This window comes from Chaetodon trifascialis, chromosome 10, assembly GCF_039877785.1.
Source record: "Chaetodon trifascialis isolate fChaTrf1 chromosome 10, fChaTrf1.hap1, whole genome shotgun sequence".
Taxonomy (NCBI): Eukaryota; Metazoa; Chordata; class Actinopteri; order Chaetodontiformes; family Chaetodontidae; genus Chaetodon; species Chaetodon trifascialis.
In genome coordinates this window covers 4,151,122-4,294,554 of record NC_092065.1, presented here as the reverse complement: position 1 = coordinate 4,294,554, position 143,433 = coordinate 4,151,122, and the positions used below count along the sequence as shown (strand labels likewise).

Here is a 143,433-nt window from a genome sequence, read left to right as displayed (position 1 = left end):
TGAATGTTTGACATGTTTAACTTTAACATGTGCACATGCTGCTCAATGTCTTTGATCACAGACTGCTGAGTATGTGGGCATGTGCTAATGCACCCTTACGCACCTGTGAATATGAATTTTTCCATTTTACCACACAAGAGTCTGTGTGTGTTCTCAAACACAGGCCGTACAGTACGTGTTGGGACTGACGTGTACACACGCTGTGCGTTTTCTGTACAGGGGCATCGGACGTGTGCTCCTACACATTCCCCTGGTGATTTATGAGTGTTAGTCTGTGTTTCTGTGTATGCGCGCAGTATCAATGTCAACTCTGTTCCTCTGCTGTGGGACTCTGGAGGGTTGGAGGAGAGTGGGTGGAGGGGGGGGGGGCTCCCCTGGATGCACGCCTTGTGTTTACCTTGGCAAGGTCTCACCCCCGAGGCCCTGCCCCTGTCCGTTGCTGGAACAGACCAAGGCCTTATTGCCCTCCACCTCGGCTGGGAACGGAACATACCACAGCAGCCGAACATGGGAACAGGAGCCACCCTTCTGACTGAATGGGCACACTGTGGAGAGAAGGCCAACCTGGGCTGGCATGGCGAGCACACGAATGCTAGTCCACATTATGCAGAGGCCACAGTGTCAATGATGCATTTAAAGAGAGCTGAGGATCTGCTCAATGATCGGACAGTGAGCAATAAGGAGGCGAGGTTTTGGTTGGCTTGGTGAGAGTTTCTGCTGGCGTTCTCTATGTTAATACATTGTGAGTACAGTGTAGCTACTTCTTGCTGCCTTTATCCATTTTTAGGAGGTGCACCTTGACTGTAACATATGGCATCATAAAGTCATGCAAAAAAGGCAAAAGCCCAGCCAGAAGAATATAACGAATTACCTTTTTATTTTTACATCTACCCATTATCACTTCATTTTGACATTTTTACAAGGAGTTAATACATAACTTACTACTTTACTACAAGCCAGAAGTGTGCTGTGTTGCACCTGTAACCATGCCCAGCAGTGTCACATTGTACTGACACACCCTGGAGTACATTTTACATCACTGCAGCAAGGTGAGAAGTTAAACCACTGGGGCTCAGCATACATTGCTTTTGTTGTATTGCTTGATTGTTTTAGACATTAGTGTGATGTTATGGTGAGACAGTTGGCATCCAGCTGCAACAGAATAAATTTTTTCCATTAAAAAAATGTATGTGTTTAGGTGTATATCCCTTAAAATCACAGAGATGAGATTCCATTCTTGACTCAAAATTGTGAACTAACTTTCACCAATCATACAAGAAGAAATCTACCTTGCAGATGGAGAGAAAACTATTTCTTCACTACCAATAGACCTCAAAAGCTGCAAAAAGGTTTGTTGTATTAGCTCACTTTTATTCCTGCAGCACATGCATAAGCAGTGTGTTAAAGAAGTTCATGGGAGTTTGCTGTTGGAAAGTAATTTGGGGAAAACTGTAATGCAGTAATACTCCAGAGGAGAATAAGCCACACATTGTTTATGCTATGATTGTGAAAAAGTCAGACAAAGACAGGAAAGTCATAAAACGGCTCCAAAAGTCGAGATACAATATGTCATCACAAAAATCTTCCGGGGGTGGACTGAACATCACATCCTGATAATAAAAGAATAAGGGTGTGTGGTTATTCCAGGGCGGATTTGTCCATATGTCTACATATTCTGTGTGGTATTTTGTGTTTCCTCCCAAACTGGGCCAACATTCACTCTCAGAGAGATCTTAGACAGCAGGGCAAATATTAGTCCTACTGTACCATATGTCTTGGATCTGTGCAACTGTGAGAATGCAGCCCACGCACATACTCACAGACATACAGTAGACATGAATGTCTTTGCATAGAGCTGTCATGCATTATTAGCACTGCATTTACAGTAAATGTGTTGCGTTTTTATGATAAAGGTCACTGCAGTTTTCACCAGGCTGCCAACCTCAGATCAGTCACTGCAAATGTTTTGTGACTGTGAGTTTCGGGCTTATTGGTGGTGAATGTCTCTGTGAGGCTGTTTGGAATGAACTGGGTGCTTTCCACAGCCTGTCGGGGGGCTTGTGAACACAGCACAATGAGGGTTCAGTTGGGACTTGCAACGGTTTGGTATATCTGACAGCGCTGCACGTCACAGCAGTGGAAAGTAGAAGGAAAATAAGCAATGTGGTAATCAGGGTTTGTAAGATGTGGGTTTGTGATAGCGGAGCTAATGTTTTTAGATTGAAGTTGCTGGTTGCTAATATTTAATTATATTCTTGATCAAAATGGACTTTTGTGACCAAAATATGAATGGAAAAAAATGTTTTCTTGGCAGGAAAAACCATCAGAAGCAGCTTTTAGACCATAGGGGCCCAATAATTACCTTGTCCATGTCTTTATCGATCATTGGCCTTTAAACGAAAATTTACAGTGAACTAAAAAAATTAAGCTGGACTAAGAGTCTACAGCCATGCTGTCGGTGGTGCTTTGAGCTAAATGCTACATGAACATGCTAACATACTCAGAATGACAATGCTAACATACTGGTGTTTAGTATGTTTAACCATGTTCACCATCTTAGACTAGCATGTTAGCATGCTAGAATTTGTAATTAGCAGTACAGTACAGCACAGTATAGAGTATAGCTGAGGCTAAAGCTAATGTCAAGGACTGGGCAAATTATTTTGGCAAACAGATGTACTCTTACTGTAACCATGAAGATTTATACTGAAAACAATATGATAACAGCTTGTATTTCCACACATGCACAGGCACTAAGAATATACTGTATGCAGACACACAAAGAGACAAGGACATACACTGAAAGGACTGCTTATAAAGTGGAAAAATTGCCTCATTTAATCATTAGTTTTCAACAAATGGAAAAGCATTTGAAAAGAATGAATCATACCTCTCAGCCTGAACTTATTTTAGTACTAAAGACATTTCCTGTGCTCAGAGACAGAGGCACTTTCATTACTCACCGGGAATGTTTGGTATTTCCAAATGATACTAGAGACTCTTGACATCCTATTTCCATATTTTAGCTAATGAGGTAATGAACAAATGCATGGAATATCCTGGATAACATGAGTATGAATGCAAGTGTACAGGAGTTAGGAAAAAACGCAGTGGCATTCAGGGGTAGAGGAAATGATAATAAACCCGTTTATTCATTCTAACACTTACTTCACTGTTCATTCAATGTGTATTCCTGCTAGAGGAGGTAGAGAGTTTGTTGCATTTTACATTTCCTCCATAAACTCAATTTTACTTTTTTCTTTGATTATACTAATGCTCAGTGATCAGTAAGTGATGAAGAGCTTAAAAAGGCCAAATGTCACTAAAAACATTAAAATGGCTTTCAGTAGCTTCGAGCTCTGCCTGTCATTTCTGTCATTAATTATCTTGTCCACGCAAATTTGATTCCATTGTTGTCAATTTGGGTATTTTTCAGGCAACTATGAGCCCCCTGCTTCTGCTGTGTGTGTCCTTGCCCCTCATCTCAGCAACAATACTGTTTGAAGACCATGAAGGTAAGTGTGCGCTGACTGTTCAAATCTACAGTAGCAATTAATCTCACTCACTAATTGAATCTCATTAATGACCTGTCTTTTTCCAAGACTTAGATGGGACATTGCGTGTCAGCATTCCTTTGGAGATGCCTCTTCGTCCTCTGCTGGGCAGCAAGGTAGTGGTACCGTGCTACTTCCAGGACAACACAGTCAACGACCCTGGAGCCCCGACCATCGCCCCGCTCTCCCACCGCATCAAATGGACCTACGTCACCAAGGAGAAAGTCACCACGATCCTGGTGGCGTCAGAGGGAAAAGTTCACGTGGAGACAGAGTATTTGGACAGAGTGACAATGATCAACTACCCACTGGTGCCCACTGACGCCACCATGGAGATAACAGAGCTGAGGTCCAAAGATTCTGGCACCTACCGCTGTGAGGTGATGCACAGCATTGAGGACAACTATGACACTGTGGACATCCAGGTTCAGGGTAAGAAACATAGAAACAATAATAGTTTCATTCCATTTAGATCACTATAAAGGTCACTGTCTACTCACTGTATGGTAGTTAAACTTCCATCAGTGTTTTTGACACCTCAAAACAAAGGCTTCTACAAACATGTTTTGCAGCAAAATCCAAGTGTTGCCAGAACTTTATTAACTAGACTATATGTTCTGCAACAACAATGCTCTTGTGCACATGTACAGCCCAGTATGTAATCAGGGAGGTCTGGAAGAAAATTTATATCGAAACCAAAATTCTCTGCACATTGTTCTGTTGGTTGCAGGTTCAGACACCTTGACTCGTTTGATGTTTGGTTGGGTACAAACACAGATCCTTAATATAAATTAACTATCATAATAATTTCAAAGATATTTCATCACAGTTCTCCTGTTTTCTGCTCACTTTCTGTATCTCAAAGGTATTGTGTTCCACTACCGAGCCATCTCCACCCGCTACACCCTGACATTTGAAAAGGCCAAGGCAGCCTGTATCCAGAACAGCGCCACCATCGCCACTCCAGCACAGCTCCAGGCTGCTTACGATGATGGATACCACCAATGTGATGCTGGATGGCTCTCTGATCAGACTGTTAGGTAACATCCATCCATCCATCCATCCATCCATCCATCCATCCATCCATCCATCCATCCATCCATCCATCCAAGCCCCAATACAGAGCATACAAATTCCAGGCAGAGAGCACAGGCTGGCCAGCAGATTAAAACCGAAGCTCTTTTTGTTGCTGATGACAAGATAAAACCACTGAGTCACTGTGCTGCATTATTGAAGGCTGGAGAACTCGTTAATGAAGTAGTTTGTATGACATGTTTTTTTTAAATAGCTGTTCTGAATGGGCACAGTTGAAAGCTGGGTGAAAAATCTACTGTGAGAGAAAAGGATAAGATGTGAAAAATGTACAAATATGGATAATGGTGCACACCTTCAGACTGTCTCTCCTCAGAGGAAGAGAGAAGCTCAATTTCTACTACCTACTTTTACAGCATCAATATAAAACAAACAAATGTAAACACAGCAACAGTTTTGCAATAAATAACACAGTGAAATAATTTATGCTATTACAGACTTTTCATCTAAGTCCATCTGCTGACTGACCCCTCTTGACCTCTCAAGGTACCCCATCCAGGAGCCACGAGAGCGTTGCTATGGAGACAAGGAGAACTTCCCTGGTGTGAGAACCTATGGCATGAGAGATGTCAATGAGACCTACGATGTGTACTGTTTTGCTGAGAAGATGTCAGGTACGCTCAACAAGGGTAGCAACAAAAGCTCCCTGACCCACATGAAAGCTGTAATATTACATACACAACTGTGGACTGTCATGTCAGTGAGTCTGTCCTCCCTCCTCTCTCCTCCCAGGCAGAGTCTTCTACTCCATGTCTGTGGAGAAGTTTACCTTCTACGAGGCAGGAGATCAGTGCGCCAAGCTCGGTGCTCGGCTCGCTACAACCGGAGAGCTTTACCTGGCCTGGAAGGCTGGCATGGATGTGTGTAACGCTGGCTGGCTGGCAGACAGGAGTGTACGTTACCCCATCAACATCGCCAGGCCTCAGTGTGGAGGGGGTCTCCTGGGAGTGAGAACCGTCTACCTGTTCCCCAACCAGACAGGATACCCCTACCCAGACTCCCACTATGATGCTATCTGCTTCCAAGGTAAAGACTTCATGAAGACTTAAGAAGATCTACTCTTTGGGTGTGCGCCCCATGTATTGAGGCTGTTCATCCTCTGCAGTGGCCGCAGGTTCAACTCCCACCTGCGGCTCATTTGCTGCGTGCCGTCCCCTCTCTCTCTACCCCCTTTCCTGTCATACCTTCAGCTGTCTCTATAACAAAGGCTAGAAAAGCCTGGATTGTTTCTTTAAGATTTTAGGAAATTCTGGCATTGTTGCTGATTGGAACCATCAACATTAACCTCGTGTTAGTCAATAACATCAGCAATGTTGTCTCCTCAGCTGCTGAGGATGAAGGTGCAGTGCCCATGAGGACCACTCCTTTCCCAGACATCATCCGCATAACACCCGCACCTGGTGTGTACCCAGGCCTCACCCCCCGACCTGGGGGTGAGGAGATTGTAGGTGGAGAGGTCCATACCCTTGTTCCACTGCCCGTCCCACCCAGCGTGACAGACACATATGTGAAAGTGACCCCTGTGGTGCCTGAGCCTGGACTTGATCTGACAGGCATCAGTGCTGAAATGGCTCCCACAGGTAAGCTAGAGATGTACTTGATGTGCTGTAGCCTTTGGTGAGGACTGAAAGCTAGAGGACTGAACCTTCACCGCTTCCCCAAATGAGACAAAGTGTTTACCTTTGCATCTTTGCAAGGATACTGAAGGTTAATAGTAATAGGATAATAATAGTTTGCCCACATTTTAAAGAGCCCTGGACATCCACATTGACCCATTCCAATGATATCATCTTTGCTGTCACTGGCTAATCTGACGTTATAGAATCACAGGGCAGCAAATAAATGATCACAGTGAGAAAATGCATAATGATGATATCAAGATCTCTGAACAAAGTAGGCTGAGCATTAAGAAAAATAATATAAAACAAAACTTTTTACCTTCCCTCTGTCCTATTGTGCTTCCTTTCTTCCCTCCGTCTCATTTCCCAGGCGTGGTGTTCCACTACCGACCCATCACTGGTCGGTACACTCTGACCTTTCTGGAGGCTCAGCTAGCCTGCCAAAATATTGGGGCTGTCATTGCCAGCCCGCAGCAGCTTCAGGCAGCCTTCGAGAAAGGCCTGCACCAATGTGACGCTGGCTGGCTCCGCGACCAGACTGTTAGGTGAGCGAGAGACATTGAGAAGAATATATCAAAATACTCAATATGCTTCCCATAATATGCAAAGTTGATTTTCCACTTATATAATTTAACTTGATGACAGATTTTGAATAATTCAGCGTAATCGAATTATGTCACAGTATTATTATACTGTACAAACATCCTCTCTCATGCTCAGGTATCCCATCGTGTCACCCAGAGATAATTGTGCTGGTAACCTGCCAAACCTTCCAGGAGTCAGATCCTACGGTTTGAGGCCAGCCAGCGAACATTATGACGTATTTTGTTATGTGGAAAGTCTGAAAGGTGAGGATTCCAGTCACACACTAAGAATTACTAGAATTTACATTTTAAGTCATGCACCTATCTATATCCATCTACCCACTTGTTTGAACTTTTCTGAATGTTTGTAAATGCCTCTGTCACTCTCTCAGGTGAGGTCTTCTTCACCAGTGACTACGACAGCTTCTCCTATGAGGAGGCTGTGCAGCACTGTCAGAAACTCAACACCACCCTGGCCACCACTGGGCAGCTGTATGCTGCCTGGAGGCAAGGGCTTGACAAGTGCCGTCCAGGCTGGTTGATGGACCGCAGCGTCCGCTTTCCCATCACAACCCCCAGGTCCCACTGTGGAGGCGGTCAGGTTGGCGTCCACATCATCTATGCCTACCCCAACCAGACAGGATTTCCTGATGAGCACTCACGCTATGACGCCTACTGTTTTAAAGGTAGGATTTGTGAGACATGGGAAAATACCATAGATAATCTATAATGAGAGACATTGAGACTTCAGTGTACAAGTACAAACTGTCTCTCAAACAGTACTCCTTCGAGCCAAATTCATATTCACATTAAATGTTATGCCTCTCTTATCATTTTGAAATATTCTTTGGAATAAAGTGATCACAGACCAAAGATATACATTACTATGCAAATGAGTTGATGTTACATGATTTCTAGCTATTGATGGCTGTGTATATCTTGGTCTCCCAAGGCTGTTTCTGTCAAAGTCACTTAATTTCTAACTAATCTGTTTTCTGATTTCATCCATTTCAGCTGAAGTTCCTGTTGTTCACGTTGAAACCAGTGTGAATGTGACGATAGTGACGGTTGATGTTATCAACAAGACAACAGTCACAACTGATCACTTTGCTCCCACAGGTGAGACACATGCATGAAATCTGTTCTCTTAAGTGCATGTTATGCATGGCTTGGTCTTCTAGTTTTAATACATGATCCTAAATTTGCCAAAGTAGTTTGTCAATTAATATCATCACTGATTCAGTGTTTCTGTGCTTTTTCATCATCTCAGTTTTGTTGTTGGCTTGATTGTTTTTAGTTGAAACTACTGTACTCTACAATGAAACTGAAACTGCTGTAAATATTACTGAAATAGAGGAAATTATCAGCAAGACAACCATCACAACTCACCAAGTTGCACCTCCTGGTAAGAGGGCTGGAAATAACTGTGTGCATGAGAAGTGTCTTTTCTGCAAACATGGCCACAGTTATGTTTTTTCAATAAAGCTAATTTTAACTTTGCTAAACATGACATAAAGTATCTGATGTACTCTTGACTGGATTCTTAATATTTCCCCCAGTGGGACCCATTTTACCTCCAGTCTCTGCTGATGTGTCTGGCTCTGGTTCAGCTGATCATTCAGCCAGCGGGGAGATCTCAGGGGAGTCCAGCGGCTCCGGCACCAGTGGTGCCGCCTCTGGTTCAGGACAGGACGTCATCTTCAGCGGACACACTGACGTCTTCTCTGGAGATCATTCTGCCTCTGGAGGTCCTCAGGAGGCAGAAGGGGGAAGTGCTGTCATCCTCACATCTGGAGAACTGGGCAGTACATCTGGATCTGGGGAGGGCCTTGATAGACAATACTCTGGCTTCGGTGTATCAGGATCAGGTTTTACTAGTGTAAGTGGGGACATAAGTGGTAGCGGTGGAGACACAGTGATCATCATGGTGGATAGGAAGATGGTGGAGGTGTTGAAACACCAAAAAGCCACTGAGCAGGAGGCAGGCCAGGGCACCATTGATATCAGTGGAGCTTTCTTGGAGTCAAGTTCGTCTGGATCAGGAGGTATGTCCGGGTCAGGCTCTGGTGGATTTTCTGGCATCTCATTTGTTGACCACAGTGCCATTGATCTAACCATCCAACAGTCTGGCGAGCAGGAGGTGTCTGGATATCACCCCTTTGGATCAGGGTTCCACAGTGGCTTACCAAGTGGTTTTCCATCTGGTGTCTCAGGCAGTGGCTCTGCTTCTGGGGACTCTTTCCAGCATCATGGTGATGTCATCTACCTAACAGACAACGACATGATCGAAGTGACCGTACCGCCACTGATACACCACCCTGAACAGGGCCGGGGGGTTGTGGAAGTAAGCGGGGAAGGAAGTGGGTCAGGGATCCACCATGAATTCAGTGGCACTCCAGACCAAAGCTTGCATCTCTCAGGAAGTGGAGCCCCCCATGAAAAGCAAACCGTAGAGAGGCTTTCTGTTGCCCTACCACCTGGTTCTCAGATTACTTACACTGAGTACATTGACAGCCTTGGCCAATCAGGACATGGAGAGGAGAGTCAGGAAAGACGTGCAGGACCTACAGTCTATGTAGTGACTCCAGATGCAGCCTACAACAACCCAACCACAGCACCATCAGTGTCATTAGAGACCCCTGCTGTTGTAGAGCAGCCTGAAGTACTGGAAGGTATGTAGTGTAGGTGTTTAAGTTGCTGTGATTCTGCTGATATCATGAAACATGTCCAACATGTCAATAACTGTCAAGTAAAGTCTCTTTCTCTCTGCTATCAGCCTCTGCAGACCCCTGTGATCCAAACCCCTGCAGATCAGGGACCTGCTCTGTGCAGGGGGAGCTCGCTGTGTGTCAATGTCCTCATGGTTTCACTGGTGAAGACTGCGCAACACGTGAGTCACCGAACTGCCATAACAGAGATGCCACTCACTGGTTCCAATGTATAAACTCCATCTTTTCTGTGTTTTCAAATGTGTTGTGTTTGATCGTACGTGTAGCTGTGCAGGGCTGTGCCGAGGGCTGGTTGGAGTTCATGGGCAGCTGTTACCTCCACTTTGGGGAGAGAGACACCTGGTCTGAGGCTGAGCAACGTTGTCAGGAGCTCAACGCCCACCTGGTCAGCATCACCTCCCAGGAGGAGCAGCAGTTTGTCAACTGTGAGTAGATGCTAAGTGTCAGAGTGTGTGTGTGTGTGTGTGTGTGTGTGTGTGTGTGTGTGTGTGTGTGTGTGTGTGTGTGTGTGTGTGTGTGTGTGTGTGTGTGTGTGTGTGTGTCCAGCTGGTCTGGCATTTGATGACATTTGAGTCTGGTCAAACTCAAAAGCATGCAAGTGTGATGTTTTCTAAGTGTGTGCATGTGTGTATTTGTATCTTGCATGTAAAAACACATAGCAGTAGTCATCAGGTTGAATATGTCTAAAAATATCTAAGAAAATATGTTAGAAACAGGTGGGGCAGAATAATTAAAAGGTAGAATTTCAAACTTTTAAAGGTTATAAATCAGGATTCATGCCCTGGCCACTGCACCAGTGACTTCTCCTGCTTGCCTTGGGGGCGTGCATACAGCGTTCTGGAATCTGGGGTGGTATGACTTTAACCTCCATGTAACGAGGGCTGTAGTAGAGGGAAACTGGCCTTTCAAATTTGGTGAGGAAAGGGTTAAAAGAGTAAACAAAAAAAAAAGAAACTAGAAGACTATAAGGATATTTGTTTTGTTGAGAGTTACTATTCATCAGTTCATCCATCACTTCCTACACATGCTAATCCTATCCATATCTATCTCCACCCTTTGCACAGCCAATGGTCAGGACTACCAGTGGATTGGACTTAATGACAAAGATGTGCAGAATGAGTTCCGCTGGACAGACGGAAGTCCTCTGGTGAGTTTGGCTGCTCAGCAACTATCTTCATCGTCTGTCTGTTTGATGTGTTTATTGATGTTCTTTGTGTCTTCCTTAGACCTTTGAGAACTGGAGGCCCAACCAGCCAGACAACTACTTTAACTCCGGGGAGGATTGTGTGGTGATGATCTGGCACGAGGGTGGACAGTGGAATGACGTACCCTGTAACTACCACCTTCCCTTCACCTGCAAGACTGGACCTGGTAGGTTTACTGTGTTGGAATATGATCTCTCAGGCCAAAAATGATTGTGGGAATCCTTTCTAGTAGGAAATTTTGCTTTGGATGTGTGACAAACAGCTGGATTGTCTACTAATTCATGATCTGGGTTTTTTTTTTATTTGTTTGTCGGTCTTGCTTTTCAGTCATGTGCGGAGCTCCCCCTGAGGTGGAGCATGGCCGAGCAATGGGCAGCGGCAGAGAGCGCTACCCTGTCAACTCTATAGTTCGCTACCAGTGTGACGCAGGCTACATTCAGCGCCACCTGCCTGTGATACGCTGCATGCCAGATGGACAGTGGGAGAAGCCACAAGTGGAATGTACAGAAGGTGAGCTTTCAGAGAAATGCTGAGATATGGATTCACTGTCTGTATTATAAAAATGTTTGAGTCTTAAAACAATAACCTGCAAGTGTGGCTGAATTTAACATCCTCAGCCAAAAACAACCTGTAAAATAATAAGACAAAAGATGAAACCATGAACAAACATTTGGTGCAAATGTTGAGTTCAATGGAGGAAATGCAGCCACCATGGCTTTATCATAGCTAACGTGTGCCCTCTCAATAATGTAACTAATCAGTGCAGCCACAGAGATACATAGAGACCATAAAAATGAGGACACCTACAAAGGTTGTTGATCGTGAGAACAACACTGAGAAAGTTGAACAAGACTTTATAGTCTTCTCCTTTAAAGTAAACCATTTCCACTGCAAAGCCTCTGCTCATTATGATTACTGTCATACACTGTAAACCCCAGAAAAACATAACATAGCATAAACATGGTGACTGCATGAGTTACATCTCCTGTTAATTAATGATACAAGAAGTTATCTCAGTGGAACTGCAGTTATATCAGTATAGTCACTTTAAATACAAAGCATGTGATACACTTGCAACAAAAGTCCCTGCTCAAACTCAAACTTGGGACGTTGCACTTCAGTACTTCAATGCCTTAAACCACTAGGCTACCTAGGTGCCCCTAGTGCATGTTTTCAATCCACTTAATCCATGAACAAGAAATGGATCCAGACTAGGAGGTTAAAGACAGAAACAGGGCATAGAATGAAAAGTGTGTGAAACTCAGCATCAGTGTGGACTGTGTAGAAGATAAACCTCCTGCAGAGCTCACATTCAGACATCACACTGATGAACAGTTCATGGCGCATAGCTTTTGAACCCTCTCGTCACACCAGTCACTTCAGGATAATTTATAAGTCTTCTGGCAACTCATGTTCACATGATGTCATCAGCATGCGTACCTTTTCTCCCCCAGCCGGCGCCAACAGTAACAGGCTACACAAAAGATCCCTCAGGAGAAGAAGTAAAGGGGTCAGGAGCCAACAAGAACACAGGAAGCTGCTCTGAGCGGGAATGAAAGGACATACAACAGAGAGCCACAAAGGACCCCTCTTGTAAAGAAGCATGGACACCAATGCAAATGCCCGACCAAAAAAAGCTAACAAACATTCCCTATCATGTATACACACACACACACACACACACACACACACACACACACACACACACACACACACACACACACACACACACACACACACACACACACACACACACACACACTAAAGCACATTTAGACAGTGATGATTTAATTGACTGATGTTTTGGATCTTTGAGTGTCACTCTGCACCTTCTAAAGGCAGTTTTCTATGTATTTATACTGTCTTATTTATGGCTGTGACCCAGTATTTTATGAAATTTTATGCAAACAGTTGCCAGCACTGCACACAAGGGGAGGTAGATAAAATTGTCAAATAGTGAAATAAGAGGCTTTAGATTGTCACACAAAGTCCAAAACAGCCCAATAAAAGTGTTCTTTATTGCAGCTGGATTCTCTGAAGTAAAACACATTGTTAGATAAACGTTTGCTTCATTTTTAGGGGATTTTTCTAGATCTGTGTTTCTTAGTGTTTTTTATTTCTTCCATTTGGTCTTAGATTCTAAGGACTACAATTGTGTGCTTCAGACTGGTGAGACAAACAGTTTCTCACATTACAGGTGAAGAGAGTGATTTTCAAACTTTCTGGTTGTGACCCCTTAAAATACAGCAATGAGTTCATGTTAGACTTCTTACCTACAAGAGCCTAAATTATCGTCTCACAACCTCAAGTTTGAGAACCACTGATCAACTACACCACCACAGTATCAGATATACTGAGATGATTGTGCTGTTCCATCCATTTGATGGTGAATCGAGATCCGAGTTCAAGACGTGATTAAAGTCACTGCAACAGACCTGGATTTAAATAATCAGCACTCATGCACTTTTGGGAGTCTTCAGTCACTTCTGTGCTAATCATTTGAATCCAGCGGACCTTAACAGTAAAAACAAAAAGAAAAAAAAAAACAAAAACCAACAACCCAGTCCTCATCTTTAGCTGACACATGGCAAGGAAACCATACTGAGTGACAAGTGAGATCTACAGTATGACACTGAATGAGCTGGCTTTTCTGCACATCCAGCCTCATTGGCTCCTCTGTTGTAAAAGATGCACACCCAGTTTTTAAGGTTGGGGGTTGTGACTTCTCGCTATCACCGCCCTCTGTCAGCGCTGCCTGATGTGAGAATCATGTTTTTATAAGATTCAGTGTTTGCTGATGAGCTCCTCACTGTAAATATTCTCACTATAATTGTCTGAACAGCAGGATCTGTCAGTAACTTGTTAATCTGTAATTAACTGGTGAGTTGCAGTTATTGAGTTACGTATCAGGTGGGCATGACTGATTTTGACAGCCAGCTGAACATAAGAAAACACAAATGGATTTTTCTATTAAACCTCAGACATCTTTATGGAGGTTGAGTTTCATGTGGCTGGGGCTTATCAACAGAAATGTACTTGTTAAAATTTGCTGTGAAGGCAGTAGAATTTTTTTTTTAAATTAGGAGAAAGAAAATGGAAACAGTTGAGATTAAAAGAGGAGGTTATAAAATGTTGACCATGACCTTTTTAGGTCAAGATTTGCTTCAACTCAGAGAGCAGATACTTGTGTCCATATCTGACTTCACAAACACTGAAACGGCAACCACACACACACACACACACGCACACGCACACGCACACACACACACACACACACACACACACACACACACACACGCACACGCACACGCACGCACACACACACACACACACACACACACACACACACACACACACACACACACACACAAACACAAACAGTCAGGCTGGTACTCTCACAGATACACACTTCAGAGGATCAGAGGATGAGTAAGTGTGATGACGCCATAAAGTGAAAACCCTCGCTTGCACAAAGATTTGTAAGTTTTCTACAAGTAAATAAATTAATTAAGTTGATTTGGAACAGGAAATGCTCAAATTTCCACATGGAGCCAACATTTAAGTGATTATGTGTAGGGACTTAACATTTGACAAATAAACCAAAATGTGTTTAACATTGCTAACACACATTTTCTGTTGTTACTTCCCAAATCCTGATGTGAACATACAGTATGCTGTACTGTACTGTGCCAAATAAAACTTGGAATCATCTGTCTCTGAAAAATGATTGTCATCTTGTGCAAATCTATCACTTCTATCTATCTACCCAGGGGTCGTTGATATTTCATTTTAGGCCACTGTACAGGGCTCTTTGCACTGTATGCACTAACTAAATCACACACACAGATTTTTCATTTTCTGGAAACATCAATTTTCCCTGGAGCTGTTAAATCTGAGTAAACTCTCTGAGCCAGAGGAACAAACCTGGCGTTTAGCTTGTTTTCACCTTCCTGTGCAACCCAACCGTGAAAAAACACACAGTAAATAGCTCGTTCATCAGCCTCTACAGCGCCTACCTTCATCACTACAGTCACCGCAAACAGATCTGCTCTGTGTGTGTTTGTGTGAAACAGGGAGAGTAACCCTGTATGTATATCAGTATGTGTGGTTGCAAGTGTATATGCATCTCTGTGGTGTGTTTGCAGAGCCACACTGTAAGTGTGTGTGTGCATTTATCTGATGTGTATGTGGCAAAATGTGTAGGCATATAATACCGGTGTGTGTGTGCTTGAGCGTGAGTGTGTATGTCCACTCATATTTGGCCAGCAGGTGTAAATAGGACGTGTTTAGAAAACCTGTTGGCCATATAATCAGTGGGACTTCTGTTCACACCCGGATGCCGGAGGGCGTAGCAACGTGTTCGACTCCTCTCAATTTAAAGTGCATTGCACCCAGACAGAGTGACGCTGTTTACATACAGTAGCTGTTTGTATGGGTCAGTGACCCATCTCACCTCTCTACCCTGGCATTCCTGTTTGGACTGTAATTAAAACTGTATGCCACCTTCAGAGCACAGCAGCCAGTGGTGGTTTATGAAACTGCCAGAAAAATGGGAGAAAATGTTTGATAGGTAGAAATCCAGCAATTAAAGGGCATCAAAACAGATTTCTGAGCAGGTTATTCATTTGAGGCATGAATCAAATTTTAGCAATGACTACATGAATGGCCTTTAAGTATAGTATAGACACTTCTGGGGCCCAGAAGTAATCCCAAATGACTTTAGTTGGAGTCTGGTTCCAGACCTCCAGATACCACATCTCTGATTTGTCCAGAATAACAAAAGGGAGGTCTACTTCAATCAAGACAGAGTGCCACAAAAACTACACTGGATTCCTGTCAGCTTCATTCGTATTTATCAGTTAATCATTGATGCTAATGCTAGTGTGGTGCCATGTTAAATAAATTAAATTAAATTAAATTAAATTAAATTAAATTAAATTAAATTAAATTAAATTAAATTAAATTAAATTTTTGCACCTTACTGTGCTATGTGCTGACATTATTTGTAAGTATGCTAACATGCTAACCTTAAAATGCCTGCTCTAAGCTCTTAGCATGATGCTAGGGTAACCTTAACCCTGACCCAAACCTAACCCTAGCACGGCTATAGATGTGTATTTTTGTTACAACTTCTAAAATCAAAAGAAATAATTGTGGCTGCTGTTAAAAGGCCCACTGAGTGGTCATGCAGCAAACATACTGTAGGCTACTTTGGAAATTTTAAAACATGGCTTACCTGCCACCTAACAACTAACCTGACAGGCTGGCCATGCATATTGCAAATTTGGTGTAGTTGTCTGGCTAGTATGCTATATTTGGCAGGCCTGCTGTGTTCTTGATGTAGCAGCTCAGGTTTCATTTCATGGATGAAGGCCTGGATTTCAAACTTTCCAAAGTGTAACATGTCTCCTTCTACTCCAGTGGTGTCACAAATGTACCTCATATGAACATTTCTTTAAGCGTTTTTATTTATTTGTAGAAAATTATACAAATGCATAGACATATGGAATAAAAAACAAAAAAGGTACATGTACGTAATGAAACATAGTTTCTTCTTCCACAATGGATGTAAACAAGGTAGTTTAAATATTACAACAATACAGATACTCAGATACAGATACTCTTCTTCTGCTTTCTCCATCAGAGAACACTACCCTTAACCACCCAGAAAAATCAGGAAGAGATGCATTATACTTTATAAAATGGGATACACAGAAGATGAACAGAGATTACAGTATATTTCACAGTGTTAGAAAGACAGAGACAGTCTGTGGAGAAAGTAACTGGAAAGATTTGATAAGGACTCAACCAACAAGGTGCCCTTTAGCAAGACACTTCCACAAGTCTGTGGTTGTATGGAGCAAATGTTTAAATGTTTGGTGTTTGATTGTAATGTTCCGGAGATCGCTGCTGACAAAGACAATGTAAACATTTTGTTAAATAAATACAGGGTATATGAAGGATTGAGGTAAGGTTCGGGAGCAGTGAATTCATTTGAACATGAAGGTTTTTCAGAGTCTGAACACCTTCCCTGAGTTTGAAATTAAAGTCACTGCTGGTGGTCTATCAAAATCAAAGCTGCTCAGCCGAATTTCAAAACAGTTGCAAAGAATTTGAAGCAAAATTTGATCTGTGAGGAAAACTTGCTGCAAAAATAACTTGATCCAAGAAAACGGGAAGATGTTCTCTATTTAAATAATACAATATATGGCCAACTGTATGTGGACACCCCTGCTAATATACTTTTATGTGTTTTTTGTTGCCCCTTAGGTCTAACCTTAATGCCACATAAGACAGTGTTGTGCTTCTAACTTTATGGCAACAGTTTGGGGAAGGACCTTTCCTATTTCAACATGACAGTGCCCCCATGTACAAACTGAGGTCCATAACGAAATGGTTCTCACAGTCTGATGTGGAAGAACGTCATTGACCCTGACCTCAACCCCATCCAACACCTTTAGCATAATCTGGAATACCAAAGACGAACCGGACCTAATCGCCCAACATCTGTAGCCGTCTTCACTACTGCTGTTGTGACTTAATATGAGCAGATTTCTGTAGACAAGTTCTAAAACTTTGTAGAAAGCCTCGGCAGACAACTGGGAGGCTGTTATAGCAGCACATTAATGCCCATAGGGCATCAATTTGGAATGGGTTGTTGGGTGCAGGGTCCACATACATCTGGCCATATAGTGTAGACATTTTGTCAAAATACAAGTGGCATCATCACGTGAGGGATGTATGTAGTTTAGTTGTTGAGAGGAAGTAAAGTATGCTGAGACATCAGTTGCAGTCTTATGGAGATGGAGAGCCAGTAGCCCAGACGGCATCAAAATAGCTCAGAAAGGAACAAACTGGCCAACTACTAATTTGCTTCCAGGCTACAGCTAACGCTAACCTCTCATGCAGAGCTTTGAACCTGTTCGTTGTTAGAATGTTGTTTTTGACTTGTGTTGAGCCGAAGCATCTATCGATAGCAGTAGACGCCAAATTTCAGGTAAAGAGGAGGGAACCCAAAACTACGGACCCCTGGTTCTGGTGGGCCACAGTTTGCCCGAGCCTTTGTGATAGGATAACGGACACTGCCATCAGCCAACCATCCGGCATCACAGCGGTCCAATCCCATCAGCCTCCAGGCGGCATACAGTTGGCCCACTTTGGCAATCTGACCTCCATTACTGGCACAAGCCTGGACAGCTTCTGTGAAGTTGAGCTTGGTCGGGTGCTTTAAGAAGTACACAACCCCTAAAGCAGGAGAGGATCATGAGTGAAGAGTCATCCAGAGATATATTCAGGCTTGAAACATTCACACACACACTCATACTGACCCTTGACAGCAGCAGAGAAGCAGAAAGCGTCATAGTGGTGGAGGAGGCGATGCCGTTGTCCGTAGCTGCGCAAACCAGGTGCTAAGTCTATGCCCCCACAGCCATCACGTGAAACAGTAATTGGATACTGCACTGTTCCATCAGCTAACCAGCCAGCATTACACCAGTCTAGCCCCTCCTCCCAAGCTGTGAAGAGCTGCTCAAACGTAGCTAGAGTGGCGTCCTGATCCTGGCATGCTTGTTGGGCCCCAAAGAAGTTAAAATGGTAGCGTCCTTCCTGAGCGTAATAGGGGAACACAACACCTATAAAGGGCAGATGAGTGTATTATAACAGTTTGTTCTATGTTTTTATGGTAGAACACAGCAAAACACAAGCAGGCGGCCTCATGGTTAGAGAGACTGCCCGTTTACAAAGGGTCTCAACTAATCTGAGATTCATTTAACGATGCATCTTGCATCTGAAAATAATAAAAAAGCAACTTCAAACTGGTTTGAGTGATATCAAATCTTCAAGCCTTTTGAAGTTCCTCCATGATGTAAAAATTCATATGTTGCAGTTTGAGGTGTCCTGTCAACAATTTCACAGATGTCTGAAATTTATAGGACTCATAGGAAATCTTATGGTTATAGAGCATCTTTTGTAATCCATCCATGTGGATTAATCCAGCCATCCGCTTACTACTTCACACGCTTTATACTGTATGTACTCCAGGAGGCAGCTGTTTCTACAGGTCCATCATGACCAGCCAACCCTTGCATGTCAACATGAAAGTACAAGATTCAAATCAAAAAAACATTTTGCAGCATCATCACAACACTTTTCACTGGTTTCTCCTGCACTCTGAATTACGTTATTGGGACTTTTGTCACCATGAGGAAGGTGAGTGCCCACAATGTGACAGTGTAAGCAGATCTATGTCCCCACAAGATGATTAATAAGTATCCACACTCATGCACACACTCATCCCTCACCTCGCAGCTCCAGGTCCACCGTCACACTCTCGTCCTCCAGGCCATCAATCACCTCACAGCGGTATCTACCTGTGTCATTGAGCTGCAGCTCATTGATTACCAGAGACATGTCCCCTGGTGCAGAGCGTCGCAGGCGAACACGACCCCGGAAGTTGCCATAGCTGCGGTGACGGTTGCCCATGGCGACCATAACCTCAGTTTCCCTGATGGAGGCTACAGGGGAAACAGGTGCAGTGATGGTGTTGGCAGGCAACCAGGACCATTTGACCCGGGTCCTGCGTGGAGCCGTCAGTTCAGGCTCGTAGTGGTAGTGACAGGGAAGGGTGACACTGCTCCCCCTGGTGGCTGACACTGCAGGCTGCGGGGATTCCACGTGGAGACGAATCCCATTGAAATAGACTAGAAAAGAACACAAGCACCAGACATGACATGCATCACCTTGTTCTCCATGTTTGGTATTGATGGGATTACTTGTGATGATGGTATGTGCCTTTAATCCTGCTTTGTCTGCAAAGGTAGTACTGAACCGCTCAGGTAATGGAGTACTTGTACTTTCTACGCCAGGGGTGGGCAAACTGTTCCACAAAGGGTCGCTGTGGCTGCAGGTCTTCTTTCCAACCAAGCAGCAGCACACCAGACTTGACTCATTCAATCAACTGATCTCACTCTTCAGACAGCTGATTGGTCAAACTGTGAGTTCTTGATTGGTTGGAAAGAAAACCTGCAGCCACAGCGGCCCTTTGTGTGTTTGCCCACCCCTGTTCTACGGTATGTTAAAAAGCAATCCCTCTTTCTTGATGACCTGACATATTCCTGCAATTGCTTGTCTAACGTCCTTGGAGCTGGGCCCCTATTGTTACAATTCATATAAAAATCTCCATCTTTGATTATACTCCTTTGCACTGAATTGTGGGCCAATCCTGTACTATCAACAGCCCGCTCAAAAACTGTGATTCAAAAGTAAATAAAGTCTGCATGCTGGTGTCTGAAAATTAATTTTATAATTTACAAACCAAACAATGAATTGATAAATGGAGGAAATAATCAGAAGATGAATCTATAATGAAAATAATCATTGGTTGCAGTCTTATACAAAAAAGTTGTATAGTTAACAGTAAAAAGCTGCTTTTTAATGAATGCATGAATATCAATCTAATTATTTTATATATATAATCTGGTATAGTCATCATTTGGGCATCTCTCTGCTTTAATCTGCCTGATTATGCTCACATTCACAACTCACACTTTTACTTGAGCAACATTTTCAATGCAGGACAGCATATTTTTAGAGTGTGGTATGAGTACTTTTTCTTACTGGTACTGGTTCTGAACACTTCCTTCACCACACTTCCACGCAACTGGTAAACTACAAAGTATACAAAACACCTGAACCTGCTTGGAGGACCTTACACTTTATGTTGAGGGCAACATAAACACGGATATACCGAGTTCTTGAAAAAGTGTTCGGTAAATACACACACGCACAGAGGATGAAGTCTACTGCAACACAAGCCACATCAATCACTGGCAGAGTTTGTTTTCATAACCCGGTTGACTGCTGGGGCTTCATAAATTATAGCTTCTCCTCACATGCAGGTGTTGTGATGTACATAAATGAATCTTGTGTTTGATCTGCCTCACACATGCAGCAAACACACACACACACACACACACACACACACACACACACACACACACACACACACACACACACACACACACACACACACACACACATATTCCATTTTGACCAGTAGACTTACATTAATTTCCTGAAGACTAACCCTAACTTTAACCTTGACCCCAGTCTTCACCTTAAATTGTAATGACTGACATTATGGGGACTTGCATTTTGTCCAACAACGTCAGTAATGCAAGACCACACACACACACACACACACACACACACACACACACACACACACACACACACACACACACACACACACACACACACACACACGTGCACTTACTCTCCCCGTTTCCGTTTCCGTTGCTGATGTCCTGGTAGTGAAAGCCATTGCTGTACGCGGGGATCTTGCCCTGGCCGCCGGGCAGCAGCAGATACAAGCAGGTGGCCAGTAGGGGGCGCAGTAGACTGAGCATGTTGCTGTCCTCTGCTGAACCAAGGTTTACAATGAATACTGCGCTCTTTATCTATTCAGCTGCCATAAATACCAGGAGGAGGACGCTGTGAAATCACAGACTGGAGACGCATGATGTGGATAAAACCCACAATCAAATTAAAGTTCAAAATTTTAATTTGTCACAGCCACTGAAAATAGAACAAAATGAATAATCTTCCTAAAATAACTACAATAAATCAAATGTGTTTCAAGGGGGACGCGACTTGGTTATATTGTAATTTCACAATTTAAAAAAAAAAACAAAAACAAAAAACTTACAAATATACTGACAAATAATCTTGGTTTCTCCTAAAAACGTGAATAGCAAGGGGGGAAACACATTTTTAACGCATTTATTTATTTATTTAGTCTGTTCACAGTCCACATTCCTCCGTGGTAAATAAAAACAATCCTTTCACAGCCCAATCTATAAACATTATAGGTTGCAGTTGATCGATTAAGTGCTTCTGTAGACAGAGAACAAACTTTTCTCACAACTCATTTAACAATGATGCACGTTTAATATCTTTTACTCACTTATTTTCTTCGTAGTTCTTTCCTCCACTTCTCTTCACCTTAAAGTATTTCACCCTTACATTTTCCACTAAAGCTATGACTATAATAATGATGGTGTTTATTCAGTGTCTCTCTAAAGCGCTTGTGCCGCCTTATAAAGTTAAAGTATTAACCATAGCTCTCAGTTCACCGGCTGAAACACCATCGCAGCCGGCCTGCAACATAAAATAAGCGACCAATCTCCGGTTTTACGGAGGAAAAAGCGTCTAAAGTCGTAAAAAGTCACTTACAGATACGCAGTTGTCCGCCCAGCGTGTCTTCAGCTCATCCCCTCCTCATCCTCTGCTGTCTCTCCGCTCACCGGACCGTCCTGACACTCACGCGCGGTGACGTCATGCGACGAGGCATCCTCTTTGAAGGCTGGAGCGGTGACCTCACGGCACACGAGCCTGCCAAGCACGAGCCCGCACAACAGATGAATCAGTATTAAGTACAACATCAGTACTAATACTATTCATACTGACAGAGAGGAAGTATACAGACACTTAAATAAAAGTATTAACAGTACAAATACTCTGTTACAAGGAGAAGTCCTGCACTGTTATTCAAGTTAAAGCACCTAAATTTAGCCAGCAAAATGTACTTAAAGTATTAAAAGTAAAAGTACTCAATGTCAAAAAATAGAAGTAGGCTCAAGTAGGCTACTGTGTTTAGGTACCTTACAGTTTAAGTATTTTATACTCAGCTATAATTATTTGACTTTATTTGTAGTTGCTGGTTACTTTTCAGATACAGTTTTTTATAGAAAGAAACATATAATAAAGCATAAAATACTTGTAGTTTCTAATATTTTTGGCTTCTACTCTCTTACAAAAATGGCTTCTATCTGGGCCCCCGTCACATTTCAGATGTTTATGAGAATGATTTCCTCTCTAAGCTTCTCAGATGGTTTCATTTAATAAGAGCCAAAAGAGGTCACATTATCCAAAGAAAAAAAAAAGAACATTTGTGCAGCAGAACTTTAGCATTTCTTCTTTCCTTGCCCATTAATCATCTCATGACCTCTCAGATTCATCTTCTGATCCTTTGGAGGGGCCCTGACCCCCAGGTTGGGAACCACAGGACTATTATATGAATTAGCTGAAACTAGCTCCACCTCAACCAGCCACAGCAGTAGATTGCTGTCTGCACATTCAAAATCTATCGGTCACAGGGGACACAGGGGATTTTACCGCAGAATGAGTACTTTTACTCCTGATACTTTAAGTGCATCTCACTGACAATACTGTGGTTTTACTTGAGTAGGTTTTTAAATGCAGGACCAACCACTGTTGTATTAGTACTTTAATTTACATAAAGGAATTGAATGCTACTTCCGCCACATATAAAACCGGCACTTCTTTAACTATACTGCAGTAATATTACTATATTCAATATATGTGGTAACATAACGCTACACTGTAAGAGTGGTCTGTATTTAACTCATATTTTATGTGAGTTTTATTTGAATATTGACATTTAATTGAAGAATATTCCCACCCATACACTATGCACACTATGGTATGATAACAGCGATGCAAAAAAATCTATACAGACACTCAGACCGCATCTCACCATCTTGCACACAGATGCAACCCGATTTCTCCATCATTGCTTAAAATTAATGGGGGTCAGGTCAGCCCAGTTGACCCCTTTCTTGACCTCGTCTCATCCCTTTAAAGATGAAGTCAAACAAAGCTGATAAGCTTTTTCTCAACCTTTTTTTTCAATCATAAAACCAAGATAACAACAGCCACATCTGTGCAGCATACTGGTGATGCAAAGTTCAAATATAAAGCTCAAACATGCTGCCTGTAGCTTCAGGTAAGCATTCTTTTACATAAACAATAACCCCCTGGTCATTTCACCAGTTAAAGTCCATTTAACAGCTGAGGAAAGTCCTCATTAACAGTTAACAATGCAGGTGTAGTTTACTGCATTTTCTCTGGATGATGCAACCCAGAATGACCTGACTCTGACCCTGCAGGTTTAAAATATACATGAGAGATATCATCAGAAAAACACTTAATCTAAAATGTCTTTCATCTTTTGTGTGTGATGGAGAAAATCTGTAACTAAGAAAAACTGCACATTTTATGGATTTCAACAAATAAATGAGATTTATGGCAGGTTTTCTGCAAAACAATCGCAAGGGTCAAATGTAATAGCTGCTTAGGCTTGTCTCTTCTTAAATAGCAGCATTGTCAAAGGCTGCCAACTTCTGTATTCGTGGTATGTTGAGGCTGACAGAGCATATTCCATGCCCCTGTTTTGCCATGGCCTCAAATAACACAGCAAATATGGCCAAATGAGTTCATATTTCAGTCATTAGCTGAAATAATAGCAGCCGTGGTGGAAAACAAGAGCAATTCTAGGTCTCCGCTGGGGCCTGAGAGAATGTGCTGCTGCGTCGCCGGCCGAATATCTGAGTGAAGTCTGGGTATCATGGTGCAGATGGAGGCTGCCCTCTTGACACTGGTACACTGAATCCTGAGGCTGCACCAGATATTTTTGCCTTGCATGACACTGGCACCCCCCACAAGAGCCAGAGCACACAGAGTCCCCCAAACCAAAAGGCTTTCTGTGTTCTGCACGCAATACTTTCCTCTGTGGTCAGACCTCTGCAGCCACTGATGTTTTTCTAGGGACTTGACTAAGACCCAGCCAACATAGCACGAGGGGGGTGCAATGGTGGATTTGGGGATGTTGAGGAAAAAGCTGCCCCAAGACCCTGGAAGACATCCAGAATATTCTTAGTTTCATTTTAAATGAGTGTTGTGGTCAGTCATCAAGGATGGTTAGCGTTCATAATGAGCATACAATTTGTTTATTCACCACATTCACATATTTCTGGCATCGTACTCTTCATTTTTGCATTACACAGATTGCTAATTACAGTGTAACGTTAAAGCCATACTAGTGGCTCTGTGAGGCTATACTTAGGCACAGCAGTGCATTGTGCTCATGCTAACAATAGCATCGTAACATGCTCCTTCTGACCATGCTAACATGCTGATGTTCACAGTGCTTATTCTATTAGTTTAGCAAGTTAGCATGCTAACACTTACAAATTAGCTTTAAGCACAAAGTCTGTTTTGCAGGTAGTTGGCCATAAATTGGTAAATACGTATTGGATAAATGAATATTTTGACCTGATGATGTCGTCAGATGGAAAGTTAGCATTGCTAAAAACTACAAAGAACTGAAGGAGCACAACCCTTCACCAGAGCTGAACAAATCTCTGACTTTCAAAGGTATTTGAACTTCATTCTGAGTTTATGTGACCTCACATACAGTCAAGTTACAATAATGTTACGGTCACGGCTAAAAGGCGATTATCATCTAATGGCAGAAATCCCAGTTCCAGGATCAACACCAACATCTCATCAGTTGTGGTTTGCCCAAAGCTGAACTCCTCATGCCAGTTAACCCTCAGTATCCTCTTGTGCTCTACCTCCTCCCTCCTTACTTTCTTTCCTTTCCAAAGAAGCTGTAACTCCTCTTGCAAAGGAATTTGATTGTGTTTGTGTGGAAATTCAGATGATTGTGTTGCATTCACAATATTGGACAGTCATAAAATGAGAAAAAATCTTTCAGATTTGTCACAAAAGAGGTCAAATTTACGTGATTAAATCATCTCTGGTTAAGGTTTGGGTGAAATTTTTGAATATTTGCATCTGCACTCATTGTCACTGGTGCTAAACACCATGAATTACAGCTTTGTTTTGGTAAACCTTTCATGCTCACTCCTTCTCCTCTCGCCATCACTCATCACTTCCTTGAACTGTCTTCATTGCCACCTAAAATATATGTTTTGGAAGTAAATATTTATGATGGTTCCAAAAAGGGCTTACTTCCTTAAATGGGATTTAAATGGTGATCTCCTGTGCAACAGTGACATTTTTCCCAGTAGCCCAGTTTATGACCAAATACCTGCAACACTAACGACAGTCAGTCTCAGATGTACATTATCATTAGCACTAATCAGCAATTGTTAGTATTTGTAATTGTTACATTGTCAGTCTGGTTACATTGGAGGAAGCAAACACACATATTATGAGCCAGTTAGCCTGCTAATATTAGCATTTAGCTCAATTTAAAGTTATGGTTCAAAGCTTTAAGTGGCATTTCCTCAATAATGTCCTCAAGTGAAAAACTATTTGAAAAATGCTCAAATAAAGGAACTTTTTATACAGATTTCACTGAAGCAGTTAAGTTGCTTTTTCCCCCAAATTTAATTAAACTTAATAGGAATTTAACAGGTAATAAGATTAGTCATCAAGAGTTCTTAAAACCCTGAGACCTCCCCTCAGTGTGTGGCTGCAGCCCTCAGCCACTGCGACAGCCGTTTCCCCTCCCTGTGTGTCTCTAAGCCATTATCTCCCAGTGTGTTTGAAGAGAGCAGACCGGTGCTCTTCCCAAAGCCCCAGATGAAAGGTTTTGGCCTGGGGCCCCAAATACCAGCAGGTCTTGTGAACTGCTGGGTGACTGTGGTGTCGGAGGGGTGTAATTTCTGCAAGGCAGCAACATTCAAGCCCAGAGAGTCGAGCAGAGTTTGGACCAGAGAAATGACATGAAAGAGGAAAAGATCATGGTGTGTGCTTATGTTTGTGAGGTTTGACTGAAGAGCCAAGCAGTCGATGGTGTCTGTGGTGATGGTGTTTATGTGCAGTCACACGCTGTCATTAGGACAGACTCTTCATAGACAGGATTGTCAGTCACAAAAGGTGTGTGTGTGTGTGTGTGTGTGTGTGTGTGTGTGTGTGTGTGTGTGTGTGTGTGTGCGTGTGTGTGTGTGTGTGTGTGTGTGTGTGTGTGTGTGTGTGCATGAGAGAGAGTGTGGTTTAGTGTGACTGAATGATTAAAGAGGAAGACTTCAATAAAAGACCAACAGGAGAGTGAACTGCAAGGTTCAGGGTGACACTTTCTAGCTTGATTAAAAGAAAGAGGGTAAAATGAGCTGTAATAACAAATAAGCACTACCATTTCCCACCTTTTCCTTACTCATGACCTAAGTGTAGCACCAACTAAACACACAAAACAAGGAATAAGGAGTAAAGTTATGATCATCACTAGTTAAAAGCCCCTCATCACCTGTAAAATCAACAGTTTTGAGCACTTATTTGTGCAGAAATAACATAGGATTTCCCCTCCTTTAGATGACGTCCCCTGAGATGCCGTCTGTGTTGGTACCTGATATCTGAAATAGCAGTTGTTTTCCAGGAGCGGATCCTTCCTGCGCTGCCTCCAGTTTCCTGCCTCCTTTGGCCCGATGCCTTTGTGCCATCCCTGGCCAGCTGTCATACCAGGAAACCAAATACAGAGAAGCCTGATGGAGGTGCAGTCAGTCAGATTAAATTCCTCATATTTTCCAAGACAACTCTGGGAGATATTATGCATATTATGTGCATAGAACATATGTCAATATTCACTTTAGCAGTGCTGTGTTTAATGGCCCTGGTAATGTCTTGGTTTTGGTAACAGGCTCTGGAAATAAAGAGACTTCTGGTAAAAGCTTTGTAAAAGAAACAGAAGTGAAAATGTTCTGTAAACTGAATGCAACAGAAAATAAATAAATAATGGGAATATTTGCAATTTTAAAGGTATAATTTCCTTTCAAAAATCTCTCAGGAAATGTTCACTGCCTTTTCCATTGTCTTGATCCCATACATACCTAAACATCTGATACAGAAACAGCATATTTGTGTCAGAATTGACATGCTGCTTTCTCAATATTTCAAACAACAGCTGATTAAATCCCAGAGTTCTTTTTGTTTGTCTCAGCAAAAAAGTACAGCAAGTGCCTTCAATAATGTGCATCCAATGATTTTATCTGAATGCTCGCTGTAAAAGTACGACTGATGTTGTCATTCACTGAAAAACACCACCAAATATGGCTGAAACCTTCTGAAGCAAGTAAGATGGACCTTGCATTAATTTCTTCATTCGTTTGGGTCAGGCTGCTGTTTCCATGGCCAAGAATAAACTTGAAAGTCCTCATTTTAAGAAGCCTTTTCTACAAGGACTGTTTTTTTACTAGCAAAATAATAATTGGCACATGGTGGGAATCCAACCTTTAAAAATGTAATTAGTGTAAAATAAAGGAGCAGCGTATAGGAACAAAGCAATCATCCCTCCACTGAATACTTGGCCCTTCTAAAGCTGCACAGAGAAAGAAGAACAACGGGAAGACAAACGAGATTTGAAGGGGACACAGAGGAGAAAGCTGTCATTAGGTCCTCAACACTTCAACTGCAGGCAACTCCAGAGGGAGAAACAGCTGGTCTGCTGGGGAGGGCCAGTGGTAACTCGATGAGATCATCTGACAACTGTTGTCTTATGGTAATTAGCTGGCATTTGCTAATAGAGCACAAAAAGTGACATAATCTGCTGGCACAACAGCTTTTTTCCTCATATTACTGCTGTTCTGAAACACTGCAAACAATAGCTGACCAACTTTACAAAGCGTTTCCTCCAGAGTTTAACCCCCAGTGTCACAGTATGGATGTATTATCTTATGACTCTGTGGTTCAGACCTTACACAGGGATTTCACCACTTAAGTGTGACCTTCAAAGTCTGTAATGAGCCTGAGAAGGAGACTTCTCGGGTGGAGATACCTTTGGAAGATTGTGGTAGCATAAAGAGAGATTAGGCCCCTGGGGTGTTTAAATGCTAAACAGGCAAAACGACCCTCAGTGCTTTTGGTCTTTTGATCTTCCACCTTTTTAAATGGAAAACAGCTCCAATTAATTCACCATAGGATTAATAATAGAACCTAAATATTCCATCCAGGGATACACATAGAGGTGCAGACTACTGCTGTGCTATTCGAGCCATTTAGAGTCCATTAAAAACATTAATTTTTTTCATTCCTTATTTATTCTCCATTTTTAGATACAAAGGCCAAACATAAAAGGAATCCTCTTAGAAACACAATACTGGAATAAAAAACAACAACAACTTCAAATCCAGTTTAAATTCTATGAGGTCAACAGTGAGTATAGCAAGAAATGAACTCATATAATACCAAAAAACACATCAATGTCATCAATTTATTCGATCAATCATAGAAAGCCTGAACAGCAGGGAAAAGAGATATCTACAATACTTTGGATGTTGATGAACACCTGGAAAAAAATGAAGCTATGTCACCAATCAATTCAAATTGGTTAAACTTAAACTGAGTAACACGAGTCAGTAAAATGCATGCAGACGTGGATAACAGGGGTGACTGCTCATGGAACTGTCTGCGACAATAATAAATATTGTACAGTGTTTGACACCAACAACCATCCTCGACCTCTCAGTGGCACTGCTATCCCCTCATGCATTTTTTAAGGATCTTGAATTAATATTCATTGTTATCAAAACTAACACAGTATAATATTGCACAAGCCCATAATTCATAATTCATGGGGTGGAAAGGTTTAGAATACTGTGATGGGGGCAGCAGAGGCAGATGATACGGCGGGTCGTGACACATGTCCAGTGGAACCGTAAAAATCAGCTTTAATTTGGTTTCTCTCTTGCGGTCTTATCAGCGGGGCCTCAGCTTTCAACTGGAGGCATAATGTTGGACCCTAAAATAGATGGTCTGCAGCAAACATTAACATCTACTAATACGGACAGATGTACTGTGTATTAATACTAGAAAAACGACTTTCAAAGCTCAGTTTAATTCAACAAAGAACCTGAACTGCGAGTTCATTTCCTTTTTTTCTTTGTACTCTACATGTAGTAATGAACATGTTTACTGTTTGCTCTTCAATCCACAATTGTTTGTTTGTTTTTCTTTTTGGTTTTTGGATATTTCAAATGTCAAAACACAGACATCAAAGTGCCATAGAAAAAAGTGAAGCAGTGTGAAGAAAACTGGAAGCACAACAGAGTGAGTGTTTCCTGTACACAATGAGCAGATCTGCTTTGACCTCAGACCATCACAGCCATCACAAATCTGTAACTTGCAGCCTCAACGCTATTGTTAATCCCTCAGTTTATAATGCTAACCAATTAGTAACGCAATTATTGGATTGTTATTGATTATTGTTATTAATACTGTCAGTGTAGTCACTCCAACATGACAGATTTTTTTTAACTAAGCCATGTCATGAAATGTAATACACATCTGCTGCAGCAGCCAATAACATCTGAACACTGGAATGACAGTGTCACACGTAAAGCGACTAAAAAACGAAAAAATGTGAAACCACTTTCTTTCTCGTGTATAGTCGTCCTTGTCTTTGGCTGAACATGTCTCACCAGCTCATGACAGCAGCAGTGTGTGAATCTCAGTCAGCAGCTCGTTCATTTTTTAACAGTTCATTGTGTGTGTCTGCATCAGGGCACCGTATGCTATATTTTTAAAAACCCACAGAAACAAATATCTAGGAGGGAGTTGGCACAAGATTAGTTGCTGACTCTACACTGATTTGGCCTCTAAATGAGACTGTGGCCTCAAACAGAAATAGATGGAATTTGAATACGCTTTCATACACATGTTCAGTAGAAATGAGGGTTTGTATACTGTAAATATTGGGATGTTTGCTCTTCTGTTATTGGCTGCTACATGTATACGTTTTACCAGAGTGAATAAAATATTTACACCTTGGATGTTCAGTTCAAAGAAATGTACTGTAGGAAACATGAAGTATGGATTTTTAAACCACTGCAGAGAAATACAAGGAGGGCACAGAGTGGGACATCTTCGAAGGTTTTTTTTCTGCTCAACAAAGACAAAAATATGGCAAATTTGCTAGTAAATTGGTTTCAAACTTGCTATTTTTTTTTTTCTCTAAAGAGCAACAAGAGGGTCTCTTTCCATATGTAAAAACAAAGGTTACTTGCCCTTATATTAATCAGATTTTCTTCACTTTCTGGTGAAGAAAAATAACCAACCACAAGTGTCCTCTGAAGACAATATATATTCTGTGTGTCTCGAGCCGAGGAGAAGTGTTGAGTTATGGGACAAGTGCAAGCTGTTAAGTGGAGCTTATGTACATCACCAGCCGTGGGTCTTGGAGGTTCATTGTTCCAGGTAGAACTGATCTAGGATCAGAGTCTGGGCAGCACCAACTGATACAGCAGCAGTCCTGTTACCCCTGACCTCTGACACAGGGACGAGGGGGAGTTACCACCTTTGATTTAGCTGGTAGGTGGAATAAAAATCTGACCCCAGCTCTGCTCAGTAACAAAGAAGATATAAAGTCGTTTCCTGAAATGATCACAGATTTGGTTCAGGTGGAAAAGAGGAGTGGTCAGTTCAGGAAATGAACAAAGAGGGGACACAGTGAGCTAAACTCAATCAGGGCCCTGATAACAGTGGTAAAGGGTAACATCTCCCACCTGCAACCAGCCAGGGTTGGGGTGGTGGTGTGCAACTCTGGTGTTTGCTGCCCCCTAGGGCTGAGAGCAAGGCAGTGCAGGTGTGGCTCAGGAGGGAGGGGTGAGGCAGGGAAGACGAGGAGGGAAAGGGGGGAAGAGGTAGAGAAAGGAGGAGGAGAGGGGAGGCGGCTCCAGGGTGGCGCTACTCGTCACAGCCAAGAAGCTCGATTCGCAGGGTGATGCGCTCGTGCCACTCCCACGGCAGGATGCGCACATATCGGCCGTAGAACGGGGGCTCAAAGATGTTCTTTTTGTGAACGTTGTTGTCGCTGTTGCCTGGGAAGACCTGGATAGAGAACAGCAGCCAATCAAAACAACACAGATCACAGCTGCTGTGAGTCTCAACAGTCCAGACAGTAAAAGACTTTTCATGCTGCTTGTTTTCTTAACCAATAAAAATACTGGTGTCTTTGGAGTTAAAGCCAGTTTTGTTTTCCTCAACTATTTTGTCACACATATTGCATGTATTTAATCATATTTAATATTTTTTTTTAACCTTTTTTTGTCATGATTAAAGCACAGTTAAAAACAACATGGCTTAAAATCAACTGCTGCTTAGAGATTGTTTTCCTACTATAACATTAACAAAGGGAAACAATGAGCATACATACTGTATATGGAGGCGCTCTCTGGCACAAGAGGATAAAAGCCAAATTTACCAAGGAAAAGCAGTGAGAAGCAGAAAACCAACAGTAAACTGGACACAGGCACCAGGAAAAATCATTTAACATGAACCTTATAAACAAATGCAAACATTATCCCATGAAAGAGACTCAGATCATAAACTGAACTTCAACTATTTATGTTTCATCAGCAAAAACTGTCAGTTCCACATCCTTGACTTAATGACTTTGGCTTTGGCTGGATTTGCTGCACATCTGTCAGGTGAACAGATTTTTGGATGCATTATGAATGAGCGCAGAAATCAAATCCAGCATCAAATCCAGCAGACATAATTGGTTCCAGGCGCGTAGACGAGTACGTCAGATGCAAGTTAGGCTGTTACTCTCTTTATTGTTTCCACACAAAGACCACACAAATAAAAAACCCTCGGCAAAAACCTGCATCCTTTAGTTTTTTCACAAAATCCAAAACCCACAGACATTTTTATTCAATATCAGATATCATTATTATTATTATTAGAAGTACATATTCTTTTATCTTAGAGTTTTTTTCCTATCAGATGTGCATTTGTTTGTTTAATTGTCTCAATAATGTCTTTCACATGGTCTCATAACACTTCCGTTTTCTCTGATTGAAATTTCATATTCTGTTTAATTCCTTTTGCTGTATTTTTGTTTTTAATTTCCACAGGGATTAAGTCAGTTTTTAAATTTTCTTACTCCATATTTAAGAGCACGCTTTCTGGCCACAGCTGGACTAACCTTGTCTGTCCTTGTGGTCTCGTCCTTCACAATGGTCCAGGACTGTCCGTCATCGCTGTGAGCCACTTTGAAGGCCGTGACAAATTGGATGGAGCCAAAATCTTTGGCCCCCTGTGTGATGATTCCTGTGACCTTTTTGGGAGACTCCAGGTCCACCTGCCAACGCAGAAACAGCTTCGCTTTAGAAAACGCAGCAATAAGCAAACAAAAAAAAAAGCAACAACATGCAGCTCTGTCATGTCCTCCTCTCCTACCTGTAGCCACTCAGACCGGTTGTTGGTGGCGGCAGTCCAGGCGTTGGTCTTGCCCTGTTTGTCCAGCCGGGCGTAGTAGGGCTGCCAGGTGAAGGCCTCAATGCCCCAGGTGCGGAAGGTGCTGGAGGCCGTGATCTGGCGGTTAGACACCAACCGGGACTTCATGCCCATTGGCTCTGAGCAACCTGAAGTGTTTGAATATACTGTGGAGGTGAGACCAGGCAGAGAGACGGAGGAAGAGACAGAAAAAAAGAGGAATGGAAAGAGAGAGAAAGAAAGTATGATAGACAGGGGACGGACAGGAAGCGGCCCAGGCCAGCCAGTGATGTGAAGCAGCAAACAGATGCGCAGAGATGACGATGGCGTCGAGGGTGTGCGCAGCAGAAGCAGTGGACAGAGATATGGCAAACAGGTGAGCATGAAACCATAAATGAGCAGCTTAGAGCTGAGCTGAGCTCACATGGTGGAATCTAACAGTGGCTTATTTGTTTCTACCATCTGTGGTTCATGTTGATCACACCCACATTATTAATTTATACAGCGATCCTCTGCGAGCAGAATGTGGGCACAAAACAAAGTTGTGGAGCCAAATGTTCAATCTATAAAGGCTGAAACAGACTTTTTAAAGAGTGTGGGTTAGGGAAGCAGCTGGGCATGCAGGACAGATGAACAGAAGGTCAAAGATGCATGAAAAATGTTCAGAATTCAGCCACGCTGTCCAGCATCCTGTAGCTGCTTATGCAACACCCTTTCTCATTTTCATAACATCATTTTACACTTCAGTTGACTCACTCAATGGAGTGGAATCATTGGAGTTCGAAAAACAGATCAATAACCTTCAGGACACAAACTCCATCCATCCATCCATTTTCTATGCCACTTATCCCTTTTGGGGTCGCAGGGGGGCCGGAGCCTATCTCGACTGTCAACGGGCAAGAGTCGGGGTACACCCTGGACCGGTCGCCAGCCGATCGCAGGGCCAGGACACAAATTCTCCTTGCAATATTTCATTATGAGGATTTTGCATTTAAGCAAATGTACTTTGAGAAGTGTGTAAAATAAACTCATACATGCTGGCTGTCAGACTGACAGGTGACTGAAAACAAAACAGTAAAGCAATTTTGGAAACATGCACAAACTGGGAAGCGTGATGGATGGCAGGAGAACAGACACTGATCTGATTAATGAGACGAAATCCAGAGAGACGAGTAGTCAACAATGGAAAGAAGTCAGCGAGTTCCAAAGAACCACGCTGGCTTTACATGAAAGGAACAGCAAGATGAACAGAAATGTGTTGCAATACAGAAGACTTAAAAGAACCAAGTATTACATTTTCCTGCTGAGGTGACAGTTTTAAATGATGAATATGACCAATTCAGTCTCTGAATCATTAGCATCTAGTGTGCAGTATGCTTGCCAGTTTTACGGTAAAATATGGTTTTCATAAATACACATCTGCGCTCAAAGTTACTAAGTATTGCAGGCCTCTGAGTAATATCTTTTGAAATATGATCAATCACGGAGTGTCGAGGGCTGAAAGCAATTAGTGAGGAAACATGGGCGCTATACGCTGGCTTAAAAAGAGACTGGCCAATTTTTCCCACCTGGAGTTTGAATGACTTCAGACGTGAAAATCTCATCACTAATAAACATCAGCCCACTGAACACACAGTGTGTGGATGTACATGCAGTGTGTGTGCGGCGTGATTTCTGTGTGAGTTTACCGTTGAGCTCACAGCCCACCAGCTCCATGCGCAGGGTGCAGGCCTTGCGACACACCACAGGTATAATGCGGATGTACTGGGCAATGATTGGGGGGTCAAACAGGTTGGTCTTGGTACCATCATTGTCCACGTTTCCAACAAATACCTGCAAAGAAACGAGGAACCAGCAAACTGTGTCAAGTGTACTGATCATTTCTTATTTGAGCTGATGAGTGATATTGTTGACTGATATCTAGTAGCAGTTAGCAGTTTCTAAGATTTATGTATTCTAAACACAGCAATTCAACTGAAACTTTTCTGAGCTGTGCTTTGTCTCCTTACATGGTCCTTCCTCTCTCCGTCTGTTCTATACAAGGTGTACGTCTTGCCGTCCAGGCTGGAGGCCACCTTGAAGGCTTTGATGAACTCGGCTGTCCCCATGCGACTGGCACCCTGCGTCACAATGCCTGTAAAGCGCATCTTTCTTTGCATGTTGATCTAAAATTATGGAAGGAGAGCCAACATTAGTACAACATTAAGTTTCTTGTTCAGATAGAACTTCTATCTGAAAGTTCACGTAAAGAATCAAGTAACATACAATCAAGACAGGCAACACTATGCACTCATACATACATACATACATACATCCTGATTTATTTTGGAAAGATGAAGCTGAAATTCTGTGCTGGTTGTTTGAAAACAACGTTTTTGCTTTGGCAAAATTTGTGGAGAAGGCCTGGTATCTACGGCAAAGTATTTTGTATCCCATATGACAACCTATTCTTTTTTGTATGTATTTCATAGGTTCTATCATGTTATGCTTTGTTCTGTATTTTGCCATGTGGCTATTATACATTACTTGTTAAAGTGTCTAATAAGCCCATGAGGGCTGGGCACCAATCATGGTGTTTGACACTTAAATAAACAATCAATCAATCAATCAATCATACAGTGTCTGCCTAGGTCAGTCTACACGTCTCACCTGTATCCATGGGTTCTTGTCATGTGCAGCAGCGCTCCAGGCGTTGACCAGGCCCTTGTTGTGAAGGCGAACAAGCTCAGGTCCCCAGCGCTGCAGGCCCAGCATGCTGTAACGGACTGATGAGGATGAGATCTGGGACTCAGCGATGCCCCCTCCCTCCAGACCGAGCAGAGAAATACAGCCTGTAGGGGAGAGGTGGGGGGCAGATTCTGACGTCAGCATAACATTTCCCACTGTGGCCCTGGTGTGAATTTGGCATTCAATAACCTTCAGAAACCTGACTAAAGCTTTGCATGACTTAGTGCTCACATTTTTCAGAAATTATCTACATTTGTTAGCTTAGCATATTTGCAATAACCTGAAATTCCGCTACTGTATTTAATTTTAGACTGAAGAGAAGAATACACATACACAGAATGAAGAGAAATGTCTGGCCTCATAGACATTCAGCCATAACTCTTGCTTGTACTCTACCTTCACTGAGCTGTGTAAACTATGAAGTCATTAAGGATGCAGAGCTTTGAATCAGCTTAACTGAATCAAGTATCGATTCCTCGTTTGGCAGGCTCTCTTTATGCTGCCTATTGATCATTCTAAAATGTAGCAGCTTGGCTGCCTTCCCAATCAAATTAAATGAATGTCTTCCTTCAATTGTACTTCTTTCAATTAATATACGTACATCTATTTAACTGGCAATAGTGCACTATTTCATGTCTATTCATTGTGCCTGTTTGTATATGTGTGCTTGCTTCACTAAATGTGAAACACACACATTTTATATCCAGTAAAATTAGTTGTACTTTCAGGCAACTAAAGTGACATTAATTGGTAACATGATGTATTTTTGAACATTGGCTGAACACACTTACGCAGTTGGCAATGTTTGCCCACATAAGGGGATGGGCAGTGGCATTTGAAATCTCCCTCCAGGTCCCTACAGGAGCCACCATTCTCGCATGGCTGGCCGGCGCAGTCATTCACATCTATGGAGAAATAAACCACACTGTCAATGACTGTCAAATATAAACAGCTCACTGGTTAAGTGCGATCAGCCAGTCTGGAAGCAGATCACAGTCAGAGGTGTGAGTGAAGATCACGTCATGCTTTATAGACAGGGTTTGACATTTCTTCAGCTGCTTCACACTGAGGTTAGTTGAAGACATGCCAACAGCATTGGAGGTGCAGCAGAGAGAAGGCTCAAGAGAGGAGCTTGTTACTTGTCATTAGACAGTAAATGTAGCTTTGGTCAAAATGCCTGGCACCAATAAACCAGCTGTACCAGGAGCTTGTGTTGTCAGGGTGTGGAGTATACAATGGGAAAGTCCCCAGAGTTAATGTGTTTAGCTGAGTGAGGGTGAAGGTGAGCTAAACTCCTTACACACTGTGAAAGAAGAGTCGAGTATCATTCAGGGCCATTTAAGTGCAATGTATGCTTAGGTGCCTTGTAATTCTTTGCACTGCCTCTTGATGGCGCCCCTACCAACACTATCAGTCCAGCTCAAAGTCTGTGTTATGTGAATCAGGGAGAGGAAAACGGATCAGCAGAAGGAAACAGGAGTCAACTCAAACTCCTTTTCATCTCTCACCCACATAACTGTCAGTGTGACTAAACCAGCTTTGAACGCGCTCTGTATTGACCACATACACAAGGAGCAAGGCACAAATTTAGCTGGTTGTATAGATGACTGCAAACCAAAAGGGGGATTTCAGTGAGTCTCTGGTGCTTTAATCCCCAGTGGCTGTTATTATGGAAGAAAATGCACACAAACAACCGAGGCACACCGATGTTTTGTTTCTATCCAACAAACACACACGGCAGCATCTCCCTACCCACATGCTCTCTCCATAAATAGCTCCGTGTCCAAATGTTCATTTTCACACAGTCACAGGAGGAATACAGTGAAATGTGCATCCACAAACTCTGGATAATGAGGTCCACAGTCGTGTCACTTCTGGCTCTGGGAGCTTATACAAAATCACATAAAACAGACTATTTCTAGCAGCAGCTGCGTCTGAAAAAATGTAATCATCAAGCTCTCCACACTTTGTAAATAAGCTCTAATCAAATTACTGTCTTACAACAATAAGGACAATTTCTTTTTGGCTACATGAGGATACTAAGAGTAAAACAAAAACACTGTTACAGAATGAGTAGTACCTATTTGGTTTGGTCAGTTTTGGATACGTACAGTTCAGCTGTATCATCAACTAGAAATGATCAAAGGTTAAAGGTTACTCTTGTATACAGTTTCATTAAAACCAGACAGCCATTTCATGCATTTCATGAAGATGGATGAAATAAATCATTTATTTGCTGCATGGGGCACAAATATAAATATGCACGCATACAGTGTCTGCCTAGGTCAGTCTACACGTCTCACCTCTATCCAACAAAATGCTGACATGCTCCATGATGTCACGTTATCAACATGTGTTCCTCACCTTGTGACAAACAGACAAACATCCCTCTGCAATGTCAGAGAAGACACACCAAACAACCCAAAGGCCTAGATCAGTAATTGATGACAGACTGACTGAAACTCTGGGCCTGACATGTGTCAGCTGGTGGGTCTCCAGTAAGAGGATTGGTCACCAGGAGGACCATACAACCTGGTCTGCTCCAGGGTCTAATCCTTTAATGTGACAAACGGGGGGGGGCAGCTGAGGGAGGAGACTGAGGAGCACATAGCATTCCTGAGACAGGTAGAGAAACAGGTGGATGCACCACAACTACAGAGGCTCGCTTGTCTGTTTATTTCCAGAGCTACCCATCTGAAATGTACACACCTGGTGCTCTGATTAACTGGAACTGTGAAATGACCAGAGAGATGCTTCAGGATGAGAATGTTGTAAACTGTCAACCAAGAAAACAATCTGATCTGTTGTTCTATACTGAGCTGCTTCCACTATCAGCACACTGTTTGTACAGACAGATTTTGGGGGGACAGAGCATGTGCAAGACATACCACCAGTCTATGGCCTGTATCCAACAAACTCTGGAGCTTATAACAGAAACAGCACACTACCACAATATTTAGAGCATCAATATCTGTCCCAGCATGAAGCGAAAACCAATACTAATCTCATGCGGCTTGTTTGAAACCCGACCCTAATCGATGCAAAGCCAAGGTCAGCTGGCAGTGCACATGGTGATCAGCAAAGCTATCTACGTCCAGGATGTGTGCTGCAGCCAGCAGGATTTGGGCCTAAAAAACTCCGTGAGCCTGCATCTGACGGCTCAAACCTGCTTTCGTGTTGCTGAGCGAGAAGAGCGGATGGTATTAGATGATAGATTCTCCAGGCCTCGCAGTGTGAGGCCTCAGCCCACAAGGTACTCAAACGGAGTCCTGAAATTAAACCATCTGTGATGTTTACACAAAAAGTTGAAGAGCAGCAACTGTGTGAGGAGTGAAACTAAGGAAACTTATCCTTTGTCCCCACAAACAGGATGTCCAACACGGTATAAAAGGACTAAATTATGGTGTAATTGTTATGAACCTTCCATCTTTTAGACACAACATTTACAATGAGACTGCTGCAGAGAAGAAACCTTAGTCTTTTCTTCCAACCAATGACAACATGAAATAAGGAAATAACATATATTAATCATACATATTTTACATATTACATATACATATACATATTTTAATCATTACTCTCACAGTTGCCATGGTAGTTGCCATAGTGACCAGATAAAACCACAATGGCATTATCAAATGAAAAAAGGCAGAGAGGTTTCCAGATGTGTAATTTGCTGTGTGGACTGGCTGCAGGGCACCAGGGAGTGCCAGCAGCACCCAGAATAGCTTTGAATCGGATCTCCTCCAGGGAGTCAGTCCCTGTTGGAGGGATGCAGAGCTCTGAGATGAAACTTCTGATGTCATGAAGCATATTTACAGAGCATAGTATTTAAAGCTGCGTTTCTAAGTGCTCACTCTGAATAGATCAAGATCCCGTGCACTGGTAAATGACAGCTGTGGTTCCTAAAACTGCCATGTCTGCAGGTTTTTAAATATCTATACTGTTGCATTTCTGCACCTTGAACTGCACATTTATTTATTACTGTAAGATCCGTTCACCTTAATTCAGAATCTACATTTGCTATGGTAACATGTATGCTAGATTTTTCTTTCTAACAAATATACAGACAGAGCTTCAAGAACATCGTTGTCACTTTGATGACACACGATTTCTCTGACTGAGTCATGACTTCATGTCCTTGTGGCTTAAATTACAAAAAGGGCATCTTGGAAGTTCTACACAATGGATTTCCCATGCTGAACATCGAGAGTTTACCACACTGTGGTAATGTAAATGCATAAATATGGTTGTTATATTTTCTGAAGGATCTCAAGCAAAGCGCTCAACCCAAAAACTGCTGAGTTACAGATGTGAATGTACAGCACTTAAATCTATGAGTGAACACCAGCATGTTGATGAAAAAGCTTATTTTGAATAAAAATTTACAGTTGGGTTTTTTTTTTTTTTTACAGAATTTGCTGGTTTAGCATCTTGAAATTCAGAATTCAAAATTAAGCAAGTCTTCAAAAAAATGTTTACTGTGAATCTTTGTTTTTTGTAGAGAGATCCTTTCAAAATTAAACCAACTTGACAGCAGGGCTCGATAACTGACTGTTTATCAACACACATAATTTCAGTTTCCACACTTGAAAAAAAACTGCAGAGTTCTGTCATGTCAGCTGTATTGACTTCATATTTGTTCTGTGGTTAATTGTTATTCAAGCCCTCACAAATCTGTTGCTGTTTGCATGCTCATGTTTACCTGTGAACATTTCTCATCAAAACACCTCATGGCTGCTTTTGTTACTTAAGATCATGTTGGGTTCCTAGGTAAGCAGCTTTGGGGACCTAACAGGACAAACTCGCATGTTTAATTCAGACAATAGTAAACCAGGATAAGCACGCCAGGCTTACACAGATCCATGATGGCACCAAGACACATACACGCAAATATATATATATATATATATATATATATATATATATATATATATATTACACATACACACACCCTGTACTGCACAGGGGGCATCGAGCCCAGTCTGCCCACACTACCACATCCTGGGAGGAGCTGCAAATTCTCCCAAAACAACTGAAAAAGCAGCAGCACACGCATACACACCCCCTTTAGTGACTTCCAAGAAGCAAATAACTACCTTAATCTGTTATGAAAATCTGGGATTTAAGGCCACAAGCAAGAGAAACACTCCTTCCCTCACTATTTCCATCCATCTGCTGTGGCCCAAAGTGAACAGCTAGACGTCTCTCTCTTTCTCTGCATCTCCTTATTTGAGCTCCCCCATAGACATAGACACATGCACACGCACGCACGCACGCACGCACGCACGCACGCACACCTTAACTGCAACCCATAAAGGCTTTTAGGCCAATTTGACAGGACAGTCAGAAGTGCTGCAGTCAGACCTGAGTAGTGACTGTGACATTGTCAGGAGGGCAGACTTAATTCACCGTTCCGCCTCCACGTTCACTTTTCCGCCTGGCAACAGTAACAGCGCTGACGTTGTGAGCGCTCAGCGTGGACCGCCACTTTCTGTTGGCTAGGCTGGCACGGGGGATGAACCGTGTGTGTATGTGTATGCTAAACAGTCTGTATATGAGATCATGAGCTGTGTGTGGTTGTTCATGTGGGATGAGCAGCACACACGTGATTAAGCTTTTTCCAGTGGAGATTTTCTTGCTCTCTTGATCTGTTTCTCAGAGGAATTTTAGTCCTTGAAGGAGAAATTTATTCAGCAACGAAGTACATCGTAACTATATTTTGATAACAAAAAACGCATTAGTCCTTTGTTTTTGACTTCCTTCCCTTAACTGACAGTAGGCCTCAAAGGAGAGGATGGTGCCTCTATTAACCACTCCACCTTCCACTTCTTCACTGTTGAGTTTTTCTATTTATAGTCTTCTAGATGCAGTGTTTGTGCGAGAACAACACACTCTTCTACATCTGGCTCCAACTTTCCATCACCTTCTTATCAGGCTCTGTGTTTGTCTGCTTCTGATCAAAACCAGTCCATCCACCAATCACATGCTCCTTCACACCCTCACAGCTGACCAGTGAAAGGACGGTGGTGGCATTTCTGAAGTTTTTTTTGTCAATCAATTTCTGCCCCAAAATGCCAGTCTCAATGTGCAGTTTCATGTATGAAGTGAGTGTGAGGATGCTGGCTAAGTGTTTAACTACGCTACAGCTGCCCGGGCTCACCACAGTCACTGGTTCTTCTACAGCCCGTCTCCTTCTCTGTTTCACACAAACCATAGGAGTCGGCTGCCATGAGCCTAACTACTTGCCCACACACACACGTACAAATTAGAGAGCACTTAAACTGTCACAACACAGTCATTAGTAGCTGTGAATGGAGGGGCACCTCCCTGACCCAGCAGTCCTCAGGGGGGTTCTCTTGAACCAGCATGGTCAAATAAATTCCCCTCATCATTATCCTTGAGGCATTATCTAATTAGTGTAACTGCCTTCTCTGCAGAGGGCTCTTACTCTGACAGCTATGTTTAAAGTGCCAGCCAAAGATCTTGTGAATGTATGGATTTTGATGAGCTGTGATTTGCGGCTCTCGGGGGTAAAAGAAAACACAAACAGCTAACACTTGACTGTATTTCTTTAAAGTCAAATGAGAATGTATGAAGCATAAACATTGATTGGGGAATTCTAATTTAAAATATATAGTAACTTGGAAATAAGCGGCTCAGAAGGCATAGTGTATGTATAGCTTCACTGAGGTTTGAGGCATGAGGGAGCTGAACAACAAATCTTTTAGTATGAAAGGACATCTTCCTGTCAGGGTGGGTGAACTGGTCAAAAGGTGGTGCATCCAACACCGAGATAAACTCTGCCGGTTTAGCTAAGAGCCTTGACTTTGAAACAAGAGACTGTGCTGAACTCAGCAATTCCCTGTCTGTGAATGTGTGTGTATGTATGTTCTTATTGTTTGTGTATGTGCGTATGTGTGCTGCTGAATTTCTCAGCCTCCGCATGCAGCCAAGAGAAGAGAGAGCACCTGGTTCTAAGTAGGAAAAGAGACCATAGTGGAAAAAAAAGAAAACACAGACATAGTTCTCTCCCATTTCCACAGTTACCTTTTGGAGAAATTAAATCTGCCCCTTGGACACCTAGGATAAAAAGGCATATATGATCAAACACAAAATACAGATAATCTTTTCCTAAAAGTCCCACTTGATCCCTACTAAATCACTCCTGGCCACTGTTATTCTACTGCCTTCTCAGGCAAACAGTAGCCATCTGTCTGAGTGCAGGGCTGCAGGCAGTTGGAGGAGCGCAGCACATGTTCCCACCGTTGCTTCCCTCTCTTAGGCTGACCCTGGTTGAACCAACCTGGTCTGAGTGACGTATGAATGAAGCTCCCATAAGGACGACAGCTGTCTGTCTCGTGGCCAGCACTCACAGCAGCTGTCTGCATGTTAGTGTGTCAGGTTGGGTAGATAAACAAGGACCTCATTACACTTACCACACTGTTGTATAGGAAATGATATCTTCAGTCGGTAAAATAAGGATGGTAGCATATCAGCAACACTGAGACTCAGTGTTGCTGATATGCATGAATTAATTGTGCTGCCGTAGATGAAAGCAGTGAGGATGCAAGACTAATGAGTGTGATTACCAATTGTGTTTTTAATACCTCAATGGACAATCTTAATTACAATTTTGGTAAAAATAAAACAGCCCAAAGAAATGTTTCAATGGTATGAGATGGCACCTAAGATTTCAGAAGCCCACTGATCAAGACATTTTGCAGTGTTGTTATGAGATTCTTTCAGTGCCAACTCATAGACAGCCTTTCCATGTATTTATGACGCTACCGTGGTGAGTATGACCTGGAAAATGACCTAAGGAAATGTAAATACACTGAAAACATTTAATCTGGCCATACCAAAAATACAAACAATAAAACAAATTGTGTCAGAGCTAGACTGTTACCCCTGATCTCTCATTTATAACATCACTCTATGTGAAACATTGACAGTGGTTGAAGAGCCATTGATGTAATCCTGATAAAGCTATTGAAGAGGGAGCACAGACTTACTGTTCTGGCAGTGGACTCCATCGAAGCCCGGCTGGCACTTGCAGATGTACTCGCTGAAGACGTCACCTCGGCGGGTTTGACCAGTCACCTCGCAGATGGCATCGTTCTTGCACGGGTTGGGGTTGCAGGGACCTTTTGGATGAGAAGGAAAACACAGGAGAGGAAGGACAGGAGAGCCAAGTTTAACAGAGGTTGAGCAGTATTAGTTTTCTTCAGGAATTGGATTTGTAAATGTTGTAAACAAGTCTAAGCACCAGTAAGTGATCAGTCCTTGTCTCAGCAGCAAAAAGAAAAACTGTTCAGATCTGAGAATGATTTGGATCTCAGAGGCCTGGCTTACCGGTCTCAGTCTCATTGCAGGTTTCTCCAGTGAAGCCATCAGGGCAGATACAGATAAATGGAGCTCCTGCCCCGGTCACACAGGTTCCACCATTACTGCACATGTTCACCTTACAGTAATCACCTGGAGAGAAAGGGAGGGGGAGTGACAAGGTGACCACCACAGTACACAGAACTTGATGAGCAATTTTTTTCTCATTCAGAGAAATCATTTTGGTCAACATCTTGCTCTTACATGAGAAGATGACTGGGGGATAGTTCAAAAGGACACGTGAGATAATATCAGCAGAGCCTTCAACAAAGGCAAAGTTCACTCCATTTTGGCTGCTTTCAATGAAAGCTGTAGTGTGTAAAACAAAATACCACCAAGAGAGAAATACTGGAAAAGAAGGGCATATTATAAAACTGGTTGTGAATCTGGTTTGATCCAGCTGTGGTTTGTACTCTTCATTTCACATTCATAAATGCCTGACAGCTCAGCATTTCCCGTCAAACATCTGATATTCCCAGGCTCATATTTCAGGACAGGAAGAGGAGGATCACATGCTTGGCAGTTGTGATTTGTGAGTAGTGTTGGCATTATGCATGTTTATACTGTATTTAGAACATTTTGTTCCTTGTGCAGTTCTTAAGCATTAAAAATAGTTTATATATCTGTCAGTTGAAGTTTTCAACAAGAAAGAGTACAACATGTTCTGAGAGTATTATTATTAGAGTATTAGCTGAAATTAGATTTCCTCCCATTATTAGGTTTCTTCATTCCATTCCAGTGTTGTGCTGCTGAATAAAGAGTAAACAGCCTGCTGCTGGACGGATGTGATGGTCTGAACAGCTGAGTAAGCCATCACTACACTGTAAACACAACACAAACACTGGATGCTTCCACCGGCATCACTGCTGCCTTGCCCGAACCTGACAATCTGGCAGCTCTCTGGGCACGAGGGAAATCATGTCAGCTTGCAGTGGGTGGGGGAAAAAGGAGGCGTCTAGCGGTTTTCAAAAGCATGAGGACTGAATGAGCTATGATTTACAGTCAGAGAGAGTTTTATTCCAAAAGGAAAACTATGGCTATACTGCTTACAAAATCATGAATGCCAAAAATTGGAAATTAAGTGCTATACATGAGTGAGATAACCTAGTTCATGTCTAAATTAATTTTAGCATCTGGTATGCAACAGAACAATGAACCAGTAATTACATTTTTCTGAATATAGACACAGCACATAGCATTTTGGGAGAGAACTTTTCAATTATACCCTATTTTGACACTTTGAATAATGAGGAAGTAAATAATTTGGAGTCTTTTAACACCCATGAAGACAGGGAAGACATTTCCAAGCTAAGACTTATCATTTGGATAATTGTTTAGGAAACTGAGGTTGGACCCCAAGTGTGAAATTGGTGGTTGTGGTAGCACAGTGTCTGCCATACAGGCTAAAAAGGATCTCTGACCCCGTTTTTTAGGGGATTCAGCAGCGGACCTCTTCCCACCTCAAATAAAGCAGACTCGTGGGAGTAGATAAATATTTTTTTAGACTTCTATAATAAAGGAAAGTGGCGTTTTAGTCCTGCTGAGGGTGTAATTCACAGAGGCCACAAGGCCATGCTGAAAATGGCATTTTGAAGAGACTTCTGACTTCCTGTGCATTGCTGTGTCCTCTCCATCTTTCTATCCCACACTGCTGTGCAAAATCTGGACTCAATTTAGTATCCATTAGCAATTGAGGAGATGGAGGGTAGATTTGCATCCTCTTCACTTAGAGAGAAAGGAGAATGAGAAAGAAAGAGATCCACTTTGCCAGCATCCTGTTTGGCTGTCGATCCACTGAACTGCACTTCCCATGGATGTCCAGTCTTATCAGTGCTGTATCCAGTGTCATGGCCTTCAAGTGCTTTCACATCTCATGGGACTTTTAGGCAACAGGCTGGGCTGGCACCGCCAACACATCCTTATCCAAATTTACTGTTTGTTTATCTTTGGGAAGGAACAAAACCTCCTTCCCTACATTGGCAGGCAGCTCCTTTCAGGAAACCGTCTCAGTGATGAGAAATAATGATGAATAAATGACCTTCCAAGAATATTTCAATGGAACGATCTAACTGATGAACTTGAAATAAAATCCCAAGATTTTAAGAGGGACAGCCAGTTCCATTTAACTGTCTCTGTAAACATAAATTGTGGTCTGCCCTGTCTGAGGGGTAATTTAGCATTAAGCTTGCTTGGGTTCACTGACGAAATGAAATTTGTGATGCATTAGTAAAGGTGGTCAGCCAAGGGACAGTGGTCAAACCACCAGAGCCTCCTTAAAAATCCCCGAAATGATGCCATTTTCTGTAAAAACAACATCGTTATAACATTACGCAGGAATGAAGAAAGCAGTATTTTTATTGGGGGGCTGACCCTTTAACCTGGTGCAGCAGTCAACATAAGGTAAAAATAAATAAATAACTAACCGAAGTAATCCATTGTCCAAAAATACAAGTATGGCCTTCAAACTTCAGGTCCTGTTTGTCTAAAGGTCTCACTAACCTCTATGACGTTGCTGACACAGTGAATCCTAAATCCCTTTATCACAAAAACCACAATTAAAACAAGTCTGAGCATGTTAATGTCTTGATATTTTGGTTAATGTGGGTGTGGACCAGCAAACATAGGCTGAATTCCAAAAACATCATATCTGTTGCTTTCATTATCTAAACACACTGATAGTCTCTCTAGCACAGTGTGATATACCAAAGAAAGATATGAGTCATGTGAGGGTACAGCCACATACATCGATTTTGCAGCATTTAAGGTTGCAGTAAAAACACATTTAATACATTTGTCAAAATTACACCAGTGCTTAAAGCACCCAGCACGGTGCCCCACTTTGTCCCAACCACAGTGACAGATTAGGAAGGTATGTGGAGTTATGTTTGGCAGGACAAGCCATTTCCACAGGGCATTGTGCTTTCCTCACTCCTTATGAGTCATGGTCTGTGCCTTTCCCATGATGCCTCAGCCCAAGAATGGGCTTCAAATACCAGACCAAAAACACAAAGCAGTTAGAGCCAGAATCGCACAATGATTCAGTCCCCAATGAGATCGACTAACAAGAAGATGTATGTGATTCTGCAAAAGCTTGAGCCTAAGATATAAGGACACAACTGCAGCATCATCCTAAAATTAAGTCTTAGAACACTGAATTTAGGTGCTTTTAGTATCTCATTAGTATTAGCTGTTATGGTGTGATACTACTTGATGCGCCTATAGCTCTGCCAATAAGAACCTTGAACTGACCTAAACACTGACATGCTGTTACCTCCGTACAGAGAATTTACCACTTGCAACATGGCTATGAAAGCTTTGAGAAAAGTAGTCTCATAAATTAAATGAATGCCATGGTTGGCATTTGTCTGCAGGTGGCAGAGGTATGGCATGAGTGACCTGACAAGTCTTGTGTTTACTTCTTTTAAACAAATGAGAGGCAGCACAATACATGTACGTGTTTCCTGTAGGAACTTCACAGAGTAATGAGCCACTACAGAGTTATTTGGCTGTGACTGAGAGGATCAATCAGTGATCTGAGTTAACACACTTACTTTCTGACCATTTCAGAGCCACGGTGAATAGACAAAAAGGAAAGGTAACCCTTTTACAGGGCTAAGCAGACATCACAACAATGCAGTGAAACACCTCAGGGCTGCATGGTAAACCTTGCTCTAGGGAGTCATTTCAGGGCTCTGCACCAAGGCTGAGACTGAAGACAGTGGAGCCATTTGAGGACAAAGAGTGAGGGTGGACTCTTTGAGGACACTCACTGCAGCTCATACAAGAGAAACAGTGACTGGTTATGGAGATAAAACAGCGCTTTGGATAAAACTGACATAAATGAGCCGGCGATCATAACATTACACACATTACATGTTTGTGCGCATGTGTGTGTCATTATGTCAGTGCTCATATCTGGAGTATCCTGTGGCCTGACAACAGTAAACACTCTGCCCTCCACTCTGTCACGCACACACTGGCATGCTGAAGCGTATAGGCTGGCAGGCAAGTGTGGGAACTCAGTGTTCCAGAAAGTCAAAGGGACTCTCTCTCACACACACACACACACACACACACACACACACACACACACACACACACACACACACACACACACACACACACACACACACACACACACACACACACACACATCCAGCCCTTGTTAAAACTGTTAAATATGTGCTGAAGCATAATAAGAAGGCTTGAGACCTGTAGACTGCTCATCAGGTCTAATGACCTGCCACTGCCAAACTGCACTACTGGGCGCTACACACTTAAGGAGAAGTAATGGCAAGTACATTTATCAAGGCCAGGCCTACCCAAGTCCTTAAAGGACCACTTTTTCCAATATTAAGATCAGCAGGACTCCAGCTGCAGGTGAGCTTTCTGTACTCTGCACATGCTACTCCAGCAACACAGCCATCTGCTGCGGCTCCAAAAAAATAAAAAACACTGGCCAGCCACTAAAAATACACACACTCGTCACGCACCATCAACAAAACAACAAGCCTTTCTCTGATGTACTGTAACTGAAAAAGAGCCCGGAAAAGTAACACAGCAGCAGTACCTACTGTAAATACTGTAACAATACTGTCATTAGGTTGCCAATTTTCTCTGATAATACAAACACCATAAATACAAATATTTGTGGATTAAGTACCGCCGATTTTGGCTCAGTGTTCACCTCACATGACAGCAAGTAAAATATTCAACATGGCAGATTGGAAAGTGGGGCGACAGACACTAATAAAGCAGCCCAAATTAGAAGATACTCCATATTGCAATGAAACATTTATTAAGGAGGCTATTCAAAATTGAAATGGGAGGAAAGAGAGCTGATCCTGTCCTAAGGGATTTGGTGGGAAAAGTACTAATAAAGTCATCACTGCTGAAGAAGACATCAGCCTGAAGGGAAGACCCAGTACAGGCAGATGGTAAGAGCTAGATTTAACAATGGAATGAACACACACACGCGCACCCACGCACACGCACCCACACACACGCGCACGCACACACACACACACACACACACACACACACACACACACACACACACACACACACACACACACACACACACACACACACACACACACACACACACACACACACACTCTTACTGACACTCAGGGTACTCTAAGTACTCAATCAGACACTGTAATTAACCCCTATTTTCATTATCACAAAATCTCCTTTTTCTTTGATTAATTGCTTTGTCTATTAAATGTCAGAAATAATGAAAAATTATGATTTCCTAGAGCCCAATGTGACTTGTTTAAACATCTTGCTATGTCCAACCAACAGTCCAGAACTAAAAGACATACATTTTCTATCACACATGACAAAGAAAAGCACTAAATCCTCACATTTAAGAACCTGCAATAAGCTCCGCCTCAATGTTTGAGAAATTACTGAAACAACTGATTGATTATCAGAATGGCTAATAATTCATTTCCTTCTGACTGAATTTTTTCAGCTCTTCTCCATTCACACTCGGCGGTCTTGGGGTTTTGATGCCTGATACTGATTATACACAGTATCTAATTCTAGATTATATTGCACCAATAATCAATAATCTAAATTTAGCCCGATTTTTAGCAGTTTCAAAATAGAAAAAATGTGTTTTCCAGATTATTGCTCTTTCAGGGAACCCATTCCTTTATAAATCTGTATTGAAATCCTGAATAATGAATTTTTTAATGTGGTAACAAGGGAAACTTTATTCGTCAGAAGAAGTAGTATAAGCAAAAAAAAAGGGGCAAGAGGACTACAGTATACAAAGTACAATTCCTCTGTTACATGACCCTAAATAAAAGTCACTGCATGATTTGACTGTTGCAGTGCAACATCCATCAAATGAGCAGGAAATTAAATTCCTGGTTAAGTAAGCCCAATAACAACACAGCCTGAACAATACTGGAAATTAAAAGCATTGAAAAGTGTTAACATGCACCTGCCTACTTCTACAAATAACACACATACACACACTCCTGCCATGCCATTGGCCGAGCTTCTGGCTATATTTAGCCCTGGTTCACTCCGCTGTACTAAGTGGTCTTGTTGTGAGAAAAGACTGCCTCAGCCCTGACACAGAACGCCATTTTCCACTTCTCTCCCCTCAGCAGCAGACATACTGGACAAGTGAGCTACAACCTGCTGAATTGAGGCTAATCAGGTAAAACACAGGGGGAAAAACCTCTACCCTCAGCTCTTATTCCGCCCCGTAAACATTTTGCATGACACAGCAGCAACAAGTCCCACCTCCCCCCAGCTCCCTGACAGTGTGGAAAGGTCTTATTGAGCGCTGTTGTGGGTGGAAGTTCACTGGCATGTCTGTATTGGCAGCTGCATCCGGAAAAGTGACTCAACATTGCGGTCAGTACAACCACACCTATTCTCCACGGCTGTCCCATCCCTGAGCATCGAGGAACAAACATGTTGGGATGTGTGTTTCTCTTCGGGCCACGTGCATTTTTTGACTTCAATTACAAAAAAAAAGTTTTAAAAAAAAGCGCATCAAACATTCATGTTAGATTAGAGCAAGGGAAATTCTGCAGCCTGTGTTTGCACGCAGGTCTACAGTCCCAATATAAGTTCAGCAGAATAGTTTTTGGATGGCAGTCATCAATTTTTGCCACCATGCATTTGTAAAAAAAAAAAAAGAAAAAAAAAAAAGAATGTGTTTGTTACCTGGTTCTAAGTTATGTATCTGCAAATCTCCAAATCTGATGTCCCCTAATGAAGCCACATGTTCGCATCTGCAGCCTGCAGTGTGTTTATCAACATACACATAACATACATGCACATGACTCAAAATTCTATAAGCATGCAGGGAAATGCAATATTTTGGTCTTGCCAACTATTGAGGGTTAACAAGGGCTATGTTTCTAAAACAAATCATGTAAAAATGTTTCATAAACAGATTTGGTGTGACATTCAGGTTCAGTAAAATAATTCTGAGCCCATGTCAGTATTACCTTAATCACATATCTTACATAACATGATCAACCACTTGCTTAAGTTAACTTATTCTATACAACACTTCGATCCCTGATGGAGGGAATGTCAAATGTTGGACTGTTTGTCAGCTCAAAAGTCAAAAGTCCAAATGTTTCTTCTGACAAAAAATACACAGTCTGTCTTTCACACAGCACCAACCCAAGTTATGAATTCTGCCCTTTACAATGTGTAGAAAGTGCTTAATGGAAAAGGAACATTTGGAAAATACAACATCACACCAAGGAAAACATGTTTGTGTGACAGTTGATGCCTTCTCCCTGGTCTGTGAGCAGAAAATGAAGGCGGGAGAATCAGGCCATTTCATCCTTTGTCCATCGGCCTAAATGTGTTTGATGCATGGAAATGCAAACAAAGCCAAGCGCCCACGGCATGAGGTTAACACTGGACAAGTATAATAGCCAGCCTGTATGTGTCATACTTCTTAAAGGGGGCACTCTACACAAATAATGTCCTGAGGTAATATTTCTATAACATACATCCTGACATGGGCACCTGGCCTACAAAACCTGAAAAACATGCAGATATGATCAATTCCAAATTATTATTTTTTTGACTCCTAAAATTGTGACCATGCAACTCTCTCATCTCGCAGTTTCACAGCCAAACACTGTCTCACTTCTCACATTCCCACACGTCCTGTCAGCTCATTCAAGGATCGCTTGAACTTGTCCACCTACAAATGCCCGCTGCTCCGTTACTTTGGCGACGAAGTGACGGTGCCCCGCTTGTGCCAGGCTGAGATTCAATCATCACATACCAAAAACACGCTGAACTAACGGATAAAACACACCGACGACAACTAAGCACATTTCCACTGAGTAAGTCTGAAAGGAGCGAAATGGACGTGGAAAGAAAGGGAGAAACTTTATAGTACAAGTCAACGGAAGGGGCAACTCTCAGCAGCAACGGTCCGAGGACGCCAACGGCGGCGGTCTGAACTGTAAACAAACACAAAAAGGCAACTTACCGTTCACCCCAAACACCAGACAAGCTGTGAAAAGTTGCAGCCACAGGAGAAAACTTATCTGCTCCCTCATAGCTGCTGTTTCTGTCAGCCGTGCGTTGGCTGTAGTTCGTTAGTTATAGAGAGGACAGGACTGCTGGACGACCACGGCTCTCCGGACGTGGCTGCTACTGAAGCTCGAGCTTGCTCTGAACTCCCAGGCAGCAGGCGTAGAGCAGGAGCATGTGCGCTTCAGCTCTCAGCCAATAGCAGAGGGGATTTTAATTGAAACCCCGCCCCCTCTTTCCCGTAGCCGATGGGAAGGAAAAAAAAGTAAATTAGCCTGATTACCCTGGAAACAAAGGAAGCGTTTACGGCTAATGTGCTGCATTAAATTGAATTTCTTGATTGAGATCTTTAATATAAAACCCATCACAGGAAAATTATTGCTCCCATGTTTTAGCAACATTTAACCTATGACCTAATTAATTAAGTGTTTTCACTGGGTTACTTAAGACATACTTTTCTTGACTAAGGCCTGGAGGAAACCAGCAGTAGTGGAATATAAGTATATTCACTGTACTGCATATAAATTTGAGGTACTCATACTTCATTTGAGACTCTTCTTTTCATGGCACTTTCTGCTTCTTCTCCTACTACATTTAAAAAGAAATAAATAGCTCTTTTTACTACTATCTCAAATTAGTTGTGCATGTATAAATTAACTGAACATGCTGACATGATTAGTCAATTAACAGATTAATTGACTGACAGAAAACTAGTCATTGCTAATTATTAAAACTATTAACCTTATTTACATGTGATGTCCACGACATGTCTCATTTGTGTGTGAATTTATACATATATGTTCCCTTCAAAGAGCACACAAAATAATAATTGCCTCAAATTAAGTGAAAATCTCAGCATGTAGAAACCTTAAAACCATGGTGAACTCTGGTCTCTCTGTGTGTGCTAACTGGGGGATCAATAAGGGACTGATAAAACATATTTGCTGCTGGGAACCCTAGGAAAATCTGCCCGTGGTGACAAATGCGGCAAAATGAATTATGGCTCATGGTAGCACATGTAGCACAAATTAAGTTTGTGGCTGTCAAATGAAAAGAGTCCACACACTGAGATCTGCGCCCAAGGTGTCTAAAACAGCCCTAATTTCTTTCCTTGTACATTTTCCTCTATTCAGCAGCTGAGTAAGACTAAATGTAATCTGTTTAATTTAATCAAAGAGGCCAGTAACGGGTTACATTAATGCATCTTTAATCCATAATGTCATTCCTTGATTAAGCCTGCATGGTGTTCTTAAATAGTTCTTGGGAAATTCCCATGATGCATGAACTCCTCCTCTGAAATGCAGATTAAGGCCAATGTTTTATTGTGGAAAGCTGAAAGGTTCATCTGTGGGTGTTTCTTGAACTGAAATCCAGCAGTGGGTCATAGATGATTTTTGTGCTCTCAGAGAGAGTGGGCGTGAGGCAAAGAATTGTTTTTAATGGGTGTGAGTTTGAAGGTGGTGTCCAACAGTGTCTGAGCCTTTCAGTCGTTCAATCTTTCACCTCTTTCCTCTTGTATAGATGAGAATTGATTAGATGTAATTTCTCATCCTGTTCCAGATTTAGGAATTCAAAAGAAGGCTGAATATGACAACAGTTGCATGATGTCAACTTAAGAGGATAGGATACCTGCATAATGGTTTTGGAAGTATCTTCCAAGCTTTCGTCCTTACATTTCCCTCTATGTGTGATAAAGTGAGGCAGACTGTACAATAGCAGCCATGATATTTGCAGATGAACTCTACACACTTTGATTGGCAGGGTAAAATGTACCCTTCTGTAGCCTAGTAACAAGCCAAAGTGATTTAAATGCAGCTTAAAGTGATCTCACGCTTGGCGACTAGCTCAAATACGGAAGAGGAAGGCTACTGTGCTTTGATGGTCTGTTCTCATCACATCACATCTCCATGCTTAGTTTGTTGCTCTACTCTCATGCACGTTTTGATCAAATGCAGTCAAAAATGATGGTTCAGTCTTGAAACTATGCTGTGTGGAACCTATAGCCCTTCCTCCCACATCCCCCAGATGACCTTTTCACATCAAAGCTAAATCTCAAGCTAGATGAAGCGATACCAAGCTCCTCTTATGTTCCCACTCATTAGTTTAATGAGCAGCAGGTCAAAGAGAGAGCGAATATACTGTAATATGGGAAGTGAAGGACTCTGTGACCTCAACTCCTACTTTATAAGATGAGGAACATAGAAATTCCCCTTTCTGTCCTTTAAATTCCCTCTTAATGTGAATGCAGAAGGTTATCTGGGGTATTTTCTATCAAAGCAAACTGAGGATACGCCGGGAAACGGCAGTAATAATACCTACTTCTGCTTATGTACATATTGTATGTCATAAAATGAGATACTAAGAGGTGCTTACAATTAGCCTAAAAATGAAATCTTATGGGCAGCATGGTGGCACAGCCTTTCTGTGTGAAGTTTGCATGTTCTTCCCGTGCATGCGTGGGTTCTCTCCGGGTTCTCCGGCTTCCTCCCACAGACCAAAAACATGCTCATTAGGTTAATTGGTGACTCTAAAATTGCCCCTAGGTGTGAGTGTGAGCATGAATGGTTGTTTGTCTTGTGTGTTGCCCTGCGATTGACTGCCGCCCGTTGACAGTCCCAACGGTGTAAAGCAGGTCAAATATGTCATGTCCCTTCCCAAAGTCTGGATGACCAACCATGCAAAGCAGTAAACTGCCCCAGGGCACTCAGGGGGCACTAGGGTCCCACATTTACTGTGTGCCAGTTAATTTGGTAAGTCACAAGCCTTTTTGATAATACTGTATGCACATGCTGAAGCCCTTGAAATGGCACCTGCATTATCACCTAATCTTGATGTACCTGTTTCATAAAGGAGCCAAGTTAAAATCATGTTTGAAGACTTTTAATATTGTACTTTATAATGTGCTTAAACTTATTCTGATATCTATTAATAATTACTACATAATCCATGCAAAATACATATTGAGTGGGAGAAACAGGGAGATTTTTCCCCACAACTCATTAATCTGGGCTTGTCTCTCTCCCCTCATTTCCTGTCATGTCTCCGCTGTCAGCTATCCAATGAAAATACTTTTTTTAATGAACCAAATTAAGCGTACCACAACATTAGATGTAGAACGCAATATTTTCCTGTCAGCTTTCTGCAATCCCTTTTGAGGTAAAACCATACTGGAGTATATGTCTATATGTATCATAGTATGTCTTCATACACCTTCCTGAATCCCAGACAGTCAGTCATCCTGTCCCTCAGACATTTAATATCACTCAACTCAGACTTTAGAGCATCATAAAAAATGTTGCCAGCAGCCCAAAAGCAGGTACAATCCACCATCAGTCTCGTAAAAATCTGGTAATGTTTTAGAAAATGTGAAAAGTTGAAGTGGACAGCAAAACGCAGGGATTTCCCATCCTGTAGCTCAAAAGTCAGTGATTTGCTCCCTGTGATGACAATGCTTCCATCATGTTGAAGTGTGCAACAGCAAAGATGTTCAAAGCCCTCTTGGTTTCTATTTTTTTGCCACAAAAAAAGTATCAGCAAAATTCCTCAACTGTGAAACTCAACAGACAGAAAGAGAAAAGCTGCCTTATCCGCACAGCCCTAAAGCCATAAGGACAGATCATGTGCACTGTGGGTGGGTTGACAAGGAGCAGCCGTCAGATGTGGTGAGGCTCCACAATGGCAGCATCCTCTGATGTTTCAGTCCTATGAGACAGGGCTTCTTCTCATGACTGACCCCCACTAAGTCTTAGCCAGAGGTTAATGATGGTTTGATGGAACTTCAGTGTGACAGAAGCCTGTTTGATGCTAATCCTCAAGGTGGAGCGCAGCATAATCCTGTAAACTCAAACCTTGTGAAAATGAAACACAGTGAGAATTCATAAATCTGTAACTGGTGGTATCAGTGAATTTTCACTTCTGTCTCCTACACAAAAACAAGATCAAGCCCCTTTCACTTCTGTCTTCATCTAGAAATACGAGTGAGGATTCACACTTATAAACAACGTCATAGATAAAGAAGTGAAAATGATTGAGGAGGGGAGTGTACGTTCCTGTGGCTTTGTTGCTTTGGAAGAAAAAAAATGCTACAATGAGTCGAAACCTCATTTTGATGTTCATAGTTCGTACAGCTGTTTTTGCTCAAAAGGTTCATTGAAACTGTGCCAAACTGAATGGGTACAACAACCTAAACTGAAGTGTAGGGACTCAGCTTCCTTTGGGACTAGAGATATATTTTTTTGCTAAATTTGAATTATTATGTTAGTGGTTTGGTAAGTGTGGGCTAGACTGCTATGACACAATGTGATGGGTCTGTATGTTGCGGCCAGTCTGCAAAATATTTACTTATAGTGTGATATTTTCTCATAAACACATAAATACAGCGTAACTATGTCAGAAGAAAATTAATACTATATTATAATACACTTTAGAGTGATACTACATCAGCAGAGACATAAGATCATGATCAGGTCACGTCATACTGTATATCCCATTAGTGAATAGCGCCCTCCAGTGGTTGAAAACTCAATGTAAAAGTGCCTGTCTGAAGTAACAGTCACCTCACTTAACTGTCATTCTGCCTACATTTTTATTCTCTTATGGTATTACATATACTCTAAAGTGAATCTTATTACTGCGATATATTACTATCATATTTGTGTGATCTCATTCAGTTATATGTTATCCTAGATATTAGCTATCATTATGGAATAATATGTCAGTATTGTCTGTGTAAATCATATTTGTGTGTCGGTGTAAACTGCAGGCCTACAGTGGTCTGCAATGTGTGTCCTCTCGGTGAAATCGCAGTGTTACTATAAATGAGACATCTGTAGTTTCAGTGAAGTAGGAAGTAAGGTACACCGCTATTTGTTACGCTGCCTTCCGGTGCTGTGGGATATCCTGCTTTTACAAGCTCGGCGAAGACGGACGCTCAAATAGGCTTCGTCTCAAAATAAGAGAATTAAATATATACACGCGCTATGATAACTGCTTTGTGAATATACGCAAAGTCATGCAAAGAAGAAGCTAAACTGTGTTATTTTATTGATGGCTGTAGTTACTATTGGTTTACGAAAAGTCGGAGCTTTAAAAGAACAGGTGAACGCATCCTGAGCTCCCGATCAGCTCCTGCGTTGTAAACAGACGGTGTCCAGAGACAGAGCTGAACTCCGGGTGGATCCGACCAGAACCCGGCCAGACTCCGCAAAGCACGATGGTAAGACCGAAAATGGTGTCTGAATACTTAAAAACATGAACTTTACGCAATATTCTGTTTAGTGTTTTTTGAGGTCGTCAGTTTAACCTCGACCCACTTTGGAGACAGTTTTACCTGAGTGACAAAGGAGTACAAGAAACTGAGGGAAGGGATACCTGTGACTCATTTAAGCTAACCGGAACACGACGGGCTGTTTACTCCAGTCTCTGCTAGTTTGGCTAGTTGTAGCTAGTTTACCTAGTTTTTTGGAGTTCAACTAAACTAGGCCTATCTGTCATAGCGAATAACACGATGTCTTTTCAGGTTTCTGTTGTAGTTTTTTGTTGAACTGAATCCAGTAAGTTGTTATTAAGAAGGTTTAACCGTGTTTTCCAGCACTGAGTGCGCGTCATCAGACTTTCTGTTCAAAAAGGAGGGACCACGACCACTGTGTCTCCTTCAAAGCTAGACAGCAAGGTGGGTGAAACGGGGTGAAGTCAACAGAGAGCATCTCTGCTGGTTAATGCTGTTAAGTGTTGACTTGATCAATATGAGTTAAACGATGATAAATATCAGTATACGCGCTTTTGAATTGAAGCATCCAATATATGCTATTTTGTGAGCCAGTGTTTATGCATTTTGTTCCAGATTTTGTAAGTCTGCTGCAGAGTACAGTAAAATTAAGCATTGACCTCAGACTACAGACGTGTTTCCAGGGCCAGCAGCTCTCCAAAGAGAGGAACTGCAGCGCACAAAAAAATACTTGACTCTGAGATAAACAGTCAGAAATGAGTAAAAATTTAAGGGGAGTTCAGTTTTAAAGGCTATTTTATGTAGATTTTGTCAGGTAGAAATCTAAAAAGAAGGTAAAGAGAAATGCAGTCTTGCTGATTGATATATGATATTTATTTAATAAAGCCAAAGCCGTCATGATCAGGTTCTATTTTTATTAGTATTTTTTCCAATATCAGTAAATTAGATAATTCGAACAGTGTCATATTACTGTCTAATTCCACCACCTGTAAGCTTTTAAGTCATGTAAACCTTCCTAACATGCTGTGTATAGGTCCTCTCCCGTGTCCACGATGACCACGGAGGACGGTGACATGAACACCTTCAGCCCGGAGCTGCCCGCCATGTTCGATGGTGTGAAGCTGGCAGCTGTGGCAACTGTCCTCTACATCATCGTCCGCTGTCTGAACCTGAAGAGTACCACAGCACCACCAGACATCACCTACCAGGACACACCGCTCAGCCGCTTCCTGCTTAAATCCTGCCCAATGCTGACCAAAGAGTGAGTGTTTATGATTATCTAGTCCCAGTTCTAAAGACGAGGAACATTGGATGACTTCTGCATTGTTAATCGGCGTCTTGATCACCTGAGATACAGGTGCCACACCTGGCTAATTAACAATTAAGCCCACTGCTATCTTACAACCACTGACAGAGGGGAGGTGACAGATCAGTGAGCTGCCTGGGAATGAGTCTGTCACAACAGAGGAGATAGATGAACTGTGAGGTTCACTGACATGGCTTTTCAAGGTGCTGTAAGACAAGTAGTGGAACATCTGACAGAATGATTGACAAAACAGCTTTCTGATCTGGACTTGACTTGTCATTCGTGACTTGGTCTTGTTGACTTTGGTGTGATCTTCAAGGGTTAATTCTCACTCTATTTAGTTTTCCCACAGTGAGGAGAATGAGCTGAAAAACAGATGGAGAGCAATGAAAGTCACAAGTTAGACCAAAACATTCTTCATATAAAAATAGCTAGATAAAAAAAATGAATGCCTAAAAACAGAGGACATATGTGTACTGAGAGGCAAGAAGTTTGGTAGCTCAACAGGTTAGCTGACAGTGACTGTATGAGCTGCCTTATACCTGAAAAATGGAGAGCACGCTGATTGGCAGAGGGCTTCAGTCAGCCAATGAAAAGCATGTTTCTGCTCCATTTGTGCTGTCACGCCTTGGTGCTTCTTTTTTCACGTATGTAGTGTCACTCCCTAAGACCTGCAAACAGACATTGAGATATCAACTATGTAAAATCAATGTAGACGTTAAGTCTTTGCTCTGCACTTGCAAATCATGCACATTTTGTTTACAGAGGGAGTGCCTGCAGCAATGTGTTTAATAAAGCGAATGCTAAAGCTAAAGGTCCCTTGATGCCAAACACACCTGAATGAGCAAGTGCGTGGGAATAGGGTGTGTCGAGTTACGTAATGTGGTGATATGAAAACGTCAGCCACAAAGTAATCTCCTCTAGCTCAGAGTTTAAATCCAACTCAGCTGCCTGGGCTGCTCAGTGAAATGGCTGACGGTGCCTGTAGATTTGTCTGCCACCTCCTCTTGTTAGAGTGGTATGTGTGCCTGTCTGTGGCTAATCTTTGCTAAGACTGTGTTGAAACATCTTCAGGGAAGAACTCACAACTGTAATGTAATCTGGAGCTTGTCCTTCTCTTCAGATACATTCCTCCCTTGCTGTGGGGTAAGAGTGGTCATCTGCAGACAGCTCTGTATGGCAAGATGGGACGAGTCAACACCCCGACGCCCTGCGGGGTCCGCAAGTTCCTCTCAATGCAGGACGGGGCCACGGCGACCTTTGACCTCTTTGAAGCACATGGAGATCACAGCACAGGAGGTCAGACACAAACAGCAGTCTATCCTCTAAAGCCAAAAACAGCTGGCTTTGGATTTACTGCATGTTTAGGATTTAATCACACAGCTACTGATCTTCTTTCACACTTTCAGAGCTTATTTTTTGATGAAGACCTTGCTAGTTGTGGATTTGCTAAGCTGTTTTTTTACCTGCTTGTTTGGATTGCGAGCACATCAGCCTCAAGTAACAATCAGCTCATACTACAGTATGCACGCGCTAGAAGACCGCTAATGAACTCCCTGGAGCAAAAATGCCATGCATTTCAGCAGCCAATTAAATCAACATGCAAACACACACACACACACACACACACACACACACACACACACACACACACACACACACACTCATAGCATCGATTTTATGCCCACACATGACTCCAATTTGTATGCTTGTGTGTGTGTTGGCTCATGTTTGTCTGTATGTGTGTTTGTGTGTGTGTGTGTGTGTGTGTGTGTGTGTGTCAGATGACATTACCATGGTAATCTGCCCTGGGATCGGTAACCATAGCGAGAAGAACTACATTCGGACCTTTGTGGATCACTCCCAGCGGCAGGGTTACCGCTGTGCTGTTCTCAACCACCTGGGAGCTCTGCCCAACATGGAGCTCACATCGCCGCGCATGTTCACCTACGGTAATGAGGAAAACGTCACGTGGTAGTCGCTGACTTGTGGGTGTGATGACATGTTAGTCCAAAGCGAACAGAGGAAGTTCACAACATTGCATTTTTTTTAAAGACAACTAAAGTTAGGGGAAGCAAAGCAAAATGAGTCAACGTTGCAACACATGAACACACTGAGAAAAGCTAATTTTATGAGCTGGAAGGAGATAGTGAAAGGGGGAAGTATGGAAGATCTTCAGTGGGAGGGGGCGGCAGTATCAGAGCCTTTAAATAAAACATATAGTTTAAATTAACCATCTAATCTAATGTCACACTTAAGTACTACTACCATTGTAAAAGTGTCTCTTTCATTCAGGTTGTACCTGGGAGTTTGCGGCCATGGTGGGCCACATCAAGCGAGCTTTTCCCCAGACACTGCTGGTGGTAGTGGGCTTCAGTCTGGGGGGAAACATTGTCTGTAAGTTCCTGGGTGAGAACAAATCGAACCAGGACAGAGTGCTCTGCTCTGTCAGCGTCTGTCAGGGATACAGCGCCCTCAGGTTGGTAGAATGCAGGAGAATCAAATCATTTCTAAAAACACACCTTAGTCGAAACCTTTGAATATACATTATGAGTGTTTTTCCCGCCATAATGTGCATGCACTTATGCATCCGTGTGCGTGCAGGGCCCAGGAAACATTCCTCCAGTGGGATCAGTGCCGGAGGCTCTACAACTTCGTGTTAGCGGACAACATGAAGAAGCTCATCCTTTCACACAGGTGGAGAAACACAACAACAGTTTGTAAAGTTACAGATATATTCATCTTTCATCCTATGTGCATTGAGGTATTGCTTTACTCTGGTATGACTGCCAGAAAGCAGCCAGACAAAACTTGGATCTTGCTTTAAAAATTAGGCTAATCGTGTGAATTCCATCAGCCGTGACTTGGAGTTGGTGCATTGTCATGCTGGCATAAAAACAGTGTAGCTTCCTGCCCTGATTGGTCTAAAAACCTTTATTGTTCTGTTCAACAGGAGCAGTTTGCTCAGCCTGAACTCCAGCAACATCAGCGATGCTGACATGAACAGGCTGTACGCAGCCACGTCTCTGATGCAGATCGATGACAGCATCATGAGGTGAGGTTTACAGGATTTTGATCTAGAATTCGGCTGCCGATGGCTGATCTGTGTCACTGATGTTATCGCACGATTTGTGCTGCAGAAAATTTCATGGCTACAGCTCGTTGAAGGAGTACTACGAGAAGGAGAGCTGTGTGCACTACATCCACAACGTGAGTGACAAGTGAAAGCTTGATACAACATACAGTTTGCTTTACTTTGATGTACTGCTAATATCAATACATCTACTACTATTTTTATATCTGCTGTGCCTTTAGTTAGAACTGTGCGCAAACTTTTGGGGAAAATTGCTTATTTGCTGTCTCTTTGCGAGTTGAGATTGATACCATCCTCATGTCTCTGTGTTAACTATGGAGCTACAACTAGGAGCTGTTAGCTTGAGCCTGGTTCTGCCTGAGGTTTCTGCCTGTTAAAAGGAAGTTTTTCCTTGCCGCTGTCGCCAAGTGCTTGCTCATGGGGGAATTGTTGGGTCTCTGTAGATAAAAGAGCTCGGCCTGTACCAGCTCTATATGGAAAGTGTCCTGAGACAACTTTTGTTGTGATTTCCATCCATCCATCCATCCGTTGCCAGCCGATCGCAGGGCACATACACACAACCATTCACACTCACACCTAGGGGCAATTTAGAGTCACCAATCAACTTAATGAGCATGTTTTTGGTCTGTGGGAGGAAGCCGGAGTGCCCGGAGAGAACCCACACATGCACGGGAAGAACATGCAAACTTCACACAGAAAGGCCCGACCCGGGAATCGAACCTGCGACCTTCTTGCTGTGAGGCACGCGCACTACCTGCTGCGCCACCGTGCAGCCCTTTGTTGTGATTTGGCGCTATACAAATAAAATTGAATTGAACTGAATTGAATTGAAGAGCTTAGCTTAGTATAAAGGCTGGAAGCAAGGGACAAAGAACTAGCCCACCTCTGTCCAAAGCTAAAAAAAAAAACTCATAGCAGCTCCTGTGATGATCACTAGTTAACACATTATGTCTTGTTTAGAGGAAATTATGTGGTATTATAAACCAGAGTGTCTCTGCTGGCTGCCTGGCAACATCACTACTCCTGTAATTCCCCCAAAACCACAAACAGTCATCTTGAGCCAGGCAAGCTGAGCTAATGGCCTGTCAGCTGCAGGTCTGCGCTGAAGCACAGAGGATGGTTTCCATCCTCTCATCCGACTCCTGAAAGAAGATGAATAAGCACAGATCCCCAAAATCTCAATTCCCTTTTTGATTAAATTAAATACAAACACTGTATTTTCTACTGCTACAGCTGAAGTTACATGACCTACTACTACTGCTTCTAACACCATTACTTCTACTTCTACTGTTGCTACCACTACTGGTACAACTATAGTACTATTGCTTCTATAACTACTGCACTACACTGGCTAACTTACTATTATAGCATCTTCTACTCATACTACTACTATTACGACTGCTGCTGCTGCTCCTTCCTGAAGTCATTCAGAAACAAACTGTCGTTTCATGTTCAGGTGACTGTGCCTCTCCTCCTGGTAAACTCCTCAGACGACCCACTAGTTCATCAGTCACTGCTGGCTATTCCTCGCACACTCGCAGGTTTGTGTTCATAGACAAGAGTCACTCATCAGTGCTGGGTAATTAGACATATTTGGGGTATTATGTGAAGATATTATGTTAACATTAATATCTGGTATTTTGTGTGTTTTACCCACATGGATTTAAACGAGTCATTGTCCCTGGTACATAAAAATCAACATGTTTTGGTAGAAAGACTTCACCAGGGTCTCATGCTAAAGAGACAAAGGATGTAAAGTAGATCTTAAAACTGCTTTAATGGGCCAATCAGAAAATAGGAGCATCATGCATTAAAGCAACTTATAATAAAACAATAATGTACATCCCTTACATAATCATTCACACCTGATGAAAACAGTTATATGGAAGTCTGCAAATATAATGTACTCCTCTGCAAATCTAATCATGCAGCAAAGTGTGAAGGCTTAACTAAACTGTTGCCATAACGGCTCATATGATGTTTGTTTTGAATATAATAGGATGACTGCATCAGTAAAACATTGTCCTCAGACAAGTGTAGAGCCAATGAACCCGTTGTCCTCCCTCCACCGGAGCTGGACACTGAAGTCTTAAGTGTTGATAAAGTCTTGTCACAGCTATCTGCTCAACACCGCCCAGCTCAGAGAGTCTTGTTGAATTTTTCAGGGCTATGTGATCTACCTGGGCTGTTTGTGTGTGTGTGTGTGTGTGTGTGTGTGTGTGTGTGTGTGTGTGTGTGTGTGTGTGTGTGTGTGTGTACATATATATGTGTGTGTGTGTGTGTGTGTGTGTACATAGGTGTGTGTGTGTGTGTGTGTGTGTGTGTGTGTGTGTGTGTGTGTGTGTGTGTGTGTGTGTTGGGTAGGTCACATACACTAGCCCCTGTGCATGTAAAGCAGTGTGTGTTACAACCAAGACCTTGACAAGTCAAATTCTAAGCTTGTCCTTTACTTCAAGGAAACAACAGACAGAATTATTTTTTTCTTTAAATTATTCACATCTTAACTTACAGTGACTAATTTGTAGGTATTTATACAAGGTTCAAACTAATGTGTAATGTTTTAACTGTCTAATCTGGTTTTGTGATTCTTTTCTTCAAAGAATAGATTTTGAAGATTTGGTGACAGTATTCAATATTACATCATAGATATAACTAATCAAGTAACCCCCAATATCTAGTTGAATTGAGGTGTGTTTATTACACGCTGCACACACATGTAAACAGGAGAAAGTGTGTCGGTGGTGTAGCGTAACAGAAAGGGAAAGAGGCTGGCATCCTCAAACGTCTTGGCTATGGGCCTCACAGTCAGTCACCGAGCCATTTTATCAATACCTCCACAGAGCAGGAGAGAGCTTAATTATTTACCTTCACGCTGACAAGAGCAGAGGGCCTTTAGTTACCAAATGGCTGGAGAGGCCTGAGCAGGAAATCAAAGTGAGACAATGATGTTTCTTCTCGACAGTCTTTACCAGCACTAGCACTGTTCAACCAATGAAAACCAACTGTAACTTCAAAGCTCTTCTAACTTAAAGCTCATTGTTTAGGTTCCCTGGATGCTCATAAATTTAGTGTTTACGTAGACCGTACGTATATGAAAGTTACACAGCAGACTCAGACAAGCAGAGTGTACACCACATCACTGAGGACTTGAATATTTCTTCCAGGAGTTGGTGGAGACCAAACCAGACCTACAAGCAGAGTAAATATTTCATTTATGCTAATCTTGTGACATGAAATTTGACTCCATGTTGTCTGCTTGATGTTCAAATAGGCAGTTATGTCCCACCTTATCAGTCACTGCAGCTTAATGGGCCATTAGTACAGTATATACAGTAGTACAGTATGTCATGGTTGTGGTTCACTGAGGGTGATTTGGGTATTTGTAGAAGTGGTCAAAAATCACTTAATGCAGCTTTAAAGAGGGTGACAACAATGGCTATGACTAATATGAAAGGGATCATTATTAACTCACAGATGATTATCACCAGAGTCTGCCCTTACTCTCAACTTCATGGAGCTTTTTAGTGTCTCAGGTGATTGTTTTGCTCTCTCTGTTCTAAAAACTCACTGTTCACAACCAGACAGCAGACAGACAAAGTTAGCGACAAGTCGCTCAACATAGTGGAGCATTTAGCAGCAGAAGAGCCCTGAGGAGCTGGTAGAGACCAAACAGATCTGAAAGAAGAGTAAATATTGAACCTAATGTCATCAGGTGGCCAGAAACACAAATCCACATGAATGCTAACACTGCTCTATATCTTGCACATACTGTATGAAGCCATTATGTGTGAATGTTACTGTCTCTGCTGCCGCCAAGTGGCCAAAACATATCTGTTATTAGAACTTTAAACAGGAACCAAACACTGTGAATGAGTCAGTTTAATGCTTCCTTATTTTTAAGATGATATTGGAGGCAGTATGTCCAGTCAAGAGAAGCTGGAGATTCTTGAATTCTTTCATCCCAAAACCTCATTCAGTTCTGAGCATGTGTGGAGGCTGATTCATCCAGTTGGTGAACTGAAACTTAACACATAAGAGCCGATGTCATGGTGAGCTCTGGTGATTGGTTCACGGCATCAGTTGCTGATAAGGCGAGTTCACTGAGAACCCAAAGCAGCCCTCACTTCCTGTTACAGACACTTCCTCCATGGCTCAGCAGCTGGTGGAGCTGGAGCGATGGCACTAAGTTAGGTGTTAAATACTGTTGAACACTCCTTCTCGTTCTCTCTGCAGAGAAGATGCCCAATGTGATATTTGCCCTGACCCAACATGGAGGCCACCTGGGCTTCTTTGAGGGAGCCGTGCTGTTCCCTCAGCCCCTCACCTGGATGGACAAGGTCATCGTCGAGTACACCGACGCCATCTGCCGCTGGGAGAGGGACCGGCCAGCCTGCCAGAGGAGCAGCCACCAGGACGTGAACTCCCACCTGCAGAGCACAGGTGTAACAGTCAGCGGGTAACAAAGATGTCTGGAGACAAAACAACAGACCAAAAACACACAGACACACTCAGCCTTCTGTAACAATGACCTGACATATTCATATGTAATTGTGGGAAATTTGGGTATTGACATGGATGAAAGTGAAAATGAATGAAAGTGGATTAGAAAAGGCTGGCTGAGGGGAAGTTCGTACACTGAGCTATAAACTGAAACTCACATCAGATAATAAGACTGGAAAATGTAATGTGACCCCCATGGTGACATGCTTTCTCCTGGTTTTCTCATTTAACCTCCACGTAACACAATTTCACCCTCTGCTGGTCTTTGGCAGCTGCTGCGTCTTAGGTTTGGACAGGAAGGTGACCTTTGACCTGCAGGTTGGAAGAAGACAAAAGTACTTTTCTACAGGAAATACTACTTCCTAGATACTACATGAAGGTTCATTTTCAGAAGCAGATATCTGTCTTTATTTTCCTGAGTCATATTTTTGTGCACTCCAGGGAATTTCAATCAAACTGGTTTTCATAAGATCTAAAAATTGTGCTCATAAATCATGTTTTTCTATGTTTGTGTGTACTCAAGTGGCATTAGTTTAATAATTTTAAGGAAGACATTCATCTGTTTTTCAAATATTCACAAACCAGCTTACACATTAGACATCTGGCATAAATCAGGAAAACTGGAAAATCGTCTTCGTGAAGTGTGACGGACACATTTATTTGGCAAATAGTCAGAAGCCTTAAAAGCATAACCATAGTATGCACTTTAAAATACACGTGATGACCAGCATCTTTCACATTTTGAAGCATGTTGTTGTTTTCTAGTGAAAAAAACTGAACTGGTGAAGTTCATGACCAGACTGAAGTGCCTTAATATAAATGTGAATCTGCAACACATTTGGTTTCTTGCTCCTCTTGAGTCATTGAGCTACCTCCGATAAGCAGCAGTATGACGATTTATAGTTTACAGTGATGGTTTCCAGCTGTTCTTAAGGCTCAACATAACGTCTGTCGGGTTCGGTCATACTCAGATTTCCTTAATATGATACAATATGATCTTGTTTGTCTCCAATAAGAGAATTTTGCAGAAAAATGTGTTAAATAACACCCATTTTCTGCAACCCCGAAAGGGATAGGCGGTATAGGAAATGGATGGATGGATAACACCCATTTTGGTTTATTTATATATTTTGAGGTATCATTGTGCCTTTTTTGACACCACTCTCCAGAATCAGGGTGTCAGACTTTTAAAGAGGACTAAGAGTTACACAAACAGACATACAGACAATATTATCTTCGCTTCAGTGAGGTTTTTCTAACAGTCTTTGTGTGTTGTTGAAAGGATTTTTGCATTAACATTGACTCCACACATTGTACTGCTCAAGGTCAGCTCGTCCCTTTTCTTCTAATTGTTCCTTGGTACCTTAGAAGCAGCAGTAACAGCAGCACTATAACACCTCCTGCAATAGCATGAGGATGGTCAGATGGCTTAACTTTCCCAAATGCTGCTCTGATTATTACCACAGAAAAGCTAGATCTTTACAATCCAGGACACGAGACACTGAAGACGTATACGTGACTGAGGCCGGTGAGGACAGAGCTGGGTCAAACCGTGTTTACTGTCTCAACAAAAAGGAGAGGAGAGAGTGCAAATGGGACACAAACAGTAAGCGTATTAAATAAGAAATCCAATTGTGGACTCTCAGTTTATGCACTTATTAAACAAATGGACCAAAGCACGTTTCACTTTTCAATAAAAAAAGTAGCTCAACCTTGAACCTTTTAATAGCCTAATGACCTAAAAAAGCCTCATGGCTTCGGCTCAGATACGGCGTCTCATATCTGTGAGCAAGGACTAATTGATGAGTTTTACAGGTGAGAAAGGTTTTTGGGGTTTGTTTTAATCTGCTTATTGCTACATAGAGCAGTGTTTCCCAATCACTGTGCCGCTGCACATAAGTGTGCTGTGAGAAATCATCAGGTGTGCCATGGAAGATCTTCCAATTTCACTTGGTGAAATCTTCCTGTTTGTCTTTCTTCAATCCCTGCAAGAATATCCGCTTTGTGTTCAACTAAATAGGCCCAGGTTTCACGCTGAGTAAGTAAATTGAGTCAATTGAGACTAGATTTTCATTATATTTCAACAAATATACTTTTTGTGACACTTGTGTTTGGTGGTGTGCCTTGGGATTTTCCTAATGTAAAATATTAACACTAACACTTAGTTTCCCAAATTGGGATCAATAAAGATCTAAGTCTTAGTCATATATGCCGTGGCTCAAAAAGGTTGGGAAACACTGGCATAGAGGATGGGTGGAGTTTGCCACATAAAACGAATAGTTACATAAAAAGTGAATGGAGGAGTAAAGGTCTCAAAGTAAGAGGTGAAGTTCACGTGCAGATGATTTACTTTGTTTTCTGTGGCTTATTCTTTTTTTCTCTTTTGAGGAGTGCCTGTGGTGTGAATGTTTGATATTAATCATAGTTTCCTGTGAGTAACATCCTGTACATTCAGCAGACTCCACCCAAGTCCATACTTGTCTTATTATCATTGTTTCAACCATCAGATTTAATACAACTGTACCGCCGCTGTGTCTGTATGTGCAATATGTCCTGACTGCACTTTACTGTCTCTACAGTTCCTATTGTTCTGTATGGCGCTGTAGTTTGTATCAGCATATATATGTGTAACATTTCTAATCATGTGTTTTGTTCTGACAGCCAGGACTGATTAGTCATATTTGAACTCACCCATTAAAAAATGTTTTTCACATTGATTTTTTTTGTCTGTTCATTGTAGCATCTAGTTTTAGATTTCTAGCAGAGCTGTCAACAGAGATCTGACGCTCACGGCTCCCAGAGGATGAATCCCTCTGACTTTCTTCTGCATGAGGTTGATATGTGGATGCTATGTGAGCTGCAATTAAATACTTTTACTTTTGACCAAATATCTGCAAAATCAGACCCATCAGCCTCAGCTGTCAAATGTTAGCATGCTAACATGGTGAGTGTTATATGTTAGCATGCTAACACTTTTAGCTCAAGGTAGCGCTGTGCAGCCTCATGGAGCTGCTAGTGCTGACTCTTAGTCTTGTTTAGATTTGGAAAGCAACTTACAACAACTTACATTTATATACAGTTTATTGTACATTTATTGACAGTCTTATTGTTGCACCAGGTAGCACAGTGGGTAACACTTCATAGTATTCATACTGAAGAAAAATCCCCCAAAAAGAAACACGAGAGACAAACACTTGTTGGAGTATCAGCCTCTTACTTGAAGGGGAGATGGAGGCAGAGAATGGAGACTGAGAAAGCTGGGGCCTGCCAGTGTTCGAGCAAGCTGTGTGGGTGAACTGTGGTCCAAACAAAGCGTCACAGCAGAGGTGAGAGACAGAAGATTTCAGTCTGCTGCTCAAGGCCAGGCGGTGGGCTTAACATGGGTGATTTCAGTGAATGTGGCATCAATTTTTCCTGAATGTTCAAAGAATCATGTATACTTTATACTAATGCTGAATCTTTCCCCGCCTCTGCCATTTTAGATTTAATACTGCCTCTTGAACAGCCACTTGCTTCCGTTCATTTGAGTTTGGGATGAAAATCAACTTGCAAAGCCTTGAAATCTGTTGAAATAGGTGATCCCACCACCGTGGACATCTGGTCACTGGTATTTTTAATCAGCTGTGGTGACTCAGTTGTCAGCTCGTGCTGTTTTGAAATTTATCCCTGTTGGTGACTTTCAAAGAGCTCTGAGATCTCGTGTTTGTGAATCAGTGAAACATCAGACATTGGAGAGAGTACTATGAATTTGGTCTTTTTGTAAAATAAAAGGTGTTTGCCAGCAAACCCAAATCTGGAATGTCAGAGCTTCTTCAGACACACCAATGAGGAAGCATCAAAACTGCGCCTGTCTAAAATTCTCTTTAATGTGTGAAAATAACACATTTTGCAAAAAGCACCTAAATGTTCAGCATGATGAACTGCCAATTTCAAGTCAGTCTGAGGTCGATTTTCACTCTAAACTGGTGCAAAGTCAACCAAGAATACCAGTAATACAGAGTACTGTGGAGAGGAAGTGTGTTTGAAGGTGAAACTGCCTCGTTCCTACTGGTCTGTGCTTTGTCAGGACTTCTGGAAAACATCACTCAAACTTCTCACACATTCGTGACTTTCATTCATAACCTTTTTCCTCCAACCACACAGCTAGATTGGGCTTTGAGTCTCCGCAGTCTGAGGGGTTTCGTTATATATAATGGCCGTTCGCTTGCTTGGTGCAAAGAAAGGGAGGACGTTTAGTCGAACAGCTTTGCTGCTGTGGCCTTGCCGTCGTACTTGGAACCTTTTCCATCGAACTCAGAGGGAAGGATGTCGGCATCAAATTCCTTGTAGTAGTTTTCCAGCTCATCTCCGTGGACAAACACCTACAGCAAGAACAGCAGCCGTTAGATGCGTTTGAAACTCTGGGTATTTTCAGTGCTTTACTGTCTGAGTGGAAATTTAAATTGAGTGGATATCTGTGGTAAAAAGTCGTCATAAACTCTAACTCACTCTCTCCAGCAGCTTGCTCTTCATCAGTGGTTTGACCACATTGTAGGTGGTGGTGAAGTACCAGGGCTGGTGGATGAAGTGCACCGCTTTGAAACGAGCAGGGAACGAATCCTGGTGGGAGAAGAGAGAGTCAGGTGGTTTGGTTATAATTCTGGATAAAACCTTCACTGAAGAGGAGTCCTGCAGAAAGATCTCCTCCACCCTGCAATCCGCCTGCGCTAACAGAACAGCTCATGGCCTGAGATTAGACTTTCCCACCTGCAGCATGTCCACCATCTTCTTGAGCTCGGTGGGTTTGATTCCTGACGCCTGCTGCATGGTGAAGCCCTTGAAGTTCTCAATGATACAGAACCCGTTGATCTGAGTCTCCTCGTTCTCCAGCAACTTCTCCAGGATCACGCAGTAGGCACGCAGGATCTGAACACACACACATGTTTATTGGCTGCTTACTAACTGAATCTTTGTGGGACATGGTCACTCAGAGCCTCGCTCACCTCATCGAAGGTGATCTCCTCGTAGTCCCAGTTCTCGATGTTGAAGAGCAGAACCACGCGGCCATACTTGTCTCTGCTGGGCAGGATGCCAGGGTAGCCGGCCTCGATGGTGCTGCGAACAGCCTCAGGGGTCAGGTTCTCAAACAGCTCGGGGTAATCCTTCCTGAAACGCACGTAGCCTGGATGGAAACACATTCTAGGGTCACACCAGGCTGGACATTTGGCTTTTGTTGGTATTGACTGCTCATGTGACAAAGTGACAGAGGCTCTATAAGCAACTCTGGGATTGTGGTTTTCTTTAGAATAGTCATTCATAGTTTAAAAGCAAAATTAAGTGTTAATGCTAGAAATGAAAAGGTAGGTCACACTGTCTGCAGCACCTAAAGCTATTTAATAAATCTAGGTTTCATTGTCCCATGATGATCTGAAGGCTGCTTCAGTGGCTTTTTTTGCTGTCAATGACAAATGAAAGGTGGAAATACTAAATCACTATTTTCTTTTGCATGATAATGATCAGTTGGAAATATTGACACCTTATTTTGCCAGTGCAAAATCATAATTATTGGTATTGGACTTCAAAAACATGTCATTCAAAGCCCGTCTGTGTGTCCATCATTATAAAACATTCCAGACACCAGACTGTCAACATACAAAAAGATTCACAGGTTTGTTATTGCTCTCTTTTATGTTGAACTGATAGATGTAATTAGGAGACACTGTTCTCTCTCTCCTGACGCACCCTTCATGAGTTCGAAGGCTCTGGGCACATCATATTTCCTGGCCCGGATAAAGCGGATCAGCAAGCTGTCTGGTTTCTCCCCAAATGTGTCCTGCACCCCCTTGGCCAGGTCATCACCTCCGTCTGCCTTCTCCTTAATCATATCTCGCAGCTCCTTCGCTGCCGCCACCCTCTTCTCATCTGTCTCATTCAGCTCATCCTTGGCCTGTAGGGGGAGCCAGAGCAGACGTTAGCTCATATTTTGGATAGCTTCGGTCTTAAAGCCCCCAGTTTGCTGGCATACTGTCTCTGTTAGTGAGGACCTCAGGTTTGCCTTCATCAAATGTGTCTGCTCAACTTAATTTAATGTGTTATCTTAGCTTCCATCCACGTTGACAGCAGGTATGATAGCTAACTTGGTCATCTGCATGCAATGCTAACCCGCTAGCCAGTTTTTGCTCTTGTCAGAACCCACCTGCAGTACTTTTCCTCATGTTACCACATCAATACTTAAATGAATGTTTATTTAAATGAAAGAATGCATTGAAAACACTGGAAATCGTAGACTTAGGAGGGCCAAAGCTGGCTAGTGGCTGGAAAATGCAAGCATCAGCACAGCCAGACTCTCTGAATTTGCCGTTATCTACTGATGGTGCATGATGAACTAATTTCTTTCTGAGAAAAGAATGAGATCATGAACCACCACTTAATTCTACAGGTATATTTATGTTAATACTGTGTTTTGTGTTCAGATTTTTCTGATGTAGTCAACATGTCTGCTTACCTTCTGCTTGGTGTGGTCTGGCAGGCTGGCGCAGGGTCCAAACACTGGACCGTGGTCCTTGACAGTGAGGCGTTCAAGCTTGGCCCTAAGAGCCTGCTCCTCCTCTGACACCATGCGGTAAGTTCCACTCTGAAATAGAGGAGTCAGTATTAATGTGAAGGCAGAAGACTTACTGGGACCACAGTTAGTGCTGCTGCAACACTGTTTCCAGCAGTCATGTTGACCCTAATTACAGCTCTGTCGTGGTTCCCAGCACCAGACTGCATACACTACAACCAGGGCCTTGCAACTGGCACGGCTAAATGAGTGTTAACACTCATCACATGTGTTTGACAAGTCAAAACTTCTGTCGTGCATTCATTTTACTTTATCGTTAATGCTCATAACTCATAACGCAACAGAATTTCTCTCAGGGATGTCAGCACATTGATTACTTTACAGCTAACACTAGTATTGTGCAGTTCTGCATAACTACAGTAAATGCACAAGTTGTGCACTAGCTCATGTATCAGATAGAAGCAACAGTAAGTTCATCATTGTAAATTATTTTCAAGCTCCAAGGCCTCAGTGTCTTCTAACATTGATTTTCTTGATTTTCACTTTCACTTGATTTTCAGTACTGATACTAAAGCAGAAACCTTTAACCATTAAGAAAAGAAGCTAAAGGTCTTAAATGTTGAATCCTGTTTAAATTATATGGGAACTTTGCATTGATGAAGTCAGAGATTGGCAATATTAAGGTTTAAATCTGTAAATATTAATAAATACAAATCTGATTCCAACAGAATTTGACACCAACATGTACTGAAGATTGATACCCAGCCCCACAAGCTGCAGCTATGAGTGGGTCATAATAATGAGTTGAACGTGGCTTTTAGGGCCCGAACTATTCCTGTTTAGTTCCACTAATAGATAAAATCAGCGCTGAATGACGTGTCACACATCTTGAAGCCTTTCAGCAGGCTGTTGGTAATATCAGCCACACATGAATGGAACTTTCCACAGTGGACAGTTCATCATGACAGGGAAAGCATAGGTATCATTAATAAGATTAATAATGGATGCATTCCATTTAGATGTGCCAGTTCCTGTGCCCTGGTATTGTCGGCACTCGCTCGCTGGCAGTGGCAAGATCCATCGTCAGTGTTATCAGTTACATCTGTGCCTGTCTGCTGTGACGGAGGACAATAAACAGTGAACGTCTATGCAGAGAAACTGCCCATAAATCTTTTCATCTAAGTTTTCAAGTTGAACAAAAGCTAATAATAAATAATTCTCTCACAGGGGTTGTGCTGTGTGCGGTTTAAAACACATCTAATCCACATTAGAGACAAAATGCCTGTCCAAAAATGTTGCTGGAGCATAATCAATAGGCCTCTGTGTTTGATTAATCTCCCTCACATGAGTCCAGTAAAGCCTGTAAATACAGAGTAAGGACTGCTTGCAGACCTGGAGCAGGGATCAGAGATTAGCAGCTAAGGCTACTGTAGCTGCTAACAATGGGCTTTGGTCTTGAGAAATGTTGAGCTGCAGCTGAGTCCATGTTACAGGAAGATAAATAAGTATTTATCTTGGCAGCTCGTTCTTGTGTGAGTATTACTCAAGCACAGCCCTCTCCAACTTCCAAACCCCCGTTACAGTTCAAATATCCATGCAAAATGTTGCACTGAGCAGAATCAGACCAGCATAGTTTAAAGTCAGTGAAAGTGTAAGTACTCACAACCACGGCCATCTCTCCTGCTCTTTAGATCAGCTTCGCACTGTCTGCAGGGAATGAAAGGGGGTTTCACAGTAAAAAACACAAAACAATTGACACATTGTAGTCCATTTTAATCTCCCTTCATCCCACCCTCTCTGCTGTCACAGGGTACCTTGATTCAGCTATATTTAGCATTCATCCAGTCCTGCGTGATTTAACAGGAGATTTAAGGTTGAGAGTCTTTTGGTTTCATAATCAACAGACTCACATAAATTTGAACTCTTTACTATCATGGCAATAAATTCTGCATCACCATAAACATTCAGAAATTCAGGTTGTATCATGCTTGAACCTTTATGCATAAAGTAAAGAAGATATTTTTTCTCAAAGCGTCCTGCAGCACTTGCATCCTCTTGTTCTAACTCTAATCAATAAATGGACTCTAGTCTCTGCTATGTCAGGATATGTGACAGTAAATTCAATATCTTTGGCTTTTAGACACTTGCTCAAACAAAAGAAGCCATTTATAGAAGCTAAACTGCTCTAAACTGGCATTTTGTGGAGGGAATAACCAGCAGATTAACTGATAATGAAAATAATTGTTGGAAAATTCTCAGTTGTCTTGTGCATCATTGTACACACAGTTCCCTGTCATCTTCGGAAACCTGGAGAATTTTTCTCATAGGTTTGATGTGCAGACAAACATTCCTGACCCTTTCAAAAAAAGTGCCGTGAAATTTTACATGTAAATGTTTGAGGAGACTGAAAGACGTTCCAGCTGCCATACTGCATCTCCAGCATGTTTCTTCTGCATCACCTTCACAGACAGCTTTGAATTCTAACTTCATAACTTCACCACTCAGACACTTATATCCAAAGCTGTAACACAAGGAGCTCTTGCATTTTTGGAATTGTTGCTCACACTGGGAATGCAGCTCTGAACCTTGCCAGCATTAGTCCCATGATGCACCCACTGAGCAGCATCACTTGACTTGGATTTAGCATCAAATACCTCAAAATGCAAGAAGAAACTTTTGTTAAATGCAGCCAGACGTCCACATTTCTTTTTTTAGTTTGATGCCACTTCATGAGAGAACATCAATGAAGAAAAGAGCATGGAGCAGCCAATCAGTGGAGGAGTCTTACCTGAGGCGGATGTGAAGTTCCTGGTGGGGATTCGCAGGGGTCTGTGAGGAGCCAGGAGGACGGGACCTATGATTTGTAGTGTTGGGATTAGTGGCGTCACACCAGATTACATCCGACAGATTTCTTTTTCTTTTCAATCAGCATAAAAGTGGCAGAGGGTGGGGAAAGGGGAGGGCCAGTGCACATTTTGGATGATGTAATGTTGAGTTTACGCTTTAGGTAAGAGGTGGTTTAAGGGGCTGGGGGGATTTGACTGCATTCCGAGGAGACTTGGAGAGAAAAGTGACCATTGTGGCCGGTTTGATTTCTGCAACGTGATCACGCTCAGGTGAGGAGGGAGGGGAGCCCACATTCAAATGCTGCGTTTCACATGTTTGGAGGTATGTATGGGAGTTCAGTCTGGTTTTAAGTCAGTTCCTTTACTCTGCAAACAACATTGCAGCAAAATCTAAAAAATAAATCAAACCCCCAAATTCCTTGGACATTTTAGACATTTACACATTTTTATACAATTCGCACGTTACAACCTAAGCATAAACTCTATCAGGTGATGGCGGTTAAGAGTATTAAGCATCAAGGCTATTTTAGTTCAGTAAGTTTTGTTGAGTGGTGCATACTTTGGTCTGTAGCTGCAGTCAGATTTGGTGCAGAGGCCACATGCTCCCACTTTACAGCATGAACAGACTTAAATTCATTCAGAAACAAAGTGGCAACTATTCGATAATCAATTAACTTTGGATTTGCTGCTTTTCTTTCTTTCATATTGTTGTAAATTAAATATCTTTTTCAACTGTGAGTCGCACAAATGAAACAATTTGAAAATGTCAAATTGGACTGAGAAATCGTGATGGCCATTTTTCGAACATTTTTATATAATTCATAGACCACAAACAATAAATCAAAAAATAATTGGTAGACGAAACGTTCATGAAAATAATTGGTTTTTGCAGCACTATACAGCTACAAGGGTGAAAGCTAAAAGAAGAAAACAGGGAAAAACAGCAAAGCAAAAGAGAAGCAGCAGCAGAAAATCAGCGAAAAGCTTCAGAATCTACTTCACATCTCATTTCATAAACCACAGATACCTACACGTGAGGCCACGGCCACCACAAGGATTTGGATTTAGGCTTGGCTGCATTGATATCAGTTAACATGGACTCTAAACTTCCTACAATTCTCTGTGATCAGATTACTTCTCTCATGCACATTAGAATCCACAGAACATACAGGCGCCGTGCACGTGCCTGTCGCCTCCATAGCTGTGCTGTGCAGCGTGTGCTACAGCGAGCATTAGCAGCTGAGAGTGAAGGTTTATATATAATGTGATCAATCCTGTGAGCACTTCATCGAGATTTAATCCCAACTGAGCAGCGAGAGGTGTACATGAAACCAAATCAACAAAGAGCCGCTGGACAGGAAATACAAGAGGACACTGCAGGTGCGTTGGCTTTTGTTGGGACTGCATGCCCCTCAATGGGTCGAGGAAGTCTGACACATTTGATGATAAGAAACATTCTTAAAAACAGTGGAAACATTAGCAGCATCTTGAATCGGGCTTATGGGGCAGACGTACAGGAGGTGAGGCTACTTCCTGTTGCCTTGCATTACCTTCAAAACACAAGCCCAGGTCTAATCATGGAGTTCAGGTGTCACCGATCACCTGAACATATTCTCATGAGATAACATTAAAAATGAGTTACCGAGAGGACAGCTCCGCCCGTTAAGTCTTCCAGTTTGTCTGTGATGAAGTGGTCGTGTATTTGTCATTTTAATGTGGATTTGTTTACTGGGTTTTAAACGCCCTGTTTAAAAATGTTAAACTACATTATGAAGTATTTTTCAGTGCACATGACAACCAAAAAGGGGATTTTAGTCAACACTCATTGGGGTCCCCCATCAGCTAAAATTAAAGCTGATTCTAGTCGTTTTGTACATTTTCTTCTTTGCAACAAAAGTCCCCAGCTGGATCTGAACTGGGGACACCACTGCTCCAAGGCCAGCATCCAAACATCCAGACCACCACAATGGTCCTGTTTCAGTATTTAATAAAAACAAAAAAGCTTTTCACCTGTTTACATGTCATATCTGTAAATGTGACATCACTTCTTTGCCCTGAATGTGAAGCACTGTTCAGGTTTTCCTCTTCTTATTATGGACTCATTGCTGCAGCCACTTGTTCTTTTGTGTGGTGGGTTGAGATGTTTTGGAAGTTGGCCATTTTCCTCTCTCTGACCCCGGCAGCACTAACGTAACCAGCTTCTGATGCAACGTTGACAGAGCAGGCAGCCGACCAATAATCTGTTAAATCAGGCCTGATCTGCTCAATAAAGCGATTTGGGGAACAAAATTAGATGGATTGGGCAAACAATGCTACTCTGTTTTCTCCCTATAGCCTGAGCTGTGGGGCCAAGTAGAGGCTTTAGATATGTGTGTGTGTGTGTGTGTTCATGGGTTTGAGTGTGAAAGAAGCTGAGGCCCAAACACGAAGCCATTCACAGAGTGGTAACAAAATGTAGAGCTCCACCTGCAGCTTGCCGTGTTCCATATTTATGTCAGATTACATCCTGCAGTGCATCATAATCTAGTGTCACACTCACAAACATTCAACAACCACATACATCTGTGCAGCACTTCAGTTCAACGGCTCTCACAGGTGCTTCTGTTAGACTATATCCTGTACTCTTCCATCCCTCTGCAGTGCAGTTTTTTGGTCTGCCGCTTTTACTACAGTGGATTTTGCACCCTGTTTGGACGCCAACGCAATTAGATGATTTTACATCCTGATCCAGTGTTTGTGACACACTCTGACCTGCTGCTCTGGATGATCCCAAAAACATTGCCCAATGCTAACAGAGCTGCAGTTTCACCTGGTAATGCAGCTGCTGCCAACAATGCTGCCGTTAACGCTGAACTGGCACTGGATCAAGTAGGGTGACCGTGACGCCATAGTTGGAGTTTTTCCTCTGCAATTAGCAGGACCTTCATCATCATGATCCAAGCCCACAGGAATGAAAACACAAAGAACACACACAAGATAAAATAAAAGAGCTGACTTTTTTTTTTTTTTTTACATTAATGACTAACCAGTTTAAAAAACACTTCACGACACAATGTGTGCTTTCTGGTCCATAATTTAGATGTAAACTGAGCTGATGAATCACAGTATTTTTAAATACTCGTACACTTGCAGATAATCTGAACATTGACATATTATCACATATCATATGGCAAATTTGTCACTCTCCTTTAAGCTCATTCTTTGGTCTCCACCAACTCCTGATGTATCTATACCTGCTCAATGCTCCACTGTCTTTCTCTGGCTAGTTGCTAACTGTGTGTCCGCTGTTTGGTGCAGATGAGCTCTGAGTATTCTTTCTCCCTGAAAACAATCAATCTGATTGCAAACTGCTGTGTTTTGTACAAAAGATGGAGCCTCAGAGCCAATCAGAGGGTTTCCTGAACTGTTGGTCTATCATTTGAGCTCTCAGAAGGATTCTGTCATAAACTCTTCCTTGAGCTGCAAACATCAGCAAACTAAAGTTAAACCAGAGCATGAGACTTTAAAAGTGACATAAGTGACAAGAAAGAAACTTAAATATGTCTTTTATTAGGACATTTGAGAGCAGCTTACAATGAGGTAATGAAATAAACCATGACAATTAAACACAACATACACCAAGCTGACGGCAACTTTAGTTTTTAAAATCTTTCCACTTTGTCTTGAAGACGGTGAAAACATTTCAGCCAGTCACTTCTATATTCTCATGTGAACATTTTAAAAATTTGATTGAAAAAAGTGTTTTCCAAAAACGGCTGTTGTCTGCGGCTTCAGTCGGTTTTATTAATTGTTCATGTTGTCTTTCAAGTAAGAGCATATTAAGTTAGACTCTCTTTTATAAGTTAATAACTTTAAGAGCACCAACGTCACACAAAAACATGATTGAGTCTGTCAAAGCTAACTTGACAACTAACAACTACAGGCAAACATCTGGTATCACAGCAAAACATATGCTGTTAGGAACTCCAACCGTGTTTACTGTGTTTCAAAGTAAAAACTTAGCAAAGTGTTTTCATTCAAGCAATCAAGTTATTTTCCTCAGAGTGTTGCAGTACATCTTCTTATATGAGACAATGCAGATAATCTGATCACATTTCCCCCAAAATACATTTACTTCTTCCATTTTTCACTTTATATCCTGTCCAAATGTTTTTCATTCACAGCATGTAGTTATCTGAACCTGCTCTTGTGGCTGTGTACTGTATGTCACCATGTGACAGGATCTGCTGAGGTACTTCCCACTAAGTGTCACGAATACTCCCCTCTCATTCGCTCTCAGCTATGACATCATCTGGCCAGTACTCGTCCTGCATGTAGTGGTTTGGGGAGGCGAAGCTCGGCTCGTGTGGAGTGTCTTCGTCCCTCAGCTTGTTCTGCAGCTCCTGCTCCCACTCGCCCTCCACCAGCTTGTAGAGGTCGAGGGCAGCCTGAGCGTCCTCCACCGAGCAGTGACCTCTCCTCCCCGCCTGGAGACGAAAACACGGACAGCGTCAGCGCGTTTAACAGCAAATCAAACTACAATCATACTGGCAGCAACTTCAAAAATACAGACAACGATGTTACATGTTATCAAAGCAAAATTCATGTTTTACTGTGCACAAAGCACTTCACTGTACCCGTGCTTTCTAATGGCAGTTAAAACACTCATCAACAACATATCAATACTCTAACACCAATTTGTAGGGATGCACTGATACCAATACCAGCAACGGGTTTCAGTCCCATACTGAGCGCACCTCATAGTGCAGCAGGTATGCAGCAGAGGAGGAGCAATGTCAGCAGTGTGGACGTTTTTCAAGGTAAACAATGGTGACAAAAGTAAAGCTGACTGCAAATTATGCTCAGACAAATTGTCTAGAGGAGGGGCGAAAACTGGCGCCTTCAACACTAGCAATTTCATAAAACATCTGAAGAACCAACACACCGCCGAGTTCAAGGAGTTTGTTAATTCTAGCAGCGGGAAACAGACACAACCAACTTTGCAGCAAACGCTCTGGGAATTTTCGGGTCTGAGCACAAGCTCCCCGACAAATTCACCGCTCATCAGTGGGCACTTCTGGAAAAGAATCTGAGTGTCCTGGCTGTTTGAAGAATTAACCCAAAAAGTGAGCTCATCCAGTGCACTGGTATCAGATGTAATTCCGGCTGTGACCGTGCTTCTGAGACTTACCAAGGAAACGGACGAGGACAATGGCATCAAAACAATGAAGGGGACCTTAGCTGCAGCCGTCAAGAGAAGCTTCGCCGACATGGAGAAAAACCCACTGTACTGCATCGCAACTGTACTCGATCCAAGGTAAAGTGTGTCCGTCATTGCATTTATTTGTGTATGTGTGTATCTATGTGTGTCTGTCTACTGAATACGTTCTGTCTTTGTGTGTTTCTGTCTGCTAATTTGTCTGTCAGTCTGATTTGTCTATGAGCATGTCAGTGTGTGTGTGTGTGTGTGTGTGTGTGTGTGTGTGTGTGTGTGTGTGTGTGTGTGTGTGTGTGTGTGTGTGTGTGTGTGTTCAGCATGTGAGGGAGTATGATGCGATTGGAAAGTCATACACTGATATTCATTCTAACAATTCCAGATTACTTTGAAACTAGTTTATATTCAATTTTCACTACTTCATATATAAAGATCGTTTCTCAAACGTCAGTACTGCTCCAGAGGCCAAGGAGATGGTGATGCTGGAGCTGCAGAAGGTGTCAAGAGGAGAGACAGACAAGCAGGGAGATCTGGGGGAGCCAGAAAGCTACGCAAGGCACAGGCCAGCAGTAGTCTGGACAGTGTGTTTGATGAGATAGCAGATGAGCAAGAATCAACATCACTGAGCAGTGCGCCAGTGGCTGCTTCCATTCAGATAGAGACATACCTTGGAGAGACCACAGCTACTAGGGAAGACAACCCACTGCAGTACTGGGGGGTTAACAAAGTGAGGTTTCCCACTCTGGTTCAAATGTCACAGAGATACCTCTCAGCACCATGCAGCAGTGTGGACTGTGAAAGGCTGTTCAGCTCAGTGTCACACATTGTAGATGAAAAACAGACACAGACTCACAGCTGATAATGCAGAGAAGCTTCTTTTCCATCAAAAAGAACCTGTCACTGACTTTTTCAAAACAGGCTTAGTCCTCACAGACAGACATTATGACATGATAAATCATTTCAGTTGTTCTGACACAGTTTATGTTGGCACTGAAATCTCTTGTTACATGCCTGGCAAGGCCATGTTTGTTTTTGCAGTTGAATGTTAAAATGTCAGTAATGACAATTTGTTACACTTGAGTGTGTTAATAATTTAGTGAAATGTATGGCAATGCCATCTTTAACAAAAACATATGGTTAAATGTCAGTAGCAGCACTTTGTTACAGTCAGAAAATGACAATAAAGCACATTTTCAAAGGTAACTAAGAACTGTAATGGCATTATTAAGTACCACTAAAAAAGTGGTATTGGTGCATCCCTACCAATTTGACATTTGGTCATTTAAGAACCAGGACACACACCGAGCAGAACATTTCACAGCTGAAACATGAACATGTCAGTGCTCTATGGTGGACAAACATCATGATGATTATGATGACGCTTTCTAATTCACATCAAAGATTTTATTTTATTCTTCTGTACTGCTTCTACCGTTGTCTACAAACACATAATCTGAAAATGCCTCTGACACTCAGGACGTCTCACCTGGATCCTCCTGTTCAGCAGCTTACAGGCCAAGATTTTGAGGGAGGGGCAGCGTTCACGGGGGAAACCAGCCAAGCGGCTGAGGAGACGAGTCGCACTGGTGTCCCTGACCATGTGACCTGGATGGAGCACATCCAATGCCTCAAAGTCATTGTAGATGGAGTGGCCGATGACCACTTTACCCTCAAGTATACTGAGGACCTACAGGGGAGAAGCCATGCAAGTGTAGAAAAGGAGAAATATAAATGTACCCGACATGACGGATCACAAATGGTTTGTTGGACTTAAAACTGAGCTGACAGCTCAAACCTCTCTGACATGTTTGTGTATAATGAACTCTTATGTATGATTGGAAATCTAGAGGCAGCAGCGCAGGCATCTTTAATCACAGCCAGTATTCCACAGAGAGCTCATCAGAAGGAGCCTATTTCTGCTTTCATGTGCCACCTTGTTTAACCTGCTTAACCTGCATCACAGCTTCCACGTCACATTTCTAGACTGGTTTCCCCTGAAGGGATGCTGGTGGCTCAAATCTCAGCAAGATTAATATGGAGCAAAGTGGCAACTCCTGTTTTGGAAAGCCAGATAAATACATTGACTTACTGCTGCTCTTGTTTTTGAAGTGGCTCTCTCTAAAATCACTTTTCAAGAAATGGTTTTAAACTCAACGTACTGTAACAATTCAAAGGCTGACTATAACCTGTAGCTTCATCACTGCAAAGCTGCTGGAACCTTGTTCTTGTTGTAAAACAACAGTCACTTTAATATGAAGTCTTGGGAGCAAAGACAACTGCAGCATGTTAAATAAGCACTCTGATAATCTTCTGAGTCATTTACATGTTGATATTGTGATGTCTAAGTCGGTAATATAACAAACTGCGCCTTCACCCAAGCTTGAATATTCTGAATGTATACTCACTGCCTACACGGACTTACTCACCGTGCACCTAATCACCAAAAATCTACAGAAAGATGATTAGAGAATCCACAGATCCAAAGCAAAGCAGGCCTCACCTCCTCCCTGGCCTGAGCGAAGGGCGTGGCGTTGTGCAGGTGATGCCTACGGATGCCACTCCATCGAGTCCTGTAGTCTGTGACGGGCTGACACGGTTGGACGTATTTATCGTACAATATGTTGCCGTGATAGTCCAGGATGCTGCAGCGTGCCAGCTCGCTGCAGCGCCCGCCCGGCCCTGTCCCCACCATCTCACAGTCCAACGCCACCGCCATGGTCGTGCACGAGCTGAGGTACGGTGAACTCCGGCCACTAGCCGGAGGACTTGCCTCAGAGGAGAAACCACTGTCCACCTCCCAGCTGTCTCTGAGGGCGGTCACTAAACTGTGGTGGTCTGAAGCTCTGGGCTCAGACAAAGAGAGTCCAGGTCCAAATGCGCTAAAGCTCTTGTTTTCAGAGTTCAGAGTGGTGTGACGTTCCTGGGCTGCATCGCTCACTTTAGCTGTTTTGACCAGTTCATATGTTTCCATTCGGTCGCTGGAGTTGTCCATTATTTTCCTCTTCATGCTGGCGATTTTCTTCTTTTGGCATTTCTTCCTAGCTCTCATATGCTCCATGGCACAAAGCATCATGGACTTCTTGAATGAATACGGGTAGTTGCTGAGAAAACCCGGCATCATCAACCTCTGACACCTGCCTTGGATTCATTTCTGAGGAAATAAAACAACACAGCTACTCTGATTATAGGAAATCACTGTGATTCTATATTTAGTACATAATTGCTCTGGGAAAAAAATGGCAGTACTGTCACTGAAGCTGCTGCATAACATTGGTTCTTATGTCACTGTGTGTGTACATGCAATCAACAGACCAAAAAAGCAGATTAATGAATCACAATAAAACAGACTGACGCTGACATCGGGTCCAATCTTTTTAACTATTTAACAGTTCCCATAAGATTTCAGACACGTGGCAAAGCAGAACTATCCCCGCCTTTCAGGAGCAGGTGACTGACAGCAACACATTACAAGGCAATTCAGTAGCCGTGAGAAGCCTTTTTCGCCTGTTGAATTTAAGTCATATGAGCTGCTTCATTGTTTTTTAATGAAGTCAACATTGAAAGTGTAGGAACTGTCAGACTATTGCGAGCAAAAGACAACAAATGTTCTGCCTTGCAGAAACCAATCTCCTTTTAAAATTCAGTCAATTTATGCACTTGAACTGCGCCTGTTACGTCCGAATGAAATTTCATTTAATAAATACTCGACATAACAGTAAATCCATCATACTGTGAATCCAGTGCATGTTAGATGTGTTTGGTGAGTTGTCCGCGTCGACCTCCGGTCCTTAAAGGTTCAGGAAAAACCGCTGACTTGTGTTTCGTCTGGTATTTGACTATCGGTAGCCACGGCTAACTGTTACTGCTCCACACGCCAACTGACATTTAGCTTACGTTAGCTAACACAGCCTTAGAGAGCCACGTCAAACGATTACGATAAACTTCATTCCATGAAGATAATTGTCAGATAATATTAATGCTAAGATATAAACTAAAACTACTAATATTGTACAATTTCTACGTTACCCTCTGAAGTGCACGTGTACGGTCCGGATATGCCTGGACAAGACCCCCCTACTCCCACTCTGATTGGCTCTTTCTCTTCTTCGTTCAGTTCTACTCTGCATGTATAACTGTATACATGCGCAGTCGCCACCTACTGGTTGAATGCGTTACTGCCAAAAATAATTGTGTGTCTCAGCTGCAATATTTCATTATTCAACCAGTTCGGACTATGACACGAATAAATCACACATGAACTATATTCAGTGATCAAACCAAAGTCATTAAACCCCTGAAGTTCATGTCACAGAAATTCAGCACCAACTTTCACCTGTTGGATCACCAAAAATCCACAACTTTATAATGAAAGAAAAGCCCCTTTGTGACTTACTGGGTTACATCAATTTAAAACGGTTTCTTTAAAAAACCCTACAGCCCCCAAATGTGACAAATAAGCCGTCTAGCATGAAGTGTTGGTCCAATTCATCTGCACTTTATTATGTTGTACAAAAAGGCCTTATTGTACTGAAGTGACCACACATTTAATTCTGTACAAAATCACTTTTTCTACAGCTGTTATGATGGGAATAATGTCTTTTTTCCCCTTTGATCCCAAATTGTTTACAGCCCAACAGAATCAAATTCATTTCAATCCAATGTTTAAACCCAAAACAACAACAAAGATGTAACCATCATCAATTTGGAATAAATTGAATCTTTTATGTTTTGGACTATTGGTGGAATTGGACTCTTTTGGACACTTTTTACCATTCTGACATTAGCCAAAATGATTAAGCAATTAAAACGTGCACATATATGCCCTATATGTCTCTTAGTCATTAAATGCAATGACTATAGAATATTGGGAATTAAAGGTCTTTAAGTTTGAGTTGAACGAGATCATACGGTTTTGGTTTTGTGGGCCTTTTTATTTTACAATCCTTCCAAATGTACAAAAACAAAGACATGTAAAAAAACAAAACAAAAAAAAAAGAAAAGAAAAAGGAATTCACCATTACCATTATTCCCTGTGATGACAACAAAAACCAACAGAAGACTGGTGTCAAACCAAAGTGCATCAGCCTGAGGTGTGGCAGACAGACCAGGGAAAATAAAAATCTCATTTTGTCAAAAGCTGTCCCCTCTTCCCAAAAAATTTGTTTTTGTTTTTAAACATCGGGCAGGCCCTGGCCACCACCTCTCCACCTTCACCGGTTTTCCCAGAGCAGCGGAGGACCTAAAGGGGGTGCCGCATCTTTTCGACTTGGCTTCAGAGCATTCGGTAGTTCACTAAGAGAGTGGAATCAAATTTAGTTCATTCTTTTCATGGATTTCCCCAATCCTCCTCCTCCTCCTGCTGTGGGGGGATGTTGAGTTCCTGTTTGGGGTTTTTATAGCTCTGACTTGTCGTCATCCTTCTTCTTCTTCTTCTTCTTCTTGGACTCCTCCTGCATCACCAAGGGATTGGTGGCCTCTCTCTTCAGGTAGGAGATGAAGTCGCTCACCTCGCGACCTCCCTGAAACACGAGCAGAGAGATGGGACAATTAGCAGAGCAGATACAAACACAACTTCGTTTTAACGAACGCTTGAGCAGACGCTCACCTCGTATTTCTTTGGGTTCATCTTCCGTCCAGCTGGGGAAAAGTACAGTGTGGGGAAACTGGAAAAGGAAAGGTTGAGAAGAATGATGAGAATTCATATTGTTAACATGTCGTGCTGTACCATCAGATAGTCTTGTTCAGATCCTTTTATTCAAAATCTGTCAACACACTGACCAAGAAGCCAAAAATGACAGTGTGTAGGATTTGGGGGGGTGATCCACTGACAGAGATGGTAAAGGGGTGTTTAGTTGGCTGCAGTCTGCTCCCTCACCACTAGATGCCACTAAATCCTACACACTGGACCTTTACAGGAAGCCCGAATGTTGCACAGAAGCAACTTTTGACTCACCCACTGACTTCATATGGAGATGGCACATCGTTGGCAGTGGCATCCATCTTAGCAATGACAATGTTGGGATCGCCAGAAAGCTGTTAAGAGCAGAGCAGAGAAACCGTTGAACATTTGCAAGCTAGTTTGTAAGTTTTGCCTGGCCTGGTTATAATGTGTTGAAAAATGTTGAAGCAAACACTTTGCTTCAAGCAATTCTTTGGTTAAGGTCAAGAAAACACTTAACTTAGATTATTATCTTAATCTGGTAAATATTGCAAGAGCAGTACATAAGACAGAACTTTATTTATCCTGAGGGAAATCATTCGGAGTCCGTTCCCTCACCTTCTCTCCCAGCTCGTTGTATTTGGGCTCCAGGTTCTTGCAGTGTCCGCACCATGGAGCGTAGAACTCGATCAGCACGTCTTTGCTGTCGTCATTGACGATGGAGTCGAAGTTCTCAGCCACCAAGACCTGAATACAAATGAGACGTCACGCATTATGGACTGATGGACAGCTTTGAGTATTTCTTTAAGAGCATTTTAACTGATTTTCAGGCTTTCAACGTGCACAACATGTGATCCTGGCCTATTTAAAAAGGTGAAGGCAGTGTTATGCTGTTAAATACTCCTCAGTAGGTTTTAGTAGGCTGCAGAGACAGAAAATCAACAACACTTAACACCACTTCAGAGCACACGGTAAGTAGACATGGAGAATCTTCCTGGAGGTTTCATCTAACCTTCACAGGCCCATCGTTGTTCTCTGGGATGGGCTCTGATTTGAGGTAGCGCTTCAGCTTCCCGTCAAAGTAGTCCTGCAGGAAACGCTGCAGAGCTTTTCCGTCACGACTGTTAGAACAAAAACAGAAGTTGTTTAAGAAACCAGCAGAGAAATAGAGTGTCAAGTTTTCACTTGAGTGGAAGCTGCTGCTCTGTGGAAGCAAGCTAACATCCGCTGACTTCACGCTGCTAACTCAACCTGCTACTCTGCAGCTGAAACACTCCATACTGACCAGCTACAGCAACCTCAAAGGATCAAAACTCAAGCTCAAAATTCCCAATGTGTATAAAAATAGTCAGTTATGTGAAGATATTGTGCGCCAGCGAAGGCAGCACAGGTGGGATGTATGTGTGTGTTGTTCAGTTTCATATGTGACGGATGTTGGAACTGTGATGCTGCATTACTTAAGAATCACAATACATATTAGTATTTTGTAAAAGTATCCCGAAAGTGTCGAATCAGGAGATAAGCATATTGTCCCAGCGCTACTTTTAAAGTTAACTAGTTAGCAGCTAAAGAAAGGGCGTGTGTATAATTAAGAAAATGCACATTTGACTCACGAGAACTCCTCGGACATGACGTATTTGTCTCCCTTGGCAGTGCGGATGGCCACCAGGGGCAGCTCTCCTGACCCGTCGAGGCCGAACTCAGACACATCGTGGTTGAATGCGTTCTTGTTGGCCACGGCAAAGTTCAGTTTCTTACCCTGATCCAAGAAGTCCTTGGCCACCTTCATCACCCTGTAAAATGTTCATTTGGTCAGCTTCTGAAAATGATGTAAGTGGCATCTTATGAGGAGAGTAAAAAGGCGACAAACAAGCATTTCTATATTGTTCCTTAGACTGTATTTGGCTGCCACAGAGGACATGCATAGCTCGTTCTTGTGACTTTTTTGTTTCTTCTTTAAAAAACACAAGAAGACTAATATTTAAGCTCAACAGTGACCATGCAGACTTCAGAGACACAAACCTGTTCCTCCAGTAGTTGGAGCCTTTGGGGTTTTTGTCATAATCAACATCATAATAAGCCACCAGCAGGTCTTTTCCCCTCAGCTGGTCTTTGTTGTCGTCCGTCATATGGGGGCAGATGCCAAAGCTGCAATGATGAGAGAAAGTAAGAATGGATCAGTTTACAGATAGAGTTAAGTCAACATTTAATTTTAACTTTTAAGCGTTTATGAACAACCACATTTACCAAATATGCAAACATCTACTACATGTTTTTGTTTCAGTTAAGTGTGTTGGATATGTGCTTCTCAATCAACAAAATGTAAAAGTAAAAACACTTATTACATACAACAGGCAAAACATACAGAAAACACTGCAAAGTGAATTCACTTAATACCATGCGCCAAAATGAAAAACATTTCATCACTACATTGCTTTCTTAGTGCAGTCTAATGTGGCCGTGAGGAACAACATGAAAGCAAATGGAGGAGTAAAAAACAAAAATAATAACACAGGAAATGGTATGGTAGTGGTTTTACACTTACACGGTCCTCACTAAAGCATGTGTGTTTAAGCCTATGAGTGAACAATAACTAAAAAAAAACCTATTTAACAGCATGGCCACATCAACTTAGAGTTGACATGAACCAACTACAATGAGCAGACATAACTGAGAAAGATAATCAGTTGTATTCACAAGTACCTTCATGTCTCCATTTGTAATACTCTTTCACTACTCTGAGTTTGAAGATAATTATCCCTCTTTTAATTGTAATGACTCAAACAGAGGCATCTCTCTGAGTTTTTAGTTTTATCTGCATATTCAGTCTGCACCTTAGATAATGATCCAGCAACAATGATCTGCCAGCACTCAGTCCAGCATTCGTTCATCACAAGTCCCAAATATTATTAGTTACAGCTTAAATGAACACATCTTATTGACATATTTAGCCATTCTCCCAGAGTCAAGTGAGAGTTTACTGTGTTTTCAGAACTCACACCACACCTATTACACGAGGTCCAGTTGGCACTGGTCCACGTGTATAATTACATGCTGTTACTCTGTAAGAGGATGCTTTGCAAATCAAAGGAACCATTATCTCTACTGCCTAACTGGAGCATATGGATGCTGTCAGATAATGGATTGCGATGGCACTCACATGTTGTCCTGGATGAACCTCTTGATTTTGTTGCTGGTGTATTTGTCCTCGCTGAATTTAACAGAGCTGTCCTCAAACTTGTTACTGAGTCGTGGTGGGCGGAACAGGATGACTCCTCTGTGAATCGAAACAGGAAATGTCACTCTAATCTTGCAGCACCAACAGCAGCCACACTAGAGATATCAAATGAATACGGATTGAAGTTATTTAGACTTCTTTGCAAATAACTGCTCCTATGGACCTGTGTCAAAACAAGAACGATGAGTAGGTCGAAGGCAGAAAGAGCTACTTACTCTCCATCAATGCCATGGCTCTGGAGGAGGGCCTCAGAGTTGGTATGAGCAAAGCGGTAATTGTCCCTCAGGGCACTGGCTGCCTTTAGGAATTCCACCTGCGCTGTGCTCTTCTCATCAGCAAAGAACCCTGGGAATGAAAGATGAATCGTGTTCAGATCAGGATGCATTGAGCATGGTCCTGGAGTTTGTGAATTTCACTAACTTTGCCTACAAAATACTGCAGTGCAACGAAGTGTTAACTATGATCAGTTTTCTGTGACAGTGGCTTTTCAAAATAAGTTAACATTCCATGCTTGTTCACATTCCTCCTGAGGGACTGAGTGAACACACTGCGAGGCAATGACCAACATTCAGACATTAACTCACCAACAACACTCGCGTCTTGGTCTCCAATGTACTTCTGCAAGTCTGCATCAGCCTTGAGCTCCACAGAAGCTGGTCCAGCCTGCTTCTTGAGGAAACTGACAATCCCATCTAGAGAGGGCAAGAGAGAAGCATACAAACAACAATGAGAAGAAATGATGAGAGAGAGAGACAGAGAGAGAAAGAGGAAACATGAAGATGACCATGAGGTGACAGAAATAAGCAGATCTAAGGAGTATTTGTGCAAGTGTGCGAACCTTCAAGACATTTTTAACAGTTATCCACATAAGTGAATCAAAGCACAGGCAAATACCTGCAGTCCGGGGACCATCATAGGGACCAGATTCCTCTCCATCCCTGAAGATCTTCAGGGTGGGGTAGCCACTGACACCGTATTTGCTGCATATGTTGCTGTTGGCTGTGCAGTCAACCTAAAGGAAAAGAAAATCATTCACTTTCCAAACAGGTGCACATAGCACAACAGTGCAGAGTGCAGCAAGCCATGCTAAAGTGGACAGAGTTAAGTGAACTGCATTATGCAATACCTTGGCCAGAGGGACGATGCCTTTCAGACGTGTGGCGGCTGCCTCGTACTCAGGTGCTAGCCGTTTACAATGGCCACACCTATTGGAGAAAGGATCAGCGAAACAGAAGAACAAGTTACCCTTCAGTTGTATTCAGGTTTCAGCTCAGTGAAGATCCTGAGGGAGATCTAGAGATTTCACTGTGTTTGATGCATCTGAGGTAATTCAACAAGGGTTGTAAAATACAAGCCGCTTAAAAATCAGCTAGTTTAAATTAGCTGAACAGTATTGGGGATGCAAATAACATATTCTAATTACTGATTACTCTGTTGGTTATTTTATTAATTGCTTGGCCCATGAAATGTTGCAAGTGATAAAAAAAAAGTTAATCACAATTTCCCCAACTCCTAGTTTGCATGGAAATATTTCTAATTTTGTCTATGCAGTAGACCAAACCAAATTATTTTTGGATTATTCTCAGATACAACAAAGAATATGAGCAAATACTCATAGCCGAACAGAGAACTTCAGATATTTTTGTTTATAAATAAATAAATAAATAAAGTATAGAACAAAACACTATAAAGTGTTTAAAGTCAAGGTTTTGTTAAATACAGTCCTCGTTAACTTCTATTTTCAAGTACGGCACTGTGGAACACGTCACAGTTCCTCTGGACCAATGAGAAGTGGACACCAAAACTTACCTGACCAATTACAACGTTACAACAGTAAAAGGGCACACCCCTAACTTCCTCATAGCCTCATTTGTACGTAGTTTCCTTTGAACAGGATTCGGAGCAGTTCAAGATACGAAACATGACTAATTGTTGTATATTTTTACAGTTTATTGTGCTGCCAAACTGCGGCAGTGTTTGAATCATTGGCCCATTAAAAAAAACATTCAGTACAGCAAACTGGTTTAACGTTACACCTTTCTGTTAGCTAATATGCTAACGTTCGGTCACTAGCCAGTAAGCCGAATACAAGCTGACGCTACAGACTCTGTTACCGTTAGAGGCAAACGGAGATTTAGTTTGCCATTTATACAACGAATGAAAAACCTTAAAAAAGCCCCTCAACATACATTCAGAGTGGTATAAATACTGCAACTAAACGTCAGTTAGCGGAACTGCTTATGGCGAAGCAAGTACGCTAACATTATCCAATTTAACGTCTACAAAACAGCACATTTGCTCAGATCCCCAGCACATAACGTGGGGAGACTCACCAAGGGGCGAAGAATTCCACAAGAGCGAGATCGTGGTCTCCGATTTTGCTTTCGAAATCATCGTCCGTGTATTCAAGCACATCACTGGCCCGGGTGAACCCAGCGAGAGCGGCCAAAAAGAGCAGCCTCCACATCGCACACCGCGCTCGCTAGAAGTCTTCTTCACTTTTTGTTGAACAAAAACAAAAGTTTGAGTTGCCAATTGAGTCAGTGGCAGCCCCCTCTTCTGCTCTTCAGCGACGTGAAAGCCGAGGCTGCTAGCTCATCTGCCAGGGCCGAACGCAGATCAGTCGATAGAGAAAGAGAAAGGGATTGAGGCGGTGAAGATGAACAGGCAGGCAGCTCCGGGATCTCGCCTAACCACAGTGTGGCAGCCTCCCATTGGTTTTCTCAACCCATCACTCTGCTCCGGTCAGCCAATGAGAAGCAGGAAAACCAGCATTCGGCCTCTCACAACCAATAATAACTCTGCAAAATCAAAACTCCTCTCTCAGGCGCGGAAGTCATTACGGTAATATTTCACGGCTTGAAATCATGGCCTTTTAATGATCGGCAAACTCCCAGTGTGTCGATTACAGGAGGTTATGTGAATTGATGAGCTCATTTATATTTAAGGCACCTAATATACAGTTGCAGTGGTGAAATATTTGTCAGAAAAAAACTTCTTTCATACATGACCGAGTATGTTCCCTGAGGCTACTTTGGTTTATAGACATTAGTCAGTATTTACAGATAAAGAAAAGTACAGAAAGCAGGAGACATGAAATACTCGAATCTTCATCAATTTAATCACTCCAAGTCAAACAAAAGTATGCTGAAAAGTGACAAGCAAATTCTAACTCGGATGATAACAACTTCGAGGTCTCCTGTGAATCATAACTTCAAATTCTTCTGAAAATTGTGGACCTAGTCCTCAGAATCTGCACTGGTCATTATATTTTGAGACTTTCCTCCAGGGAGACACAGCACTACTGATGATCACTTTAACGAGCTCATAGGATCTGATATACAAATCCCTTGTGCCTGCTGCTCGAGGAAAGGGGCCTTTCTGTGTGGAATTTGCATGTTCTCCCTGTGTTCACCTGGGGTATCCATAAAAAACAAACAAAAAAAAAACATGCAAGAAGATCACCACCCGACCAATGGTGACAAAAGGAACGGGGTCCCTGGGCGCCGCTGTCGGCTGGCAGCCCACTGCTCCTGGTCTGCTGCGGAGGAAGGCCTTGCCGGGATGGGTTAAAAGCGGAGAAAAGAATTTCACTTCAATTTCAAAGTATAGCGTGTGCAGTTTCCTCTGTAACTCTGGTGTCAGGGGGAAGGTCAAACGTTCTGATCACCATGTTGATCTGCAGGTCATTGTGCCGCATATGTGCTGCAGAAAAGCTAAGCCCCCAGGATTTACTGTGCTGGAGACACCACTGATGCAACACATGTTTCTTAGATATTAATTGTCATTACCTGAAGTTTGTTTTATATTGGCACTGTGTCTGTCCATTTTCTATCATTCACTGACTCACTGACGTGAGTCCTGCGTTATTACGAAATCATGAAGCCCTGTGTTGTTGAGGGGCCCTGTGTCAAAAGCAAATTTTAATAATGTTTTTATTTTAGTTTATATTGTGCTCACATGATAGATATTCCTACATTAAGATGTGATTCATTTGATAAGAGGTCAGGTATTACTCCAGCAGAGGAGAGCTGACGCAGCCATTTGTAGTCAGCTGGAGGCAACGGGTGCATACTGAAAGTGCAGTGGGATATATATACACACAAACACACACACACACCCACACACACACATATATATACACACACACACACACACACACACACACACACACACACACACACACACACACATATATATATACCCGCCTATCCCTTTCGGGGTTGCGGGGGGCTGGGTTCTATCCCAGCTGTCAACAGGCGAGAGGCAAGGTACACCCCAGGGTACACCCTGGACCGGAAGCCAGTCGATTGCAGGGCCGAAATCGCATTAGCGAGGCACATTAGCGAGGCGCCAGTTTTTATAAAACCTTTTAACTCAGTGGGATCTAACTCACCTCCTCCCTGTGGTGGTTCTGCGTTCCGGGGTGACGAATCCCCGGCACAGGCGGCAGCATGATGGCAGTCTGTGAGTCCTGTCTGCCCACCCTCTCAAAACTGAGGGACAGCATCTCTAGCCTGAAGGCTGACCTCAAGGAGAGGGACAAAATCCTCATGGATTTCTCCACCGTCGCCTTGACCCAGTCAAAACTCATTGCCCACTTGAGGGCATCCGGCGCTGGTAACCGGAGCATGACAGCCACGGACAACACCACCCTGCCGTGGACCGGCTCCATTACCACCGGATCTCTGGCACCAGCACTCGCCGAGCTCTGCTGGCTCCACCAGGGCGCCAAGCCCAAGCCATCGGCACCCTCCACCTCCTGCCTTCGCCCCCCGGAGTGGCAGTGCTTCATCAGGGAGGATGGAGTGGCGGCTCCAGCACCGGTGAGCTCAACGCCACTCAAGCCGAGGGAATCCTGGTCAGCGGTGACCAGAGGCGCTGGGGCCCGTCCATCTCCCCCTCCTCTGCCTCCGGATCTACCGCTGGAGAACAGGTATGACATCCTGAGCCAGCGGCACACCTCCAGGCAGCCTGTGGAGCAGCGCACCCCCTCTGTGCTGGTTGTCAGGACCTCGATGGTCAGACACGTGATGGTGCATGGTGGCCGGACCTTCTGCCACCCCGGAGCCCGTGTCAAGGAGGTTGAGTCCTCCGCCCTCCAGCTGTGTGCTCAGCACAGCTCAGCCTCCACGCTGGTCCTGGAGGCCGGCATCAACAATCTCAGAGACCAGCAATCCGAGATCCTCAAGCAGGATTTCAGGTCCATGGTGGACTGCATGCTGGACACGGGGAAGCGACTGGTTATTTCTGGCCCACTTCCCCCGCCGCGCTATGGTGACGTCACCACCAGTCACCTCTGCCAGCTGCACCTATGGCTGAAGGGATAATGCCTTGGAGAAAGTATTCCATATGTGGACAATTTTATCACTTTTTTAAACAGACCCCACCTTTTCAAACCAGACGGCCTACACTCAAACCAGGAGGGGTCATGGCTTTTATCAGTAAACATTGACTTGACAGTCCGGTCCTTCACCACAATCACCTCCTGACTCACTACACCCATACACACGCCCTCTGCACCTCACCCACACTCACCTTCACCCACCCCCACCTACATCATACACGCCCCTCCCTCTGTGACCCCAGTGGCACAGGACAATATTTACACAATCAAAACCATAATTTCACACAGACAAACGAGACCCAGGACTACTTTTAGATCAAACTGTGTTTTTAACATTCCACTGGAAAAACGTGATGACCACACGTTCAGCACAGATGTTAAAATGGCTGTGCTGAACGTGCGCTCTCTTTTAAACAAATCTTTTATTATAAATGACATAATTTTAGATAATAACCTGGACAGCATTCTCCTTACGGAGACGTGGCTTGGCACTGACGCACCTGTTGTTCTCACCGAGGCTTCCCCACCCAATTTTAACTTTTTATTTTCAACTAGAGGGTGCAAAAGAGGGGGCAGTACTGCTTCAATCACAAAAACCAACATGCACATGAACGAAGTCAATTTTAACAGCTACTTATCATTTGAATACCATGCCTTCGTTTTTAGCATCCCACCAATCCTCTGTATAACTGTCTACTGGTCACCCCAGTATTCTACTTCTTTTATTAGTGAGTTTTCTGAGCTTTTATCAATTATTCATACCTCTTTTAACAGAATTTTAATAGCCGGTGATTTTAATTTACACGTCGACTTTTCCTCAGACTTAATGTCCAGAGAATTTTTAAACCTTTTACACTGCCCTGATTTTAAGCAACATGTCATGCAGCCGACCCACAGCAGGGGGCACACCTTGGACCTCGTTATATCTTATGGTCGGTGCGCCCTCTGTTGTGGACCTGGCTGTGTCTGACCACTTTTGTGTGTTTTTTACAATCACCAATTTTAATCACCGGGAGGCCCCTGTGAGAACAGTGAGGAAATGCTACCTAACTTCTGAAGTGGCTGGAAATTTTATCCAGATCTTACAGAGCACTCCTGCCGAAATTTTACCAGCACCCTGTGATTTTATCACTGACAACTTTAACAATAAAATAAAGTCAACACTGGACTCAGTGGCTCCACTTCTTATCAAAACAATCAAAATAAGACCCACACCTCCGTGGAGAACTGAGGAAATTAAAAAACTCAAAAGGGAATGCAGGAGTGCTGAAAGGAGATGGAGGAAATCAAAGTTGACAGTTCACTATGAAATACTACGTCAACACCTCAAAATCTACAATAACACAGTCAAACAAGCAAGAATCTCCCACTTTCAAAACCTAATCCATGACCATAAAAATAATCCCAAATTCTTATTCTCCACAATTGATCTTTTGACAAACAAAAATTTTAAAAGATCCTCCAAGACACCAGATAACGCCCTTTGTGAGGATTTTGCAGACCACTTCAGAAGAAAAATCAATGACATAAGATCCAGTCTTTTATCTCAACAGCTTTTAACACCTGGATCATTGCTTGGACCTGTGGAAACACTGGAGAGTTTTGCCCTGGTTGATGCGAGGAGACTTAGTCGAGTTTTCTCCCAGGTAAAGCCCACAACCTGCCTTTTAGACCCAATTCCCACACCGTTTTTTAAAACACTCTATGGATTCTTTGAGGAACAGCTGCTGTATTTGGTCAATTGCTCTCTCCAGACGAGTGTCTTCCCCACCTCGTTTAAAACAGCGGTGGTGAAGCCCCTTCTGAAGAAGAGTGATTTAGACCCCAATGTTTTAAATAACTACTGGCCTGTATCCAACCTACCATTTTTAAGTAAAATTTTAGAAAAACTTGTTTTTAATCAAGTAAATGAATTTTTAAACTCGAAACATATTTTAGAGACTCATCAGTCTGGTTTTAGGATGAACCACAGTACAGAGACAGCACTTTTAAAGATTTTAAACAACATCAGGTGGAATTTAGATAATCATAAACTCACAGTCTTGGTTCTACTGGATCTAACTGCCGCCTTCGATACAGTAGACCATCACACTTTATTAAATAGACTGAGGAACCTGTTCGGCCTCTCTGGTACTGTTTTTAACTGGTTCACGTCCTACCTCACTGAATGAAGTTTCTTTGTAAGTATGGATACATGTTCCTCAGGAACCCATAAGATAAAGTGTGGGGTTCCCCAAGGGTCAATTTTAGGTCCAACTCTTTTTAATCTTTACATGCTGCCCCTTGGGGACGTCATCAGGAGGCACGGCATCAGCTTCCATAGTTATACTGATGATACGCAACTGTACATCGCCGTGTCTCCTGATGACACAGGGCCAATTGATGCCCTTTTTAACTGTATTTTAGACATCAAGTCATGGATGGCAGCAAACTTCCTAAAGCTCGACCGGGACAAAACAGAGGTTTTAGTCATTGGTCCTGAAGGCCAGAGAGAGAAACTTTTACCAAAGTTACAGGATTTTAAACCCTCAAAATCAGTGAAAAATCTGGGCATGATTTTTGACTCTGAGCTCACTTTTATTCCACACATCAAAAACATAACAAAGATAGGTTTTTACCATCTCAAGAATACAGCCAGAGTCCGCCCGTTCCTCTCTCAGGCCAGTACGGAGGTGCTGTTGCATGCCTTTATCTCTTGTCGTTTAGATTACTGTAATTCCCTGCTCTCTGGTCTTCCCAAAAAGAGCATGCATAACTTACAATTATTACAAAACTCAGCCGCATGAGTGCTGACGAGGACCAGAGGGCGGGAGCATATTGCACCTGTTTTAAAATCACTGCATTGGCTCCCTGTGCGCTTCAGGATCGATTTTAAGGTTCTTTTACTAGTTTTTAAGTGTCTTAACGATCTTGGGCCTTCTTATTTATCTGCATTACTTTTACCCTATCAACCCTTGAGGTCCTCCGGTGCTGACCTTTTAACGATACCACAAGTTAGAACTAGAACACACGGGGAGGCGGCATTCAGTTATTATGGCCCCCGATTGTGGAACAGCCTCCCAAAAAGCCTCAGGGCTGCAGAGAATGTTGATGTTTTTAAAAAGAGGCTCAAGACCCATCTTTTTAATCAGGCTTTTAACTGACTCATTTAACTATTTATAATTTATTAAGCTGACTTCTATTTTTACATTTTTTATTATTATTTTATATAATTTTTTATTTTTATTTATTATTGTGTTATTTCAATGTTTTATTTTAATTGTTTTAGTCATTATTTATGGTCTATTTTATACATTCTATTGTTTTTTCCTCAGTTTTAGCTTCTATACCTTTTATCTTATTTTACTGTTCTAGCCCCTCGATTTTCCAGTGTTTCCTCCTGGGGGCCTACCACACCGGGAATTGATTCTGGTTCACCGATGGGGTTGCTGTTCCATGGATGGCCCTGGCCTGGGTAGCTAGAGAGCTTTACACCTTGGTGTGGAGCCTCCTGTCTGCCTGGGCTGGGGTGGTCTCTGTGTCAGCGCCCCCGCAGTCATGGACCATGATTCCTCTCTGTGTGCATGGCCCCCAAAGGTAGCTTCTTCCTCACCTCGGATTTTGGTGCCCAGCCATGTCTCCTCAGCGACAGATAGTGGATGTATGTGGGTGTGTGTATGTTTGTGTGTATGGGTATGTATGTCTGTCCGTATGTCTATGTATGTGCGTGAGTGTGTATGTAATTGTGTAACTGTGTGTATATTTGGGGGGGGTGGGAGGTTTCGGGTTCTCACAGTGTTTTGTATTGTTTTGTTTTTGTTTTTACCCTCTGTGAGGCACTTTGTGTTACTGTAATGTATGAAAAGTGCCATATAAATAAAGTTGATTTGATTTGATTTGATTTGAACACACAAGACAAAACAGTAGATACACAAGGTTCGCACAGAAAGGGAATCGCCCAGGGATCGAACCTTCTTGATGTGAGGCACGTGCACTCCCTGCTGTGTCTCTGTGCCGCCGGTCCTTGTAGTCCCATTAACTGTTCTAAAAAACTGTTGTAAATCTTGATTTTTGACAATAGTTGAAATCACCATCAGGTGAAGATCCACAGTCAGGATATTTGGTGAGATTACAATGTGTGCAACAAATTCTTATTTCTTATTATTGAAGACATCCAGGCAAAAATAGGCTTCATATTAATCAACACAGACTTATACAAAGTAGGAGATAAACGAGTTCCTTCTTTGTGCAGCTGCAATTACATCATCAAGCCAGCAGAAGGAGCTCTCTGACAGCACCACAATCAGTTCTAAAAATAAATATTCCATCAGTGTTATATGAATGCACACAAGTGTCATACAACACCTCAATAGGTAAGTAAATTCTACCTTAAAGGTATTCCACATAGACTTTAGTATTTAAGTATTTATACTCATATAATACATTTTTATGTGACATACTAAATTCCAGCCTTCACATGTTACATTTACGTTACTCTGATGCCCAGTGAGCCAACAAGAACCAACAAGTCTTGCAAAAGCTGATATCTCTCCATCGTAACTTGTTTAAGTGTCTTTCAGAGGTATTTTCTTCAGAGTTTAGGCCTTCATCACTCTGCCATGCACCCATATGACTTCAAACTTGCTTACTTTGCCATATTTGAAGAGGACGGTAAGAGACCAATAGTGAAAACCTTGAAAATCTATGAGATGTAAAAGCAATGACAAAGGGACTAAAATCAGGAGATATTTTACATTTGCACAACTCAAAATTTCTACTGTGACATATTTTTCATAAGGACAGAACACAGAGACAGATTCAAGCTTCTTATCAGGTTGTGTAAAAAACTTTCCACATTAAGAATATAGTAATCTAATATCTGACTAATAGTGGTATGGAGTTATTCAGAGCGCATTCAATATGTATTATCTGCCTGCCTGCTAACTTTGAAGGTACAGTGCAGTACAAGAAAACTACATTTTACAGTATCAGCGTATTTCTTGCTTGGGTTAAAAGTTTAAATGATTATTTATTCATTAATGAACTTTCATGACTTCAATCCAAATAAAGCTCCACTATCTACAACAATGCATGTTAGTGTTGAAAGTATTTGTTGTGGTTTTGCTTGGTGATTTTTTTCTGTGCTCTCCTCTTCTCCCCCTCCCTTTTCAGTTCTCTTTTCCTGCAGGTGTGTGTGGCAGGGGGTGTGGCTGGCTTCTCCTGCAGCAGACGAGGCTCACCTGTTTCTCATCATCTGGAGCAGTATAAAGACCTCGGACTTTTGTGTGCTCGCTGCCAGATAATTCTGTCCTGTTCGGTAGAGTCTTGTGGTTTCTGCTCTCTAACAGCAGCTTTTGTCATTGGTTATTTTGGATTGTCATACTGACCTGTGTTTTTCTTTTTTTTTCATTCAGGTCCTCTGTGTCTCCCAGCCAGAGTCGGAGTGCCAGCCAGCTCCCTGCCTCCACTGCCTGCTAATCTTTTTTTTGTCTTGAAATTATTAGAACTGTTTTTTGGTTATTCTGTGGTGGCCTGTCCCTCTGCTTTGGGGTCCTAGTCAGCGTTGCACTTAACAGTATTCTTCATTTTTCCAAATCTTACTTCCTAAAGAGACCAGTTTCTCTCAGCAATGGCCCACAATGTCCCCTCATCTCCCCTCGTGAAGCTCAAACACAGCTTGATAAACTGTACAGTTAATCCTTTGAAGCAGAGCTGCAGCTGTTTAAGTGTACAGCTGAGGTTGAAATGGCAGAACTGGATAGAAATAATGTTGGGATCAAATTAGGTTTGGGGAAGGCTGACTGTCAGCGGAGCTGTGATGGAAGTGTGTGAGTGCAGGGAGGGGACGGAAACACTATTGCTCGACACAGCACTTTGTAAGACATTTGTTCTGTTTCAAGATCACTGATTGTCACTGTAAATGTGTCACAGAGCCTGGCAGTGTGTGGCTGGCTTCCTTGACCAGACACAGGAGAGATTCGATTGTTTTGTGATAGATTTGTCCGAGCTCGTGCTCATTGTGGGTTTGCTGTAAACAGACACGAACTGGGCTAGGTTTAGGACAGGGACTGATTCTCCACTCACTTAGTTATATTGTTTGCTAGTCTCAATAGGCTTAGGGGTGCTATTTCCTTTGTATTTTGGTTCTCGTTTTCCACCTGTACCGTAGGCCTCATTGAGGAGGGTTTTGTTTTGTTTTGTTTTGGTGTGTGATCCTGGTAAGCTCTCCTTTTTGAGAGTTCTCTTTTGGTTATGATTATTTCATTTGTTTGAAAAGCACCCAACTGCTCTTGTTGTTGTCTGGGAAGTTATCCTTTGTACCCAAATAATTTAACATCACTTGGGTTTAAACAAATAACCATTTCCATCTGGTTGTTTTTTTGTTACTTCCTTACCCCTAGCGAACTGGGTCGTAACAATTATATTATAGAGAGGTATTCTGGGAGGGCAGGGAGGAATGATTAGATAAGTAGCAGGAATAAAGGAGGGAATGACCTAGATATTAATAATATCTATGGGCACAGAGTGAGGTGTTGGTACATGTGATCATGCCCAGTGGTTTGTGGGGTGAGGTCAGGGATCAGTGTCTACTTGAACACCTTGATGGGTGGGGGCACCTTGATGTCCTGGCCTTTCTCCAGTCTCTTCTCACACTCGATCAGGTAGTTGACGCCATCAATCACTGTCTGCACCAGCTGGACCTGAGGAAGGGACACATCACATTTTGTTTTATCCTTTTTTGCATAAGAAAAATGGAGACTGGAACAATAAACGCCCTCTTCTGCTCAAAAATGTTGCTTCATGTTGCTTCAGTGCAGAGTTTCACATTACAAGAAAATTTTTCACCTGCATCTCAAAACGATGCAGAAAAAACAATCCATGCATTCATGACTTTCAGGTTGGATTATTGCAATTCCTATCTGGCTGCCCACATTTGTTGCTAAATATTCTCAAGTTGCTCCAGAATGCTGCAGCACTGACAAAAATGAGGAAGAGCGCTCATATTTCTTCGATATTAGTCTGCACTCTGCACTGGCTTCCTGCAAATTCCAGAATAGAATTTTAAATCCTTCTCCTTACTTACAAAGCCATAAATGGTCAAGCACCATCCTATCTTAAAGAGCTCATAGTATCTTATTACCTGACTAGAACACTGTGTTTCCAAAACGGAGATTTACTCATGGTTCCTGAAGTCTCCAAAAGCAGAATGCCTCTTCCTCCCTCTTGTTCTCCTTTTTCTTATCTAAGTAAACGGGGCACTGATCGCTGGATTGTGCAGACCCACAGTTCTCCTGTTCCTGTACTCCCCATGTTATGTGTCATTGTTCTTTTCATGTTTCTTGGACGGGATGTAACTGAAATGTAATTTCCCCTCTGGGGGACTAATAAAGGCTTTATGATTCTGATTCTGATTTCTTCAGTACTGGAATAGAGGTACACACTATGTCCTGCTTGGTTTATATATGCTTGTAAATTGGGGGTCCATAGGATTCAGCTGAGCTGTGGAGAGGTGGCTTATCATTGGTTGCAACTAATGCTTCACGCACCTTCTCATCATTGAAAGCTGAGATTCACCTGAAAACAATTGTCCAATATAGACATTTGGGATTACAATAAGCTATAGAATTTGCTGGACAAATTTTGACAACATGTTCAACATTTTTGAATGTAATGACTCAAACAACGAAATTAGGACTATTAGTTTCATAGGGAATGACTATTCAGCGTACACAAGTATAGTTCATTTTGACTGACATGACATAAGCACAGGGAAATGTTGTAAAAAGCAGAGAGTTGTATGAAAGCGGTCGATACGTGTCCAAAAGCATTGGCAATTTGATGAAATGAACAAGAAACTGAGGCTATGATGTGCACCAACGACAAAATGTTGTGGAGGTTGAGCTAACTGTTTTGCAAATGTAAAGAGTGTTGTGAGAAACGCACCAAAGTGACTGAGAAAAACTGTAACTACAAATACAATGCACTCCACCCAACAGAGAACAATGATAATAGAGAACAGATCATTGTGTTCCATAACTCTGTCACACAGGTGTGACAGCATTCTCTCCAGTCCTTCCCACTCCCCTCCTCTCTCAGCTTTGAAACAGCTTTGGCTTCATTTGGTCTGAAAGAAACAATAACCCTTTTACCATCAATGGGTTGCTATTTAGAAGCCCAAAAATCCAACTTGCTGACACAAAACATTCACTTTGCTGTCTGTTACATGACTAATATCTCCAAGCCAACATGGTTAAGTCACACTGTGAGGAGATGAATGTTCATTCCATTGAATCTTTCTTCATATCAGGAGGAGTTACTGATCACACACGCAATGTTTCCAAACATGCTGGCTGAGAGAGTTCTGGTTTGTTTTTTCACTTTGAAATTACTACTCTCACTGGGACACAGCACCGATGTGCAGCGCATTGTTTACGCCAGAGATCAGCTGATCGCGCTGAGGCCGGCCGGCTTGTCGGCTAGAACAACAGAGATCCCCGCTGAAATCTGGAGAAAAACACACAGAGGATGCAGGGGAGGACGGAAACAGCGGAGGAAAAGAGCTGGGTCGAGACAACAGAGGTTTACGGAGAAGAGGAGTTATAAGCCATGTCTCCCCTCTCTCATCATGGGCAACGTGCGGTCGCTGGCGAACAAGGCGGACAAGCTGACAGCACTCGCCAGGAGTCAAAGGGAGTATCGGGAGTGCAGTCTGATGTGTTTTTCGGAAACGTGGTTGCATTCGGACATACCCGACGACAACATCTCCATCAGTGGCTTTCAGACTGTTCGGGCCGAGGACTGCACGCAGAGCGGTAAGTGTAAAGGAGGGGGGCTCACTGTTCTAGTCAACAACCATTGGTGTAATCCTGGTCACATTACCATCAAGGAATGTATTTGTTGCCCGGACATTGAACTGCTGGCTGCTGGACTCAGGCCATATTATTTGCCCAGGGAGTTTTCACATGCCATCATCGTTGCTGTTTACACCCCCCCCCCTGCCAACCCGACGTCGGCATGTGACGTCATTCACTCCGCCGTGGCCCGTCTGCAAACCCAACACCCGAGTGCATTCATTGCTATCTCGGGGGACTTCAACCACATCACCATGGAAAGAACCCTGCCCAATTTCATGCAGCATGTGAGCTGTCCAACAAGAGAGGAGAGAACCCTGGACTTGTTGTATGCTAACGTCAAGGATGCATACAGCTGTTCCCCCCTCCCCCCTCTGGGCAGGTCAGATCACAACCTTGTGCTCCTCATTCCCTGTTATGTGCCTCTGGTGAAAAGTCAGCCCGCGACCACAAGGACAGTGAGGAGATGGTCAGAGGAGACATATCAGACACTGCAGGGCTGTTTTGAGGTGACAGACTGGCAGGCACTCTGTGAGCCGCATGGGGAGGACATTGATGGGCTCACAGAGTGCATCACGGACTACATCACCTTCTGTGTGGACTCCACTGTCCCATCCAAGACTGTCCATTGTTATCCAAACAACAAGCCGTGGGTGACAAAGGACATCAAAGACATCCTCAATCAGAAGAAGAGGGCCTTCAGGGCGGGTAACAGGGAGGAGGTGAGAACGATACAGAAGGAACTAAAAGTGAGGCTAAGGAGAAATACAGGAGGAAGCTGGAGTGGAAACTCCAGCAAAACAACTTGAGAGAGGTCTGGAGTGGTATGAGGACCATTACTGGCTTCGGGACAAGCAGCAGATGAGTTGAAGGCAGCACTGACAAGGCAAACGAGCTGAATTTGTTTTTTCGACACTGCAGGCCTGGCTCAAGCTGCCTCTGACTCCACTGCTGTCTGTCCTGGACGACCATCACCAACCACTCCCCTCTCCTCCCCTCCTTCTCCTTCTCACACCCCCCCATCTTCCTGTGTGAGCCCTCTTCACACCTTCTCAGACTGCCAGACTATCCTCACTCACCAACTTGAGGATTACACCACACCTCCCCTACCTGTCACCTCCACAGTGTGCTTCACTGCAAACCAGGTGAGAAGACAGCTGACTCCACTCCAACAAAGCTCCAGGCCCTGATGATGTCAGCCCCAGGGTGCTCAAAGCCTGTGCCCCCCAGCTGTGTGGAGTTATTCAACATGTCTTCAATATGAGCCTAAGTCTCCAGAGGGTCCCCATGCTGTGGAAGACGTCGTGCCTTGTTCCTGTGCCAAAGACATCACGGCCCAGGGACTCAAAGGATTACAGACCTGTGGCACTGACCTCCCACATTATGAAGACTCTGGAGAGACTCGTCCTGGAACAGCTCCGGCCCCTGGTCAAGCCACTGATGGACCCCCTCCAGTTCGCCTATCAGCCCTGACTTGGAGTTGAGGACGCCATCATCTACCTGCTCAACCGTGTCTACGCCCACCTGGACAAGCCGGCGAGCACTGTGAGAGTCATGTTTTTTGACTTCTCCAGTGCATTCAACACCATTCGTCCAGCTCTACTGGGTGACAAGCTGACAGCGATGCAGGTGGACGCCCCCCTGGTGTCCTGGATTGTGGACTACCTGACTGGCAGATCACAGTATGTGCGCCTGCAACACTGTGTGTCAGACAGAGTGGTCAGCAACACTGGGGCCCCGCAGGGGACTGTCCTCTCTCCCTTCCTCTTCACCCTCTACACCACGGACTTCAGCTATTGCACAGAGACCTGCCATCTTCAGAAGTTTTCTGATGACTCTGCGATAGTTGGATGTATCAGCAAGGGCGATGAGGATGAGTACAGGGCTGCTGTGGACAACTTTGTCACGAGGTGTGAGCAGAACCATCTGCAACTAAACGTGGCAAAGACTAAGGAACTGGTAGTGGACCTGAGGAGAACCAAGACACCTGTGACCCCTGTTTCCATCCAGGGGGTCGTTGTGGACATAGTGGAGGATTATAAGTACCTGGGGGTTCATATTGACAATAAACTGGACTGGGCTAAGAACACTGACGCTCTCTACAGGAAGGGCCAGAATTGTCTCTATTTCCTGAGGCGACTGAGGCCCTTCAACATCTGCCGGACTATGCTCAGGATTTTTTATGAGTCTGTGGTGGCAAGTGCAATTCTCTATGCTGTTGCGTGCTGGGGCAGCAAGCTGAGGATGGCAGACGCCAACAGACTCAACAAACTGATCCGCAAGGCCAGTGACATTGTGGGGATGGAGTGTGACTCTCTGACGGTGGTGTCAGAGAGGAGGATGCTGAATAAGCTAAGGACTATCATGGACAATGTCTCACACCAACTTCATGATGTGCTGGCCAGGCACAGGAGTACGTTCAGTAAGAGACTAATACCACCAAAACTCAGGACTGAACGATACAGGAAATCATTCCTGCCTGTGGCCATTAACCTGTAAACTCCTCCCTCTGAATGGCCCTTGGACTTCACTGTCACTGTCTGGTCTGTTCTGTTGAATATTTTGCAATTTCACTTTCCACATCTGTTTCCATTTTGCACATTTTTTGCACATCCAATATACTTAGTATATTACTTATTTTTATTACTGTACATTTCATTGTGTTGCATATTTTGTGTTGTATATTTCTTAATTTGTGTTGTATATTTCTTATTTACATATATCTTTAGTTTTAATATTCTGTTTCTTAATATTGCCTTTATATTTATTCCTTCTTGTTCTTTCTCTCTTTTTATTCTAATCTGTAATTCTGTTTTGTGTGGAGCACTGTACAAAAAACAATTTCCCCTCGGAGATCAATAAAGGAATTCTGATTCTGATACTGATTTCTGCAACACCCTGTTAATTATATGTATCCATAGATCCATGCCCAGGAGACAGACAAGTTCTGTGAGCTAATAAACAACTCAAGTGGAGCAGTTTGGCAAGTGAAGGCTTTGCTCTGTTGATGAGGCAATTACTCACACCCTATCTCCTCACTCGATCCCAGCATCTGTGCAGTTCTATACAAGTTTCCCTACCTCAGACTGCCCCATACGGAACAGGTTGGAGATGTCGTACACATCGTCCACAGTAGCAGTATCCTCACCACCTGTCCCTCGCTTCTGCAGATGCAGGTTGCTCAGGATCTTACCGAAGCGGGCATCCTTTTGTTTGGAGGAGAGAAATCATTCTGTACAGTTTCAAAGCACTTTAATCAACACATGACTCAAAATGCAGATCTATTGTTTTTCCTTCAGACATTTTCAAATCCTTTACAACCAACATTTAATGTTTTGGCAATATACATTGTTGCACATCGTGTCAAACTAAGTTAGTAAAACAAAGAGAAAATGCTTGTTTGGCATTTTGTAACAGCAACACAGTACAAATCTTCAACATGCATGTGAGTCCAAAATGTCCGAATCATGTCATAAAACATGAGAAAATAGCCCTAAAAATAAGTAACACAGATTGAGAAAACAAGATAACTGAGTGTGTTCATTATTTTGATGTTTTCAAAGACATGCAGATGCATGCAGATCAAAATGAATACAAAATCTACTAAAGTGTGACTATCAAATTTATTTTCTTTCTATTACACCTAATGCATTACCTTGCTCAGCAGGGGCAGCTTGACATGGACCCCGGCCCTGAGGCCTGTGCCCAGGTTGGAGGGGCAGGTGAGGATGTAGCCCAGCCTCTCATTCCACATGAACTCCCAGCCTTTGTCCTGGATCAGATGCTCCACCTTAAACAAAGAGAAACAGTTGAGTGTGTGTTTCATTCATAGAATCTCTGACCTTTGGCCTGCATGACGAATGTGTACATACTGTTCATACGCAGCAAACTGTTAGTTACATGAAGTCTGTTGCGAGTGGACTGACACAAACACTAGCAAAGCATTGGCATTAAATTGACACTCATGTAGGGCTGAGGTGTTTTGTCACTCTCTCAGTGTAACAGTGCAGTACCAGATGTTGCACTGCTTGTACTTTACTCTTTCTCTGATAGGGAAATTGGACCTCTTGGACAAATAATCTAAGCTTGCACTGCCGTGTTTGGACAATGCGTTATCGTGTGTCATTTACAGGCTTTATTTTTGTAGTAGGGCAAATACTAGTATATAGGCTATAGCCTGAGTGATTCATCAGAGCGACAGCCTACACCTGAGAGAAGGGAGTATGATGGCTAAGCTATCACCCCTGATGGAGAACATGTCTCACCCCATGCAGGACACTCTGACAGTACTGGGAAGCTCCTGCGGTGTGTGAAGGAGATACACTATGGGCCCTTCCTTCGTGCTTTACAATGAACACTGCAACCATGCTAGGCTTTGGACTTTAGTAAGAAAAGACTTTATTAATCCCCCACAGGGGAAATTAGGGTGTTACAGGCAGCCAGTTTCTCTCTCATCTCAACATCTTAACCAATCCACACAGAGACAAACACAGCCTTACCTCCTTGAGACCTTTGCAGAACCTCTCAAAGACTCTCTTCATGTTCCCTCCCTTCTCCATGGAGATGACCCTGGTGTGATCCTCCTCATTCACCCAAATCAAAAATGTCTTGTTGTTGTTGTGCCTGCACAGAACAATTTTTTGAGTTATACTGTGCTGATTTCCATAGGTTATGGTTATTTGCATTTGCCCCAAAGAACAGTGACCAGACAGTGTAGCACCCACGGAGGGGTCATTTATTCTGATGAAGTACCCAGTAAACTGGAACACAGAGCTGACATCCTTTTCTTACTCATAGCTTAGGGACTGTCTTTTTTAACCTTATCAGCAACTTCAATATAATTTACTGACTCCAAATATGAGTATATGGTAGTTATACATAAATCGAACTTTTAATAGTTTTTTCAGATTGAATCAATATAGACATGATATTTTGGAAGCCTATTGGGAGACAGTGTGTAGCATAAGTTAATAAGTAGAGATTGTTGATGGGTTTTCTCTGTTAAGGAAACAATATGATATTGGTGGGGAGAAAGAAGATGATTAACCATCAGTCACTGAGTATGACTGTTGTTTCTGCCTAGTAATACAATACTAATTTATAACAAACTTAAAAGAAAAAGACAAATCATTAAACATAACACAAAGCTAAATGTGTTGGATGAGACCTCGCAAACTCATGACAATCAGTTTGTTAGCAAAAGAGAAAAGCTGACAGTTCCAGGAAATTCTGGCCAAGTACAAGGCAGGCATGTTTTTCTCTGATATTTCTATTTCTAAAAAATATATACACAAGTCAATAGACAGTATGAATGAGTGAGAACAAAGTGTTGTACTGACATTCCTATCTTCCTCACTAGTTGTGGGGCTGGTGACAGTTCTGCCCATTGGTCTGACATAAGTGTCCAATTTGAAAAATCAACAACTATTGGATGGATAAAAAGGTACAAACATTCCTGGTTTTCAGAGTATGAATCTTAATGACAAAATCCCTGACTTGTTATGTAGTGCCCTAAGCAGGTTAAAATAACCTTTATTTAATCAGGTAAGTCCATACAGATGGCAAGACGCTATAAAAACAAATTTGTTTTTTACAGTGTCTTATACAACATTAGTTTGGGTGACCAACAAGCAGCTTTCACAAGACCACATACTGTCAGAGGTAATGTTATGCAGATAGGTTTTGTGATTAGCGAGCTAACAGCTAGGAGGCTGAAAACCCATTCAAAAGGAAAATTTGGGAAGGAGTGCCTTGTCGCTGCTGCAGAGCATCACATCAGCCTCTCGCTTTCAAAAGTGAAATAATTTGAAAAGAAATTAAAGCTGTGGCAAGTGCAACTGGAAAGAGGAAACACTGTACGTTTGTACTCTGCAAGGACAAAACAAACTGATTGAATCTATCCAATCAATCATTTCATCAATTTCCAGTATATTTAAAGTAATTGTTAGCTACAGACAAATCTCTAACATGATCATTCATAGCAAAATACTTTAAAAAGTTGCATGGAAATGTATGTATGTACTCATCGGGATTCAAAGCTAACCATGTGACCTCAAGATTAACACAAATCTAAAAAGAATTCCCATTTTTGTTTCATTCGGCTTTAAACGCTGCCTTTGAACAAGCTGATCATATTTTAATTTAAAAAAATCACGAATCAATGGGTCTGAGAAGAGCTCCTACGTTTCCATTGGATGTGTTGAAGCAAAACTTTTCTCAGGAGTTCCACAAGGGTTAATCTTGGGTCTTTTGCTTTTTAATTTGTACATGCTCCAGCTTGGCAAGATTGTAAGGAGATTCATTATACCTTACCATTCATATATTGATGACACATATGCGTATATATTGCGTTGCCAGAAACCTCTATCATCCTTTTTTTTCTTTTTTTTTTTTACTTACCAGATACCACGAGCATCTGGCCAATCACGAGCCATGCCTGTGCTCATCAGCCAGGGTGACACAGGCTTGTCAAACAGGAAATGGTCCTATTGTGAATACAGAGTTTTTTACTCAAAGTGTAAACAGTGGCTATGACCAAAACAGTGGAAACTGTGATTGGACAGCATTGTTAGAGGGAAACAGAAACAAGGGTGTGAGACTTGAGAATTCAGATATGTGGTCAATCTCTCTCATTATGGGTAAGGGAAAAATGTCTTGGTAGCCACGGCCCACCATGTTATGAAACTGCTCCCCTTTTCCCTGTGTTTTAGTCAAGTAAAGTCAGTTATATTTGCATGACCCAGTACCACAAACCACAACTTTACCTCAAGGGGCTTCACAGCATAGAACACCCTCTATCATGAGACTCAATTCAGGAAAGGAAAAAGTCCCCCAAATACATTTTAATAGGGAAAAAATGGAAGAAACAGAGAAGGAATCATTCAGTAGATGTCATAGGTACAAAATAAACAAAGTAAAATTACTGTATGGACAATCAGGATGACAAAACACAGAAGTTTTAACCACATCCACAGTCGATAAACATTCTCACTATGAGTGCATGTGATTCCCATACAAGCTCTTGTTTTGACCGGCATATCCACATTGATTTTAGAAAGTCTGGACAGTAAAAAACTACATGAAATGTGTTTTTTGGAAAATAGATCCAAGCCACATTTGGAGGTGGTGTGAAATACAATTAGATCGTATTTTTACAGATGCGATTTCAAAGTGTCTTTTGCATCACAAGCAATGCGACACACAAGGAAGAAAAGTGACTGAGGAAACCAAGAAATATCAAAACTCAGCAGCGCTCCTTTTCTGAGTTTGCCTGGCACGATGGAGAAGTTCTGCACCATGACTTCACAATGTGATTGATGGCCATTTTTTATGCTTCCACATTGGAAAGGTGCATTACCAGCATCTGTTGCCTACTACATAACCACAGCGACCCATGCAGATATGTTGGAATTGTCTGGACACACAAATCTAATCACTTGCAAATAACAGTGCAGCCAGTCTTAAAGATGTCATTTCAGAAACAAATCTTTCTTGATTTGCCTGCAGTCTGAGCTGAAATAACCTCATTGTGAATCATATTCCGACACTAGGCATTACTATTGCTTTGCAGATTGATGCAGTGAGTATTTCAAAATCCAAAATTGTTGAAACAGGTCCACTGGCAGATCATGTGTAACCACTAATGCTACTGTATTAAAATGATTGATTATAACTGGATATGAAATAGAAAGTTGCTTTGGTGTTGTATTTCACGAGAATTATTTTTATATTTTATTGTTATTTAAGGCAATCCACCTTTAAAAAGATTCTGTTTCTACAACCCTGATATATATATATATATATATATATATATATATATATATATATATATATATATATATATATATATATATATATATATATATATATGTGTGTGTGTGTGTGTGTGTGTGTGTGTTGCATCCTGTATCCTGCATCGAGCAGCATCCCCACATCACTCACATCAATGAGCTGTTGCTGCTCCTTTTCTGTCATCTGGGTGAGACTGTAGTACCTCCCAGCCAGGTCATCTTTCAAGCCTGTGAGGGCATCCACCACCACCCTCTCCACCTCCCTGCGCTCTGCCCGAGTGCAGGCGGGAGGAAGGCTGAGCCCCCGGATACTGCGGCCCGTTCTCACCCTGGAGGATAGCACATAACGCTCGTCAAACTGGCCCGACTGGATCTGAAATGAAGACAGGAAGGGAAATATTTTTACGTATGTTTTGCATTATTTTACGTCTTCATTCAATGTACAATAATAACATTGATGTGAGTTTCAGTGATAAAAAATACAGGCTGATGTTCTCTCTCGAGGCGGGTTGATCACAGTGGTTGACTTCAATATCAGACGGCACAACCAAAGACCTCTATTTTTTTGCAAAGGCTCATTGAAATAAAGCCTGGTGAAAAACATAAAGGAGGAAGAAGAGTTTCACTCTTCATTCATTTAGGTTGTACCTCTCAAGCTGGGACTAATCATACTAGCATACATGTAGCCATCAAGCTAGCCCGCCAACTTGCCTGCTGACATTACATCCTTCATGTATTGGATTGTCTTAAGCGTTTGTGATGTTGTGTTACCCCTCTGCTGTGTGTGAGCATAACACTGTGCATGTCACACATGTAGGTACACATATTTCAGCACAGTCATCGAACAATGCTGTAGCTTGGCTATACTCGAGATAAAGTGACTGATATACTGCAGATTCATTGCAGCCATTGACCATTGGTTGTTGCGATGACAAAATATGGTATTTGGTCATCTCTGATCAATATTGTAGGAACAATAAAAAAACAATGGTTGCTTATTTGTTTGCAATCACGTGACGTGGAAATGAAAACTGTAATGGATGAGATGAAGGAAAGTTCTCACTGGGCAAGTTTAGATGAAATTACGACAGAAAGGTATAAACACAAAATCAGAACATATGTTGGATGTGACCCTTACGTTATGAAGAGGAGCAACAACTTTTGGTCCTCAATACAAGCTACTCCTGGTTCCTTGGTTGAATCGACCATAAAAGATACAAAACACAGGTATTTTGAATGCATGTTATAGTGTTTCCATGCAGACAATCACTTCCTGCCCTCCATTTGCAGTTTGCGCCACAACAAAAGAGTGACGTGATGTCATCTGCAAACAACCTACTGCTAAGTATCATAGTTCTTAAACAAAAGCAGCAAGTCACAAGCCCGAGGAATGAAACCACCTCTCAGATAAGAAGCTGCGTGAGGGTATTACCTTGCTGGCATCCAGGTCGGTGGGGTGCTTCATGGTGCGGGGATCATAGCCGTTCTGCCTCCCTTTGATGACAGGGTCAAACAGTTCTGCAAATACCTGAAACAGCCCAGAATTTAAAAATACAAAAAATGAGACAATGGATAAAGACTCCTGTGCTGTAATACTCCTTCCCCTGGAGCAGGAACGGAGGGTTGGCTGACTGCAATGTTTTTTGAGCTGCACTCCTTTGTCAGGGTTGTCCTTGTTGCTGCAAACTCCAGCTGGTGGCCTGAGGAGGCTGTGGTCAGCCATGACTCTTGTACAGTAAACATGGAGGTGTTCCAGCCCCTTATTTTCACCCAACAGTGAGGAGCTTGCATGTGTTTAAAGGCATAATGATGTCTGACCTCATAAGACTCCTCGTCTCCTGCCACCATGCCAATAGACGTGATGCGGGGTTCCCCAGGGTTGTCCACGCCCCATTGGATTGCCTGGTCCAGTGTGTAACCATTGGGAGTGGCCTTATCACACAGCTTGGCATAGATTGCAGGTGTCAGGTTACTTGCCATGAAGTTGTTGTGTTTGCGCAGGTCAGGGTACTCAGCACTGCACAAATACAAATGCAAGATAACATATTATATTGCTGCATTGATCGATGAGAGAGAAGCACTCTTTTTAACAGTGTGGACGCATGCTAACCATGGAGCAGTGTTCTTGGAGCAGGTGCAGAGTCAGGGACTCGCTCCGGGACACTTCCATGTGACACATACACAGTGTCATACATGGAGCAGGACAGAGAACAAAAAAATGCTGGAATGCTACTGCACCAGTAACCCCAGTGAGAGAGGGTATATGAAGAGGATGTGGGACCTATGGATGCTTCAAAACCCCACATCCATGAAGACTGCAAAGCAACTTGTGACCCAGTGCTCTAATATCCATAAGAACAACCTACTGTCTCAATTAGAGATTAATGAGGTACAATGTGCCTCATCCACGGTACAAAGATGCTACAGGAAGGGGGAGCCAGGACGACAGGGATGCAGTGCAGGGATGACATCTGCATCCCCGCATAACGAGATTGGGTACCAAGCTCCAAGAAGCACAGACACCCTGAACACAAGGGCAGCTGACCTGAGAGAACAGATAACAGAATCCTGAGGGAACACAACTACCTACCTGCCAAGGCTAAGAGACAAAGTATCAGATGAATCTCTACTGGAAGATGTGAATATGTCACTGATGACTATTTCCACAAAAACCATCACTGAGACCAATCAGCTGATGTATGCAGTGGCAACAGTCATCCTGCGCATGGTAGGCTACAAGATGAACAACAGTAGCCGGAAGGAGCAGGGAAACCCTCCATGGAAGAGGAGACTGGAAAGCAAGATCACGGCAACAAGGAGGGAGGTTAGTGTGTAAAGATCAGGAAGGAAGTGCCAAGGAAATACAACAAGCTGTCCATAGATGAAACTCTGGAGACTGCTAGGCTCACTGCTCTGGCTACCCGCCTCAAGAGACACAGCAGAGAAGCTGAGACCAGGAGAATAAATAAACTGTTCTCCAACAACTCAGCTGAGGTCTACTCTCAATGGCAGGGTAGTAAGAAGACCCAGAAAGACCCACCAAAGTCTGAAACTGAGCTCTACTGGAAGAGTATCTGGCAGAAGGATGCATCGCATAACACCAATGCCCAGCGGTTGCTCAAATTGAAAGCAGACCACAGTAACCTCTCAGAACAGGAACCAGTCAAAATTACCACTGCAGACATCCAAGAAAGAGTGTCTAAGATGAAGAGCTGGACCTGACATGATCCATGCTGACTGGCTCAAAAAGCTAACCGCACTTCATGAACGACTGGCAGCACAGATGAATCAGCTGCTTTCAGAAATTCTACATAAAATACATATAATTAGAGATTGAAATAGGAGTGGTTGATGCTAATATAATAGAAAATCTGAAGTATAATACTGTACTAATATCATACATCATGATATAGAATGCCCCATCACAATAAAATGGGTGTATGAGTGGAGAAATTGTAAAATAATACAGAAAATAAACTTTGTTGTGAGTCATTCAATGTCTAGTATGTATGCATACTAGAGGGGTGCATTGCTCGGACTGTGTCATACAAACCATCTGGCTGAATGAGTTACTCAAAAGTAGTGTGTGTTTGATAAGATCCAACCATACTTGTTTGGGACGATCCATAATGGAAGATCCATTCATCTAACACCAGAAAGACAACTGTACTGGCAAAATGTTCTACTAACAATGTCGCATGTGACCTTAATACACTGTACTGTCCTTAACCTATCAACTCTGCTTCCTACAAGTGAAGATGGAGAACCTCATTCTTGTTTAGAGGTGGTTGACACTGTGTCAAAACCACATGATGCGCTGTTTGACACACCCCTGTCCAACCCTGACTGCTTTCTTTGTAGACGGTTCTGCCATGAGGGATCCATGCTGACTTTAGGAAGAAACAGACACCACACATCCCACTCACCATCAATGGCAGTGCAGTGGAGTCTGTGAAAAGCACTGGGTTCCCAGTTCCTGGGAGTGCACATCACAGATGACCTGACATGGACCACCAACATCACATCCATAGTCAAGAAGGCACAGCAACGCCTCCACTTCCTTCACCGGATGAGGAGAGCTGACCTTCCCCCCTCTGCCCTCACCACTTGCCACTGAGAGCATTCTAACCAGCAGTCTCTCAGTCTGGTATGGCAGCTGCTCTGCTGCGGACAAGAAGGCCCTACGGAGAGTGGTGAGGACAGCGGAGAAGATCACCAGATCACCCCAACCGGCAATCCAGGACTTATACCCATCCCGCTGTTACAAGAGAGCAACCAATATCATCAAAGACCTCACCCACCCAGCACATGTACTGTTCACCCTCCTCCCATCTAGAAAGCGCTACTGCAGCATGCGGAGCAAAACTACCAGACTCAAAAACAGCTTTTTCCCTCAGTCCATCAGACTACTCAACTCACTCTAGAAAATCCCATGATCATTACACAAAGACCAACTGACTGTCAAAATAACTTAAAATAACTCAATGTTTGCACTATGTTCTTTATATGCACAATATCATACATGTTTACAATTGCATCCCCATGCTGCTTCTGCACTCGCACATTCTACATTGCGTCTTTTATTATTACACCTCAATAACATAACTCAAATCTGACTACACTCTGGCACACTGTGAATATTTTATATACATCACATGTCTATTGTCTGTCTGTATAAGTTGTGTCCAGTACTGTTGTCTGTTTGCACTTTGTTGTTAAATGTTGTGTGTTATATATTACTTGCACATTGAAGTATGGAGAAACGCAATTTCAATCCTCTGTGTAAACACCTGTTGCATTGTTTGGTTGACAAAGTTCACTTTGACAATCATAATGTGATTGAAAGTGCCATATTGCCTAATAATCTGCTCAGACAGCCGAATTGTTTGCACTAACCCGTGCTTTTATTTTAGGAAAAGAACAAACCATCACAGTCCACACAGATTCTCAATATGCATTTAATGTCTGTCACAACTTCTATGCTTTGTGGAAAAATCGTGGTTTCTTTACTTCTACAGGCAAACCAATTGCCCATTGGAGTCTCATTATTAACCTCTTGTCTGCATTACCTCTACCACCCTCAGTAGCAGTATGCAAATGTCAAGCTCATACAGGATCTATTGACCCTGTCACATGGTAATGCAGCCGTGGATACTGCTGTGAAAGTGGCTGTTCTCTCACCTGTCTCCTCCATTTTGCAAATGCCCTTGTCTGTCCAACATGACGTTTTTTCTCTTAATGATGTCTCTTTGCTTCAAACAGGAGCTGATAATGGAGAAAAAGCATTATGGAGAAGAAAAGGGTGTAATGAACTCCCAACTGGAGTCTGGATGAACTCTAAAGGCCTCCCAGTTCTCCTGAAGTCCATATTCCCTTCCCTAGCAAAATTGAGACATGGTCCTGACCATGTATCAAGAGGGGGATGATGGATATTGTAAATAGATTATGGTATGCACCAGGATTTTGAGCATTTGCTGAAAATTTCTGCAAAAAATGTTTAATTTGTGCAACAAGCAATATTGGCAGAGGTGAAACAATGCCCTTGTCAGCCCATCCTTAACCAGAGGGTCCTTTTGAACATTTAATGATGGACTTCATTGAACTTACTCTTTGCAGGGGTTATAAATTTTGCCTTGTCATTGTTGACATGTTTTCAAAATGGATTGAGTGTTTCCCATGTGTTACAGGCCAAGAATTAAGGCCTGTATTTTATTTTGAAAGTGGCTCAGTCCCTTTGTTGTGCTGATTGCCTGTGTTCATTTGCAGGTGTGTGCAGGGTTTAAAAGCCATGGCCACACCTCTTTCTTTCTCTCTCTTCATTCTCCTTCACAGGTCCAGGTCAGAGCCTGACAGGCTGCAGCTGAGACCCACATTTAGCTCTTTTCAGTTTGTCATTTTTACAAAATAAACCTCTTGTTAAGGTTCACCTTGTGGCTGTGTGTTGCTCATTGTGTTGCTTCCCTTTGAGCCAGGGTTGTAACACATGTAAACATGCTACAGCTGTCTCAGTTGCAAAAGCATTATTGAGAGAAATAATCCAAGATGGGGACTTCCATCCAAGTTAACCAGTGACAATGGCTCTCATTTTGTTAACAACGTAAATCAGAGCCTTTCAGACAGCCTCCAAATAAATCTGAAAACACATTGTGCCTACCACCCAGCTGGAGGAGGGGCAGTGGAAAGGGCTAATCAGACTTTGAAAACACAATTGACAAAGTTAATGGCAAAAACTAATCTTTCATGGGTCAAAATAGTAATATCAATTTAACTAACTATAGCTAACTATAGTACCTGCTGTGCGTAAGCATTGAGCAACCATCTGTTTTACTAATGCCATACACAGGAAAACCACTGGTTTTTCCTGTGAGACCAGACACAAGCATCTTTCTGGCTCTTTTCTAGCTAAACTAGTTCTGTGTCATTCTTTGTCTAATACGAACATTAGCTACTCAAAATTCCCTTTAATGGCTGTTAAAAGTGTAGAGCAGGTGTGTTTTTTGTGTTATAATTTTGGTGTATGATTAATAAAAGACACATTTAACAGGTGTATCTCCACTCTAAAAAAAACATTATGTAAAGCTCCAGTAATGAAGGAGAAATGTGGAGCCACAGCAGCCTGTAATGTTTCAATCATGGTGCGTTTAAGGAACCTGTTAATGGCTCTTGGTGTCCTATAGCAGTTCATATAGTATGTATGTATGTATGTATGTATGTATGTATGTATGTGCTATTTGTTGGTGGGGGTAATGGTACCTGGGAGTGTACCTCCTGCGTACAGAAACTCCAGCGCTGACATGTTCCCGGTGGAACAGAAATCCAGCCATTGCAGAGCCTCCCACCAGCGACAGGATCCCAATGTTCCGTTTGGAGGAGAGGATTCTAAAGAAGCTGTTTGGCATTTTAATTTTTTTTAAAGGCATTAAAAAGGTTATTATTATTTGTTTATATTATTATTTCCACAGCCGCACGGTGGAAGGGACAGGTGGAGGGGAGCGTCAGTGACAAGGAGCCTCTGATGGAATGACAACCGGGAGAACAACTTAACAGGAGCGATATGAAAATGGACAGAGGCATACAGCACCAGACAGGAAATTCAGCCATAGCTTCAAAATAAAAGGACAAGCGCTGCCAAGACCATCTGTTTTCAAGTTTGATTTGTTGACATATGCACAACAATTACAGTGAAGCAGTCCTTCACAATCAAATTCTACGACAAGTGCTCTTACATATACATATATACATAAGTATAAAAAAGGTGTATAAATAAAGTGGAACAAAACCTAATTTGAATCTAAGGTAAAAAAAAACAACAACAACAACAACAGTGAAATACATGAATATTATATAAAATAAGTAATAAACTATAATATTAAAACTGCATAGCCAGGTGAGAATTAGTCAAATGTTTTTACTGCAATGTAAACAGGTTGCGTAGTAATGAAGTGAATGATGAGGACAAGTTGTAGACAGGGATGCATATAAATAAATGTATATACTGTGATGACTACAGGTTCAAACAAGTAGTAATGAATATATATATACTGAGATGGAAACAGGTTGTAAACAGTTAGTAATCATTTTACTGATTCTCTTGCCTGTCTACTCAGAGTTGGAATAATATTCTATGTATGTTCTTTAAGGAAACAAACCTGCTCCAAGGAGAGACCCGACCAGTGTCCTGTGTCCATGGCGACACTCGTCAGTATCCTACTACTACCATGAAACTGGTCACAACACAAGGCATGTGTGAAGTCAATGCAGGGGTTTTGGATGCCCTGCCAGTTTCAGTCCTCATAGGATGTGATTGCCCCCTATTCCACAGACTGTGGAGGGAAGGGCCTCAAGCCAGGGGAGGGGGAAATGTGATGTCATGAGAGGTTGTGTCATAGAGGGATATACATCCCCTCCAAATGGCTGCAACAAGAACTACAACCCATCATGGCAGCCACTAAAGAACTACAAAGCCCATGGTCAGGAGGGCAGTCCGGGCAAGGGTTGCTGCCCAGCTGAAGGGCATGAGCTGATGGCCCAAGTGAGGGTGAAGTGTGGAGAGAGGAGTGTGTGTGTGTGAAGGTGATGGCACAGAGACAAAGGAAGAGCAGTCCTTTTGATTTTGTGAAAAAGGAGACGATTATCCTCAGTTTGATTTAAGACTCCTGATTTGTTTTGTTGCATTGGCTGAGAATACAGTAAGTTGTCCTGTAAATTCAACACATTGAATTTAATTTGGAAAACCAGGCCTGGCTGTCTTCCTTCCCTGCACCCACACCTCAGGACCCCAAGAGAAAAGCTCCCGACCTTTCAAGACATCACAATATATAAATTCAAATTGCAATTAAATAATCCAACCAGTGCCCAAGTGTCCTGAGTCATCTCCGTGGATACTGAACACTGTCTGCCTTCAAGTGCAAAGAAAACAGTTAAAGCTAAGATGGGGCCCAAACTACATTGAAACTCTTCAAGGGATTAATCAAAATTAACACGTTATTTTGACAGTCGCACTGTTAGTGCCTTTAATTTCACTGTCAACTATCTATGAGCCACGTCAGCAAAAACATACCCTCACATCTAGAGTATACATATACAATATGTATATATTATATTGTACATATATGACATTCAACAATGCAAAAGAATTTGAACCTCCCATTGATATATATAAAAATCGATCAGCAGCTATTTTGATAACTGATTGTTTTAAGTATTTTAAGCAAAATACCAAAAATGATTTGGTTACAGCTTCTCAAATGTGCTTATTTTCTTATTTGCCTCTGGTATTAAACTCATATCTTTGACCTTTGAATAAGGTTTTGGACCAGCTGATGTAAAAAAATTAAACTATTTTAATACACTGTCTTTAGCCATGAAAAATTGCAGGTGCTATTTTCTGACATTTTACTGACTAAACGATGAATCAAGAAAATTATTTTCAGCTGAAAATAACAGTAAAAATAAGGCTTAGTTCCAGCCATAGTCACATGTTGTAATGTTTGACTGTCCACATACTCTTGGCCATTTAATTTGTTTTCTACTTGTCTGTAAGAGCCAGAAGATCAGAGCTCCAGCCAAAAGTTACACTTTTATTATTATTACTTTTTTTAAGTTTTGCATGTGAATGCAGTCCAGCAGTAGTACTACAGTATATGTTCAAACACATCCTGTGTCTTGTAAACTGACTCCACATCCTGCAGAACTACATTATGAACTTTGATCCGAGCACTGTACGCCAGCTGGGTCCTCTTTAATCCACCGATTATTGAATTATCCTCCATGAGCTCCAAGGACCTCAGGGCCTGAATCTGGAACAGTGTTTCTAAACTAGTGACTGTAAAGTGGACTCTGCAAATTCATTCTATTTAAAATGCTTTTTAAAACAAGCACTGACAAAAATGAGGCACCTGACAGCATACAGAACAGTTATGTACATACAGAAACACCATGTGACAGAAAAGTGAGGTCAGATGAGGTCACAGTGTGGAAGTGGAAAACTGATCTGAGGTCTGTGATGCCTAACGTTCAGGGTTTCTTCAGTTATGTGCAGCAGTTATGTTCAATAAAATCTTTCTACTATAAAGAATTGTATCAGAAAAACTCGAGTTGCAGATCAGTTTAGACCTACATTTTCGACTTTGCAAATCTAAATTCCAATTATAAGTAGTCATTTGGCAGACGCTTTTATCCAAAGCAACGTACATATGAATTCACACACCGATGGCACAGCACGGACCTCCTGATAGGTGGACAACCGCTCTACGCCCTGAGCCACAGCCGGCCTTAAATAAATATATCATAATGATAAAGTACTTATTCTAGGTTTCTGAAAAGAAAAAAAAAGTACCTCGTTGGATGTCAATAATAATAATAATAATAATAATAATAATAATAATAATAATAATAATAATAATAATAATGATAAACTGTATTAGTATAGCTGCATTCATGCAGGAATTGCAGCTCAAAGTGCTTTACAAGAAAGGAATCACATGCACTAAGTGGAAGTGGGTGCTTTACATAAAAATGACAGAATGGACATTAAAACAGATAAAAATGAATGTAGATAAGGATTAAAATAAAAAATACAATGCACAAAACTACACAGTAAAATATTAAAATCTAGGTAAAAATAGTCAAATAAGGATTAGAAGTAAATTACGACGAAGCTGTAAAAGAACTCTTCATCTGGTCTCTCTCTCTCTCTCTCTCTCTCTCTCTCTCTCTGCTTTCCTGGAGGTATTGTCCCTTTAGTGTCAATCAGTCATGATGCATCGTAGTGAAGTTGCAGCACTTTTTCTGGTAAGAATGACTTGAATGTCAGCTATGAATGACAGCAGTTTGCTGATGCCTGTCAGCGTTCATACTATACCACACACTCCTCCACCATTGTGACTTCCTGTAAAAGCAAATTTCACAATAAAATTCTTAGTGCGCACTCTTCTGAGGATTTCAGTGAGCAGGTGAAAATTAAACAAAAAGGAATATTTTTTTCAATATAATTGGAGCAGCTTACTTTTTAGATGTAGATTTATCCAGATTTGCATTATTTTTGTATTTGTCAATATTAGCTAGTGTCATTTTTATGAAACAATTTATAATGTGAGCCTACTCTTAACTGAGCATCACCTCAGAGAACAAAAGTGGAAGTATTGCAAAGTGCAAGGCTGAAAGTTACTTCTTTTTTTGCATCAGCAATTCTGTCCATTTAGTTTTGAGTTTTGTTTTGTCAATGAATGGAAGAACAGTATAGTAAAATGCATAATATTATCACACATTATACAATGACATAACAATTTTGCTTTTAGAGTATTGTATCCTGCAAAAACCATTATATCGTTCTGTCTTTGCATGGTTTTGTCAGATGCCCAGCCTATTTTTGCCTGTGACGTAAATCAGAGGTTGCCGTATGCAGGCTGACAAACATGTACGAACAATAGACCAGAGTGTTTCATCTGATCATTGATACCTGTTAGTTGATATAACTGTACTGTGTCTTCAGGTTGGATTACATTACTGTCCTTCCTGTCCCTGACTCACCAGAAGTTGGATGTGGATTTTAAATAGAGCCTGCCAAGATGATACAGGTAAGTTAATCACTTTTTATATGTGGATTAATGTCTGACTGAACAGCCTCATGGAAGTGATATTTTACAGTTCTACATATTTTAATCTAACGAAATTCGTTAAAACAAGTCACTTGGTGCTTTCAAAGTCATGTCATTGAGCTGAAAGATTTCGTTCGCCTTCACAGGCAGCTGCGGAGCACAGCAGACGGCTCGCACTGCTCACTGCGATGTTCAACATCATAGGCTTAATATACTGTAGTTAATTATCACTGATCTTTTTCATCACTCTGTGTGACTGTCTGTGTCCTCCTCTCTGTGTCTTGTAGTGGATTGTGAAGGCCAAATGCACAAACCACAATCAGGCCCAAAACACTCAAAAATAGCCGTCCAATTGTTTTCAAAGAAATCCTTCTTTCTTAACAAAATGCCCAATAAAGATAAAAATTGTAAAAATCCAATAAAGTTAAAGGGTGTCGAATAAAATAGAGGATGTCCAATAAAAATGAAAAAGAGTCGAAAAAGGTGTCCGATAAGACGGGAGTCAGAAGTCCGATAAGAGTCCGGTGAGAATAAACTCTGCAGGAGTCAGAAGACCGAGGAACAAAAATACTTTATTGTGCACAACAAAGGGGAACACGCTCAGAAACACAAAAAGTGCAATCCTGTCGAAAGTACAGGTGCAATGGTCAGTGCTCTATTTTTATACACTTCAGCTAGGTGTTTACCACGCCCTGTGGGCATCTTTTGTTTTTTATGAGTTGCTTCTCATCTTACACCGTAAGGTCATCTCAGGGCAACTGCCCTGACCTTAATATTACCTATCTTTCCCAGATTTGCATCGTTACATTAAAGGTGCATCCCAAGGAGGCAGTCAATTTATTTTTCTCTCTATTCCTCCCAAATTACATCATTATCTTTTGTTTTTTTGTTTAATACTTAAGGTAAAAGTTTACAACTTCATTGCAGGCACAGAGTGTATAACAAAAAGCATAAAAACAATACTTTGGTTATTAAGTGCACATAAAGTGATCGTGACAACTTTCAATCCATCAGTGATTATAGTAAACACATAATTATAAAGAATATATGCTTTAAGGTTACTTCAGGACAGTGAGGTTATGTTAGGTCACACACAGTGGCAGCTGCCAGAACACCTGCACACCCCACGAAGGGGGGTTTCAAAATCTCAGGAGCAGTGGCTGCCCAAACACCTACAAGGCCACAAAGGGGGGTTTCATGCTGAGGGGGTTTCGAGGAAGGGGGGTTTCAAAATCTCGGGCAGCGAACACTGTCCTCAACTCTCAGACCATGAGCATTCTCCTTCCGTCATATCCATGATCACTCCCCCTTCCGTCTCAGTGTATCACAGATTCGTGCTCAGTGTATCGGCTGTGGCCAGGTGTCATTCTGAGGGCAGTACATCACAATAACACACTTCATCAGAGCTACTATAATATAAGGCTCAACAAATCTATCTTCTTCAGTCATTTGCTACCATTGATTATAATACTACATTCTATTTCTCCAGTGAATGTATGACATCATCACATATCTGTTAGAAAAATTTACACTACAGTCTCTGTCTCTTTTTTCAGACTGTTCACGCAATGAATATAAACAGTAACTATTAAAAAAAAGTTATAGTCGTGGGAAAACATAGTGCTCAGAAGCGCACCAAGAATGCATTTTTTTTACGTCAGGCGTTGTGCACGCGTGTTTGATATTAATATTGTGCCGCTGCACCTCAAATAATTGTTTTTTTGGGAAACGGAAATGTTCAACATGACTTCATCATGTTAGACCAGGCAGACGGGTTCTTACTACAACATTAACTCTCCCTCCGCAGCCAGCGAGCCTCATCCCCTGCACACCTACATTCAATCATGAATAATCCTAATGGGCCAATCAGACCAATGAAAAAAAACAATGTTGTGGGGCATAAAGGGCCAATGGGCCGATGTTGATGGGCCAATCTACTTGTTTTTATTGACCAATCAGTTAACACACACACATGAAAACGGCCAATAAACAGTGAAATCAGTATCATGAGTATTTCTCAGATGACGATTTCTGTATCTATCTAATCCGTGGCATGCAATATTTCACCCCGATTTTGGATAAAGTATAAATCCAATTGTTTCATTGTTTCATATTTTGAAGTATTTCCACACAAAGCTGGTGGCAGACAGCACGTTATGCACGTAAATAAATAAATATAAAGGCGACTAGTAAATTGACACTAGACATTGAAAAGTTTGTGATCCTTCTCTAGGCTGTGATATTTTGTTGATTTTTCATAATTTCCGGAGTAAAAAATGCATTCTTGATTTGCTTCTGAGTACAAAGAAGATGCACATGATTTAAAACGCTTCACACTTAGACATCAGAAGCAAACACAGTTTTGCATCACAGAAGTTTACATTTCAGCTGTCGTGGCCAAATCTCTTGTTAACTTATTAAGCTCTTCCGCACAGTGTGACATCTATTTTAATTATTAGAGAGCTGCTCTAATGGCCACTGATAGACAGTCCATCCTCTTCTATAAACTGTTGGTGGTTTGTGAACTTCACTGCATTTGTGCATTTGAAGCGATTAACTCCCGGCACATTTCAGAGCTGAGTAAACCTGTAGTTTCACTGACACATCACGCATCATCACCACGGGCGTCATGATGTTCTCCTGTCTGTCACTCTGTCAGGCATGTGTAGTGTCGAACTGGCCGCGTTGTTGGCTGAAAAGTCATTATTTGCATTACAGTGTATCCTTTGTTCTAACTCAATGGATGGTTGCCAGCCAAACAGGCTCCCAGCCCCCACTGTCCCACAGACTAGCTATGGCCAGTAAAATAGGTGGAGGGCTGAGGGGAGCGCGTACCTCCAGTAATTAAAAATCAATTTGTGCCACAAATATTAATATTGTGTCGCTGGCTACTTTATAGACTTCACTAAATGTTTCCATTACACTTAATTACATTTATGGATAAGCCAACTTTCCCACCTCCCTCATGCATCAAAATGTATATTATCAGTCCGACCAGGAAATCTTGCGATCGCAAAAATTAGCGCATATTCAACCAATACTAATATGACTGTCTACTGGCCGCTTCCTGGTCTATTTTTGCCGAGAGCCACGCGCCTGTTGCGGAAAACATAGGCGAGCCCTGGAATCTCCAGATGACGCGCTCTGCTCCTGCAGCTCTGTCTCTGTTCCAGCACATGTAAAGTAAAATTAGGTCATCATTTTTGTTGATAATTATCAAAAGCAAACTATATGTGAACTGATGGAGCCTGTTTATTCTTGGAGTCACAGGCTGTTTTGTAAAGCTACATCACTTTTATGACTCAGGAATGATTTTGTAACTTTTTTTTTTTCAAAGTTATGTTTTGGGCTTTTTGGCCTTTAGTGTATCAGACAGCTGAGGAGCAGCCATAAAAGTGGTTCAGGAGAGGGAAGATGACATGCAGCAAAGGGCTGAAAGAGGGAATCGAACCCGTAGCCGCTGCAGAGAATTTCATACATGGGGCGGACACTCTACCAACTGCGCCAAATCTCCACCACATGATTTTGTAACTTTGAGCTGATGCTTCTCATTCTCAAGTTAAAACTTTTTTTTTTTTTTTTTAAGATGGGAACTGAATCTTTTCGACTGTTTCTGTAATGTGAAGTATGCTTATTATCATATAGGAAGTGATTATATACAACTTTTTTACATGAGTTTGTTTTTTTTGATCGCAACAATCACAAAAAAATTCATACAGTATGTTGTAAGAGAAAAACTTCCTGTTTGCAAATCGAAAATATGCATTAAAACAGGCTGATGGAAACACACATTTATGACTTTTTTAAGACTTTGTGCGAGAAATATTTTTCTAAGTTGATTTAAATAATCAACGTAAAATAGTTGAGTAACTGTGACTGCCTAACTACAAATAAGCCTACTAAAGCAGATGAATGTAGTGGAGTAAAAATCTTTGCCCTTGAGATGTGTTCCTGTGAGGGACACGCCATCTCCTGGTGACACCCTGCAATTGAATGAAGAGGCGTGTTTATGGTGAATTCTGGGCACACCCCCAAGAGGAGGGGGGGGACTGGTAGCTGGCTGGCAGCCGGCTGGGAGCCGACTGGGAGCTGGATGGCCTCTGGCTGGGAGGGGAATTTCGAGGCTGCTGCATCTGTACCTTGGGGTCAATGGAACGTGAGATTGGTTGGAGAATCGGAGCAGCGGGGACGGTATTGCATTCGCTCTACCACACCGTTGTGACGAAAAGAGAGCTGAGCCAGAAGGCAAAGCTCTCGATCTACTGGTCAGTCTTTGTTCCGAGTCTCACCTATGGTTCTTTCGGTCATGCTGGATCATGACCGAAAGAACTAGATTGTAGATACAAGCAGCCTAAATGGGTTTCCTCAGGAGGGTGGCTGGCGTCTCCCTTAGAGATAGGGTGAGAAGCTCAGTCATCTGTGAGGGACTCGGAGTAGAGCCACTGCTCCTTTGCATTGAAAGAAGCCAATTGAGGTGGTTCGAGTATCTGGTAAGGATGCCCCCTGGGCACCTCTCCAGGGAGGTGTTCCAGGCACGTCCAGCTGGGAGGAGACCACGGGGAGGACCCAGGACTAGGTGGAGAGATTATATCTCCACACTGGCCTGGGAATGCCTCGGGATCCCCCAGTCAGAGCTGGTTAATGTGGCCTGGGAAAGGGAAGTTTGGGGTCCCCTGCTGAAGCTGTTGTTCCCACGACCCGACCCCAGATAAGCGGTGGAAGATGAGTAATGAGTGAGTGAATAGATGAGTGAATGTTAGTTTGCTTGTTACACTTATTTGCACGGAGCGGCGTTAACATGACGTTTATTGGGTAACGTTATTCATCTACATTCTGTTGCCACCATCTACTGGCCAGTGTTACACATAGAAAAATACAGTTACACTGTCAGATTACAGGCAGGTTGCAGGTTAATTGTTGGTCAAATAACGTTAATTTTGCAGGTTTACCAGGTTACCATTTCACTGGGTTTGAGTGAGAGGATAGAGGAATGTTTAATGTATATTAGACTTAAAAGATGTCATTAGAGACCCAGTGTAAACGATATGGTTGCAGAGTGCACACTTTTAACTTTTTTTTTCCATTAATGTTAGCCATAGTGAATGTTGAAATTTTACCAGCCACTCAATAGATTACCATTGTTATTTTGGCTGGTGAGTGCAGCATACAGTGCCAACCACTTGCATAATTTACCAGCATTTGAATGGTGTTAATTTTGTGTCCAGCAGATGTAGCCTACTATAACTGTGATTGGATGATTAGTGATTATTGAAATATTTTCCTGTTACCCTGAGATAGTCTATGTCATTTTTTTAGCAACCCACTCTATATTCAGAAATAAAAGATTTGTATAGCCTGCAACATTAGCTTTGTTGAACCAGTTCTTCTCTCAGAAACGTGGTTTCAGATGGGTTTTGCTATACATAAAAATGTTAGCTATATCATTCAGCTCTTATTACCATAATTAACAGCCTAATTTTCCATATTGTTCATCTACAGGTTTTCTGAATTCAACAGAGCCTCTGCCTCTGTCTCTGATTAACAAGCCTAGCTTCAAGAATTTCATGTCACTGGTAGAGGAGAGATACTGCCCAGTAAGTCGAAGCACCGTAACCAGACATCTCAGTGAGCTAGCAGCAGACAAAGAGTCCAAAATCAAATCTAAACTAGAAAAGACAGACAGTGTGTCTGTAACTGTTGATATTTGGACTGATCGAGACATGAGTGCATTTTTAGGGGTAACAGCCCACTTCATGGAGATGGAGAAAAACAGCTGAAGTCTGCAGACAGTTCTCTTGAGTTGTGAACAATTCACAGGGTCACACAGTAGAGAACAAATAAGTGAGAAATTTGAGGAGCTATGTGACAACTTCAATATAAAACACAAATTAGATTGCATTATCTGTGACAACGTGTCAAATATGAAAAAGGACTTCACAGTTTGTTTCCCCTCTGCAACAACTGAGACTGAAGATGGTGAAGATGACCGGGAAAACAGGAACTTATGGGAGGATTTTAGTGACAATTTCCAGGACGACGTGGAATCCCTCCAGTGCAGCTGCAGTCACCAGCAACTACAATGCTTTGCACATTCATTACAACTCGTGGTGCGTGATGGACTGAAAGAGACTAAGGGTGAATCCCATTTCTCTTTTCTACTAGTGATGGGAATTCTGGCTCTTTTTAGAGAACCAGCTCTTTTGGCTCAGCTCACTAAAAAGAGCCGGTTCTTTCGGCTCCCAAACGGCTCTTCAGATTTTTTTGCTGCTTTAATCGATATATTACCAATAATAATGTAACATTATGCACAATATGAATTAATAATGTAAAAAAACTGTATTATACTTTTCATTTATATATGTTTATTATATAAATATGCCTTTATTTTTTCACTCCACAGTGAACTTTTAACTAATTTAAACTTTTAACTTTTTTATACTAAGCAACTTTAAAGTCAAGCAACACAGAATCCCTGAAAAACACACGACACACCAAAATATAAATTAAAAATATTTACTCTTCAGTGCAACAATAAATAAACTATAAAATACAAGAACAAACTTTTAACTATTTACAATTCAACTTTTAACAAATTAAGACTTTTAGCTTTTTTATACTTAACAAATTTAAAGTGAAACAACACAGAATCCCCGAAAAACACACAACAAAATATAAATTAAAATATTTACTCTACACTGCAACAATAAATAAACTATAAAATACAAGAACAAACTTTTAACTATTTACAATTCATCTTTTAACAAATTATGACTTTTAGCTTTTTTATTCTTAACCATTTTAAAGTGAAACAACACAGAATCCCTGAAAAACACACAACAAAATATAAATTAAAATATGTAAAACAAAAAGAAAAAGATCAGCATGCAAATAACTTGTCTCTAGTGAAGATTGGCATTGAGAAACACCAAGTGCCTCAGCTTTGAGGGACTGATTCGGCTTCTTCTGTCAGTAATTATCTGCCCTGTTTTGGAGAAGATTCTCTCAGAGGGGACTGACATTGCAACAATGCACAGTCTCCGTGTCATCACATGTGTGAGGCGTGGGTAAACTGAAGCCTTGTTTTCCCACCAGCTTAGTGGATCAGCACTTCTCTGGAAATGGGGCTCCTCAAGGTAGGATCTCACTTCCATTATTGCATCTGCTGAAGGATTCCTTCTTGTAGTCTCTCCAGTTGCTCTTTCTTCAAAGAACCTCCAAACAGCAGATGCTTGTGGCCCTTCTTGCTCATCCTCTGCTCCCTCTTGGCCCCCTGGCAGTGGAGTTGGCTGGCTGAACCTTGCTGCTGCAGCAGTTATTCTCTGAATAGCTTCATCAACTGCTTTAGTGTCATTGAAGGCCAGCTTCTTGAATCTTGGATCAAGAATGGTGGTTTCTGACAGAACAGTGTTATATTCCATTCGATGGAACTTTCTGTCCATGGTTGTACAGAGAGCATCCACTAGCTCTTTCACATTTGCTGTGGTTACGCTGGTCTGGTTCTCAGCTGTCACCCTCTGCAGACCCCTGCACAGGATTAACATTTTGGAGGCTGTAACATAGCTGAAAAAGAGTAAATAGGTGTTAATATTATGCTTTGTTTTATTTGGAGGTGTATATCATTATCTCTGGTGATATCTAATCCACTTTTTATTCCAGTATTTCAACAACAACAACAACAACAACAACAACAACAACAACAACAACAACAAATAATAATAATAATAATAATAATAATAATAATAATAATAATGATAATAATAATATAATAAACATTTGTATTCTCCACCTGTCTGCACTGATCTCCACTGTGACCTGCTCAAATGGCTCCAGAACAGTGCATGCCTCCTGCAGTACCTCCCATTCCTCTTGGCTCAGAGGATCGACCGGTGCATTGATAACAGCCAGGGTAGAAATGACTGCATCCTTGGACCCCAGAATCCGTTTTAGCATATGAAAGGTAGAATTCCACCTTGTCACACAATCTTGTTTGAGCTTCAGCTCAGGCATGTCCATCTGTTGTTGTGTTGATTTGAGCCTGTGTGTGGCTGTTGTGCTCCTGTGGAAAAATTCCACTATTGCCTTGACTTTGTCCAGAGCAGGCTTCATCACCTTCAGAGCGTCTCTTACGATCAGGTTAATTGTGTGTGCAAGACATGGGTGGTGGGTCCATTTCAGGGTTTTAACTGCTTTGGTTATGTTCGCTGCATTGTCAGTAACACAACCAACCACTTTGTTTTCCACATTCCACTCTTTTGCTACTCTGAGCAGCTCCTCTGCTAAGTTCTCAGATGTGTGTCTGTCACTGAACTCAAAACAATCCAGAAGACAGGACACCAACTTGTAGTCTTCAATAAAGTGACATGTAACTGACAAGAAGGATGCAGTGGTTCGGGATGCCCAGCTGTCAGTTGTTAGACAAACTGCTGTGGCTTTATTAACCCTCTCTTGCAGTGAAGCACGTTCTCTGTGATACAGGTCTGGGATCATTTTCTGAGAGAGGGTTTTCCTGCTTGGAATGGCATACACTGGATTGAGTGCATGCGTAAACTTTCTGAAACCCTTGTCATCCACAACTGAAAATGGTTGAAAATCAAGTGCAACCATTTTAGCCAGCTCTTCATCAATTATTTTCTGTCTTGCATGGGTCAAAGGCTTCTGCAAAAACTGTTTCATTGAGCTCTGGGTTGCTGCAGCAGCAGGAGCAGCAGGAGCAGCAGCAACAGTTGCAGACGACACACTGGCACCTTCATTAATACCAGGTTCAACTGGTCACTTCTCCAGTGGAACTGTTGGGTGGACAGTTCTTAAGTGCCTGTGGAGGTTGTTGGTGGAGCCGGCTCGATATGAAATTTTCCTCCTGCAGACAATGCACTCTGCTTTGGAGCCATCAATATAATTAAAGTGACTCCATATTTGGCTCCTTTTTCTGTTTTCACTGATTTTCTTAACTTACTTTTGGTTGATAAATGTCCCTCCGTGTTGCTCTCTCTCTGCTCTCTTGACCCGTTCGTGTGCTGCTGCTGTGTGTGTAACTGCTGCCCCTCCCACCTCTGCTCAGCGCAGTGAGCGCACTAAGTGGCGCAGACACAGAGACGATACCACGCATATTGACCAATCACATGCGGCTTCAAGAGAAAAAAAAGAGAGAGAGAAAAAAAGCGGCTCCCACAATCAGGAGCCGGCTCCCGCCCAATCAGGAGCCGGCTCCCGCCCAATCAGGAGCCGGCTCCCGTCGTTCACTTCAAAGAGCCGGCTCTCAGAGCTGTTACGTTCGCGAACGACACATCACTATTTTCTACTCCTACCCCTTGTCCCTTGCCCTTTGAAACGGAGTGCCAAGGGGTAGGGCCGAAAGTCAACCCCTCCGAATTGGGACACCCCTTTGACAATCGCGTACGTCATCAGTAGTCGCCACTGCCTCTTACGTAGGCAGATGCAACAAGCTAATGCTACCCTCACATTCGATTTGTGTATGACATTCCTGCATGTTGTATCCCATAACGCCATCAATGTAACTGAATACCAGCAGTGAGGTTGCCGAAGTTATTATTGATAACGTTATCACTGTAGATTATCATCAGGGCTGCCCACAAAGCACCGCTAGTGGCATTCAGCCTGGCAACGGTAACCACGTAACTGAAGCCTTGACTACTATGGATTTTTTTCGGGGGATTTTTTACGAGGAAAATGACCACTACACATTGGAACAACATTAAAATAGACAATAAAGTGGTTTTCATACATTTTAAAACTTTATTCATGTAGAAAATACTTACATTTGTGGCCTTCTTTAGTTGCGGAAGCAGCCATCTTGCCGGTCTTGCAAGGCATTCTGGGAAATCTGTCGTACCCCTCCATTTGGAGTGTGCCTCGGAAAAATCTCCATTTGGAGGGGTACATAGCCCTACCACTTCCCCCTACCCCTCCGTCATAATGGGAATTGTGACACCCCTACCCCTCCACGTGAACGCGCAAAACGGAGGGGTAGGGCCAAGGGGTGAAATGGGATTCAGACTCTGAATAGTGCAATGGAAAAAGTTACAAAATTATGCAGTCTACTTCATTCCACATGTGGGCTGAAAGAAGCATTGGAGAGAGAGTATGGAGCCAATCGCAGCATCCCCTCTGCCGTGTCAACCCAATGGAATACAACTCTCCGCCTTGTGGAGTCAATCACTGACCTGGACCCTCAAAGCCTAAATATTCTTCTGGAAGCCCAAGGACATGAAGGCCTGTGCAGCAAGGGAACTGAGTCAGCTGAAAGAGCTTGTGGAAATGTTGGCCCCATTTCTTCAAGCAACAGACCTCACACAAGGGGAGAAAGTAGTGACTCTAACTGCAGCTCTGCCTTGCGTTCTCTCACTCAACAGCCACCTCAACAGTATGCTGAATACAACTCGGCATCTGGGTGGTTTTATGAAAGCTCTCCAGAAGTCACTGCAATGCCATTTCCAGGGGATCTTTGCAAATGTCAGAATGGATGACCCAGCTCAACCTGTAGGAGATCTTCCATTTGGAGATATGGTCTGTATGATGTCTGCACTACTCGACCCATCATTTTGCTTTTTTTGGCTAGAGCAAGATGTCCTTGGACCAGATGAAGTCAAGAGTGAGGTGAAGGAGATGATAATAGGTAGGTGAATGCACACCATTTCCAAACATGTCATCACATTATGAATCACTCAGGAGTTGAAGTTCTCAGACACCAAATTAATGCTTAATTCAATACATTGTCTACATTTCCTCCTTCTCCCAAATTTCAGGCACACAAATCTTTTCTCGCTTTCAATAACATCAGTATCATCTCATTCATACTTACTTATCATTTATTAACTTAACCATCACCACTCATAATATTGTAACCATGGTTTGTGTGCAACTGTTTCAGACCTTGTCTTGACTGAGGCTTGGAAAGTCACCATACTTGCTGAGAGCAGTAGTGGAGAGGATGATAAGGATGAGCCACCTGCTAAAACACCATGCCTTTTCACTGGCTACTGGAGGAAAAGCAACAAGAAGGATGACCATGTATCATCTGTCAGGGCTGAGTTCATTCGCTACATCCAGGTGTCCTCTGGTGAAGAAGCGGACTGCCTAGGTTTCTGGAAGAGGCATGCCATATTCCTCCCGAGGCTCTATCTTGTGGCTATGAGAGTGCTCGCTGTTCCTGCCACCAGTGCACCAGTGGAGAGGGTATTCAGTCACGGAGGCCTAATAATGTGCCCTCACCAAGCCAGGCTTAGTGCAAGGACATTGTCCAGCTTGATCTTTTTGAAATGTAACCATTCTGTTGCCTAATACTTTTCTAGGTCTTACAGTAGGTCTCTGGAAGACACCTACAAGCTTCTTAATGTTTACCCAGTGTATTAAGAGAAAAATAAGATAAACCATTCTGATCTTATTGTAGGTTTATTATTATAAATATTTTGTTCTAGGCAAAACAACACCGTTGATTGTTTCCACAAAAAGGTTACTATTTCATTAATAAACAAGTCAAGATAGCCAGTAACTCCAATGATATTCCTTTTTGAGTTTTACTTTTATGCAAGGAATCATTTTGTCATGGAAAGAAAGGTGCCTTTTGGAACAAAACTGGTCATGTTTTGATATCACCAGTTTATAGACTTACAGTATTTTTCAGATAATGTGGCAGCAATTGCTTTGCTTTTTTTTGTGAACATTTTGTTTTAATTGCAAATGGCACAGAAGTAACATATACAAGTGTTTAAAGTACTTTTAAGTGTTTTGTTTACAAGTTGTTTGCATTTAGCTAAAGTGTGATGTTTTGCACTAATTAGAAGGATGTTAATTAGCCTACAATGCCTTTGACTGGGTGAGGTGTAACATTTTCTATATTTTTGTTCTTATTATGGTCCAACTGAGTCTGCACTATAGGGGGCAAGATATATTGTAGCTGTATGTTCATGTTGGGAGAATACAGTTTCCTTTAAAGGAAATCATTCATTGTGTGTTTTCTTCATATTGCATTGCAGTACCCTGTTGAAAGTGATGATATAACAAACAACTAATCAGTACTGATATACTAATAGATAAAGGAGGGATAATAATACAGTAGATGCTTTGAATTTCTTAGATATAGCTGTGCAGTATCCTTAGTAGACCGAATAGCAGCAGATGCTAGAAGGCTCATTAAAACAAGAAGAGACATGACTTGAGATTTGACTTGGACTCGTGACCAAAGACTTGACACTTGACTTGGACTTGCAAAAAAAGACTTGTGAACATCTCTGCATCCAGGACTGTAAGACCAGAAGTACCAACCTGTGCACTGCCTGGATTGACTACAAGAAGGCCTATGACTCAATGCCACACACGGATACTGGAGTGCCTAGATCTGTATAAGATCGACAGGACACTTAGAGCCTTCATCAAGAACTCGATGAGGTTGTGGAAGACAACTCTCGAAGCCAACTCACAGCCAATTGCAGAAGTGAGCATCAAATGTGGTATATACCAAGGAGATGTACCGTCTCCCTGCTCTTCTGCATAGGCCTAAACCCCCTCAGCCAGATCATCACCAAGAGTGGCTTTAGATACAGATTCCGAAGTGGGACAACAATCAGCCAACTCCTCTACATGGATGACATCAAGCTGACATCGGGATGTCATTCGGACTGGATAAGTGTGGACGGATGATGTGCAGAAGAGGGAAGATGATCGCCACTGAAGGGGTTCAACAACCTGAAGCCAACATAGCAGATACTCAGGACATCTACAAATACCTAAGGATCCCACAAGCAAATGGCAATCATGAGGAGGCAACGCGCAGATCAGCCACAGCCAAATACTTTCAGAGGGTGAGGCAGGTCCTGAAGAGTCAGCTGAATGTCAAGAACAAGATCCAGGCAATAAACACCTATGCCCTGCCAGTAATCAGATACCCTTCTGGTATAATGTCCTGGCCACTGGAAGAAATGGAAGTCACTCATATCAAGACAAGGAAGCTCCTTACGATGCATGGAGGGTTTCACCCTAAGTCCAGCGTCCTGTGGTTACTAAGCAGAAGACAGGAGGCCGCAGACTAGTGAGCGTCAGAGCCAACGCAGAGGAAACAGCAAGCATGGCATGTACCATCGACAGCTTGAGGAAGTGGCTGACATGTAAATGTAAATGTGAATGTGCTTTATTTATACAGCCCTTTACAACAACCTTTCGGTGAACCAAAGTGCTTTACAATAAAATGAGTAAAAACAATGAGAGACAATAAAACAATAAAACCAAACAGAATAAAATACAATAAATAACATACAATAAAACAAAGTTAATGTCATCACGCTACTGGGTTGTGAAAGCCATCCTAAATAAATAGGTTTTTAATCTAGATTTGAAGAGGTCCAGATCAGAAGCCAGATGTATTTCAGTGGGGAGCTTATTCCAGAGCCTGGGAGCAGCAATGGAGAAGGCTCGGTCACCCCAGTGTTTGTATTTTGACCTGGGCACTTCCAACAGGAGTTGGTTGGATGACCTCAAGGCTCTACCTGGCTCACGAACAGTTAAAAGCTCAGATAAATAAGGTGGTGCGAGGCCATTAAGAGCTTTAAAAACAAACATTAAAAGTTTAAAGTCAATTCTGTATTGGACAGGAAGCCAATGAAGGGAGTTAAGAACAGGAGTGATATGCTCTCGTCTGTTTGCGTTGGTTAAAAGATGGGCCGCAGCGTTTTGCACAAGTCGAAGGCGACTGAGAGAAGATTGGGAGACGCCAACATAAAGTGCATTGCAATAGTCTAATCTTGAACTGATTAGCGCATGGATGGCTTTCTCTAGGTCGTGACGGCTTAAAAACATTTTAACTTTGGCCCGTAGATGTAGCTGGAAGAAACTAGTCCTGACAACATTGTCAATTTGTTTGTCGAACTTCAGGTGACTGTCAAAAACCACTCCCAGATTTCTGACGGTTGGACTGAGTTTTGAAGACAAGGTGCCAAAGCCAGCCGTCACGGTATCCCCAAACACAATGCATTCTGTCTTATCATCATTTAAGTGAAGAAAGTTTTGGGCTAGCCAGTGCATAATATCAGCAACACAAGCAAACAAAGAATTCTTTGAAATGTGACTGTTAGGCTTCATGGGCAGATAGATTTGTAGATCATCTGCATAACAATGAAAAGAAAGGTTGTGCCTTGCAATAATTGAGCCAAGTGGTAACATGTATAGGGAAAAGAGAATAGGGCCAAGAATAGAGCCTTGTGGGACCCCACAGGAGAGAGAAGCACTGGAGGAGGACAAGTCACCAACCATAACAGAGTAGGTTCTACTGAATAGATACGATATGAACCACTGCAGAGCAGTGCCGTGGATACCAACATAATTGCTCAGGTGTGACAGGAGGACTGAGTGGTCCACCGTGTCGAAGGCTGCCGTAAGGTCAAGCAGTACTAGGACAACAGGGCATTTGGCATCCACAGACAGTGCAATATTGTTGTGCACCTTTAACAGTGCAGACTCAGTGCTGTGTCGAGACCTGAACCCAGATTGAAACTTTTCAAGCACAGCATTGTTTTCCAGAAAGGACTGTAATTGTTTAAAAACAACCTTTTCTAGGACCTTAGAAAGGAAGGGCAGATGAGAAACAGGTTTAAAATTTGATAAAACTGAGGGGTCAAGATTGGGCTTTTTAAGAAGGGGCCTGACCACAGCATGTTTAAAAGTAGCCGGGAAGGTTCCTAACCTAAGACATGTGTTAATAAGAACCAGAAGACTTGGCCCACAGTATTAAAAGCAGATTTTAGCACTTATTTTTCCGATTTCAGCATATATATATATATGGCAATTTCAGTTCCTTGTACTTAATTTACTTGAGACACCCCACCTCCCATTTCCTCATCAGGATATCAGGTCCTTTTGTGCTTTAAATTGTGATGTCTAGACCTCTTAACACCAACATACAAAATCCTGGGGGATGCCTCCAGGGTGAGCCACCCCCTAGGGAGTTGGCTCCAACACCTCCAGCAGACCAGAAGATGTGTATTCATACTTTTGGGTAGGGGAGGTGCTCCTAAGGTATAAATGTTTAGCTCTCCCCATGCTCGGGGTCTTTCTTCATTCTACCGCTCCTGTGATGATTGACCCTTTCTTTGCAAAGAAAATAAAACCTTGTCAGCCGGCAGAAGTCTCTATTTGATTCTTCACCAGCAGCAGAGAATTTCCACAACAATACACACACACACACACACACCCACCCACACACACACACACACACACACACACACACACACACACACACACACACACACACACACACACACACACACACACATATATTCTCAATTTCATCAGGGTGGTTTTAAAAATGAAAGAATAAGTGGCATTCAAGAAATAAACTTTGCTCGTCAAAATGATTATTATATTTAACATATTAAATGCTGTACTATTTATATATATCAAATATCTTATTATTTTGTGGTGATTAATGTAACCAGTTAATTAAACATGGCTCCATTTCATTCAGATAATTGCCCTGTTTCACTCCCTTTACTGTGGCAGTCTACGAACAACCAGCCAAATTCTTATAGGAGACCATCTATTTGCCATCATAATGGCTTGAAAAAGAATGACAGAGCTGACCATCTTACCTCCTCTGCCATCTGATCAACATCCAGTGAGTCCGGCTGCTCTGAAGAGGAAAGTCTGCACAACTCCAGCCTCAGCAACGCCTGTAGCTGGCACCTACAGGAGACAACCTGTGTTACCAACACCTAATCATAACTCACTTAAGAACAGAATGACTAAGTAAGATATTGTCTAAACTAAAGGAAGAAAAAGCCCAGATTGCCTTACTTCAGGAGACGCATATGAACCAAGCGGATCACTTGAGGTTGAAAAGAAAGGGTTTTAAATATGTATTTTCCTCTTCCATCAAATCTAAACATAAGAGGGGTGTGGCTACACTTATCTCTGGTGCACTTAACTATGAACATATCTCAGAAATCAGAGATGATGAAGGCAGATTTGTTAGGGTAATGGGAAGGATAGAGGGGTCTTAAATTACAATATTAAATGTGTATGCCCCACTCAAGAGTGATTGGGTATTCTATGGGAATATTTTTGATTTAATGGTTGACTCTCAGGGAGCGGTTATCTGTAGGGGGGACTTCAATTTTAGGCTCGATCCCAAACTAGACTCCTCCAATCCGATTAATCAGATTAACCCACTCATAAGAAAAGTCAACTCTTACATGGTATGGGGATAATAGATGTGTGAAGAGAGCCATACCCATCTATCAGAGATTGCACACACTACTCGGGTTCATTCAAAGTTTATGCAAGGATGGATTAGTTTTTTATGTTTAATGTGGACAGATTTAAGATTAGAGAATGTGATACACTAACGAGGGATTTATCTGAACATATTCTTATCTCTATGTCTCTGCAGGTGGCTAGGAAAAAACGAAACATTCTGTGGAAATTTATATTTACTCAATGACCCTGCCATTGTATTGACAATGAATAAAGACATAAAAAAATTTCTAGAAATTAATGACACAGGGGAGGTATTGTCAACTATTCTATGGGATACACTTAAAGCGGTAATGAGAGGTAAATTAATCTCTATTACTTCCCACCTAAAGAGAGCCAAAGGGCAAAAACTAGCAGATTTACAGGCGAATTTAAAGCTGAAACTGTCATGTCTGTCTTGTCTCTGTATTATTTTGTGCACATTTTGTTACGGCCGGGGCTGAGAAACTGGACTCAGATGCGGAAAACAGAGATAACAGTTTATTGAACAAATCAATAAGGCAAAAATGATAATCAGCCTGATGGCGAAAATCAGAACCAAAGGTGGCAGTCTAGCTGGAGATCCCTCGACAGCTTCTGGAGAAAGAACAAAAACACAGTTAAACGGGAAAGCACTCAGGCTATAGCAATCCGCAGGTGCTGGAGGGAAAACTCAACAGTCACCGGGTAGAGTCACTTGTCTTCCTGAGAGAGGCTGAAGCAGGAGTGAGCCGGTCAGCGCAGGACGAAACACAAAACTCCTCTTCGGGGAAAAAGCTCTCAGGCAAACCAAAAATGACAAGTACTGGAGAAACTCAACAGACTCTGGTAAGTAACAAAAAACTCCAAACGGGAAAAAGCTCACAAGCTGAAACAGAAACTCACAAGAAAACACAGGAGAACAGCGTGCGGACGCCCGGGCAACAGGACATGTGGCAGAGGCCGAGAGATCGATTCTGGCGAGACACAAAGGCTAGAACAAAGGATCATCTGGCACCAGAGTATGGGAGAAGCCTGCTTAAGAAGGCGGACCCTAATGAGGGAGATTAGAGACAGGTGTGTCGACTCGCCGTTCAACGCGGAGGAGATCAGCTCCGCCCCTGCCACGCTCCGGCCCTAGACGCACATCAGGGAAAAAGGAGAAAACAAAACATAGCCTGGAACCACAACCATAACACATTTCATGTCTTGTCTTTCCTGTTTTATTTTGATATCACTAACCTTGTGTTTCTGTTTTAGGTTCACTCCCTGCACACACTTCCCGTCTCGTCACACCTGCTCCCTGATTGTTCTTCCCACCTGTTTCCCATCTCCCCTGATTACCTCTTGTATTTTACCCTGTGTGTCTCACAGTCTCGTCACCGATTCGTTGCACTTCACAGTCCTCGTTCCAGCATTCATTCTTGTCATAGTCTTTTTCTCGTTTCGTACTCGACCTTGTTTTTTGTCTTGACCTTGCCTTTAGCCTCTCGTTCTTGGATACCTCTGCCTGTCATTTTTTCATCTCCCGTCTACTGAACTCTGTCTGGAAATAAACCCACCTTTTGCTTGAACCATCCAAGTTGTGCATTTGTGTCCGCCTGCATTTGTGACAGAAACAACAGGAAGATATAAACAACGCAAACCCCAATGTAAAGCAGGAAATCAGGAAAATACATGGTGAAATCAACGATATTTACACATAGGACACCCAGAATAATTTAACTTTCCTGAAGCAGAAATATTATGAGACAGGAGGGAAATCAACAAAATACCTGGGGCCCGTTGCACAAAAGTAGGATTAAGACATCCAGGATAAGTGACTGAGCTGAGTTCAATCAATCCAAAACATGAGCGTCCAGGCTTAATCGGTTGCACAAAGACCAAGCCAGGATGAGCAGACATGGATTCATCGAGCCAGGTGAAACCTATCCTGGATAAGTATGTGCACGCGGCCTCCTCAAATAGACCCCGCTATCGATCATAGATTCACGATTTACTATGGCAACTCGAGTGGTGTACTTTTCCCCGTCGGAGGCAGATATCCTCATGGAGGCTTACGAGGGGGTGAAGGACCAAATTAAAAAGAAAGGCAACACCGCCACAGTTATAAAACAACGAGAGAAAGCGTGGCAAAGTATTGCAGACTGCCTGAATGCATAAGTAGCACACAGATACCCACTCACTGCTCAGCTGAAACATCACAATTACAATCCAAATAGTTGATTAACATCTCCGAAAACGTAGTTGTACTCTGATTATGAATCAATTGAAATTGTAAGTGAAATTGTGTAAATGTAACTCCATCAGACTGTATAACTCCTATTATTTTACTATTATTTTTGTTAACATGCATGTTTTACCATTTCGGTTAAATATGGCCTGCATTGGCAGAGGAATTTGTGGGGTTTTTTTTTTCAATTTAGATTGATTTGGCCTCTTATGTTTGTGCTGTATACTGTGTGTATACAAGCTTGCAGGGAGGCTACTGCATCCATTCATTTGTTGTGTACTGTTACGGACTCTGGATGCAGAGACGGTAATCACAGTTTATTTTAGAAAAGTAACAACAAAAGAAGTAACAACTGAGGGAGCCGATATAACGGGAACGGAGAGGGCAGTCTCTGCTGGAGGACACTCGACAGCTTCTAATGAGAAAACACAAAACTCGTTAAGGGAAAGCACACAGGCAAAAGTCCAAAAAGAAACGCTGGAGAAAAATCGACAGCCACTACAAAAAACAAAAATCTCCACTCGTGGAAAAAACTCACAGGTGGGATGAAACTTAGGTGCTGGAGAGAACTCGACAGTCACTGGTGGGAAACAAAAGCTCCGCTGAGGGAAAAAGCACACAGGCAAACAAAAGAACCAAAAGTGCTGGAGAACCACTCGACAGACACTTAGAACAAAAAACTCCGTAACGGGTTAGCACACAGGCAGGAAAACAAAACTCACAAAATCACAGCGTGCACGAAGGCAAGACGGCTGGAGAACACAAGGCAGGAACCTGGAGATCAATGCTGAGGCGAGAAACACAAGCATGAGCAATGTGACCATCTGGCATCAGAGTGTGGGAGAAGCATGCTTAAGAAGGAGAGTCCTGATTAGGGGAGATAGGTGACAGGTGTGTCAGGAGCTGCTCAACCCCTGCAAAGATCAGCCCTGCCCCTGCCTTGTTCCAGCCCTGAAAAAACACACAAAACAGAGTCAGAGCAGATCACCAAACCACGGCCACAACATGTACGGATTTGTCCTGCATTTATTTCAGTGTGCAGACGTGGGGTGTATTATATACAGACCTTTGAATGTGTATTTATTCTTGTGTTGTATAATATGCTTTGATTCTGTGCTTTCTATCTTGTAGATTCCCTGTGTGACTTCAATTTTGAAAGGAACTGATGCTTTGATTTATCCTTATTCAATAAAGGAACATCATTTTACTCTTTGATGTGTATTTATATTTATATTGGATGTTTATTTTATATATAGTTGATGGGAAACTGTCTATCTAATGATTGCAACATCATCTAAAATCATCATTTATCTACAATGATTGAAATTAATGATATTAATTAAAATTGAAATTAATGATGCTTGTGTTTTGTGTTAATGTTTAAATAATGACAGTGGATCTAGTTGAATGTGATAACAATGTGTAGTGGACAGTGGAATAACTATTGGTTTCCATTTGTGATGACTGCTGACTGAGATAAGAGGTGAGATTAAACAGATCCTGGAATTTAGCTTGGTCTGGAGCAGGCTAGCTCCACAGAATAAATCTCCATGGTAACTTATCCCATAACATATCCCACTTTCAACTATCCTGCCTTCGTGCAACCGGATCATGGATAAATTGAGCCAGGATAACCAACATATCCCAGCTTAATCCCTTATCCTAGTTTTGCACAAAACTGGAGATTTATTCTGTGCCCTTCTGTAAAGCTTTCAGTGGACATCAGATCACTGCATAACAAGCGAAAACTTTTACAAAACTAAGAGTGTGACGTAATTGTCAATTAATAATGCGATTATTGTTATTTGCATCATTTTGTTGTCAAAAATACAACTACACGTGTGGGAAAAACAACCATGGGAACACACTTGACCAACATTTGTCATTCAAAGAGCTAAACATAGAAGCTGCAGCAGAGTAATTTATTTTTGTTAAAACATGTTTAGTTATTATATAGCCCGGCAGCTGTGACAAGATACATCTAAATAGTGTAAATTTCTGCTCTTCCTCCTCTGATTTTTTTTCTTTAAAAACTTCAACTTTCTTATTTTGAAAAAATGAATTCAGTTATTTCCAGGATGTTTTAGATTTCTGTCATGGACTTGTTTCAGTATCACTATCAAGATATTTAGTCATAATTTTGGTGTTGTGACAATACTACATCTGGAGTGCGTTACAAAGTTGTCCTTGAGTGAGGCACTGAACAGCAGCTAGCCTTGTGCTCTGATCTTGCCAACAGTACAGTAATGCAGGGAAACAGTGTATACAGTATAATGTGTCAATAAAAGGTGTGCAAAGAGACAAATTCAATGTTTCTGTTTGTGAAGTTAACATTAAAATATT

At 42.2% G+C, this 143,433-nt stretch overlaps 8 protein-coding genes across 13 annotated transcripts in view; 2 read left to right on the top strand and 6 right to left on the bottom strand.

Moving 5' to 3' along the window:
* Positions 1-14,100, top strand: part of acanb (aggrecan b) — a 15,613-nt gene extending 1,513 nt beyond the window's left edge. Inside the window, exons 2-19 of the mRNA XM_070973146.1 lie at positions 3,437-3,515; positions 3,603-3,986; positions 4,420-4,594; positions 5,133-5,260; positions 5,379-5,672; positions 5,972-6,226; positions 6,636-6,810; positions 6,986-7,113; positions 7,242-7,535; positions 7,864-7,968; positions 8,147-8,254; positions 8,409-9,521; positions 9,626-9,739; positions 9,845-10,003; positions 10,643-10,725; positions 10,805-10,949; positions 11,111-11,293; positions 12,238-14,100. Coding sequence (XP_070829247.1) covers positions 3,437-3,515; positions 3,603-3,986; positions 4,420-4,594; positions 5,133-5,260; positions 5,379-5,672; positions 5,972-6,226; positions 6,636-6,810; positions 6,986-7,113; positions 7,242-7,535; positions 7,864-7,968; positions 8,147-8,254; positions 8,409-9,521; positions 9,626-9,739; positions 9,845-10,003; positions 10,643-10,725; positions 10,805-10,949; positions 11,111-11,293; positions 12,238-12,329 — 4,014 coding nt within the window. The 3' untranslated portion in view covers positions 12,330-14,100. The remainder of the gene's footprint in view (positions 1-3,436; positions 3,516-3,602; positions 3,987-4,419; positions 4,595-5,132; positions 5,261-5,378; positions 5,673-5,971; positions 6,227-6,635; positions 6,811-6,985; positions 7,114-7,241; positions 7,536-7,863; positions 7,969-8,146; positions 8,255-8,408; positions 9,522-9,625; positions 9,740-9,844; positions 10,004-10,642; positions 10,726-10,804; positions 10,950-11,110; positions 11,294-12,237) is intronic.
* A 3,650-nt stretch (positions 14,101-17,750) lies between these two features.
* On the bottom strand, positions 17,751-21,189 carry hapln3 (hyaluronan and proteoglycan link protein 3). Its single transcript, XM_070972624.1, has 4 exons — positions 21,057-21,189; positions 19,084-19,482; positions 18,112-18,414; positions 17,751-18,028 (listed from the first exon to the last, which is right to left on the bottom strand). Exons 1-4 carry the CDS (start codon positions 21,187-21,189, stop codon positions 17,751-17,753), a joined length of 1,113 nt encoding a protein of 370 aa, XP_070828725.1.
* Positions 21,190-29,540: 8,351 nt separating this feature from the next.
* On the bottom strand, positions 29,541-52,117 carry mfge8b (milk fat globule EGF and factor V/VIII domain containing b). 4 transcript variants are annotated; one of them, XM_070972651.1, is made up of 11 exons: positions 51,924-52,088; positions 43,904-44,026; positions 43,564-43,695; positions 42,599-42,631; positions 36,340-36,453; positions 35,471-35,652; positions 34,831-34,986; positions 34,510-34,654; positions 32,786-32,988; positions 32,532-32,687; positions 29,541-31,432 (listed from the first exon to the last, which is right to left on the bottom strand). In XM_070972651.1, the coding sequence occupies exons 1-11, from the start codon at positions 51,991-51,993 to the stop codon at positions 31,289-31,291; spliced, it is 1,458 nt and encodes a 485-aa protein (XP_070828752.1). In that variant the 5' UTR covers positions 51,994-52,088; the 3' UTR covers positions 29,541-31,288. The 4 variants fall into 4 exon arrangements, with proteins under 4 accessions (XP_070828752.1, XP_070828753.1, XP_070828756.1 ...); XM_070972652.1 differs by having other exon boundaries at positions 32,786-32,970; XM_070972655.1 differs by lacking the exon at positions 42,599-42,631 and having other exon boundaries at positions 32,786-32,970; positions 51,924-52,117.
* Positions 52,118-57,111: 4,994 nt separating this feature from the next.
* Positions 57,112-67,949, top strand: LOC139338177 (monoacylglycerol lipase ABHD2-like). The gene is made up of 11 exons (XM_070973133.1): positions 57,112-57,182; positions 57,558-57,638; positions 58,228-58,455; positions 59,624-59,799; positions 60,285-60,452; positions 60,796-60,979; positions 61,105-61,197; positions 61,454-61,555; positions 61,641-61,710; positions 63,051-63,135; positions 65,828-67,949. The coding sequence occupies exons 3-11, from the start codon at positions 58,247-58,249 to the stop codon at positions 66,052-66,054; spliced, it is 1,314 nt and encodes a 437-aa protein (XP_070829234.1). The 5' UTR covers positions 57,112-57,182; positions 57,558-57,638; positions 58,228-58,246; the 3' UTR covers positions 66,055-67,949.
* Positions 67,950-69,157: 1,208 nt separating this feature from the next.
* rlbp1b (retinaldehyde binding protein 1b) lies at positions 69,158-75,508 on the bottom strand. The gene is made up of 8 exons (XM_070972297.1): positions 75,424-75,508; positions 74,299-74,342; positions 72,579-72,707; positions 71,816-72,020; positions 71,077-71,255; positions 70,841-70,999; positions 70,583-70,693; positions 69,158-70,455 (listed from the first exon to the last, which is right to left on the bottom strand). The coding sequence occupies exons 2-8, from the start codon at positions 74,308-74,310 to the stop codon at positions 70,327-70,329; spliced, it is 924 nt and encodes a 307-aa protein (XP_070828398.1). The 5' UTR covers positions 74,311-74,342; positions 75,424-75,508; the 3' UTR covers positions 69,158-70,326.
* A 3,501-nt stretch (positions 75,509-79,009) lies between these two features.
* isg20 (interferon stimulated exonuclease gene) lies at positions 79,010-84,749 on the bottom strand. 2 transcript variants are annotated; one of them, XM_070972394.1, is made up of 4 exons: positions 84,702-84,749; positions 83,176-83,826; positions 82,162-82,362; positions 79,010-79,947 (listed from the first exon to the last, which is right to left on the bottom strand). In XM_070972394.1, the coding sequence occupies exons 2-4, from the start codon at positions 83,794-83,796 to the stop codon at positions 79,747-79,749; spliced, it is 1,023 nt and encodes a 340-aa protein (XP_070828495.1). In that variant the 5' UTR covers positions 83,797-83,826; positions 84,702-84,749; the 3' UTR covers positions 79,010-79,746. The 2 variants fall into 2 exon arrangements, with proteins under 2 accessions (XP_070828495.1, XP_070828496.1); XM_070972395.1 differs by having other exon boundaries at positions 84,406-84,745.
* An 836-nt stretch (positions 84,750-85,585) lies between these two features.
* On the bottom strand, positions 85,586-92,259 carry pdia3 (protein disulfide isomerase family A, member 3). The gene is made up of 13 exons (XM_070972223.1): positions 91,906-92,259; positions 90,699-90,777; positions 90,467-90,584; positions 90,157-90,264; positions 89,788-89,917; positions 89,495-89,611; positions 88,357-88,482; positions 87,948-88,127; positions 87,347-87,455; positions 86,953-87,081; positions 86,629-86,708; positions 86,281-86,338; positions 85,586-86,194 (listed from the first exon to the last, which is right to left on the bottom strand). Exons 1-13 carry the CDS (start codon positions 92,037-92,039, stop codon positions 86,069-86,071), a joined length of 1,494 nt encoding a protein of 497 aa, XP_070828324.1. The 5' UTR covers positions 92,040-92,259; the 3' UTR covers positions 85,586-86,068.
* A 9,071-nt stretch (positions 92,260-101,330) lies between these two features.
* LOC139337806 (creatine kinase U-type, mitochondrial-like) lies at positions 101,331-118,445 on the bottom strand. 2 transcript variants are annotated; one of them, XM_070972575.1, is made up of 9 exons: positions 118,294-118,445; positions 113,359-113,557; positions 112,973-113,068; positions 111,692-111,913; positions 110,150-110,235; positions 108,250-108,373; positions 107,406-107,540; positions 106,831-106,956; positions 101,331-101,599 (listed from the first exon to the last, which is right to left on the bottom strand). In XM_070972575.1, exons 1-9 carry the CDS (start codon positions 118,437-118,439, stop codon positions 101,486-101,488), a joined length of 1,248 nt encoding a protein of 415 aa, XP_070828676.1. In that variant the 5' UTR covers positions 118,440-118,445; the 3' UTR covers positions 101,331-101,485. The 2 variants fall into 2 exon arrangements, with proteins under 2 accessions (XP_070828676.1, XP_070828677.1); XM_070972576.1 differs by lacking the exon at positions 118,294-118,445 and adding an exon at positions 113,651-113,722.
* Between the last annotated feature and the right edge of the window lie 24,988 nt (positions 118,446-143,433).

Coding starts and splice junctions, on each gene's coding strand:
- LOC139337806 (XM_070972575.1), bottom strand. CDS start 118,439: ATGCCAAACAGCTTCTTTAGAATCCTCTCCTCCAAACGGAACATTGGG. Junction 113,069..113,358: donor GAGACGAGGAGTCTTATGAG/GTCAGACATCAT, acceptor GGGCTGTTTCAG/GTATTTGCAGAACTGTTTGA. Junction 107,541..108,249: donor TCTGCAAAGGTCTCAAGGAG/GTAAGGCTGTGT, acceptor TCTTTGTTTAAG/GTGGAGCATCTGATCCAGGA.
- hapln3 (XM_070972624.1), bottom strand. CDS start 21,189: ATGCTCAGTCTACTGCGCCCCCTACTGGCCACCTGCTTGTATCTGCTG. Junction 19,483..21,056: donor CGGAAACGGAAACGGGGAGA/GTAAGTGCACGT, acceptor GTTCTTTTCTAG/TCTATTTCAATGGGATTCGT. Junction 18,029..18,111: donor CTTCTCTGCTGCTGTCAAGG/GTCAGTATGAGT, acceptor CTCCTGCTTTAG/GGGTTGTGTACTTCTTAAAG.
- mfge8b (XM_070972651.1), bottom strand. CDS start 51,993: ATGAGGGAGCAGATAAGTTTTCTCCTGTGGCTGCAACTTTTCACAGCT. Junction 35,653..36,339: donor GGGCAAACATTGCCAACTGC/GTAAGTGTGTTC, acceptor TCTCCCCTACAG/GCTGTATTTCTCTGCTCGGT. Junction 34,987..35,470: donor ACAAGAACCCATGGATACAG/GTGAGACGTGTA, acceptor CCATAATTTTAG/ATCAACATGCAAAGAAAGAT.
- pdia3 (XM_070972223.1), bottom strand. CDS start 92,039: ATGTGGAGGCTGCTCTTTTTGGCCGCTCTCGCTGGGTTCACCCGGGCC. Junction 90,585..90,698: donor GCATCGTCCCTCTGGCCAAG/GTATTGCATAAT, acceptor CTTTTCCTTTAG/GTTGACTGCACAGCCAACAG. Junction 88,128..88,356: donor TCCAACTACTGGAGGAACAG/GTTTGTGTCTCT, acceptor AACATTTTACAG/GGTGATGAAGGTGGCCAAGG.
- rlbp1b (XM_070972297.1), bottom strand. Junction 71,000..71,076: donor AGGAGATCACCTTCGATGAG/GTGAGCGAGGCT, acceptor GTGTGTGTTCAG/ATCCTGCGTGCCTACTGCGT. Junction 70,694..70,840: donor AGATGGTGGACATGCTGCAG/GTGGGAAAGTCT, acceptor TTCTCCCACCAG/GATTCGTTCCCTGCTCGTTT.
- LOC139338177 (XM_070973133.1), top strand. CDS start 58,247: ATGACCACGGAGGACGGTGACATGAACACCTTCAGCCCGGAGCTGCCC. Junction 60,453..60,795: donor GCCGCGCATGTTCACCTACG/GTAATGAGGAAA, acceptor TCTTTCATTCAG/GTTGTACCTGGGAGTTTGCG. Junction 61,711..63,050: donor GTGTGCACTACATCCACAAC/GTGAGTGACAAG, acceptor TTTCATGTTCAG/GTGACTGTGCCTCTCCTCCT.
- isg20 (XM_070972394.1), bottom strand. CDS start 83,796: ATGATGCCGGGTTTTCTCAGCAACTACCCGTATTCATTCAAGAAGTCC. Junction 82,363..83,175: donor TCGCTCAGGCCAGGGAGGAG/GTGAGGCCTGCT, acceptor TCTCCCCTGTAG/GTCCTCAGTATACTTGAGGG. Junction 79,948..82,161: donor TGCTGAACAGGAGGATCCAG/GTGAGACGTCCT, acceptor TTTCGTCTCCAG/GCGGGGAGGAGAGGTCACTG.